This window comes from Hyperolius riggenbachi, chromosome 12 (assembly GCF_040937935.1).
Source record: "Hyperolius riggenbachi isolate aHypRig1 chromosome 12, aHypRig1.pri, whole genome shotgun sequence".
NCBI lineage: Eukaryota > Metazoa > Chordata > Amphibia > Anura > Hyperoliidae > Hyperolius > Hyperolius riggenbachi.
The window spans coordinates 201,938,578-202,082,756 of NC_090657.1; the positions used below are offsets into that span (position 1 = coordinate 201,938,578).

At 45.1% G+C, this 144,179-nt stretch overlaps 1 protein-coding gene across 1 annotated transcript; it reads left to right on the plus strand.

Moving 5' to 3' along the window:
- Positions 1-21,213: 21,213 nt before the first annotated feature.
- On the plus strand, positions 21,214-111,779 carry PEDS1 (plasmanylethanolamine desaturase 1). The gene is made up of 6 exons (XM_068262878.1): positions 21,214-21,396; positions 64,202-64,321; positions 100,017-100,108; positions 102,390-102,534; positions 106,991-107,203; positions 110,871-111,779. The coding sequence occupies exons 1-6, from the start codon at positions 21,246-21,248 to the stop codon at positions 110,990-110,992; spliced, it is 843 nt and encodes a 280-aa protein (XP_068118979.1). The 5' UTR covers positions 21,214-21,245; the 3' UTR covers positions 110,993-111,779.
- The last annotated feature ends 32,400 nt before the right edge of the window (positions 111,780-144,179 follow it).

Consider the following 144,179-nt stretch of genomic DNA (forward strand, 5'->3'; position numbering starts at 1 on the left):
CCTGTGAATAGGACGTTAGGCCCCATAGCGCACCTAGGCTGCAAAAAAGTGTCACACGTGGTATCGCCGTACTCAGGAGAAGTAGTATAATGTGTTTTGGTGTGTATTTTTACAGTCTGGAAACCGAATGCTAGTGTTGGGCTAACACCTAGATGTTCGGGTTCGCGAACGTTCGCCGAACATCGCCGCGATGTTCGGGTGTTTGACCCGAACTCCGAACATAATGGAAGTCAATGGGGACCCGAACTTTCGTGCTTTGTAAAGCTTCCTTACATGCTACATACCCCAAATTTGCAGGGTATGTGCACCTTGGGAGTGGGTACAAGAGGGAAAAATTTTTTAGCAAAAAGAGCTTATAGTTTTTGAGAAAATCGATTTTAAAGTTTTAAAGGGAAAACTGTCTTTTAAATGCGGGAAATGTTTTTGTCGGCATGCAGTCATAAATGTAATACATATAAGAGGTTCCAGGAAAAGGGACCGGTAACGCTAACCCAGCAGCAGCACACGTGATGGAACAGGAGGAGGGTGGCGCAGGAGGAGAAGGCCACGCTTTGAGACACAACAACCCAGGCCTTGCATGAGGACAAGAAGCGTGCGGATAGCAACTTGCATTTTGTCGCCATGCAGTCATAAATGTAATACAGATGAGAGGTTCGATAAACAGGGACCGGAAACGCTAACCCATCACAGATGTTCATTGTTCATGTTACTTGGTTGGGGTCCGGGAGTGTTGCGTAGTCGTTTCCAATCCAGGATTGATTCATTTTAATTTGAGTCCGACGGTCTGCATTTTCTGTGGAGAGGCGGATACGCCGATCTGTGACGATGCCTCCGGCAGCACTGAAACAGCGTTCCGACATAACGCTGGCTGCCGGGCAAGCCAGCACCTCTATTGCATACATTGCCAGTTTGTGCCAGGTGTCTAGCTTCGATACCCAATAGTTGAAGGGTGCAGATGGATTGTTCAACACAGCTATGCCATCTGACATGTAGTCCTTGACCATCTTCTCCTCTCCAGGCGATCGGTGTTGGAGGTGGATCTGCACGCTTGCTGTTCTGTGTGCTGCTGCATGGGTGTCAGAAAATTTTCCCACTCCAAGGACACTGCCGATACCATTCCCTTTTGGGCACTAGCTGCGGCTTGTGTTGTTTGCTGCCCTCCTGGTCGTCCTGGGTTTGCGGAAGTCAGTCTGTCGGCGTACAACTGGCTAGAGGAGGGGGAGGATGTCAATCTCCTCTCTAAAGTCTCCACAAGGGCCTGCTGGTATTCTTCCATTTTGACCTGTCTGACTCTTTCTTCAAGCAGTTTTGGAACATTGTGTTTGTACCGTGGATCCAGAAGGGTATAAACCCAGTAATTGGTGTTGTCCAGAATGCGCACAATGCGTGGGTCGCGTTCAATGCAGTCCTAGGCCGAAGAGGTCATAGCCTAGGGTCACAAAAACCTGTTTATTTGGGCAATTTCAATGGTAGTGATGCTGACGTACATAAATCTCAGCCATGGCCGTTAGCAACGTCTGAATTTCACGAAATGTCTCATGCAGGTAGAAGACATATTGTTAGACTTGGATTCCAAAGATGGGGTCCCTACATCTCTGCAAACCAGAGTTACAGGGCTCCAAAATTGGTAAAATCCCCCATAGGCTTTCATTGGGCCTACTATTTACCGTTCCAAAATCTCACACCATTTCAAAGGGCAATGGCTCAGCAGTGGCAAAACTCACCAGTCATGATCCCCCTAAGAGTCCCTACAATGCTAGAAAATTTGGTATTGCTGAGCCATTGCCCTTTGAAAAGATGTGAGATTTTGGAAAGTGAAATAGGGAGGCAATGAAAGCCTATGGGGGATTTTACCAATTTTGGAGCCCTGTAACTCTGGTTTGCAGAGATGTAGGGACCCCATCTTTGGAATCCAAGTCTAACAATATGTCTTCTACCTGCATGAGACATTTCGTGAAATTCAGACGTTGCTAACGGCCATGGCTGAGATTTATGTACGTCAGCATCACTACCATTGAAATTGCCCAAATAAACAGGTTTTTGTGACCCTAGGCTATGACCTCTTCGGCCTAGGACTGCATTGAACGCGACCCACGCATTGTGCGCATTCTGGACAACACCAATTACTGGGTTTATACCCTTCTGGATCCACGGTACAAACACAATGTTCCAAAACTGCTTGAAGAAAGAGTCAGACAGGTCAAAATGGAAGAATACCAGCAGGCCCTTGTGGAGACTTTAGAGAGGAGATTGACATCCTCCCCCTCCTCTAGCCAGTTGTACGCCGACAGACTGACTTCTGCAAACCCAGGACGACCAGGAGGGCAGCAAACCACACAAGCCGCAGCTAGTGCCCAAAAGGGAATGGTATCGGCAGTGTCCTTGGAGTGGGAAAATTTTCTGACACCCATGCAGCAGCACACAGAACAGCAAGCGTGCAGATCCACCTCCAACACCGATCGCCTGGAAAAGATGGTCAAGGACTACATGTCAGATGGCATAGCTGTGTTGAACAATCCATCTGCACCCTTCAACTATTGGGTATCGAAGCTAGACACCTGGCACAAACTGGCAATGTACGCAATAGAGGTGCTGGCTTGCCCGGCAGCCAGCGTTATGTCGGAACGCTGTTTCAGTGCTGCCGGAGGCATCGTCACAGATCGGCGTATCCGCCTCTCCACAGAAAATGCAGACCGTCTGACTCAAATTAAAATGAATCAATCCTGGATTGGAAACGACTACGCAACACTCCCGGACCCCAACCAAGTAACATGAACAATGAACATCTGTGATGAGTTAGCGTTTCCGGTCCCTGTTTATTGAACCTCTCATCTGTATTACATTTATGACTGCATGGCGACAAAATGGAAGTTGATATCCGCACGCTTCTTGTCCTCATGCAAGGACTGGATTGTTGTGTCTCAAAGCGTGGCCTTCTCCTCCTGCGCCACCCTCCTCCTGTTCCATCACGTGTGCTGCTGCTGGGTTAGCGTTACCGGTCCCTTTTACTGGAACCTCTTAGATGTATTACATTTATGAATACATGCCGACAAAAAGCATGTTACCTGTGCAAAGAAAACAGACATTTCCCGCATTTAAAAGACAGTTTTCCCTTTGAAACTTTAAAATCGATTTTCTCAAACTATAAGCTCTTTTTGCTAAAAAAAATTTCCCTCTTGTACCCACTCCCAAGGTGCACATACCTTGTAAATTTGGGGTATGTAGCATGTAAGGAGGCTTTACAAAGCACGAAAGTTCGGGTCCCCATTGACTTCCATTATGTTCGGAGTTTGGCTCGAACACCCGAACATCGCGGCCATGTTCGGCCCGAACATCTAGATGTTCGCCCAACACTACACGTGACCCGTTCGGCCAATCACAGCGCTAGCCGAACGTTCGGGTAACGTTTGGCTATGCGCTCTTAGTTCGGCCATATGGCCGAACAGTTTGGCCGAACACCATCAGGTGTTCGGCCGAACTCGAACATCACCCGAACAGGGTGATGTTCTGCAGAACCCGAACAGTGGCGAACACTGTTCGCCCAACACTACCGAATGCCTCAAAATGACTTCAGGGGTTTATGCATCTGTAAATTTTGATGACAGGTGGTCTGAGGGGCCAAATTTTGTGGAACCGGTCATAAGCAGGGTGTCCTCTTAGATGACAGGTTGTATTGGCACTGAAGTGCAGGAAGCGCAGGATGTTCTCAAATCGTGACCTGGACATTGCAGCAGAGAACATGGGCATGTGATGTATTGGGTGTGTAGACCAATAAGACTGCAATACATTCTTTTTGACTAGATCCATGTTAAGGAGAAGGCCCCAAAAAATGTTACATTCGGAAACTTGGAGTGGTTTCCACCGAAAAGGCTGGGCATGGTAGCTTCTTGGATTGGCGGTTGCGTATTGTGTGGCATAACGGTTGGTCTCAGCCACAATTAAGTCGTAGAGACTAGCAGTGATCAGGAAAAAAAAAATTCTGTCACTGCGGTGGGGCGGTTGAGGGTTTGGCCGGGGTGATCAGAAGCCTGCAGGGGGCATGTTAGGGCCTAATCTGATGGATAAGAGTGCTAGGGGGGTGACAGGAGGTAATTGATGGGTGTCTAGAGGGGAGAATAGATGCAATCAATGCACTGGGGAGGTGATCAGAAGGGGGTCTGAGGGGGATCTGAGGGTTTGGCCGAGTGATCAGGAGCCCACATGGGGAAAATTAGGGCCTGATCTGATGGGTAGGTGTGCTAGGGGGTGACAGGTGGTGACAGGAGGTGATTGATGGGTGTCTCAAGGTGTGATTAAAAGGGGGAATAGATGCAAGCAATGCACTGGCAAGGTGATCAGGGCTGGGGTCTGAGGATGTGGGCGGGTGATTGGATGTCCAAAGGGACAGATTAGGGTCTGATCTGATGGGTAGCAGTGACAGGGGTGATTGATGGGTGATCAGTGGGTTATTAGAGGGGAGAACAGATGTAAATAATGCACTGGAGGCATGTTCAGGCAGGGTCTGAGGGCATTCTGAGGCTGTGGGCGGGTGTGTGCCCACAGGGGGCAGTTTAGGGTCTGATCTGATGGGTAGCAGTAACAGGTGATGACAGGGGGTGACGGGGTGATTGATAGGTGTTCAGGGTGTGATTAGAGGGGAGAATAGATGCAAGCAATGCACTGGTGAGGTGATCAGGGCTTGGGTCTGAGGATGTTCTGAGGGTGTGGGCGGGTGATTGGGTGCCCAAGGGGCAGATAGGCATCTGATGGGTAGCAGTGATGGTTGGTGACGGGGTGATTGATGGGTGATCAGTGGGTGATTAGAAGGGAGAACAGATGTAAACAATGCACTTTGTAGGTGATCTGAGGGTGGGTCTGCGGGCAATCTGATGGTTTGGGTGATCAGATGCCCGTAAGAGGCAGGTTGGGGTCTGATCTGATGGGTGGTAGTGACGGGGGATTCGGTGAATGACAGGTGATCAGTGGGTGATTACAGGGGAGAATGGGTGTATACAGTACACGGGTGGGGGGGGTCTGGGGGGGGGGGGGGTCTCAGGGTGTGGGCGGGTAATTGGGTGCCCATGGGGCACATTAGGGTCTGATCTGATGGGTAGCAGTGACGAGGTGATTGATGGGTGATCAGTGGGTGATTTAGCGGAGAGAACAGATGTAAACAATGCACTTTGGAGGTGATCTGAGGGCGGGACTGCGGGCGATCTGATGGTGTGGGTGGGTGATCAGATGCCCGTAAGAAGCAGGTTAGGGTCCGATCTGATGGGTGGCAGTGACAGGTAGTGACAGGGGATGATTGACAGGTGATCAGTGGGTTATTACAGGGAAGGATAGATGTATACAGTACACAAGGGGGGGGGGGGTCTGGGGAGGATCTAAGGGTGTGGGGGTGATCAGGAGCCCCCAGGGGGCAGTTTAGGACCTGATCTGAAAAATAGCATTGACAGGGAGTGATTGATGGGTGATTGGGTGCAAACTGTAGTCTGAGGGGTGGGCAGGAGGGTCTGAGGGGTGCTATGGGCGATCAGGGGGCAGGGGGGGGGCAGGATCGGTGTGCTTGGGTGCTTACCTGGGGGGCTGCAGCCTGCCCTGGTGGTTCCTCGATCACTGAGACCACCAGGGCAGGAGGCAGCCTGTATAATACGCTTTGTATACATTACAAAGCGTATTATACGCTTTGTATGCGGCGATCAAGGAGTTCATAACCTGCCGGCGCTCCCGTACGGCTGGCGGGTTATCGCGGCAGGTGGGTGGAGCCTATTGGCGGCGGCAGATCGCGTCACTAGTGACGTAATCGCCGCATAGCCACGCCACTGGTCAGTCGATCAGCTGACAGCGGTCGTTTGGGCCCAGGCATTACGTCCGCCCATCGGCTGTGGGTGGGCGTAATGTGGAAGCATGGTATTGCCTATAATACTTATGTATAACACTCACAATTATTCTATATTATTCTAATATGGTCAGGGTGAGGGTTTGCAAGAGAAAAATGGGTTGTGTAGTGGTGGGGGGAGGGGGGGGATTGTATGTTGGTTGCTTATCAATGTATGTCTGCTTATGCAAAACTCAATAAAACTTATTTGAAAAAAAAAAAAGTCTATTAATTGAGTTAAAGTGAGTCCCGTCCTCTATTCTCTTTCATGGCTGTGCTATAGATGTCTATATATGCCAGACTAAACATGTGGCCTGCAAATATGGGTTAAACCACTTTCAGGGATAAACTGTCCCAAGTGCGATAAGGAGATCCAGCGAAAAGAAGCAGCATGACGAGAGCTTTAGTTCCAAGTGTTTTTAGGCAAATTATGGAAATTACCAGATTATTAGATTTTATTGATCTGAGATTGTGGTGCAGCTGTAACGCTTTTTTTTTTCAAAAAGTCTAAGGCCTGTTTTAAGACCTGTCATAGTATCCACTCACAAATCCGCTCCAATGCCCCAATCTATCCCCGCAGTCTTCACCCTATGTGGCGCGTCCCCGCTTGAACAGGAGGTGAGGTGACTGAAAGGTTGTAATAATGTGCTGCTTAAATCACCCCGATATTAAAATATATACAGCACATCACAATTTCTTAAAAATGACATCATTGCTTCAACTAGTCAGCAGCACATTCCTCCAGACAGTGCTTTACAGATACATTAATAATTAACACTCTAGAAGTTCCAGGCACCTGAATACAAAACCTGTATTTCAATACCCAGTTGGTATATTACCATACAAGCCACTGTGACAGAGATCTGAAGACTCAGACCTATTCATGCATTGTTGTTAAAAAACCTGGTCTATTGAGAAATTAACACATGTAACAAAGTCTACCTCTGCCAGTTGTTTACAGAATAACAAATCCTATTGTCTCTGCTGTCTGTACCATGTCTATGCTATTGTTTCAAATATTTTCTATGTGCACTCCGGTCTAATCTGGTTTTTCCCTAACATCAGGGTGTATATAAGATTGACCTGTAAATAAAGATTTCAGATGCTGTTCCACCAATTTAAGTGTTTGTGGTTCTGTATCTCCCAGCTGGAAGAGAGGGTATTCACTTGGATTGGGGGAGAACTTTAACCTGGGTTGCAGATTATTCTGCTAAGTCATCTTGTAGCTGCCTCCGCTGAAATTGAGCTAACAGTTTGGTGTCGAGAAGTTGGATCCGCCATATACAGTATCGGGTGAGTAATTCTATTTTTTGATTACCACCCTATACTGTCAGAGCGGATTAATAGAACCCGGAGGGAAAGTGCTTCTGTAGCGCCTCTCCCAGGAATCTGATATTCCTAAAGTAAATAGCGGGTCTGATGCCCCAATTAAGAAAGCAGTACTGTGTGTCTAAGTGAATATTCTCTCTAAACCTTGTATATTGTTGTATAGTCGCTTAAGTGAATTTTAGTTATATAAGATTGCATGTTACTGTATAGATTTGTGCATAATGGGAAAGTCTCAAAGGTAAGGGGACTCCCAAGGGTTATTTTTGATTTATGATGTATCATATTCTGTGATGCTGTTTAATGCGGATATATAGATTTGTAAGTTTTAGAAAGAATCATGTTCCACAATTTGCTTTGAATCTTATTTCTGACTAACTCTATTTAGGAGTTTCATTTTTTTTTCTCGGAGACACTCAGCAGTTGCAGGTGTCTCTCTGGACCAGGACATTTTGAATGGGCATTGCGGCCGCAGGATAACTTTTTTTTATCAGTCCCTCCAAAATGTTCTGGCCTGGCTACTAGATGTTTCTGAGCCTTTTCTTCTAATTACTATAAATGTGTTTGTCTATCTCCTCTCACTGTAGTTTCTGTGGAACTGTGATTTAAATTGCTTGTGTATGACTGGTTGCACTTTTTCAGCTAGGTTGTACTTTAAATATGCATCTCTGGACATCTGCTCAGGGTTGTTGCAGGTTTCTACCCCCTCCCTCCATGTATTGGGAGAGACTTGTGTTAATGCTTTTGTTTTTTTCTCTTTCCTCTTCCCTGAAAAGACTGGGGGCAATGAGGAGAGTGTCAGGAAACAGAAACAAAAGAAGATCCCAGCTATATGTTGTTTGTCTGTTTGTGTATGTGTCTGTGCACAGAGAGTATCCAAATATTTTTTTTAGAGTTAGGAATAAACCTCTTAATTTAATTGATCGTTTTTTTCTACAGTCAGAAAAGTCAAAAGCTAAATTATTGTTGGAGTCTAAGGTATGCGGACTGTGGTTATGTAAATGTGCATGTGTTGTCTTTCTTTGTCTACTATAGGAGAGGGTTTGTAAATTGTCTTGAGGCAAGGCAGGTGAGATTGAATGTGTAATTGGTTTTCACCTCATATAATGAATGACCCATGCACAAAGTTGCTGGCCATTGTGATGTTTTGAATTTAGTGTTTTGCAAAGGAAACAATTTATTTCGGGTGAACCAGATGTAACATGTCTTAAAATTTGTAATTTAAAGTTGGTTATAAAAAATTAACATACGGAAAGGCATGTTCCATCTGAAGTTTTTTGTTTTTCATGTGGGTTTTTTTTTGTCAGGTATTTTTGCATATACCTGAGAATTCAAAGCACACAACAGTTTTGCTGTCAATGGGTGAATTAGGTTTGTAAATCTTCCAGTAGGAATTAAGTTGCTGTGAATGAAATGTAATCATTTTAACTTGAGCTTGCACTCATGCCGATATGAATGTAATGTAGAGATTGTGTCCAAAATCATCTTGCTCAAATTACTAGAAGTTATGCTCATGCCAGGTTTTCTGTTCATATTGCCAAGAATAATGCAAACAATTGTGTGAATGTTTGGGTACGTGTATAATATTAATGGTGATGAGTCCCTTAAGCAAAGTGACATACTTATATTTTTTCACTTGTAATTGTGTAAAATTCTAACAAATGCTTTTACAGCAATTTCTTTGTTGGTTTCTGGTCTGTCTCTGGTTACAATCTGAGGGGTGTGGGAAACAAACCCTGGTGTTGTGCATTTGGGGAGGGTTTTGAACAGCAGACGTTGACCCCCTGTACCACCTACTGTGCACAGGGTGAGATGGGGGGCCAACTAAACCTGCAAGTGGCTGAATCACACAGCCTCATAACCCGGCCCACATCAGTGTTCTAACATGCCTGGAGAGGGTGGAGACAAATATGTCATGTAAAATACTTATTGGTTGATTTGATTGTAATTGTCTCCATATGTCTGTTTGTATTGATACTGTGCTGTATAAAGCAAGGTCAGAGAAATGTGTTTAAGTGTCAGAACTCTATAGTACTAGGATTTACAGACAGTATGATGTTAGTAAAAGAAATTTGAATAGAGAGAGTAACCTTTGTCAAAAATATTGTTACATAGCTACGCATGTGGTAAATAGGTTGCACACACCCACTAAGCTGTTTAACTTCTTATTACCATTGAGGACCTCTACATAACTGCTTTGATTGAGACTGAGCTATCAATTACTTGGCTCATGCAGTTTGACAAACCTTGAACTCTTGTCTGATTCATCTTTACTAATTTGCCTGCACAAGTGTTCTTTATTACCTGTTCACTTGGAGACCTGCCTGTGATATCACCTGATTATGGAATACTTTGGAGATCATCTGATATGATTCTCCTGCACTGATGCAGCCCTAGAAGGATGACCCTCTGCTGTAAGGATGAGCCCTTCCTGCACCTGCCCTCCTCCTGTGTTGGTGATGGCTGCTTCAAGCCTTTCTTTTGTGTCATCCTTTGGGAAGAACTCCGCCTCTGCTGTTGCAACTGTGAGGTTTCTCAACTGGGATGAGAAGTTGAGTCTGCCCTTCCCTGCCTTCTACAACCTGGCTGCAATTGCTACATCCTTGTTATAAATCTGTTTCCATTTCTTTTGTGGGTGCCCAATGCCATACAATGAAACTGCTAACAAAAAGGCACTGGGTGTAGCCACGGTGATTACACGGCCAGCTCTCAGCCGCCACTGTCTGTTTGCCCCGAGACAGTGAGAGCTTGGCAGAAAAACATCTGCATTCATCATGAGGGCTTGTGGTGATGAATTCACCGCCCTCCTTCACCCTTCAAATGAACAATATTCTACTCTGCAATAATGAACTGACATTTCCTGGACCCACTCGAGGATCATTTTTTTTTCCAAAATGCATTAAGGAGTTCTAACCTTATGGGTGAGGTGTGGCTTTAGGCAACCTGTTACAGTTTACCACATTCAGTATTCCATTAAGTTATGCAGGGCTAGATTAGGATGATATACTAGCAAAGCTAACTACTGTTAATTCATCGTGTAGTTGTGTAACCCTTTAAACTGTATATTGTATTTGTGTACCAATGACAACACTAACTCATTGATCTCTAACATACATAGAGCTGTGCATAGTATCTAAGTGATCCCGCCCTTTCCTTTAGAAAAGGTTGGGATCAAAGGTTGGGTTGAAAGGTTGTAATAATGTGCTGCTTAAATCACCCCGATATTAAAATATATACAGCACATCACAATTTCTTAAAAATGACATCATTGCTTCAACTAGTCAGCAGCACATTCCTCCAGACAGTGCTTTACAGATACATTAATAATTAACACTCTAGAAGTTCCAGGCACCTGAATACAAAACCTGTATTTCAATACCCAGTTGGTATATTACCATACAAGCCACTGTGACAGAGATCTGAAGACTCAGACCTATTCATGCATTGTTGTTAAAAAACCTGGTCTATTGAGAAATTAACACATGTAACAAAGTCTACCTCTGCCAGTTGTTTACAGAATAACAAATCCTATTGTCTCTGCTGTCTGTACCATGTCTATGCTATTGTTTCAAATATTTTCTATGTGCACTCCGGTCTAATCTGGTTTTTCCCTAACATCAGGGTGTATATAAGATTGACCTGTAAATAAAGATTTCAGATGCTGTTCCACCAATTTAAGTGTTTGTGGTTCTGTATCTCCCAGCTGGAAGAGAGGGTATTCACTTGGATTGGGGGAGAACTTTAACCTGGGTTGCAGATTATTCTGCTAAGTCATCTTGTAGCTGCCTCCGCTGAAATTGAGCTAACAGTGACAACACCTGCCTGACTACGGTTACACCCAGTTCTTTGATGTGCAAGGTATTAAAGCTGAATGCAGGGTGTGGTGATATATTGGGGTGCTGATGATAAGGATAATACAGGAACATATTCTTTCATGTTTCTGCCTATGATACTTCTGTATAACATATGACGTGTAGGTCTGATCGAAGCCTGCTGGCTTCAGGGTAATTGGTCACCTGGCCAGAGGAAACTGAATGCTAATGTGATGGTCTGTATGACAATAGGAAGTACTTTGAGTTTCTGTATGCAGTTCCTCTGAGAGTGGGTCACTGCTAATTGGATTGTCTGCATAGCTTTTGAACTCTGGAGACAGCCCATTGTCCCAATATAGAAAGCAACTGGGGACAGTGGAAGCTAACACAGGAATGTTTGAAATTTACATAGGACAGCCTACTGGAAGTGGGTGAAGGGTTGAAGTGCTTTTGATACAATTTTTACCTGTGGAAATTTTGTTTATGGAAGTGTTTTGAAATCTCTGAAAAGGTCAAACCCTAACACAGGAAAAACCTTTGAAGCTGCATAGCACAGAAAGGATATGACCACATCTACAATCAGACTCAGTCTGGAAAGATGAAGTGTTTGAATTGCTTTGAAGTCTGCAAAGTGTGACAGTAAAAGCCTTGAAATTCGCATGTCACAGCTAACCCAGATGTGATAAGGGGCTCTGCAGACCGTGATGTCACAATCTGGGAAATGACGTTAGTTTGGGGACGGAACATTACATGCCCCAGGCCACCCAGAGAACTATATAAACTCAGCCTGGGACAGCCACAGATCATCTTCTCCTGAGAGTAGCTCATCGCTAGAGATGATCCCGAGGGAATCGGAAAATTCGTACCTCTCCACGGTTGAACATTTGCGCTGGTAAAAGTTCAATTAACATTTATCCCATTTTATTTTTATGCAAACTTGTCTTGCTGTGTATCCTTGTAAATTTTTTTTTGTAACTTTTTGCTTTGTTTTTGTAAATATTTTGTATATATTATTTTCTGCATTGTTCCACTTTTTTCCTGGAATATTAAGTCGTTATTTAATAAGTTTTCTGCTGTACTAAACTAACACTCATAGCCTAGTAGAGGAGACTGAAAGGTAATGGTATATAAGTCCATGCCTGATTGTATGATTGAGCAACACTACCGTATAAGATTGTAATTGCATTGTGTGTATGGGGCACTTCCGCGCTCGACAGAGTGGGAAGTCTCGGAGTGGCTAACCGTATCGTTCGGAACGACTGTTAGTGGTTTTGCTTCACTACAGTGTAAGATTGCAACTGTGTGTGTGCGCCTGGTGTGCCCCGTATTCGGCCTAAAGTGCAAAGCTGACCCGAATACGAAAACGCGGATTGCGTGCTGAGCACTCGACAGCAGAGTGGACGTGTATAGCAACGGCTGGTGGTGGCAGTGTGAAGTGTTTGAGGGGTCACAGCCTTGTGGTAGCTTGACTAAGGATGCTTCCCCTCTCGATCTGGTCAAACCCGCAGTCGGGAACCATATACGCAGGCGTGCCGCGGGCCGGTTCCTGACACAGGGTGAGCAAATAAACATCCAGGCCAAACAAGACACATGAGCAAGAGACAAAGTCCAGTAACAATCCAGGCTAATACACGTTAGATCACAGATGCGAGGTACAAAAGGTTAAGTCAAGCAAGGTCGAGGCAATCCGAGGTCAATCCAGGCGGCAATCAAACAAGGTCGTTATCTAGGCAAAGGGTCGGTCCAGGCAACAAACAAGAATGGTCAAGATACAAGCAAAGGTCAATTCCAGAAGTTCCTACAGATAAAGCAATATAACAGCACCCAGCAACTAGCCAAAGCTATCACGGGCAAGGTGTGACTAACATAGCAGACTTTAAATACAGGTACTCAACCAATCAGTGGCCGCCGGCCACTCACACATCAACCAATTGGGCATCAGTATCCCTGCCTAAGTATCAGCTGATAGGAGTTCAGCTGACCTGATACACAGCCCTGCCTAAGTGTCAGCTGACACTATACTGTTTGTTTCCTAGCAACATAGGAAGGCTGCCTAAGAAGATGAGTCCGTCCCCTTCCTCTAAGGCCCGATTCACATTAGCGTTCTGAGCCAAAAGGATGCGGTGAGCGGATCTGGTCTCTGTTTCACCGGATCCGGATGGCTTAGTCCGTGGCCCGTTCACATAGTGAAAACGGATCTGATCAATGATTAATCGGATCAGTTTTCACTTGGCAAATACATACCTAATCTTCTATAGCAGCCGGCAGTAGAGGCTTCCTCTTCTTCTTCCACTGTGACTACACAGTGTGTCATGTAGTCATATGACGCGGAAGAAGACGAAAGCCTCTACCACCAGCTGCTACGGAAGATTAGGTATGTATAAACCCTCACCCACCCGCCCGGCTGCTGCACCCACTTCGTTAGATTAGAATCGGCACATGCCCCCATCCCCATGGAACGGACCATTTCTACACTAGTGTGAAGAAACTTTCTGTTTCCCATTGCCCCAATGTTGCTGCATTTTTTTTTTTTTGTCCGGATTCATTCCGCTAAGCAGAACAGTCCGGAAAATTAGGGCCTGCAACAATTTTTAGGTGTGGGGATCGGAACGTACGGAACGTATCTGTACCAACACACGTTAATGAATGTATAGGTTAACATTGGATCCATTCACATCTGTTCCATTTGTACAGTATTTGTTCCGGTTCCGATCCGCAAAAAAACGCTAATGTGAACCGGGCCTAACTGAATGCCTACACCCCCTTCCCTCCTCGTTGCTATGGCCGCAGGGGGTTGCTATGTGTGCACGCGAGAGCTGCATAGCGCCGGAAGTGCCAGGACGCGACTGAGTCTCGGCGGAGACAGCTGCCTCGCTGGATCCCAGAAGTAAACCCCTGGCCACCTGTATTTTGTTATGAATATTAATAGTCCAATCTTCAACCGGAGCCGCTAAAAATGTTGAGTTACAATGGCAGGGATGGTTTGGTAACAGCCTGGCATTTGTGTTCTGTACTAATTTGAATTAGTGTAGGTCCTTATTTGGAATGCATGTGTAAAGAGCATTGTAAAAGTAAATATTTGTTGTGATGAAAGTGTGAACAAGTGTTGGTGGATGTTCAGGGCTTCACTTTTGCAGTATTTCTGCAGATAAATTATGGACATTTCACAAAATATCTCAAGATTATTTCCCCATCAAATAATACACCCAAACATCCTACTCTCATTGTTGATGATTGGGGGTGAAACTGTTCTCAATCTCAAAACCTTTGTTTAACCACTTGCCGACCGCCCACAGCCGATGGGCGGCGGGAAAGTAGACGCCGAAAGGACCGCAATACGCCCATCGGCGTTGCGTCCTTTCGGCATGCCCGGGGAGCGATCGCGTCACTGGTGACGCACGCTTCCCACGGCAACTGGCTCCGCCCACCCACGACGACAACCTGCCGGCCGTTCGGAAGTGCCGGCGGGTTGTTAACCCCACGATCGCCGCATGCAAAGCGTATATGCTTTGTAATGTATACAAAGCGTATTATACAGGCTGCCTCCTGCCCTGGTGGTCCCAGTGTCCGAGGGACCACTAGGGCAGGCTGCAGCCACCCTAGTCTGCACCAAACACACTGATCCTGCCCCCCCTTCCCTCTGATCGCTCACAGCACCCCTCAGACCCCTGTTTACACCCAATCACTCCCCTAATCACCCATCAATCACTCCCTGTCACTATCTGTCAACGCTATTTTTTTTAGTCTAGGTCCTAACTGCCCCCTGGGGGCTCCTGATCACCCCCCACCCCTCAGATTCTCCCCAGACCTCCCCCCGTGTACTGTATGCATCTATCCCCCCTGTAATAACCCACTGATCACCTGTCAATCACCCCCTGTCACTGCCACCCATCAGTCAGCCCCTAACCTGCCCCTTGCAGGCAATCTGATCACCCACACCATCAGATCACCTGCCGACCCGCCGTCAGATCACCTCCCAAGTACATTGTTTACATCTGTTCTCTCCTCTAAACACCCACTAATTACCCATCAATCACCCCCTGTCACCACCTGTCACTGCTACCCATCAGATCAGACCCCTATCTGCCCCTACCCCTATCGGCACCCAATCACCTGCCCACACCCTCAGAACGCTCTCAGACCCCAGCCCTGATCACCTCACCAGTGCATTGCTTGCATCTATTCCCCCCTCTAATCACACCTTGAGACACCCATCAATCACCTCCTGTCACCACCTGTCACCCCCTAGCACACCTACCCATCAGATCAGGCCCTAATTTGCCCCAAGTGGGCTCCTGATCACTCGGCCAAACCCTCAGATCCCCCTCAGACCCCATTTTAGAAAGAAGACACCCCAAGGTATTCCGTTAGGGGTATGGTGAGTTCATGGAAGATATTATTTTTTTGTCACAAGTTAGCGGAAATTGATTTTTATTGGGTTTTTTTTCACAAAGTTTAAATTTCTGCTAACTTGTGACAAAAAAAATCTTCTATGAACTCACCATACTCCTAACAGAATACCTTGTGGTGTTGTCTTTCTAAAATGGGGGCACTTGTGGGGTTCCTAAACTGCCCTGGCATTTTAGGGGCCCTAAACCGTGAGGAGTAGTCTTGAAACCAAATGTCTCAAAATGACCTGTGAAATCCTAAAGGTACTCATAGGACTTTGGGCCCCTTAGCGCAGTTAGGGTGCAAAAAAGTGCCACACATGTGGTATCGCTGTACTCAGGAGAAGTAGTATAATGTGTTTTGGGGTGTATTTTTACACATACCCATGCTGGGTGGGAGAAATCTCTCTGTAAATGAACAATTAAGTGTAAAAAAAATCAAAACATTGTCATTTACAGAGATATTTCTCCCACCCAGCATGGGTATGTGTAAAAATACACTCCAAAACACATTATACTACTTCTCCTGAGTACGGCAATACCACATGTGTGGCACTTTTTTGCAGCCTAACTGCGCTAAGTGGTCCAAAGTCCAATTAGCACCTTTAGGCCTTACAGGGGTGCTTACAATTTAGTGCCCCCCAAAATGTCAGGACAGTAAACACACCCCACAAATGACCCCATTTTGGAAAGTAGACACTTCAAGGTATTCAGAGAGTTGCAAGGTGAGTCTGTGGTGGTTTCATTTTTTTTGTCACAAGTCAGCAGAAATGGATTGGAAACTTTTTTTTTTTTGTCTCCGTGTTATTTTCCGCAAACTTGTGACAAAAAATAAAATCTTCTATGAACTCACCATGCCTCTCAGTGAATACTTTGGGATGTCTTCTTTCCAAAATGGGGTCACCCAGGTTTACCTTCTCATTGTATGATTTGCTGTGCCTTTGCTACTCTCGTGCTCTGCCTTGCTGTAGCCTTGTGTCACGTCTGGCAATCGCACCTCTCGCGATCGCGTTCCTGCTTCATATCTGCTGTGGTGTGTGCACCGTCGCGGGTTGGCGACTAAGTTGGCGCACACACATACAACCTGTCCCTTTGCTCGTTCTCATTCGCAATCGCTTCTCTTGCGATTGCGTTCTGCGCTTCGTACAATTCCTGTCTGGCGTGTGTGGTAGGGCAGAGGAGCTGTTCCTCTGCACTCCACAGCTCCACCTGCCGACAGGAATTTCCCTCTACGGGTGCGTAGCATCTTTTGCTGGGTTCCTGCAATTATACGCTTGTGGAGGATTTCCGCCGTATCAGCGCACGCGTTGTGCGCTGATCACGGAGGAAGTTCCACAATCGTTACAAGCAGGCAGGGAAATAAAGGGAAGAGGAGGAATATAGTATAGATAAAAAGAACTCCCAGCATGCAATTGTTTGGCACCGACTACTAAAGAGCCAGTGCTCCTAAGGTATATAACTCCAAATCATAACGGCAGAAAAATGCAGGATTAGCATCTTTATCATCTTTCTCACTTAATACACTCAGACCAGTTGCTGTTGAAATTTGATTTTTATGGTGACAATACCGCTTTAAGAGTGCCTACATCTAAAGGCCCTATGAAAGTTTTGCTATGGGGCCCCATAATCTCTAGCTACGCCACTGCTAGCATCCATTTCACCTCAAGATCAAGAAAAATCTGCTTTTATTCGCCAGCTTGTTACTGGCCCACTTATATCTCTGACCTTACACATAGACACCATTAACCGTCATGTGTGCTTCTACAATAGCCTACTAAAGACTTGCTGATATTTTCCACAGTGCTTTTAAGTACATAGTCATGTCATTGATCATCCCCAGAAGAGCTCACAATCTAATCCTACCTACCATCCAATATCCTACCATATTACAGCAAAATCCCCAGTATTCACCACCGGCGGCGATTGTCCAATGCCATATACATGTGCTGGCCGGTTACTTGAGCAACTGTCTGAAAAAGCAACCCCCCCACCATGCAGCATAACATACTCACGGATGGCAGCTACACTTGTGCAGAATGCTATTGCGCACAGGAACGTGAAGGAGTATACGCGTGGCCAGGGCTGCACAAGTGCAGTTGCTGTCGACTTACAAGTTGGCGGCAGCGAGACTGCACCGCGACAGGAAAACAGAGGATTGTTGAGGACCGGCGCGGGACAGGACAGCTGCAAGTGGCAGGCAGAAGCCCCAGGTAAGTGAAACTCTTTTGTTTTTTGTGAATCTACAGTTCCGATTTAGGCTACATTTCCACTGTAGCGTGACATTTTCGCCTGGAAAAAATCTGCATGTAAATTTATACGCATTTTTTCATACTCTAAAATTTGCATTAATTAAATATAAATAATCTGCCTAGTAACAGCTTAATCATGACTGCTGACAACTTCCTGTAACCATGAATCTAATGCGAATTTTCACGCAAATAACGCAAAAATTTGCATTGCCTATACAAAGCATTGTACGCGAATTGTACACGATGTCTGAAAATATGATGTAGGACCTCAGATTTTTTTCACGCGTACGAACGCGTACGAAGATTCGCATGTAGTGGAAACGGCTGCATTGACTTACATTAGTTTTAAAATCTATGCAAATTTTTTGACCAAAAAAACTGACAGATGCACAAGTGGAAAACAGGCCTCAAAGTCAAGATGCTTTTTTTTTTTTGCTGGGGATTACTATTCAACTTGAAAATGAGTTTCAGTACTGCACCGAAATAGCCTACATTGTCAAACTAACCTACATCCCAGTGACTTTACTATCCCCCCTCATCCCCTGCAACCCTCCTGCCTACAGGGATGAGCAGAAACTACGCCAGTGCAAATTTACGCATCGTAGTTCGCATCTACGCATCGTTCATAGGCGAAGTTTCAAACCTACCCTTACGAATTTACGCGTAGCGAAGTACCGCTACGCGTAGCTTACGCCCACTATGCGTAGTTAACATCGGTATTGTGTAGTGAACTACGAATGCGTTACTCGCGTCTAATTTTCCGCATAGGATTGTATGCATACAAATTTACGCATTGGAAAGGGGAATGTACGCATAGAAGGGTTACCAGTATATGCATTCCAAAGAATTTAATGCGTACAATTTTCTGCATACGGGCATAAGTATCCGCATACACTACGCTTTGCACTACGCGTAATTGCGTATTTTAACGCGTATTCTACGAAATGCATACGAAGGGAATATTTGTTTTCGAAGCCGTAGTTTGGCGAAGCGTAATTGCGTAAAACTACGCGTATTTCCAGCGTAGCGAAGTTGGCTGACTACGACCATCCCTGCCTGCCTATGCATTTTTCAAAGCATGTAGGCATATTCGACAGGTAGGCTATTTCGCCGGCAGACCAGCTATAGCGTTGGGTGCTGCGCTGGCCGCTGGGATCTTCAGTCAAGATCTTCTAGGATGTTAGCGTGGGATCATTAATTAAACGTAAGGGTTTTTTGTTAATTGAGACTTTTTCTGTTTATTAAACTTTTAGACGAAATTGACATTTTTGTGATATGGGGGTTGATTATTCAAACATTCGTAAAATTACCGCGCATGCACAGCAATATTACAGCTACTTCCACATGTAAATACCGCAAGATACACTTGTAGCCTGACCTCCTGTGCTCTAGTAGCACGTGCGCTACCATGGTAACGTGCAAGCTAGGGTATCAAAAACTGATTGGTTTTTTTGGGAAATGTTTTAGTTGTTCCCACTCTTCCCCTTAACATATGTAGCAATTTTAGTAACAGCAACTTGTACGGGGGCTTTGATATTAACCACTAAAGTTAGCACAAAATTATGCAAAATTATGGTTCCTCATCACTAAAAAGTGGGCAAGCGCATGTGTCGTACATTAGTTAGAGACTCATGAGCTGTGGTCAGTGGGCAGGCTGGCAGCCACTAGTAGCCTGTTTGCTATCTGTGCGCTACTCTGGATTACTTCACAAGCACTAGCTGGTGAGAGTTATGCATCCTGTGTAAACTGCTGCCTGATTACTGAAGGAAATGCCTGTCAACTGACTTGCTTGTGCATGGCTGTAATGCTACAGTATCATCCAGGCTTCACAGACATGTGGACAGAGGAGCACGCTATAAATACTGTACCTGCATTAAAGCGGACCTGAAGATATGATTTTAAAAAAAAAGTTACACTTACCTGGGGCTTTGGCCAGCTTCCCTGCCCCCCCCCCCCCCCCCCCCCGGAGCCTTCCTGTGCCCACGCAGTTTCTAAACAATCTTCTGTTCCCCCACGTTGGCTCACTTTTGTTCACATCAACTTCTAAGTTGACGTCTACTAACTGCGCTTGCGTGGTCCTGGCAGCGCGCATCCTCATACGTGCTCCAGTAGGCAGGAGCGTCCTGCGCAGACGCAGTATGATAATATCTCTACGGGAGTGTGAACAAGGAGGTGCCGCCAGGGGGACTGGAGGATCGTTTAGTAACTTCACAGGCACAGGGGGCTGGCAGAAGTCCCAGGTAAGTGAAACTCTTTATTTTTTGTATTATTATTTTTTTTAATCTATTATACCTACAGGTTTGCTTTAACTGGTGAGACCTACACTTCCTGTGCAGCGTTTGCATGATTAGCGCATGCAAATCTCTGCATATGAGCACTGTGCATTTTGATCTAGCTTAGGGCTTAGCCCCACAATAAGCGCTTTTCTGAGTGCTTCTGATTGATTAGCGCTTTCTAAACGCTCCCATTCATTTTCATTAAAATCACAGTAAAAAAGCATACGCGTAAAATCGCTGCAATTTTTACTGCGATTTTAATGAAAGTGAATGGGAGAGATTTTTAAAAAGCACTCAAAGTGCTAATCAATCGCAAGCGCTCAGAAAAGCGCTTATAGTGTGGCTGAGCCCCATTATACACTGGCCATGTTCACATCATAAATCGCCAGCTCTCACACTTGCGTTTTGGGTTTTCCCAGCAATTACCTGCACGTTAGCAATTTTATGGTGTGTACACACTTGAATGATTAATGAAAGATCTTAGACCAATTTTATCCCCTACCATGAATGTCTGTTAAACAAGATTTGTATGAGATCTGCAGATATCATAGACTATGAATGCATTTTGCAGGAACAGATCTTTTGCAGATACTCATCTTTTGCAGATGCTGATCTTTTGAATGTGTGCAGCATCTTTGTGCACAGCATCTTGCAAAGAGTTTTTACCTGATGGGGAGTTCAGCTCAATAGAATAGACTGTGTAAACTCTACACTGTAGAGTATGGCTCATATACTACATGGAATTGGGTAAAATTGGTCTAAGATCTGTCAAGTGTGTACACACCATTAGTGTGAACACGCCCTATCTGTGCTTTCTTGCTGAAGCATTGAACAGAAAAAAAGTATTTTAATTATTGACTGAATTAAGATAAAGTACTATTATGTGCGTGAATATGGCAATTTCTGATACAGTAGTAATCCAATATATCTGGTACCGTGGGAGTTGTTTGTACTGTACTGTACTGTACTGTACAAGCGAAGCAGCACCAGCAGTACAGAACGCACCCTGTAGACGTAACTAGTCCAGGGGGGCGGTGTCTGCGTGGTACCCAGTAGCAGGTGGGCGGGGTCTGCGTGGGTGTGACCGCCCGGGGTGTAAATTTTAGTGGCGGTGTTTCATCTCCGTTCTCAGGGCAGCTGCCTATGCAGCGCCTCCCCTCCTGGCTCCCTATTGGTCTAGCGTCACATGCCTTCCTTGCGTGAGGGACTGCTGGTTGGCCGCTGTGTAGAGTTCGCTGCTTCCTATTAGTGCAAGCCTTCCGCCCCCTCTCGTCCCTCCCCCAATCGCCTGGCGAGCGGGTGACGGCGGCCTCTGTGATTGGCTGGCCGGGAAGATGGCGAGGACGGCGCACGCAGGAGCTGACAGTGAGCCCCGGCTCTGCCCGATGGCCGAGAGTGACCTGGCTGAGCCCTGCAGGGAGGGCAGCCCGAGGTGGGGCCCCCAGCATGCCGGTGCCCGGGAGCTGGCTGAACTCTACTCACCGGGTGAGAGCTTTGGAGGGAGTCTGACTGACAGGAATGTGGGGGGAAGATTCTGACTGACAGGGATGAGGGGGTGAGACCGCCTCTGACAGTAATGTGGTGAAGGGAGACCCTCTGTGACAGGAATATGCAGGGTGACCCTACTGAGCCGAAGATGGGACGGAAACCTCGGTTACGGGAATATGGGGTGGAGACTTCAGGGCTAGGAATGTGGGGGTGACCCACACTGAGAAGGTTATGATGGGTAGGTACAGCTCAGTCAGAGAGATGTGGGGTGGAGATCCTCAGTGACAAGAATGTGAAGGGTTAAACTGAGGGTATTATGGAAGAGGCAGTGACCCTCACTGGGTGGAATATGTGGTTTAGACCCTCAGTTACAGGGATGTGGTGGGCCACCACCAACTTTAATTTTGGGTAAGATCCTGACTGACAGGAGTGTGGAGAAGAGAGAACCCCAATGACAATGTTTGTATGTAACTTTCAATTATTCAAAATATAGCAAGTTTAAGATCCTCACTGGCAGACATGGAGTAAGGACTTGGAGCATGTAAATGTGCAGGGTCCCCACTGACATGTCAGGAATGTGTGGCTGGGTAGACCCTCACTGACAGGGAATGTGTGGCTGGATAGACCCTCACTGACAGGGAATGTGTGGCTGGGTAGACCCTCAGTGATGGGAATGTGTGGCTGGGTAGACCCTCAGTGACGGGAATGTGTGGCTGGGTAGACCCTCAGTGACGGGAATGTGTGGCTGGGTAGACCCTCAGTGACGGGAATGTGTGGCTGGGTAGACCCTCAGTGACGGGAATGTGTGGCTGGGTAGACCCTCAGTGACGGGAATGTGTGGCTGGGTAGACCCTCAGTGACGGGAATGTGTGGCTGGGTAGACCCTCAGTGACGGGAATGTGTGGCTGGGTAGACCCTCAGTGACGGGAATGTGTGGCTGGGTAGACCCTCAGTGACGGGAATGTGTGGCTGGGTAGACCCTCAGTGACGGGAATGTGTGGCTGGGTAGACCCTCAGTGACAGGGAATGTATGGCTGGGTAGACCCTCATTGACAGTAATGTGTGGCTGGGTAGACCCTCACTGACAGGAATGTGTGGCTGGGTAGACCCTCACTGACAGGAATGTGTGGCTGGGTAGACCCTCACTGACAGGGAATGTGTGGCTGGGTAGACCCTCACTGACAGGAATGTGTGGCTGGGTAGACCCTCACTGACAGGAATGTGTGGCTGGGTAGACCCTCACTGACAGGAATGTGTGGCTGGGTAGACCCTCACTGACAGGAATGTGTGACTGGGTAGACCCTCAGTGACGGGAATGTGTGGCTGGGTAGACCCTCAGTGACGGGAATGTGTGGCTAGATAGACCCTCAGTGACGGGAATGTGTGGCTGGATAGACCCTCAGTGACGGGAATGTGTGGCTGGGTAGACCCTCAGTGACGGGAATGTGTGGCTGGGTAGACCCTCAGTGACAGGAATGTGTGGCTGGGTAGACCCTCACTGACAAGGAATGTGTGGCTGGGTAGACCCTCACTGACAAGGAATGTGTGGCTGGGTAGACCCTCAGTGACGGGAATGTGTGGCTGGATAGACCCTCAGTGACAGGGAATGTGTGGCTGGGTAGACCCTCACTGACAGGGAATGTGTGGCTGGGTAGACCCTCACTGACAGGGAATGTGTGGCTGGGTAGACCCTCACTGACAGGAATGTGTGGCTGGGTAGACCCTCACTGACAGGAATGTGTGGCTGGGTAGACCCTCACTGACAGGAATGTGTGGCTGGGTAGACCCTCACTGACAGGAATGTGTGACTGGGTAGACCCTCAGTGACGGGAATGTGTGGCTGGATAGACCCTCAGTGACGGGAATGTGTGGCTGGATAGACCCTCAGTGACGGGAATGTGTGGCTGGGTAGACCCTCAGTGACGGGAATGTGTGGCTGGATAGACCCTCAGTGACGGGAATGTGTGGCTGGGTAGACCCACACAGTGACGGGAATGTGTGGCTGGGTAGACCCACACAGTGACGGGAATGTGTGGCTGGGTAGACCCACACAGTGACGGGAATGTGTGGCTGGGTAGACCCACACAGTGACGGGAATGTGTGGCTGGGTAGACCCACACAGTGACGGGAATGTGTGGCTGGGTAGACCCACACAGTGACGGGAATGTGTGGCTGGGTAGACCCACACAGTGACGGGAATGTGTGGCTGGGTAGACCCACACAGTGACGGGAATGTGTGGCTGGGTAGACCCTCAGTGACAGGGAATGTGTGGCTGGGTAGACCCTCAGTGACGGTAATGTATGGCTGGGTAGACCTTCAGTGACGGTAATGTATGGCTGGGTAGACCTTCAGTGACAGGGAATGTGTGGCTGGGTAGACCCTCACTGACCGGAATGTGTGGCTGGGTAGACCCTCACTGACGGGAATGTGTGGCTGGGTAGACCCTCACTGACGGGAATGTGTGGCTGGGTAGACCCTCACTGACGGGAATGTGTGGCTGGGTAGACCCTCACTGACGGGAATGTGTGGCTGGGTAGACCCTCACTGACGGGAATGTGTGGCTGGGTAGACCCTCACTGACGGGAATGTGTGGCTGGGTAGACCCTCACTGACGGGAATGTGTGGCTGGGTAGACCCTCACTGACGGGAATGTGTGGCTGGGTAGACCCTCACTGACGGGAATGTGTGGCTGGGTAGACCCTCACTGACGGGAATGTGTGGCTGGGTAGACCCTCACTGACGGGAATGTGTGGCTGGGTAGACCCTCACTGACGGGAATGTGTGGCTGGGTAGACCCTCACTGACGGGGAATGTGTGGCTGGGTAGACCCTCACTGACGGGGAATGTGTGGCTGGGTAGACCCTCACTGACGGGGAATGTGTGGCTGGGTAGACCCTCACTGACGGGGAATGTGTGGCTGGGTAGACCCTCACTGACGGGGAATGTGTGGCTGGGTAGACCCTCACTGACGGGGAATGTGTGGCTGGGTAGACCCTCACTGACGGGGAATGTGTGGCTGGGTAGACCCTCACTGACGGGGAATGTGTGGCTGGGTAGACCCTCACTGACGGGGAATGTGTGGCTGGGTAGACCCTCACTGACGGGGAATGTGTGGCTGGGTAGACCCACACAGTGACGGGAATGTGTGGCTGGGTAGACCCACACAGTGACGGGAATGTGTGGCTGGGTAGACCCTCAGTGACGGGAATGTGTGGCTGGGTAGACCCTCAGTGACGGGAATGTGTGGCTGGGTAGATCCTCAGTGACGGGAATGTGTTGGTGTCAGTCAGTGAAAGGATTATGTGTGGGTGGTATTGGCCTGTACTACTCTGAAAGTATGTTCAGTCTAGTGACCTTTATGGGTATGCTTTTCACACCTGGTGAAGAAATAAAGTCCTGTTCTTATCTGCTGATAACACTGTAGTGTGCTACTTCTACGTCTGTATCAGTTAAGTTGTATTTCATTATCTGTGTTCTGTGCAGCTAAAGTGATTAATGATCCCTATGATGCTTTTATAGGATGTTGTATTAGTCATCACTGTTCACATGTCAGAAATGGAGGCAGAACATTTTTGTACCGATGCACACTGCCATACCCATGACAACCGGCCTGTAATCCATCGTTTGGGAGTGCCAAATCACTATACACAGTTACACACAATCGTATAAAGGCTTTACTTACAATTTTTTTTTTCATTTTTTTTTTTTTTTTAAAGTAAGCGTTGTAAGGTTTTCCACTTCACTTACATTACATTCAATAGAGTTGATCAAGTTGATGTATATCGTGTTGGAATTTGCATGTATTTTGGAATTAGGGCAACCCAAATTGATAGAAATTGCAGTTGATTGGCACGATTCTAAGCTGCATACAAATTGCAACAAAATTTGTATCAAGTCAGAAAAACTACTATAGATCATTTATATATAGACAAGACAAATAAGATTTATATCACACTTTTCACTTGGCAGACTCAAGGCGCCAGAGCAGCAGCCTCTAGGGCCTGCTGTATAGGCAGTAGCAGTGTTTGGGAGTCTTGCCCAATGACTGCTTACTGAATAGGTGCTGGCCTAGTGAACAGGGAGAGACGAGAGTCGAACCCTGATCTCCTATGTCCCTTAAAGAGAACCCGAGGTGGGTTTGAAGAATGTTATCTGCATACAGAGGCTGGATCTGCCTATACAGCCCAGCCTCTGTTGCTATCCCAAACCCCCCTAAGGTCCCCCTGCACTCTGCAGTCCCTCATAAATCACAGCCACGCTGCTGACAAACAGCTTGTCAGAGCTGGCTGTGTTTATCTCTATAGTGTCAGTCTGTTGCTCTCCCCGCCTCCTGCAGAACTCCGGTCCCCGCCTGCATCCCTTCCCTCCCTGCTGATTGGAGGGAAGGGATGGGGGCAGGGACCGGAGCTATGCAGGAGGCGGGGGAGCAGCCGAGACTGACACTACAGATGTAAACACAGCCTCACAGCACGGCTGTGATTTATGGGGGATTGCAGAGTGCAGGGGGACCGTAGGGGGATTTGGGATAGCAACAGAGGCTGGGCTGTATAGGCAGATCCAGCCTCTGTATGCAGATAACATTCTTTAAACACACCTCGGGTTCTCTTTAAAGAGAATCTGTATTGTTAAAATCGCACAAAAGTAAACATACCAGTGCGTTAGGGGACATCTCCTATTACCCTCTGTCACAATTTCGCCGCTCCTCGCCGGATTAAAAGTGGTTAAAAACAGTTTTTAAAAGTTTGTTTATAAACAAACAAAATGGCCACCAAAACAGGAAGTAGGTTGATGTACAGTATGTCCACACATAGAAAATACATTCATACACAAGCAGGCTGTATACACCCTTCCTTTTGAATCTCAAGAGATCATTTGTGTGTTCCTACCCCCCTGCAGCTATCTTCCACTGAAGTGTCAGGCTGTTTCTTCCTGCAGAGTGCAGACAGCTCTGCCTGTATGTAATTCCTCAGTATGTGAAAGCCCAGCCAGCTCAGAGGAGTATTTATCCAGCTTGTAAAAGATAAGAGAGAAGAGAGAAGCTGCCCTACTCTAAATAATACACAGGCAGTGTGCAGAGAGGGCCTGGAGGGGGGAGATGCATCACAGAACCACAACACTGAAGAACTTGGCAGCCTTCCAGACACAGGCTGACAAGTCTGACAAGAGAGAGACAAGTTGATTTATTACAGAGATGGTGATAGTAGAACGTGCTGCAGTAAGCCAGAATACATTAGAATAGTTTTTGGAAGTTGTAGGATGATAAAAAACAGGATGCAATTTTTGTTACGGAGTCTCTTTAAAGGAATACTGTAAGGGAGTCGGGGGAAAATGAGTTGAACTTACCCGGGGCTGTTAATGGTCCCCCGCATACACCCTGTGCCCCCGCAGCCACTCACCGATGCTCCAGCCCCACCTCCAGTTCACTTCTGGAATTTCAGACTTTAAAGTCTGAAAACCACGGTGCCTATGTTGCCGTGTCCTTGCTCCCGCTGAAGTCATCAGGAGCGTACTTGCGCAGGCACAGACCATACTGGGCCTGCGCAGTATGCTTCTGGTGACATCAGCAGGAGTGAGGACACGGCAATGCAGGCGCAGTGGTTTTCAGACTTTAAAGTCTGAAATTCCAGAAGTGAACAGGAGGCGGGGCCAGAGCATCGGTGAGTGGCTGCGCGGGTACAGGAAGTCTGCAGGGGACCATTAGAAGCCCTGGTTAAGTTCAACTCATTTTCCCCTGACTCCCCTACAGTATTTCTTTAAAGGAAAGGTTCAGGGAGGGTGGGTAAAAAATAAAAATCAATTTCCACTTACCTGGGGCTTCCTCCAGCCCGTGGCAGGCACGAGGTGCCCTCGCCGCCGCTCCGCAGGCTCCCGGTGGTCTCCGGTGGCCGACCCGACCTGGCCAGGCCGGCTGCCAGGTCGGGCTCTTCTGCGCTCCAAGGCCCGGAACTTCTGCGTCCCACGCCGGCGCGCTGACGTCATCGGACGTCCTCCGGGCTCTACTGCGCATGCCAGGTCGGGCTCTTCTGCGCTCCAAGGCCCGGAACTTCTGCGTCCCACGCCGGCGCGCTGACGTCATCGGACGTCCTCCGGGCTCTACTGCGCATGACGTCAGAGCGCCGGCGTGGGACGCAGAAGTTCCGGGCCTTGGAGCGCAGAAGAGCCCGACCTGGCAACCGGCCTGGCCAGGTCGGGTCGGCCACCGGAGACCACCGGGAGCCTGCGGAGGGCACCTCCTGCCTGCCACGGGCTGGAGGAAGCCCCAGGTAAGTGGAAATTGATTTTGATTTTTTTACCCACCCTTTAAGCAGTAACACACACACACACACACACACACACACACACACACACACACACACACACACACACACACACACACACACACACACACACACACACACACACACACACACACACACACACACACACACACACACACACACACACACACACACACACACACACACACACACACACATTGCATTAACGGGCGCTAGAACAGACTTCCACCTGCAACCTTTGTGCCGATGTGTGGCCACACGCAGGTACGTAAACAGCTGAGTGTGTGCATAGTTTATGTATCCGCGACTGGCTCTCTGCGCATGCACAGTACGGCTGCACTGACACGTATGCAGACACATCTGACTTTTTATGAGGTCAGATATCGTGTATAATAGATCAGATAACTTACCATTTTTCTTTTGGTCTGTAAAACAACTTTTTTCTGAATTCAGACATTATCAGTTAATGAGATCATTCATGGTATTGGAAGTCTATTTTGGCTCTTGTGTACCAGGCCTCAGGGCGTGCTGTGATATTTCCTCCCATTCCTGCGCTCACCCTAGTTAGGAATGCAGACTGACGGGTCCTAACGTCACCTGCAGTTGCAGCATTGTCATCTATAATTATAGAATGTACTTATGCAGGAGATCTATATCTCCAGGCTCACTATTAGGACTGTAATCCTTAACATTGTCACCATAGTGTGAATAATGGTCTGTATACTAAAGCATCATACACCGGTTTGATGAAACTTGCTCAGGGCAGAAGATGATCTCTACCGAGAATCCAGCATGTGTACAGCAGCCCCCGACCCCTTTCGGCCGAGAGCATTGTTTTTCTCAATTACCCCATCCTCCATGTGAGATAATTGTCTGTAGAACAAATCTTAATGGCCCACTGTAACATCTTAAAGGGAAGGTTCAGGGACAATAAAAAAAATAAAAATCCAAATCCACTTACCTGGGGCTTCCTCCAGCCCGTGGCAGGCAGGAGGTGCCCTCTGCGCCGCTCCGCAGGCTCCCGGTGGCCGACCCAACCTGGCCAGGCCGGCGGCCAGGTCAGGCTTCTTCTGCGCTCCATTATGCGTTTCGCGCCAGCGTGCTGACGTCATCGAACGTCCTCCGGGCTGTACTGCGCAGGCTCAGAACTACTGAGCCTGCGCAGTACAGCCCGGAGGACGTCCGATGACGTCAGCGCGCCGGCGTGAAACGCATAATGGAGCGCTGAAGAAGCCAGGTCGGGTCCGCCACCGGGAGCCTGCAGGGGTGGTGCCGAGGGCACCTCCTGCCTGCCATGGGCTGGAGGAGGCCCCAGGTAAGTGGATTTGATTTTTATTTTTTTTGTATTGTCCCTGAACCTTCCCTTTAAAATTGCTCACCTTAGAGGAGGGATGGCTCTGAATTCCTTAGAGCCTTCTTGGTCCTCTCATTCCATCACTGGGCCCCCCTGTTCCAGCCAGTGACTTTACTGTTGAAGGGGACTCCGACACCGCGGTGTCGGAGTCCCGTACTCCCGCTATACCAGCGCTTAAGCTTAAGCGCTGGTATAGCGGGAGTACGGGACTCCGACACCGCGGTGAGAGAGCGATATTGCTTGGCTGAGAAGCCCGATATGCGCATAAACCTTTGCTATTCAAGTGAGTGCACTGAAGGGCGCAGGCCAGGGAATTTATGTGCAAACAGTATTATGCTATGTGCTTTCATTTGTTTTTACATGTTCTTGGTGGATTAAACTGGAGATTTTATACAAGTTGAGACATTGGAGCTGTGAAGTTTGTTGCCGTGTGGCAAAGCGCTAGACCCACCTGGAATTTGAGGTGGCATCTATCCGGTGAGCGGCTGTACAGGAGGGAGTGGATTTGGATGTCACGTGAAGTGGAACACAAATCACTATTTTTCACTGGGTGGATGTGCATGTATTGAATCTGTACTATTGGTAATGCACTATGTGGAGTTTGTTTTTTCAGATGTGTAGATAATTAAGAAGAGGAGCGCTGTCACAACTTTTTTCAACAATAAGCCTTGTAGTAGCAGCAAAGTAGTCCACTGGGGGTAATGGTCCATTGATCTTTTTGTACTGCTCTGGTGGGAACCAGTGACTAGGGATGGTTAAATCATAGCTAGCATCATGTAAATCCATGCAGCTTAAAAATGGACTAAATGAATTCCACCTTGGTATTATTTGATTGGTCTGTTTTCATTGACCATCCTTATTGGTGACAATATAGTTTTAGCATCCTGGCAGAACCCACAGCAGCCATTGGTGACAGCAGTGCCCGCACACCCCTCATAAAACAGATCCTTTCTTCTGAGTTGCTGAGACTGAGGAAGTGTTTGTGTATTGTGACTGGTAGCGACAACAGCAGCAATTGTTCACATCTCTGCTAGTAGGTATAATTGCATGGAGATGGTGCAGAAATGACTTTGCACATTCCATAAGGTCTGGTTCCTGATAACTTTGTGATTACAATGCGATATTTGCCCTTTGTGTTTCAGCAGCCAAATGTAAGAGGAGCAAACTTTTTTTTTTTTTTTTCTTTCTTGGAAAGAAGCTAGAATCTTTGCTCTGTAGCAGTTTTGTCCTCACTAAAGAGACAACTTTCTACATCCTGTCCTACTGCCATCAACAGGTAGTGAGATAATAATCTCTCACGGTGGGTCACAGATGGCAATTTTTTAAAATGTTTTATTTCACATAGGAATGCTTAGGCCTCGTTCACATCATACAGGCTGCTATGCACATTTCGTTAGCGCGTATGATGTTCGCGTCGCAAAAACGGCAGAAGTGCATAGACAGCATTTCTGCTGTTCCCATCATGTACTATCGCACTGATGCATGAACTTTTGGGGAAGCTGTAGTGTATGAGATCAGCAGCGCATAGCGTTGCGTTCTGATCACACGGCCATGTGCGCAAAATGATGTGACTGAGCCCTTAGAAGCCCAAGCCCTTTTTCAAGTTTCAATTGCTTTTCTTTGTCATTCTTCAAAATACATTTTTTTACAGGGGTACTGGAAATGAGGGGTATCCTTTTCAGTGCGTTAATAGATGTTCTGTGGCTGAGCCTAGGTTGATAGAGATTGACTAGATTGGTTGAAATAACCACACAATGCAGAGATTTAAAGGGTCAAACAAATAAATCATAAGTTTTAAGCCTATGCGGAGTCAAATACAGTAATAAAAAGTTATTAGATAAAACTAGGTAGGTGCATCAAACTTGTAAACAAAATGCCTAGCTGTACACTATGCAGTGTACTTAATCGATTTGACAATTGATTTGATAAAACCACTGAACAGAACAAATATCGATTGAAACAGAGCCTTCATCAGTTGATTTTGATTGGGTAGGGCAGTCTTTGTTTTGTTTTTTAATTATTACAGCGCATTGATCCATACCAGTGTTTCTCAATATTTCATTGGTATGTACCCCATTTGAAAAGCCTGTGCTCATTAAGTACCCCGTTGTGTGGTAACGATTATTGACATGGATATATTTAAATAACAACAACAAATAACATTTGTAGAGCGCTTTTCTCCCATAGGACTCAAAGCGCATAAGCATGGCTCAGACCATTGTGGTACAGAGGAAGAATTTTATAAGTCCGGAAATGCCAGGCTAAACAGGTGGCTTTTCAGTCTGGATTTGAATAGCTCCAGGGATGGTGCTGTCTTTACTGGGTGTGGCAGGGAGTTCCAAAGAGTAGGGGCAGCATGACAGAAGGCTCTATCTCCAGATTTTTTTGAGGTGCACTCTGGGAGTGACCAAGCTTATAGAACTAGCTGATCTGAGGTTGTGAGAGGTGTGGTGCAGCTTCAGCAAGTTCTTCATGTATCCATGAAGGGGATATAGATGCTGCCAAATTTTTCCTTTTGAACAATACCAGTTACCCGGCAGCCCTGCTGATCTATTTGGCTGCCGCAGTGTCTGAATAACACCAGAAACAAGCACGCAGTTAATCTTGTCAGATCTGACAATATCAGAAACACCTGATCTGCTGCATGCTTGTTCAGGGTCTATGGCTAAAAGTATTAGAGACATTGGATCAGGAGGACTACCATGCAACTGGTATGGTTTAACAAACAATATAGCAACCTCCATATACCCCTCCCTTCAGTTGTCCTTTAATAGTAGTACATGGAAATAGTTTGTAAACAACTACCAAGCGTTTTCTATTGCTTTTCATTCGCTAAAATACTAATTTCGGGTGGCTGGTTATATAAGATTTAATGGATTCTTCATTTTTCTAAAACTCCAATTTTGTTATATTTAACTAAATGAAGCCTGAGTGTCCCCTGGAGCATCAGAAGTACTCCCTGGGGTACTCGCACCATACGTTGAGAACCTAGGATCTATACAGACTAGTCTGGATGGGTTCATCAATTGTCAAACAGATTTCTGCAAGAAATTTGGTTAAAATAGAGTGGGGGTTAACGTAATAAACAATTGATATTCGAACAAGTAGACAACAGCGGATTTGTCGGGTCAGGTGACCATTGCGCAGTGTATGGATAGCAAAACTGGGCATTGTTTGTGCTGCAAGTCCATTAGTGTGCCCTGTCTAGTCTCCTCTGGTACAAAGTAGTCTCATTAGAGGAGCTTTGCTAATTGATCCCAATTAAGATAATAATATCCATGTACTATGTCCTGTATTTAAACTATTTGTCATAAGTAGATTCAACTTGTTGTTGGTGTGGCTGTGTTGAATTCTTTATTTCTGACGCGATCAGCTAATTGTTGGCTATCAAAAATAATTCTCATTAGCCCCACCCAGGATGGATAACACCTCCACAAGTCTAGTTTTGTAACAGCTGAGTAATTAGTGGTTGTGTAAGTTAAGTTAGGTAAACACATTCAATCACTTCCTGGTTAGCGGCCATGTTTTTTGTTAACACTACCTAAAACTGGCGATTAAAAGCCAGGATTGCGGCGAGGAGCGGTGGAAACGGCAAAGAGGGATCCAGGAGATCAGAGTGACTCGCTTGGTATGTTTTTTTATTGTAGAAATTGGACAGTACAGATTCTCTTTAAAGCAGACCTGAACTCTTACACAGGAGAGAAGGAGAACACAGATAAATCTACCCTGTGTCCACCCTGTGTGTGTTTATAGAGAACAGCCTATCTAATTCTCCTCATCAAGTAATGAGCTAGTGTAATTTGAGCTGTAAGCCAAATTATGAGCTACATTTTAAACACAGGATGTTAACCCTTTCTGTGCTTCCAGGATACCAGGAAGTAACCACTCTACACAATCTCAGTAGGAGGTCTAAGCTGTAGCAAGGAAATATTTTTCTTTAAAGGTTATTATGCTGTTGCTCCTCTTAGAGCAGAGAAGAAGTTCTGAGTTCAGGTCCTTTTTAATAACCATACAACTGGGGAAAAAATGCCTCGTTTCTTACCTGGAACTTCTTCCAGTCCCTTGAAGTCCTGCTCTCTTGCTGTGATTCCATGCTGGGCTTTTCCTCTGTTGTCGTCCCCCAGCCCCCCCCCCCCCCCCCCCCCGTAAGCTGGGTGACTTGGCGTGTTGCTGGCCATGCGCCTCCTCGAAGAGCATTCTGCTCATTTTTGCTTACTGTGCAAGCACAGAATGCTTCCATCCATGTGAGTGTGTTGGAGAAGGCACAGGGCCACGCTTGCCATGTACAGTGAGTGACAACAGGGGAACCGAGCAGTGCAAGAGGACAGCGAAGGACTATGAAGACTTCAGGGGGCTGGAAGAAAATCAAGGTATGTAATTGTCTATATATATATATTTTTTTTTTTTCAATTAAATTCTTTTAAAGGACAAATGTAACAAGAGGGATATGGAGGCTGCCATATGGGACCGCCTAACGCTAATGGGTATGGCCACGGCGGCAGCCCCAGGATCGCTTAACGCCGATGGGCGTCAAGTCCTGAGGCTGGGATTTGCAGGAGATCACGCACAGGCTGCGCACACATCTCCTGGTCGGGGGGCAGAGCTCCGCCCCGCCTTCAGTCTCAGGTGTCTGCTAGACGGCGAAACCGCTGTCTTTTCACTAAGTACAGCGCTGCGATCAGCATCAGCGCTGTACTGGGGACAGCTGTGTGACTGGGCTGTCCACCTGGAGGACAAGAGAGCGATCGGCTGTCATAGGCAGAAGCCTATGACAGCCGATCGCCAGGATTGGCCGGCTGGGGGGAGGGAGGGAAAAATAGTGGAAAATTACACAAAAACACTCAAATATTTAAAAATAAACTGGGGGGTGATCTGACCCCACCAACTGAGAGCTCTGTTGGTGGGGGGAAAGGGGGGGGGGGGAATCGCTCATGTGCTGTGTTGTGCGGCCCTGCAGCTTGGCCTTAAAGCTGCAGTGGCTATTTCAGTAAAAATGTGCCTGGTCTTTAGGGGGTTTACCACTGTCGTCCTCAAGTAGATGCCAGTTGGCTGGCTACCCTGCTGATTATCTGCTTCTAATAGTTTAAGCTATAAACCCTGAACAAGCGTGCAGCATATCGGGTGTTTCAAACATTCTCAGATCTCAAAAGATTAGCTGCATGCTTGTTTCTGGTGTGAGTCAGACACTACTGCAGCCAAGTAGATCAGCAGGGCTGCCAGGTAACTGGTATTGGTTAAAACTGAATAAATGTGGCAGACTCCATATCCCTCTTGTTACAGTTGTCCTTTAAGCTCTCCACCAATTTTTCACATTGCTGTTTGGAAACTTCATACCATTTTCTCTGCAAAACCAAATCAAACAGCTCAGCTTTGTGTGATGGTTTGTGACCATTTATCCAGGGCTGTGGAGTCGGAGTCGTGGAGTCGGAGTCGTGGAGTCGGGCAATTTTGGGTGCCTGGAGTCTGAGTCGGGAAAAAATGCTCCGACTCCTAATGAATTTGTAACTGTAATTAAAATAGAAAATATGATAAAATGTTCTATTTCTCAGATAATAGTCATTAAAAATAATGTATATATACAGTATATATACAGTAATAGCTGTGCTTAGTCCACAAAAATGAAATAAACCAATCAAAATTAGTTACTTGTGCTGCTTCAATAAAGCAGTCCCCGTATTTTTAAGGTCAGATATACATATCTGATTGTGACTGTATATATGTGTACACAGGAATCTCTTATATATACTAAATAACATCTATGCTGTAAGAATAAAGCCTGATGTGTAGCTGTGTCACTAATAGATGGTCAACGAGATGGAAATAATTCTGCATTGATGCTGATTTATGCAAATGTATGCACTCCCTTTGCTGATGAAATCAAATAATTTGATAGGTTGTTAAAATTTGGTTTGGTGACTACAAATTAAAGGGTACCTGAGACGGATGAAAAGTAAAGTTTTATACATACCTGGGGCTTCCTCCAGCCCCCTTCAGGCTAATCAGTCCCTCGCTGTCCTTCACCACCCGGATCTTCTGCTATGAGTCCTGGTAATTCAGCCAGTCAGCGCTGTCCGGCCGCATGCCGCTCCCACAGCCAGGAACATTCTGCACCTGCGCAATAGTGCTGCACAGGTGTAGTATGCTCCTGGCGGCGGAGTGTGTGCATGCGCACTACGCCTGACTGGCTCAAGTACCTGGACTCATAGCAGAAGATCCAGGTGGCGGAGGAGGACAACGAGGGACTGATTATCCTGAAGGCGGCTGGAGGAAGCCCCAGGTATGTATAAAACTTTAATTTCATCTGTCTCAGGTTTACTTTGTTACACAGTAGTACTATACTCTACATATGCACTCCCCACAGAGCTGCAGGGAATCCACTGAGAATGCTGTGCACATTGAACACAGAGGTGTTGTCTGTTTACAATCTCCTCATTCCCCTGCAGAGTACCTGCACATCATTCTTACATGTACCCACACTTACATTGCCTAGGGCCTGATAGATGTTCTTTGTTCCGGTTTGTACCTTTTACAAGTACTCTTACCAAGGACTAGTTTTAGTCTAAATGGAATAAATATAGTAGTCTACATATCCTTCTCACTTCAGTTGTCTTGTAAAATTCCTAAGCGTTGGCAGTTAAGAGACGAATTTCATATTACATACTTTTAATCAACAAAATTGTAATATGCAAATTAGAGGAGTCGGAGTCGTGGAGTCGGAGTCGGTGGAATCCTAAACTGAGGAGTCGGAGTCGGTGGATTTTTGGACCGACTCCACAGCCCTGCATTTATCTTCCTCTTGATTTAATTCCAGAGGTTTTCAATACGGTTCAAATGTGGAGATTGGACTGGCTGAGACAAGCTCTCAATTTGGTTATCCTCCATTTATCCCTCGATTCCCCCTGGCTGTGTGGGGTGGAACATTATTCAACAGAAAATATGAATCCTCTGAGTTGGGAAAGATAGTCTCAGCAGAAGGAATCACATTTTTCTAGTATAACCTTTTTATGTGGTTTGATTTGTGTGTCCTTTACAAAGACACATCCTCCTGATTCCAGCCTTGGTGAAGCACCTCCAGATGACCTTCCTCCATATTTACAGTTGGTGTGAGACATTAAAAGAACCTGAGGTGTAAGACCAATGGAAGCTGCCATATTTATTTCCTTTTAATCAATACCAGTTGCTTGGCAGTGCTGCTGATCTTTCTGGTCGGTAGGGTTTAAATCTCACAACTGAAACAAGCATGCAGCTAATCTTGTCAGATTTGTCATATACATCTGATCTGCACGCTTGTTCAGGGTCTATGGCTTAAAGTATTAGAGGCAGAGGATCAACAGGACAGCCAGGCAATGTGCATGTTTTAAAAGGAAACAAACATGTCAGCCTCCATACCACTCATACCTCTGGTTCCCTCTAATGGGTTGTAGGCTTTTCCAGGTCTCTGTCTAGCCCACAGGTGTTGAACTCCAGACCTTGAGGGCCATAGCCATGCTAGTGTTTAGAGTAAGTCCACACTAGTCCTTTCCAGATCGCATCCGTTTTTGTAAATCCATTTTTTTCCTCCCTTGTTGGAGGGGGTTGCAGTGGACGGTGGGGAGGGGGCCGCCATGCTGGAGGGGGTTGCAGCGGACGGTGGGGAGGGAGGTGGTTTCCCCCCTCCTCCCTCACTTGGGTCCCCCCTTTCCCTCCAGCTAGTGTCTGCTTAAAATACTTAAAAAAAAACGTTATAAAGCAAGCGGCAAGCGTGAACTTCTTTTCTTGCGTTCCCTCGCTCGCCGCGTCACTTCCTGTAATGCCGCCCTCTGTACTTGATTGGACGGCATACAGGAAGTGACGCGGCGAGAGGTGGAGCGCAAGGAAGCAAGTTCCCCTCTCGCCGCTTGCTTTATAACATTGATTTTTTATTTTAAGCAGGAACTAGCTGAAGGGGGGACTGAAAGCACTTTATTTATACTTCACTGAAAGCACTTTATTTGCTTTATTTGCACATTGAGTGCCGCATATAGGTAGAGAAACAAATAAGGACATCATCCATCAAGAAGAGTATACCTGCGCTGTGCTACGCAAAACACTTTTGACCATTTGGATGTAAAGGATTCATCCTTTCACGGCAGCAATCTACTCTTAGTATATTGGGGTGCCATGTTGCCTATTTTGAAAAGTGTCTACAATTTTCCACTTGCCTCCACAACAGGTACACCAGGAGATTACCCCGCCCATCCCTGGGAGAAGAACTGATCAAATGTAAACACCACCTCCTACTTCTGACCTTCAGTGTTCTTCCTGTCCCTTGGATAGGACAGACACATGTCCTGGTCCTGCTGGGAGGGCCAGAGGACCTCTTATGATACATTCATAAAGCATTATTGATTGCATCTACCATAGTGCTGCTGGCACAGTGGTGGCTGATAACCTACAGGCGTACAAATGGAGAGGCAGTGCGACAACACAAGGTGGGCCCTGCATCTGGCACGGCAGCTATGGCCTGCATGGAATTAACAACTGTAGAGCGCACTGGGAGGGACACTAGAAAAGACTTGGTGGGCCACATTTGGCCCCTGAACCAGACTTTGGACGTACCTGACCTAATCATTATCTCCATAAAGCAGAATGAGGTGTGCTTGTGTACCGTAAGGTGTAGGCTTTTTTTTTTTTTTTTTTTTTTCCCTCAGTATACACCAGTCCACAGCAATGACCATAAACATTTGGTACACAGGTATGTTGGCATACAAAAGGTATAATTAATATAATTATCCCTTTCACATTTCCTCATTTTGAGTCAGCTGTGAACCCACCTCTTCCTGTGCCTCCAGCTCAGCCCCCAGCCCCAATAGTGCTATACCATGAAGGAGTCCAAGATCCAGCCGCGTTGCAGGTCACTGCATGCACAGTCCCAGCTGTGTACACTGCCTGATCTCGCCCCTGTGGTTGGGAGTGTTCTGTGCAAGTTCCCGCACAGGCACAGAAGAGCTGACCCTGCCGGCAGGTCGCTATGATTACAGGCAGCCATCGGGTACACCGAGGAAGAACCGGTGCTGTGGTGATGAACTGAGACGGCTGCTAGTGGCTTCAAGAAGCCCCAGGTGAGTAAAAATAGGTTATTAATGTTAGCCTCGGAACTCCTTTAATGACCTGTGCATGCGCAGAATGCTCCCGGGAATGGGAGCGCAATTGGGAGGTGCAAGGACCATGCATGTGCTGTAGTCTCTGTCTGGCTTCCCGATTGGGACTTTACTGTTTTTTAAAGTTAAGTGACCTAAAGAAGTTCATTTTAATTTACCTGGAACTTCTTCCATCCCCCTGTAATCTTTCTGGTCCCTCGCTGTCCTCTCGATCTTATCTGTTCAGCTGCTGAGCTCCTCCCAAAGCTGGGCGACTGAGCCAGTTGTGGACTACTGGCCAAGCTTCTCCTAGATCTCGCTTCCATTGCTAGGAACGTTCTGTGCAAGTTCAGTGGCAAGCTTTACAAACTATACAAGTAAAGAATGCTTCAGGCTATGAGAGCTCGATCATGGAGACATGGGGCTGCACATGCGCAGTAGTCCTTGACAGGGCCCAGTCTGTCAGCTTTCAGAGGGGCTTAGCAGCAGAACGGATCGGCCCGTTGGGGACCAGAAGGACAATAGGGGCTTGATGAAGCCCCAAATAGGTTAAAGCGGATCTGAACGTATAACTTCCTTTTTGCTGTAAAAGGTAAGCAACAGCATAATAACCTTTATATTAAAACATTTCCCAGTTACAGCTGATACAAATCCTGCAATAAAGCTGCAGTGTCTACTTCCTGCTTTCATGGAAGCAGACATACATCCTGTGTTTACAAATGAGATTTCTGCTGTGGCAGTTAGCTGACCCTGGGGAGAGATCAAGTTACACAAATGGCGGCAGTTTATATGTAGCTTTACACGTCACTTCAACGTACCTTCAAATGTGTGTACCCAGTTGCCGTCCTGTGAAGTTTAATAACTCGGGCAAATATCTACTCAGCCCACTGATCCCATCACTCTTAATCGCTATACATATTTCATAAGGTAGAAATCTATCCTGCGTATCAGAACATAAGAGGTTAAGTCATGCATGGTTGTACATTAATATACAATTTGCACATGAATGAATCCTTGTGATCTTATGCGAGAAGCTGAGCAGAGGCCTCTGAACCACTCCTCTTTGTCTGAAGGCTTGTACACACGTCCAACAAAGTATATGAACTCCATGACATGACCGACCCCTTACCAAACTTTTTTCCACGCACCAACCAACTAAATGACCAACTCACTGAGGGCTGGTGCACACCAAAACCCGCTAGCAGATCCGCAAAACGCTAGCAGATTTTTAAACGCTTTTTTTTATTTTTCTATGGCGTTTTGCTAGCGTTTTGCGGATTGCTGCTGCGGTTTTCAGTATAGTAGATTTCATATATTGTTACAGTAAAGCTGTTACTGAACAGCTTCTGTAACAAAAACGCCTGCAAAACCGCTCTGAACAGGCGTTTTTCAGAGCGGTTTGCGTTTTTCCTATACTTAACATTGAGGCAGAAACGCATCCGAAATCCAAAAAATGCCTCACCCAGGCATTTTTCGTTTCTGCAAAAAGCCTGCCGCTCTGGTGTGCACCACCCCATTGAGATACATTGACCAAGCAGATCCGCAGCCGCAAGCGGATCTGAAAACGCCCAAAAAGCCGCTCGGTGTGCACCAGCCCTTACTGCGCGCAAGCGGAATGACGAAATCTTCCCAACAGTAGTGTGTTGATCCGCCAGCTGGATCAGTCAAACTGTCTGTCCGTTGCTCGTCTAGTTGTTTGCCAGCCGTACACACCCCTGATTGTCTCCTAATTCAGACGCCAATCAGGTGTATTTGTTAAATGTGTCTATGAGCCTTTACTGTTGGTCTCTCTGTTCCCCTTTATACTATCTGTTTTTATACGTATCCCTGACCTGTGGGCAATAGATGACTGCAGCCATGTTTGTGGATGCTCACACCCATTTACATGGTTGGAATAGGAAGCTGCAGTGGTCAATGCTACATTCTTAATTGTACAATCTCACCAAATCTATGTAGTAGTAAAAGGGTAAACTGAGTGAACATACTTTGAGCACCAGAACTGAGATGCTCATGGAGGCTGTCATGTGTATTTCCCTTTAGGGTAGGAACACACTAGGCAGAATCACATATGCATTTTCCACTATGTGCTACTATGGAGAAAACTTATACGATTCTGCCTAGTGTGTTCCTTCCCAAAAACTATCCCAGATGCCTGGCTGTCCTTTTAGCTACAGACCCTGAACAAGTATGCAGATCTGGTGCTCTGACTGAAGTCAGACTGGATTAGCTGCATGCGTGTTTCAGGTGTGTGATTCAGGCACTACCGCAGCCAAAGAGATCAGCAGGACTGCCAGGCAACTGGTATTGTTTACAAGGAAATAAATATAGCGGCCACCATATGCTTTTCACTTCAGGTGTCCTGACCACCTAAACAGTAAAAATATTTTAAACAAATCTTACCCTAAGGGAGGTTCGTAAATTGTCTACTCCATAGCCCCTGTCTCCACGAGGGCGCCCATGTTGCAGTTGTCACTGCTGCAGAACAAAGCGGCTGTGAGGCCAGCGTGCTCCTGGACACTGGAGCATGCCGGGTGATGCAGTGTGCCTGAATGCTGGTGCATGCGGGGAGATGCCCTGTGCCTGGACGCTGGAGCATGCCGGGAGATGCCCTGTGCCTGGACGCTGGAGCATGCCGGGAGATGCCCTGTGCCTGGACGCTGGAGCATGCCGGGAGATGCCCTGTGCCTGGACGCTGGAGCATGCCGGGAGATGCCCTGTGCCTGGACGCTGAAGAATGCCGGGAGATGCCCTGTGCCTGGACGCTGGTGCATGCCGAGAGATGCCCTGAGCCTGGACGCTGGAGCATGTCGGGAGATGCCCTGAGCCTGGACGCTGGAGCATGTCGGGAGATGCCCTGAGCCTGGACGCTGGAGCATGTCGGGAGATGCCCTGAGCCTGGACGCTGGAGCATGTCGGGAGATGCCCTGTGCCTGGACGCTGGTGCATGCCGGGAGATGCCCTGTGCCTGGACGCTGGTGCATGCCGGGAGATGCCCTGTGCCTGGACGCTGGTGCATGCCGGAAGATGCCCTGTGCCTGGACGCTGGTGCATGCCGGGAGATGCCCTGAGCCTGGACGCTGGAGCTTGCCGGGAGATGCCCTGAGCCTGGACGCTGGAGCATGCCGGGAGATGCCCTGTGCCTGGACGCTGGAGCATGCCGGGAGATGCCCTGTGCCTGGACGCTGGAGCATGCTGGGAGATGCCCTGTGCCTGGATGCTGGTGCATGGCGGAAGATGCCCTGTGCCTGGACGCTGGTGCATGCCGGAAGATGCCCTGTGCCTGGACACTGGTGCATGCCGGGCTGGTGCATGCCGGGAGATGCCCCGTGCCTGGACGCTGGTGCATGCCGGATGATGCCCTCTGCCTGGACGCTGGTGCATGCCGGGAGATGCCCTGTGCCTGGACCCTGGTGCATGCCGGGAGATGCCCTGTGCCTGGACCCTGGTGCATGCCGGGAGATGCCATGTGCCTGGACCCTGGTGCATGCCGGAAGATGCCCTGTGCCTGGACGCTGGTGCATGCCGGAAGATGCCCTGAGCCTGGACCCTGGTGCATGCCGGGAGATGCCCTGTGCCTGGACGCTGGTGCATGCCGGAAGATGCCCTGTGCCTGGACGCTGGTGCATGCCGGAAGATGCCCTGTGCCTGGACGCTGGTGCATGCCGGAAGATGCCCTGTGCCTGGACGCTGGTGCATGCCGGGAGATGCCCTGTGCCTGGACCCTGGTGCATGCCGGGAGATGCCATGTGCCTGGACCCTGGTGCATGCCGGAAGATGCCCTGTGCCTGGACCCTGGTGCATGCCGGGAGATGCCCTGTGCCTGGACCCTGGTGCATGCCGGAAGATGCCCTGTGCCTGGACGCTGGTGCATGCCGGAAGATGCCCTGAGCCTGGACCCTGGTGCATGCCGGGAGATGCCCTGTGCCTGGACGCTGGTGCATGCCGGAAGATGCCCTGTGCCTGGACGCTGGTGCATGCCGGAAGATGCCCTGTGCCTGGACGCTGGTGCATGCCGGGAGATGCCCTGTGCCTGGACCCTGGTGCATGCCGGTAGTTGCCCTGTGCCTGGACCCTGGTGCACTGCCCCCTTCACAAAATAGACGTCATTTATGAACCTCCCCTAGGGCCTGAGCCCACTAACGCCATTGTGCACAGTTGTGTCCGCTTTTCAGGAACACATCAATGTTACAGATGCTGAAAAGCGGACAGAAGCGGACACAACTGCGTTAGTTACCTCAGGCCCTTAGTGGAAGGTTTGGTTTAAATACTTTCAGGCCCTGTTCAGTGCTCAATACAATTTCATCCATATAGATTTGATGTGTGGGTATATGTGGTGTGAGTGTGCGGCTAGCCGGCCAGCCTAGACGTCGGGCTAATATATACTTTTTTTAGCTTATATGAAAATAATAAAGTTATGACATTCACAGTGCACACGTGTAGCGTTATTAGAAAATGGTGCATGCAGTGCGTTATACACGTTGTTAGCTGCGTTGGACTGTTTGCACATGCTCAGTAATGACTTGGAAGCATACTTTTCATTGCCTGTATGCTCTACTGTATCCGACAATAACGGGGCACTGTGTTGTAATTTGCGTTGCGTCTTCAACGTCGCATCAAAGCGCAACGTCCTACTGTGAAAGAAGCCTTAAAGTCTATGCCTAGTCTCCACACTCATTATAACGCATGCATTATGCAACTGACCACTGTGAACCCAGCCTTATAGTTGACGTGCTTCCTGTTTTGGTAGTCACACATATTGCATAAATGTGCATTATGCAACTGACCACTGTGAACCCAGCCTTATAGTTTACGTGATTTCCTTTAAGTAGTCGCACATATTGCGTAAAAGTGGTATGATTATACAATCAAGATTGTATAATAAAGGGGCACCTTAACCTCCCTGGCGGTTTATTTATTTTGCCAGGGAGGCTGCAATGTGGTTTTTTTTAAATTAAAAAAAAAATATTTCATGCAGCCAACTGAAAGTTGGCTGCATGAAAGCCCACTAGAGGGCGCTCCGGAAGCGTACTTTCGATCGCCTCCGGCAATCGAAAGTAACAAGATAGGCCGCTCATTGCGGCCTATCTTGTTTCGCTTTCCTCGTCGCCATGGCGTCCTGACGTCAGAGCCGCCCGATCCAGCCCCTAGCGCCGGCCGGAACTGTTTGTTCCGGCTGCGCTGGGCTCGGGCGGCTGGGGGGACCCTCTTTCGCCGCTGCACGCGGCGGAGCGGCGGCGATCGGGCAGCACACGCGGCTGGCAAAGTGCCAGCTGCGTGTGCTGCTTTTTTCAAAAACAAAATCGGCCCAGCAGGGCCTGAGCGGCGACCTCCGGCGGCATACCCCGAGCTCAGCTCGGGATTACCGCCAAGGAGGTTAAAGGACACATTAGAGGAAATAAAAAATAACAGTTGTGCACCTGCACAGATCGCTCCAGGCCACGTGTACGCGAGCTGCGCAGCTGTGCTCGCGCAGACCTAGAAGGTGCTGACCTGGCGTGGTCGGCATCTGCAACGTAGGGGACCCAGGAGCTGCGGCAAGCGACAGATAGGCTGCAGGGGCTGGAGGAAGCCCCAGGTAAGTAGGTAAGATCCGATTGATTTATTTTTTATTTTTTTTTAAGTTCTTAGACCTGTCCTTTAACTCCCTTGGCGTTATGATTCTTTTCGGATTTGAGGGTCTAAAGCCGCATCTACACGCGTAGATGCGGCCGCGATGCTCCTTATCAATCGAGCCGCTGATGCGGCTCGATTGATAAGATCCGACAGGACGGATCTCCGCACCGCCGATTCCCTGCTCGATCCCCGCGAGGGGACAATGGCAGGGAATCGTGGGGGAGATAAGCGGCGCCGGCGGGGACGAGCGGGCACGAGCGGGGAATCGAATGCGGCTCACGTGCGGCGAGCGGGGGCGCTGCGGGCACGTGCGGGGATGCGCAACAGGCCGCCGATCGCCACAACATCTCCCCGTGTAGACGGGGCTTTAAAGCAATGCAATATTTTATTTTATTTTTTTGCCTCTTTCAGATGGATGGCTGAACTGCACGTTTGTCAAGACAGTTCAGCCTCCCATCAGCTGAGTGCCTTTAGGCTGCAATTCCACCAGAATAGCAAAGAAAGTGGTTTGTTTGTTTTTTATTTATTTTTTTTATTCTATATTTGACGGTCTATATGCATTTGCTGTGCAATGAAAGTGCTTTGCATTTTTTAGCATCCATTTGTTTCTGTGACGTTGAATAGTTTGCCTCCTTGTGAAATGATGGCAATGCGGTGGTGGAGGGGGAAGAGTATGATTGGGGGGTTGATAGCTGTGTGCTTTATTTCTTGGAAAGGTTTGGTGCTGAGGTGTGCTTGGCAGAGTCGGGGAGAGGCGTGGAGCTTGTTTGGTGTCGGTTGTAGTATAGTCAGACATCTCTGGTCTCAGTCATTCTGTATGGCTAGGGCAAAGCTGAAGAACTGGATAGATCTTTCTTGTTGTATGATGATCATTGCAGATCATTATCTCTTAATGTTATTGAGTGCAATATAATTATACTGGAGATGGCACTGGATACACAGGCAGGCAGTGAACATTTTAGTGAGAGACGGATCTACAAGCAGAATGAATGCAGCTTCTGCTCCATTAGATTGGATCATTAGTCCCTTTTAATGTAATCTTCCATGAGATTGCCATTAGTAGATGTCCGTCTCCTCTGGAAGGCCTCACAGACGTGTGCTGGTCATGTTTGTTGTGAGTTACATATTGGACTTTAATAGTGAGATATGTAACAAAGAAACGAACACAGAACATTTATATCGCGCTTTTCTCCTGGCGGACTCAAAGGGCCAGAGCTGCAGCCACTAGGGCGCCCTCTATAGGCAGTAGCAGTGTTAGGGAGACTTGCCTAAGGTCTCCTACTGAATAGGTGCTGGCTTACTGAACAGGCAGAGCCGAGATTCGAACCCTGGTCTCCTGTGTCAGAGGCAGAGCCCTTAACCATTACACTATCCAGCCAGATATGTATCTTCCGTAGCACTGCACAGAGTGTGACAGAGACAGCAGTGGGTAACAGAACCAAATAAGTATATACAATAAGTTGTATGCTTTGTATCAATTGGAATAACTGTCAGATCAGTAATTTTTTTTTATTATTATTTATATGACTTGTTTAAAAATACTGTGTGACCTGTGTTTTTTTTTTTTTTTTTTTTTTTTTTTTTTTTGAGGATGCTGGGAGGTTTGAAGAAGCAGGATCAGGCCTGGGACCCACTAGCAGCCTTCTCTAGGCGCTTGTGATTTGTAAAGCTCTTCCTAATGCAATGCAATGGGGGATTTTTATAAAATCACATCCCTCTAGTGGGATTGCACCCATAGCATTACATTAGCAAGAGGTTTTCAAATCACAAGCACTAAGAAAAGGCTTAGAAAAGCGCTGCTAGTGGGTTCCAGGCCTAAGGCCTGAGACACACACTGTGAGCGTTTTTCAGACAGCCAGTGCTGTCTGCGTTAAAAAAAAAAAAAATGCTCTCATTATCTGGATATTAAGTGCTTGTAGTGGGACCCCAGCCCTTACCCTGCTTAGAAAGATTCAGTGAGATCTGGCATTCTACATGCATTCACTAAGATTTGATTGTTTACCGAGATCTGACCTGAGACCCTGTACCGATCTGAAATCTGATGAAGTTGGACAAAAGAAAAACTCTGCACTCAAAGTGGCTGTATCGCTCACCCCTCCTATTCAGCAGGCAGTGTCCCAAACAACGTGTTCTTCGTTGAAGACCACCCAGATGTGCGCATGGACAAGCATCATAAAGACATGAAACGGCCCTAGTGCCATTCTGCTTTTCACCCAACTCCCACTCCTTGGTTCATCACCTGTTTAAAGGACAACTGAAGCGAGAGGGATATGGAGGCTGCCCTATTTATTTCCTTTTAAAGAGACACTGAAGCGAAAAAAAAATTATGATATTATGATTTGTATGTGTAGTACAGCTAAGAAATAAAACATTAAGATCAGATACATCAGTCTAATTGTTTCCAGTACAGGAAGAGTTGAGAAACTCTAGTTGTTATCTCTATGCAAACAAGCCATTAAGCTCTCCGACTAAGTTAGTCGTGGAGAGGGCTGTTATCTGACTTTTATTATCTCAACTGTTCCTGGACTATTTACTTTTCCTCTGGCAGAGGAGAGGTCATTACTTCAGACTGCTCTGAAAGAATCATTTTGAATGCTGAGTGTTGTGTAATCTGCACATATTATAGAATAATGCAATGTTAGAAAAAACACTATATAGGTCCGTACACACGCCGGACTTTAGGCAACGACGGGTCCGTCGTTGCCTCCCGCTGGGTGGGCGTGCCAGCGACAGTCCGGCGTGTGTACGCTCTGTCGTCAGACTGATACGGCTGTTTCTGAGCGATCCGCCGGGCGGATAAAAGTATGAGAATATGAAAATAAAAGTATGAGAATATATTCTTTGCTGCTAATCTTCTAGTAATTATTCATAGTACACAACCAATTCATTATATCATATATATTTTTTTCGCTTCAGTGTCTCTTTAAGCAATACCAGGTGCCTGGCTGTCCTGCTGAACCTCTGCCTCTAATACTTTTAGCCATAGACCCTGAACAAGCATGCAGATCAGGTGTTTCTGATCTGACAATATTAGCTGCATGCTTAGTTCTGGTGTTATTCAGACACTACTGCAGCCAAATAGATCATCAGGACCAGGGCTGTGGAGTTGGTACAAAAAACATTCATCTCCGACTTCTCAGTTTATGAAACCTCCAACTTCGACTACAGGTACCTAAAAATTGCTTGGACTCCCTAGCCCTGATCACGACTGTCAGGCAGCTGATATTGTTTAAAACAGGGTTGTGGAGTTGGAGTCAAGGAGTCGGAGTCTGAGCCATTTTGGGCACCCGGAGTCGGAGTCAGTGATTTCATAAACTGAGGAGTCTGAGTCGGATGATTTTGCACAAAATCCACAGCCCTGGTAAGTATTAGACTAAGGAGTCGAGGAGTCGGAGTCTGAGCCATTTTGGGTACTCTGAGTCGGTGGTTTCATAAACTGAGGAGTCGGAAGATTTTTGTACCGACTCCACAGCCCTGGTTTAAAAGGAAATAAATATGGCATCTTCCATATCCCTCTCACCAGGTATTCTTTAATGCTGGCGCATGCTCCTTGAATGTAGCCACAGTAAATAAAGGTTATGTCTTGGATGGTGGCTAGTCTCTCTAGGTGTATTTCTACAGACCTGCACTATTTGTCACTGATGGCGATGATTCTTGAATGCTTTAGGAGTCCTTTTCCTCTACAAACTTGCTGCTTGGTTATTTGCTGAGCCGCGTTCTCGTGAAGGAGGGGGAAGCGGTAGGGAATTGTGGCAGGGAAAAACAAATGCAATTGGGCATGATTTTCCAGCAATTGGGCATGATTGTCCAGCTTGCTCTATTGGTAACAACCATTCAGCAGGTGTTAGTGGACATTTGAGATGTCCGGTGATGTATTAATAATCTTACCTCGAGTTGTGTGCAGATTAAATGACTGCTTTTTGCAGCTTTGAATTGGACCAATGGAAATTACACACATATGGTACTATCCCTACTAAGAAATTACCTGAAGGCCCTTTTTAGTTTTCAAGTACAGCAACAGTTAAAGGACAACTGCAGCGAGAGGTATGTGGTGGCTTCCGTATTTACTTCCTGTTAAGCAATACTAGTTGCCTGGCTGTCCTGCTGACCCTCTGCCTCTAATACTTTCATCCATAGACCCTGAACAAGCATGCAGCAGATCAGATGTTTATGACATTATTGTCAGATCTGACAAGATTATCCTCATGCTTGGTTCTGGTGGGAGTCAGACACTACTGCAGCCTAATAGACCAGCAGGGCTGCCAGGCAACTGGTATTGTTTAAAAGGAAATAAATATGGCAGCCTCCGTATTCTTCTCACTTTAGTTGTCCCTTAAAAAATACTCCACATAGGTAGTATCATGGCTGGGTATCCTTCCTGGGATGGTACCAGCTGAGAGGCTCTTGGTGTGAGTGCCACACACCAGAGTCATGTAGAGGTCAGAGGACAGGCACACCAATCAATGTGGCCCTTATCACATCATTCCATCCCAGCTATCCAATGTCTTGGTGGAGTTCCGTCTGCGTGTTTTACCCTCCATTGTGCATAGTGCTGTGTGGAGTGCCCTGAATTTTGACCAGCCTGAGGTGTCTTTCTGCAGTGTTTTATTTCTGTCATCTTCTAGATGCGCTGGGAAAGCTGATGCTTGAAGGGCTTCTCTGGGCTGTGCAGTGACAGGTGCGGCGTGACTAATTGCTGCCTCTCAGGTGTCACATCTGATGGTGGATACATGCTCTTCTCTTGTGTAGTCGCTATCTGTACAGAGTTTTATACATGTAGCTGTATGTTGTTGTATCCTCTCCCAGCTGGGGGCTCAGACACACACAGTAACTTTTTACTGACACACAATCTCTCCCACCACCCATTATTGATATCACAGGTGATCGCAGCCACTGAACATGTGACATGGCAGGACGTGGTTCTCAGTGTCTTATCAACATGTGACCTTCAGCAGAGGATATTTTTGCAAAAGGTTAGATCACATGTGTCGAACTCCAGGCGTGGAGGGCCGGATCCATGCCAGTGTTTAGGATGGACTGAGAAAGAAAGGAATGTGTTCTACCTTATGGACCACACCTTTCCTGATTCAGTCCCATCAATTCATTTGAGCTGTATCAAAAATGTGTGAGGATCTCGGCCCTCGTAGGACCGGTTTGAGATACCTGGTAGAGACTTAGATGAAGTAACATAATAGATTTATACATACCTGGGGCTTCCTCTAGCACTGATCGCTACCTCGCCGCCGTCCTCAGTCTTCTGCAGCGCCGTTACTGGGTCCGTAACTTCGGCCAGTCAATGTAAATCCAGTGCGCTCCCTCCGTACTACGTAGGCGCTTGTGTAAGGCAGGCGCCGGAGAGACGGAGTCACTGCTTAAGACTAGCCGCGACTGACCGAAATTACGGGACCCAGTACAGAAGACTGAGAACGGCGGCGTGGGATCGACCCATGCGGATGGGGCTGGAGGAAGCCCCAGGTATGTATAAATCTATTATGTTACTTCATCTCTGAGTTTCTTTAGGCGGAACTTGGGAGTTAAATGTCAGGGTTGTAACTTGCTGCCTGTGTCTCCAGTGCAGAGATTTTTCTCTATCTTCATCTAGGTGACCTACAGTATATGACCTTTGCCTGGAAAATTCTCACGTGTGGACATTTGAAAATGAATTGAGAGCAGAGCAGGCTTTGAAACATTGGCAGAGTTTGCGTTTTATTGTCGGTGTGTCAGCAGGTGATTCCTTCTCCCTTGCCCACATATCTCCATAGCATGTATGAGAGTTTTGTACCTCTGTTCACTCCCACCTCTCAGTGGGAGTCCCCCAAGGCTCGGTCCTTGGCCCCCTACTGTTCTCCCTATACACATCCTCCATTGGCAAGGTTATCTCCTCCATGGGTTTTAACTATCATCTGTATGCAGATGACACCCAAATCTACCTCCACACCCCTGACATATCCGCCACTACCATGGACAAGGTCTCCTCCTGCCTATCTGCCATCTCCTCCTGGATGTCCGCTAGGTTCCTGAAACTAAATCTAGACAAAACGGAATTTATGATCTTCCCACCCCGGTCAACCCTGAACCTCCCAGATGTGCAGGTCACTGTTAACCACACTACCATTCGCCCTACCTCTCGAGCGCTGTCTGGGTGTCACCCTGGACTCCGCATTCTCCTTCACTCCCCACATCCAAAACCTCACAAAGTCCTGCAACTTCCACCTTCGTAACATCTGTAAGATTCGCCCTTTCCTGACCTCTGACACCACCAAACTCCTCATCTGTGCCTTCATAATTTCCCGCCTCGACTACTGCAATGCCTTTCTGTCTGGTCTCCCTATGACCCGAATAGCCCCACTGCAGTCCATCATGAATGCGGCAGCCAGAATTATCCACTGCTCCCATCGCTCCACCACGGCGGATCCCCTCCTTGAATCCCTTCACTGGCTTCCTATCCTTTCCAGAATCAGATTCAAGATACTGTGTCTGACCTACAAATCTGTCCACAAAACCTGTCCAACCTACATTTCTGATCTTACTCAGAGATACACACCAAGCCGCTTACTCCGCTCCTCCAATGAACTTCGCCTAACCGTCCCTCGCATCACCCAGTCCCATGCACGCCTCCAGGACTTCTCAAGAGCCGCTCCAACACTATGGAACTCCCTACCTCCACCCATTAGGGCAGCTTCCTCCTTCAACCTCTTCAAGAAGGCCCTCAAAACTCACCTTTTCACTCTGGCCTACTACCCCTCACAATTGCTCTAAACCTACATCTGAACTCTGGTCCCCTACCTCTCGTGTCCCTACCTCTCCCTCTAGATTGTAAGCCTTTGGGCAGGGTCCTCCTCCTTTTGTGTCCTAACTGATCATGCACCTCCATTTCTGTAAACCCATGCTATGCATCTGAGGGAACCTAACTTGCCTAATCTCCATGCTCCCCTCCAGTGACTAAGCATTACCTTGTACTCCTACTGTGCTGCGTGATCTGGTCTTTGTTGTATTCCTGTATTGTCATATTGCTGTATGTGACCCCTAAATATTGTCTGTAACCTTAAATAATGTTCAGCGCTGCGTAATATGTTGGCGCTTTATAAATACAATAAATAAAATAGAGTGGCTTATTACAGGATGGTAATATTGCAACCACTTGGTGTATATGTCATCCATAAGGGCTGGTGAACTCCTGGCTGTCATCGGCTCACCTCCTTCTCTGCTGTAAGGAGAGCTACACAGAGAAGCGCCGGCCCTGCATTCTCTCATTTTGCCCCACCCGGCTACTTTTTTATGCCACCCGGCTGGGAAAAAAATTCTGGCTAGAACACTGCACACTGTTCAAAACCCCTGTTCGGACAGATAATTTTTTTTTCTATTAGTTTAATGTGGGATTACAATCCGATTTAATGTATGGTCTAAAGCAGGAGTGTCAAACTCAATCATGTAAGGGGCCTAGTCTAAATTGCAGGGCAAATTATTCAGATTAAACATTTTACATTGGGGTGGGCAGCACGGGGGGCGGTGGATGTGGCGTTACAATGCCGATTCCTGAGAGACTTAAAGAGAATCTGTATTGTTAAAATCGCACAAAAGTAAACATACCAGTGCGTTAGGGGACATCTCCTATTACCCTCTGTCACAATTTCGCCGCTCCTCACCACATTAAAAGTGGTTAAAACAGTTTTAAAAAGTTTGTTTGTAAACAAACAAAATGGCCACCAAAACAGGAAGTAGGTTGATGTACAGTATGTCCACACATAGAAAAATACATCCATACACAAGCAGGCTGTATACAGCATTCCTTTTGAATCTCAAGAGATCATTTGTGTGTTTCTTCCCCCTGTTCTCATGCACTGAAGTTTCAGGCTGCTCTTTTCTTCCTGCAAACAGCTTTGCCCTTGTCTGTAATTCTTCAGTATGTGAAAGCCCAGCCAGCTCAGAGGACGATTTATCCAGCTTGTAAAAGATAAGAGAGAAGAGAGAAGCTGCTCTAATCCTAAATAACACACAGGCAGTGTGCAGAGAGGGGGGAGTTCATAGCAGAACCACAACACTGAAGAACTTGGCAGCCTTCCAGACACAGGCCGACAAGTCTGACAGGGGAAAGATACATTGATTTATTACAGAGACAGTGATAGTATAAAGTGCTGCAGTAAGCCAGAACACATTAGAATAGCTTTTGGAATTTATAGGATGATAAAAAACAGGATGCAATTTTTGTTACGGAGTCTCTTTAAGGCTGAAATTGATCGGGATTCCGCCTGCAGTTTATGGGTAGCGAACAGATCTCTCTCTAATCAGATTCGATCAGAGAGAGATCTGTCTCTTGGTCAATCTCTCCATACATAATTTGATGTATAGGCACCTTTTTATAGATTTCCAGCCAATGTTCCAAAACTTTCGATTCCTTTCTGAAAAGAATTGATTCCTACATACACTGCACATCAATTTCCAATATTTCCAGCAGGGTATCTATTGAAAATCCATCAAACTGCAGAGTTGCATTGTCTGGTGCAGTGCAAAGCTATAGGCCATCGACCTGCCAATGCACTTGCCCTGCCCCCGATTGTTTTATATTTTTCATCCTGTCCAATGGATACTTTCACTTAATTTGTAGTCAAAAACAATTAAAAATGAACGATCTGATCATTTTGCGGAATCAGTTCCCAGCAGATGAATCAAATCTGCAGGGAATCCAATGGGAAAATCGATAAGTGTATGTCCACCTTTAGACAGTGTTTTATTGTTCTATCACCTATCTGTTTAAATATAGCAGCCAGTCCTTTGCCCCCTCTGTGCCTTTGTGTAACCTGCCTTTTCCTGTTGCAGAGTTGTGTCTGATTCATTCTTGTGAGTCAGTGCTCACACCCAGTGTGGCTATGCAAAGTTACATTGATAAACGGTTGTATTGTTTAAAAACTGCTGAAAGACTAGTTTTGTCTAGTTGCTATGTACAGTAAACATTTTGTCCTCCTCCTGCAGCCTGCCATGTAAAGCGACAGTTTGTCTAAATTGATTGCTTTGTTCAGTGCATGAACCTCATGTTGTGTTTATCTCAGTGTTTCCCTGGTGGAGTCCTGCAGCCCCTTCCCATAGTGTAGAATCTGTGTTAGGCAAGTGCAATATTCATTACAGTGCTCACTATCTCTCTCCACCATGTGAGAGTGACAGCGCTGGTGCAGTCGCAGTCATAGCCGGCTGAGCTTGTGTCCTGCTCCTCACGTACACATGGGACGCCGAGGAGAGGTGTGGCAAGCCCTGGCTGCTGTCCATCTTCTACTGTCAGCATCTAGTGGCTGGAACGAGCTCCTGCTTTTACTCGGCAACAGCCCCAACTTATTATCTGTCAGAAATTTCCTTGATGCCTGCCAAGTTTATCTCCGGCGTGTCTCATGTCTTCTGTACTCTTTCATAAACAGTTATTGCAAAATTTCTTAAAGGCAACTTAAAAGTGCAAATAAATAGATGAGCTAAACTGTTGTATGTCTAGTTTTAACCCTAAATAGGAGTTTCCTGGAAATCTATAATCTTATTTTGTTTATAAAGTTTGGACTAGGGCCTCTTTCAGACAGACAGCTGAATTTGCCGCCTGTCAGCTGCTCTCCTGCAAGGGCCAGGTGTTTGCTAGCGCTCTGTGCTGTCGCTGGACAGGTGGCCCCCCATGAAGTCGCATCTGAGCCGTACTCTGACCAGGGCTGTGGAGTCAGTACAAAAATCATCCGACTCCAACTTTGACTCCTCATTTTATGAAACCTCCAAGGTACCCAAAATTGCTTTGACTCCACAGCCCTGACTGACATGTTGCAGTTCTTTGCCGTTGGGTTATGCCACCGCGTGTCAAGCGCTGACCTGCGTTGTGTTATAAATGCTGTCATTTGGCTGCATTTTAATTGCACCCGAATGGCAGTCGTGGGCACCACTTGTGTCCCTGAACTGCCCAACAAGCGTGCAGTTCAGCCTCCTGTCTAAAAGAGGCTTTACTCAAGTGAATGGTGTTAACCACTTGAGGACCTAGGGCTTTCTACCCCTTAAGGACCGGCCACTTTTTTTCCATTCAGACCACTGCAGCTTTCACGGTTTATTGCTCGCTCATACAACCTACCACCTAAATGAATTTTGGCTCCTTTTTTTGTCACTAATAAAGCTTTCTTTTGGTGCTATTTGATTGCTCCTGCGATTTTTACTTTTTATCATATTCATCAAAAAAGACATGAATTTTGGCAAAAAAAATGATTTTTTTTAACTTTCTGTGCTGACATTTTTCAAATAAAGTAAGTTTTTGATTAAAAAAAACCCATTCAGTTTATATTTATTGGTTTGGGTAAAAGTTTTATAGCGTTTACAAACTATGGTGCAAAAAGTGAATTTTCTCATTTTCAAGCATCTATGACTTTTCTGACCCCCTGTCATGTTTCATGAGGGGCTAGAATTCCAGGATAGTATAAATACCCCCCAAATTACCCCATTTTGGAAAGAAGACATCCCAAAGTATTCACTGAGAGGCATAGTGAGTTCATAGAAGATATTATTTTTTTGTCACAAGTAAGCGGAAAATGACACTTTGTGAGAAAAAAAAAAAAAAAAGTTTCCATTTCTTCTAACTTGCGACAAAAAAAAAAATGAAATCTGCCACGGACTCACCATGCCCCTCTCTGAATACCTTGAAGTGTCTACTTTCCAAAATGGGGTCATTTGTAGGGTGTGTTTACTGTCCTGACATTTTGGGGGGTGCTAAATTGTAAGCACCCCTGTAAAGCCTAAAGGTGCTCATTGGACTTTGGACCCCTTAGCGCAGTTAGGCTGCAAAAAAGTGCCACACATGTGGTATTGCCGTACTCAGGAAAAGTAGTATAATGTGTTTTGGGGTGTATTTTACACATACCCATGCTGGGTGGGAGAAATATCTCTGTAAATGACAATTTGTTAATTTTTTTTACACACAATTGTCCATTTACAGAGATCTTTCTCCCACTCAGCATGGGTATGTGTAAAAATACACCACAAAACACATTATACTACTTCTCCTGAGTACGGCGATACCACATGTGTGGCACTTTTTTGCACCCTAACTGCGCTAAAGGGCCCAAAGTCCAATGAGTACCTTTAGGATTTCACAGGTCATTTTGCGACATTTGTTTTCAAGACTACTCCTCACGGTTTAGGGCCCCTAAAATGCCAGGGCAGTATAGGAACCCCACAAATGACCCCATTTTAGAAAGAAGACACCCCAAGGTATTCCGTTAGGAGTATGGTGAGTTCATAGAAGATTTTTTTTTGTCAAAAGTTAGCGGAAAATGACACTTTGTGAAAAAACACAATTAAAATCAATTTCCGCTAATTAGTGACAAAAAATAAAATCTTCTATGAACTCGCCATACTACTAACGGAATACCTTGGGGTGTCTTCCTTCTAAAATGGGGTCATTTGTGGGGTTCCTATACTGCCCTGGCATTTTAGGGGCCCTAAACCGTGAGGAGTAGTCTTGAAACGAAATTTCTCAAAATGACCTGTGAAATCCTAAAGGTACTCATTGGACTTTGGGCCCTTTAGCGCAGTTAGGGTGCAAAAAAGTGCCACACATGTGGTATCGCCATACTCAGGAGAAGTAGTACAATGTGTTTTGGGGTGTATTTTTACACATACCCATGCTGGGTGGGAGAAATACCTCTGTAAATGGACAATTGTGTGTAAAAAAAATCAAAAGATTGTCATTTACAGAGGTATTTCTCCCACCCAGCATGGGTATGTGTAAAAATACACCCCAAAACACATTATACTACTTCTCCCGAGTACGGCGATACCACATGTGTGGCACTTTTTTGCACCCTAACTGCACTAAGGGGCCCAAAGTCCAATGAGTACCTTTAGGATTTCACAGGTCATTTTGAGAAATTTCGTTTGAAGACTACTCCTCACGGTTTAGGGCCCCTAAAATGCCAGGGCAGTATAGGAACCCCACTAATGACCCCATTTTAGAAGGAAGACACCCCAAGGTATTCCGTTAGGAGTATGGTGAGTTCATAGAAGTTTTTATTTTTTTGTCACAAGTTAGCGGAAATTGATTTTAATTGTTTTTTTTTCACAAAGTGTCATTTTCCGCTAACTTGTGACAAAAAATAAAATCTTCTATGAACTCACCATACTCCGTACGGAATACCTTTGGGTGTCTTCTTTCTAGAATGGGGTCATTTGTGGGGTTCCTATACTGCCCTGGCATTTTAGGGGCCCTAAACCGTGAGGAGTAGTCTTCAAACCAAATGCCTCAAAATGACCTGTGAAATCCTAAAGGTACTCATTGGACTTCGGGCCCCTTAGCGTACTTAGGGTGTAAAAAAGTGCCACACATGTGGTACCGCCGTACTCAGGAGAAGTAGTATAATGCGTTTTGGGGTGTATTTTTACACATACCCATGCTAAGTGGGAGAAATATCTCTGTAAATGACAATTGTTTGATTTTTTTACACACAATTGTCCATTTACATAGAAATTTCTCCCACCCAGCATGGGTATGTGTAAAAATACACCCCAATACACATTATACTACTTTTCCTGAGTACGGCGGTACAACATGTGTGACACTTTTTTGCAGCCTAGGTGCGCTAAGGGGCCCAACGTCCTATTCACAGGTCATTTTGAGGCATTTGTTTTCTAGACTACTCCTCGCGGTTTAGGGCCCCTAAAATGCCAGGGCAGTATAGGAACCCCACAAGTGACCCCATTTTAGAAAGAAGACACCCCAAGGTATTCCTTTAGGTGTATGGCGAGTTCATAGAAGATTTTATTTTTTGTCACAAGTTAGTGAAAAATGACACTTTGTGAAAAAAAAATCAATTTCCGCTAACTTTTGACAAAAAATAAAATCTTCTATGAACTCGTCATACACCTAACAGAATACCTTGGGGTGTCTTTTTTTCTAAAATGGGGTCACTTGTGGGATTCCTATACCGCCCTGGCATTTTACAGGCCCAAAACCGTGAGTAGTCTGGAAACCAAATGTCTCAAAATGACTGTTCAGGGGTATAAGCATCTGCAAATTTTGATGACAGGTGGTCTATGAGGGGGCGAATTTTGTGGAACCGGTCATAAGCAGGGTGGCCTTTTAGATGACAGGTTGTATTGGGCCTGATCTGATGGATAGGAGTGCTAGGGGGGTGACAGGAGGTGATTGATGGGTGTCTCAGGGGGTGGTTAGAGGGGAAAATAGATGCAATCAATGCACTGGGGAGGTGATCGGAAGGGGGTCTGAGGGGGATCTGAGGGTTTGGCCGAGTGATCAGGAGCCCACACGGGGCAAATTGGGGCCTGATCTGATGGGTAGGTGTGCTAGGGGGTGACAGGAGGTGATTGATGGGTGTCTCAAGGTGTGATTAGAGGGGGGAATAGATGCAAGCAATGCACTGGCGAGGTGATCAGGGCTGGGGTCTGAGGGCATTCTGAGGGTGTGGGCGGGTGATTGAGTGCCCTAGGGGCAGATAGGGGTCTAATCTGATAGGTAGCAGTGACAGGGGGTGATTGATGGGTAATTAGTGGGTGTTTAGGGTAGAGAATAGATGGAAACACTGCACTTGGGAGGTGATCGGACGTCGGATCTGCGGGCGATCTATTGGTGTGGGTGGGGGATCAGATTGGCCGCAAGGGGCAGGTTAGGGGCTGATTGATGGGTGGCAGTGACAGCGGGTGATTGATGGGTGGCAGTGACAGGGGGTGATTGATGGGTGGCAGTGACAGGGGGTGATTGATGGGTGATTGATAGGTGATTGACAGGTAATCAGTGGGTTATTACAGGGGAGAACAGATGTAAATATTGCACTGGCGAATTGATAAGGGGGGGTCTGAGGGCAATCTGAGCGTGTAGGCGGGCGATTGGGTGCCCGCAAGGGGCAGATTAGGGTCTGCTCTGATGGGTAACAGTGACAGGTGGTGATAGGGGGTGATTGATGGGTAATTAGTGGGTGTTTAGAGGAAAGAATAGATGGAAACACTGCGCTTGGGTGGTGATCTGATGTCGGATCTGCGGGCGATCTATTGGTGTGGGTGGGTGATCAGTTTGCCCGCAAGGGGCAGGTTAGGGGCTGATTGTTGGGTGGCAGTGACAGGGGGTGATTGATGGGTGATAGGTGATTGGCAGGTGATTGACAGGTGATCAGTGGGTTATTACAGTTAAGAACAGATGTAATTAATACACTGGTGAATTGATAAGGGGGGGTCAGAGGGCAATCTGAGCATGTGGGCGGGTGATTGGCTGGCCGCAAGGGGCAGATTAGGGTCTGTGACAGGTGGTGATGGGTGATTGATGGGTAATTAGTGGGTGTTTAGAGGAGAAAATAGATGTAAACAATGGATTTGGGAGGTGATCTGATGTCGGATCTGCGGGCGATCTATTGGTGTGGGGGGGTGATCAGATTGCCCGCAAGGGGCAAGTTAGGGGCTGATTGATGGGTGGCAGTGACAGGGGGTGATTGACGGGTGATTGACAGGTGATCAGGGGGGATAGATGCATACAGTACATGGGGGGGGGGGGGGGTCTGGGGAGAATCTGAGGGGTGGGGGGGGTGATCAGGAGGGAACAGGGGGCAGGGGGGGGGATAAAAAAAAAATAGCGTTGACAGATAGTGACAGGGAGTGATTGATGGGTGATTAGGGGGGTGATTGGGTGCAAACAGGGGTCTGGGGGGTGGGCAGGGGGGGGTCTGATGGGTGCTGTGGGCAATCTGGGGCAGGGGGGGGGGAAATCAGTGTGCTTGGTGCAGACTAGGGTGGCTGCAGCCTGCCCTGGTGGTCCCTCGGACATTGGGACCACCAGGGCAGGAGGCAGCCTGTATAATACACTTTGTAAACATTACAAAGTGTATTATACACTTTGTATGCGGCGATCGTCGGGTTAACATCCCGCCGGCGCTTCCGTATGGCCGGCGGGATGTTGCGGCGGGTGAGCGGCGCCAGGCGTAGGCGGAGGATCGCGTCACGGATGACGCGATCGCTCCGCCCATGCCCATACAAGGACGGCCGCACTTTGTCAATACGGCGGTCCTTGCGGCGTCCACTTTCCGGCCGCCATTTGTCTATACGGCGGTCGGGAAGTAGTTAATTCTGTACAGATTTTGAACTCTTCAAATTTATCTGGTCGACTGGGCTTAAAGAGAATCTGTACTCTAATATTCTTACACTAAAAAGCATACCATTCTATTCCTTATTTTCTCCTGGGCCCCTCTGTGCTGTTTATGCCACTCTCTGCTGCAATCCTGGCTTGTAATTAACAGTTTTAGGCAGTGTTTACAAACAAACTAACCAGCTTGTGATAGGCTCACATAAACAGTGTGTGTGAGTCATACAGGATGTGCAGGGGGCCTGCAGAGGGTGTGTATCGCTTCTACCAATCACAAGCAGCCCTGCACATTCCACACATTCAAGCCTTAGCCCGACAGACACTACAGAGGAAAGGAGATAAGATTTATTACAGAGACAGTGCAATTAGGAAAAGCTGCAGTAAGCAAGAGCACATTAGGACAGGCAAAGGAACTTGTAGGATAGAATAACTAAGGCTGAAAAATTTGTTACAGAGTCTCTTTTAATATAGATCAACCTGAGGATTCCTGAGTTTTACTTTAGTTACATTCAGGAGGAAATTTCCACTAGAAATAGGTCTAGCTTATTGATGATTGGGATTGTTTAATATTTTATATTTTTGAGATAGTTTTCTTTTTTTCTTCTTTCTTTCTGTGCCATACTTTTTATGTGGTATTTTACATAAGGTTTTTTTTTTTTTTTTTTTTTTTTTTTTATGTTGCATTTTACTTGATAAGTGTTATTTATGTCGCATATACATTTGACATTAGTTTAATGTGTACACAGATATTCAAGTTAGTATTTAGTTGAGTACTTTTTACTTTATGAAGTAATTCATATACATTGTTTAATCTTCTACTATTGCTTCAACTATATGAATTGTATCATTATTTCTTGTGTGCTAGAAACTCAATAAAAACAAGAAATAGAAAAAAAAATTATCTGGTCAATTCAGTCACAGTTTAATGAATTTGCTTCCTAGCAGTTCCAGCACTGCAGATAAACTGTCATTTAGCCCATTAGCAGCTTCAAAGGAATTGTCTGGTTTGAGAGTGCACTGCTTTTGACCTCATCCGGCAGAATTCGCTGTGCTGTGACTTCTTGGAATGCTTTAATGTCTCTCTGCTAGCAAAGGATATAGAAACTGAAAGCAGAATTCCTCTGCTGTTGACAATGCCCCCCCAGTGACAAGTGTCCAGAAATTCACATTGTAGCATTGAAACTGCTCTCACCAAAGTGGTCAATGACCTTGCCTTAGCTAAAGCTGAAGGTAAATACTCCATTCTCCTCCTCCTTGACCTGTCAGCAGCTTTTGACACAGTAGATCATCCCCTACTCCTCCAGTCCCTCCAGTCCTTGGGCATTCACGATCTCGCCCTGTCCTGGCTTTCATCCTACCTCTCCAACCGCTCCTTCACGACCGCCTTCAATGAGTCCTCGTCCACCCCCAACCACCTCTCGGTGGGAGTCCCCCAAGGTTCGGTCCTTGGCCCCCTACTGTTCACGCTATACACATCCTCCATTGGCAAGGTTATCTCCTCCATGGGTTTTAACTATCATCTGTATGCAGATGACACCCAGATCTACCTCCACACCCCTGACATATCCACCACTACCATGGACAAGGTCTCCTCCTGCCTATCAGCCATCCCCTCCTGGATGTCCGCTAGGTTCCTGAAATTAAATCTAGACAAAACGGAATTTATGATCTTCCCACCCCGGCCATCCACGAACCTCCCTGATGTGCATGTCACTGTTAACCACACTACCATTCGCCCTACCTCTCAAGCCCGTTGTCTGGGTGTCACCCTGGACTCCGCACTCTCCTTCACTTCCCACATCCAAAACCTCACAAAGTCCTGCAACTTCTACCTTCGTAACATCTGTAAGATTCGCCCTTTCCTGACCTCTGCCACCACCAAACTCCTCATCCATGCCCTCATAATTTCCCGCCTTGACTACTGCAATGCCCTGCTTTCTGGTCTCCCTATGACCCGAACAGCCCCACTGCAGTCCATCATGAATGCGGCAGCCAGAATTATCCACTGTTCCCATCGCTCCACCACGGTAGATCCCCTTCTAGAATCCCTCCACTGGCTTCCTATCCAGTCCAGAATCAAATTCAAGATACTGTGTCTGACCTACAAATCTGTCCACAAAACTTGTCCAACCTACACTTCCGATCTTACTCAGAGGTACACACCTAGCCGCTCACTCCGCTCTTCCAATGAACTTCGCCTAACCGCCCCCCGCATCACCCAGTCCCATGCACGCCTCCAGGACTTCTCAAGAGCTGCTCCAACACTATGGAACTCCCTACCTCCACCCATTAGGGCAGCCCCCTCCTTCAACATTTTCAAGAAAGCCCTCAAAACTCACCTTTTCACTCTGGCCTACTACCCCTCACAAGTGCTCTAAACCTACAGCTGAACTCTGGTCCCCTACCGTTCGTGTCCTTACCTCTCCCTCTAGATTGTAAGCCTTTGGGCAGGGTCCTCCTCCTTTTGTGTCCTACCTGATCATGCACCTCCATTACTGTGAACCCATGCTATGCATCTGAGTGAACCTAACTTGCCTAATCTACATGCTCAATCCAATGACTAAGCATTACCTGGCACTCATACTGTGCCGTGTGATCTGGTTTTCTATTATTCCTGTATTGTCATATTGCTGTATGTCACCCCTAAATATTGTCTGTAACCTAAATTAATGTTCAGCGCTGCGTAATATGTTGGCGCTTTATAAATACAATAAATAAATAAAAATAAATAAATTGTAGCAGTGCTAATTAGTAACAAGGAAATGTAACAAATAAGAAATAAAAAAAAAAAGTGTACCAAAATAAATTGGCCCAAAGCACTTGCAAGCCTCTAACTAAATTGGCTGTTAAAGGGTTTAAAGAGAACCTGTACTGAGTAAAAATATTTAAAATAAACACATGAGGTAACTTCAAATGAACATTACAGAGTTAACTTGCCATCAGTTCCTCTCAGAAGCTCACCATTTTCTTCTGACAATAATCCCATCCAGTTCTGACAATATTTTGTCAGATCTGAAATATATCAGTTGCTGTCAGTAAAATATCAGTTGCTGTCAGTTATAGCTGAGAGGACAACTCATGTTCCAGGTAATGTCCATGTATCCCTATGGTTCAAGTGGGCGATGTTACAGTTTAACTGTGTGCTGACCAGAAAGCTGTTATGGATAATGGCTATTTTCAAAATGGAGGACGGAAAATTCCCTTGATCATAGTGAACAAATAGGACGCGGGAGAGGAGAAAGACACTGAGGAGTAGACTACATGGAAGGTAAGTATGACTTGTGTATGCTTATTTTGACTATTTTCAGTACAGGTTTTCTTTAAAGCCCTAGATTTTATTTCTTATTATAAGGCCCATACACACGGGCTACAACTGTTGCTGGAAACACATGGCGCGCGCATGTTGCAGCAACAGGTCCTCCACGTGTATGATGGCCCATACTCACGAGGGACTTTTGTCGCCCGTGAGTATGGGCCGTTGCACGCGCACGCACCCCGAACTGTCGCCCGTCGCTCATGTCGCCATGCGATTGAAAGTTTCAATCGCATGGCAACAGTCGCCGCCGCACCTCCGCCACAACTGTCGCTAGTCCGCGTGAGTACGCGGACTAGCGACAGCAACATGATAGTAAATAAACGGCGCTTCCGGCGGGGGGAGGGACAACGGCGACAGCTTCCGTCGCATCAGTTGCCAGGTCCCTCCGCCGTGTGTATGTGGAGGGACCTGGCTACTATCTGTTGCCAGCATGTCGCAAGCACGCTCCCAAAAAAGTTGCCCGTGAGTATGGGCCATGAGGCGCGCGCAAGCAACTGTTGCTAATCAGAGCTGTCTCCAGGTGATTGACTTGTTCAATCCCCGGCAACAGCTGTTGCAGCAACCGTCCCTAGTCTCAAGTCGGTGCGGTCGTGTGCATGCTAGTCTCTAGCAACTCTTGTGAGTCCGACAGTTCATTGAACCTGCGACAGAAGTTGCTGAGCAACAGTTTCCGCTATGTTGCAGACAGGTTGTTGCCGCGTGTATACAATCGTTGCTTGTATACAACTGTCGTTGCTGGAGACTTTCAACTGTTGCTTGTCTCCATGCAACTGCAGACATCCGTGCCTCGTGTATGTACAGTGCAAAATAAACCACTTACTACTTAAAAGGTTCTGATCCAACTATGGCGATTCTTCGCCAATTATGATTGCAGCCAGTTCGGCTGAGGCAAGAATACTGCATATTATACAGTTTTCCTTCCACATAAAAAAGCAGTGACCCACTACCCAATCACATGAATGCCTGTTGAGTATAATAAAATAAGATTATAATGAGTTTGTGTAAATTGCAAAGCGTAGTGAGAGCAGAGTATCTGCAGAGTCGTGGCTGGTTTCTTATGAGCCAGAGCTAAGCAACTCCAAAGAGACCTGAGTTGTGACTATCCTTTTGCAGCAGCTTCAGATCCCCGCCCCATTTATAACATTGTGAACATATCCGTGATAGGTCAACATAGGCATATGGTTGCTTTTATTACAACCGAAATGTGTTCCAACCAGGACCAGCTGGATAGCATACTGGTTAAGCGTGCTGCTTTTGATGCAGGGATTAACCCATTGACCAGGGTTCCAGTACATAAAACAGTAAAAAAAAAATCACAACGCTAAGTCCTGACCTGCAGTATTTATGGGCAGCTGTTTTGCCCATAGCCACATTAAAATGGTGCGGACACTGAACTGGTCTGCTCCAATCTGTGCCAAACGGACCTGTTGGCCTCTACTCTAGAACGCTGTGTCCGCCAGGAGAAGAACAGGATATGAATGTTATGTCTTGTCTTCTCTAAAGACCTGTTTCTTATTTGCCTGAATTTAAGCAACAAACGTACGCAAGATGGAACTCGCCCAAGGACACAGCGCTAGTTTCCTGCAGTGACACCAGCAGGATACAACTTGTTCCTGACAGTCGACACTAATGGTGCTTATGTAACTCTCCTAAGGCTTTAAACTTGTAGAGTTAAACCCTAGCCAATTTCATCTTCGTATTTAGTGGTCTACAAATGGCTTAGAACCTCTCGTTTACATTTGCAGATATTTAGACTTTTGATGGCCAAATTAATTGTTGATTGCTTCAGCCAACAATGCAGTGTCTGTACAGGCAGCCCATCTTTCTCTTTACACCTATCAGAATCTAGGAAAGTAGGAATTGGCCAGAGCAAAATGTTTTGTTTTTGTTTTGTCCAACGCAGAGCAAGGAGAGTCTTGCTACAGTTCCCTCCCCGACCACCAATTTCAAAAATATGTACAAGGCTTCATATCTGTTTCTGTATTAAATGTTTGAAGATAGACTCCTGAGACCTTGTATAATGAACTGAATTATTTTTTTTCTTGCAGGAAAGAGGTTACAAGAATGGGTCTCGGTCATTCTTTGCTTCTTACTGATGTCATTTAATTTCTGCAATCTTGTCCGTTACTTCAGCATTGAACACACAGTTTCCGTCATTCTCAGCATCGGTAAGTGGCTTCCACTCCTTGTGTCTCTGTGGTGAGGGGATGCAGAAATGTGGTGTGACTCTCAGGACTGGTGAAGGCCAGCTCCCAAACGGATCAGGTCAATTGGGCGCAGCAATCTGTTTAGACGCCTGTGCTAATTTTCAATAATCGGGCGCCCAATCAGTCATTTGGGAGATTGAGGCAGCTAGGAGCCAACTGGCTACTACATAGTATTTAATGGTTGTAGATAGTCAGCTATCGATTGTTTGGGTATTAGATTTTTAGGTTAGTGTTAGTCGCTTACTGGGGGGTTAAGGTTAGGCACTGGGTCAGAGGCGGTTAGGCATTAGGTAGGGGGACATATATTTAAGCACTTATAAAGGGGTAGGTGATGAGGGAGGGGGGGGTGTTAGGGGTGGGTTATTACTTTCCTAGGATCCTTATTCTTAGTTTGTGTTTAAAAAATAAAAATGTCAGTGTAATGGCTTTCTTGTCTTAGCTGAATAACAGTTTTTAACTACTTCCTGCACCAGCGACCACACACACACACACACACACACACACACACACACACACACACACACACACACACACACACACACACACACACACACGAAACTTCACCTTAGCTCCAGTGGCGTAGATATAAGTACCTCGCCATTATCGCACGCTTTGCGTGCTCCTGTGCGCATTCTCATTGCTGCGTGTTAGTACACTGATCAGTGTATGAGAACATATGGTTCCATTCACTGATCAAAGTGCATGTGATCAATGACCACTGGCCTCAGTGAGATGCTGGTGGTCCTTGTCAAACTGAAAATAAAAACACACACAGCAGTTCCTGTGTACAGGTGATGGTACACCAGAACAAAGTGTGTGTGTGTGGGGGGGGGGGGGGGGGAATACATCTAGTGGCCAGAAAAAAGAAACCTACATACATTAAATGAAAATAAATAAATCCTCCATTTAATTTACCAATAACTGTCCCCCTTCTCCAATAGTTACCAAAATAAAACACTTGTGTGACAAAACTATAAAAAAATACACCTTTATTTCCAAATAAAATATTGTGGCCATACATTGTACTAGGGACATCATTTAAATGTTATAATAGCTGGGACAAATGGGCAAATGTGTTTTATCCACAGAAGCATGTTTTTTATTTTACCCACTTCAGCCCGAGAGCAATTTTCACATATAGGTGCTGCTCCCATTCATTCGCCAATCACTTTATTACTACTTATTACACCTAAATGATCTATAGTTTTTTACTTCATTTACATCCATTATAGCTGTACATTAAACAGTGCTGACTATAAGTTAAACTATAAGTTAAACACACTAATTTTGTTTGCTCATCCATCCTGATTATTGCAACATTTAGATTATGTTCCTAGCACAATGTATGGTGGCAATATTGTATTTGGAAATAAAGGTGTCTTCTATTTTCAAAATAATAGTAATATACCGTGATGGCATATATATTTAAAAAGCCAGGTTCCTAAGGTAACAACATATGTTTTTTCTTTTTATATTCTGTCACTTTGTTTTCATTTTACAAATCTTTTATTTTGGTACAGAATATGCAAAATTTAATTTATTTTGACTGTTTGTGACTAAAAAAAATACAGGAGACATGCGCCTCATCCCTAAAACTCTTTAAACTCTCTACTACTTATCACGGTTAAAATGATACCACATATGTCTCTTGTAGTGTTGCTAAAACTTTCCCAAGTTTGATCATAATTCTGAAAATGACTTTTTATGTTGGATTAAGTTTGTCCCTACCTGTTTTTCATGTGACTTGGGTCACAGCTTTTAGACACACCAAAATGTATTCTACAACTTGTCACGGTTAAAATGATACCACATGTGCCTCATTTAGTAACAAACTAGTGGTGCACTCTCTACAACAACACTGGACAAATACTGTATATTCGTCCAGTTATCTTTAAGTGGTTAAAACTATTATGGCTGAAAACTAAAAAATAATGAATTTTTTCTGTTTTGTTTTCTTATTCTTCCCGTTAAAATGCATATAGAATAAATTCTTAGCAAAAAGTGCTGCCCAAAGAAAGTCTAATTGGTGGCAAAAAAAACAAGATCTATTATATATAATTTCAGTGTGATAAAGTTATTGGCGAATGAATGGGAGGAGCACTGAAATATGGAAATTGTTTTGGGACATTAGGGAACACTACCTGTAATGGACAAGTTGTTAAAGGAGTACTATCGATTGAAACGACTTTTTTTTTTAATACTGTATATTAGTGTACACATTACCACTAGTGCTAGGGGCACTTTATTTTATTCACCCAGGTCTCTCTCCCTCTATTTCTGCTTAAAAATTCATTTCTCACACAGCTCATAGTAGTTTGGGTCACCCTGAGCTGCTTGGTTACTCTGTCACACAGCTCACAAATATATTTGTCACTGTGTCACTCACAGCATGCAGGAGACATGAGGAGAAATAGGCTGATCTGAGGTGGTAACAGGTAACTAAATGAGCTGGAATATTGCTGGAATATAACTAGCTATAAACAATAGTCTGTGTTTACACTCTGTCTGCTTGTGGTGATTCACTCCAGGCTGCATCCACTTTACAGGCTGCTGAGAGGGGCAGACCACTGTCAACAATTAGCATTATTAGTATCTTTATCAGTCAAGAGAAGCAAAGATAATAAACACACATTGCTAGAATCTTTAACCCCTTACCACCATATCAATAAGATTCTTTCAGCAAGGTGATAATTAAACTATAAACTGAGGAGTTGATAGCAACTCCCCTGTGCAGACATGGGCTTAGCCCTCTGGGAGCCCTCAGCATATAGATACATTTGTATCCAACACTGACGGCCAAAACTGACGGAGGATTTTACAGCTGAGAGGAACAGCTGTGTGAGGAATCAAATTGCTACTAGTACTTGTCCTAATGTGTGCTACAACATACAGCATTTAAAAATAAATGCAAACATCGATAGTATTCCTTTAATGGTTTACAGCTCTCATCTTTAACCATCGACTTTCTAATCTATGTCCTGAGTTTTGATCGATTGTAATTTGTTATCAGCGTGAGAATTATGCAACAGTCAAACTCAAGCCTGACTGAAAAAGTGTCTGTCTTTTACATACCTGGGTTTTTAACCCTTATGTTGGGCATACACGGCTCGTTTTTTATTATCAATCGAGCCGTTGATCGCTCGATTGATAATATCCGACGTGTCTGATCACCGGATCGATACCGCGCTCGATCCCTGCGGGCGGACAATGGAAGAAACGAATCGCAGATTAGGACGTGCCCGCGGGACGAGCGGGAATCGATCCGCACGAGCGGGGATGCACCGGCATCGAGCCAGCGGCTCGATTCCAGCGCAGAATTGCACCGTGTATGCCCAGCATTACAGTGAAGAAAAAAGGAACACAGCCTAGTACTGTGTAGGCCGGGAATTGTACATACACAAGTTTATCTCATCGTGTCAAATGGCATTTCGGGTACCCTATAAGGTATCTCCAGTGGTGATGTAAGTGACTCGACAAACTTAGACTGTTATACAAATACGCTACCACTCCTCTGTGGTCTGGCTTGGAGTGAACTGAGAGTCAGCCCTCATTACCAGCAGACATGCTTCAATTAGATCTGCAAGTGCACCTGTTTTGCTGATTGCAGTACTAGAGCCCTTCTCCACCTTACAGCAATGTGATCCGAAAATCTGATCCGACATGATCCCTGTAATCACAGTGCCGTTTCCACTGGGGCCATTGTGAGCGATGAAATTAGTACCTAAGCGCAATTGTATTGTCTACCACAGTTTTCCTGTGATTGTGCTACGGTAGTAAGCTATAGGAGGGCACGAAAAGCAAGCTTTGTACTATGCGATTATTAGTGCAATTATTTTATGCAACTTGAATCCCTGCATCACACAAAAAAATCGCACTGCAACACATTGGAAATCACTTTTAGCAAAGGCTGCAAATTGCAATCAAAATCACAGTACAATTGTTTACTGATTTACAGTATAAAAAGGTCTCTTAGGGCCCTTTTCCACTAGCAATCGCAATCACAAACGCCAGCGCGCATGGGGGACAGGGGGTTAATTATCCAGATGCCGTACGCTTCTATGCGTATCACACACTCTCACGCCTCCAGTGGGTCGCGTTCCACAACTCAATAACGCGCCCTTCTTTCGGCCAAAGGAGCAAGTTTGTGTCATCCCAGAGGATTTTATACAGCACGTCATGTAGTATCTAGATAGATGAAGAATAAGGCGATGCCTCATGTATTTCCAGGTTCTCTCTTCCAGACTGGCTGCACTGCAAGTATGTCATCTTGTCATGTGCCTCGGGTGTGTCTGTGTCTGTTTCTGTCGCCATGGCCACTAATCAAAGCCAAGCCTTTCTTCTGAACTCATAGATGTTGGATGTTGTGGGGGAATCTGGTCTGTTCTCAGTTCAAAAGCTTTTATAATTCAGCTTTGATCTCTTTAGACTATGTCAGTATTCTCTATAGCAGCCTTTCTCAACCTTTTAACCCTGGAGGAACCCTGGAAATAACTTTTGGATGTCAAGAAACCCCTGCAAACCATTTTTTTTCAGAGTAAAATGAGCCATACATTACTTTTCTCCTATGTTGCTGTCACTTACAGTAGGCAGTAGAAATCTGACAGAAGTGACAGGTTCTCTTCATGGGGGATTCTCAGCAAGGCTTTTATTTTTTATAAAGATATTCCCTAAAAAGGATTTAAACAATGATGCTGGCCAGCTTCCCTGCTCGCTACACAGTTTATTGGCAGTTGGACAGAGCAACTGCCGTTCACTAAGTGCTTTTGAAAATAAATATATCCCTGAGAATCCCCCCCATGAAGAGATGGACTAGTCCAAAACCTGTCACTTCTGTCAGATTTCTACTTCCTACTGTAAGTGACAGCAACATAGGAGAAAAGTATGTCTCATTTTGTGTTATGGCTCATTTTACTCTGGAAAAAATGTACTTCTTATTTGTATATGTTTGCACATATTTTAAATTTTACAGTTTTCACTGTAGTGCCCCTTTAACGTGATCATTTTTATTCTAAACCCAATTTAGAGCTAGTTTTTATAGTACCCCCTATTATAATGCGCTTCCCCCACGATGGGGGGAAATGCCAAGGAACCCCTGTAAAGTACTCAAGGAACCCTGGTTGAGAAAGTCTGATCTATAGCTTTGCATCTGTAGGGCTACGAGGAGCTTCACTTCAATGCACACACGCATGACAGCTGAGGGGGCTGATAACACCACCTCAGGCGACATAAGTTACAGGTGTGTATGCGCTTTAAAACGCAGCAGAAAATGTCAGCACTACCTAAATACATAATAATATGTGGGCTCATCTCTACTCCCCCCTTTTATATGACCGCTTTCAATCTTCTTGATCTTTTGCCTTTAGTAGTGTCTGAGACTGAGCCACACCTGGAACAAGTATGCAGACAGTGCCTGCATACTGGTTTTGGCTCAGTGATACAGAAAGTGTTCGCAGGAATGAAGGCGTATATTTACAATGGGTACTGGGAATAGCCACAATTAGAATACCAGTACATTACTGATATTCTACTCTGTTTCCATTAATTATTTTAATAATAAAATAGTAATTTTTACTAAAATATTGGTAATTTTTACTATCGCCTAACCTTACCAAATCCAATAGCTAACACTAGCCCTCCTCCTCCAAAGCCTAACTCTAACACCCCCTATGCGCGCTTGCTATTTTTAGCCACAGTTTGCATAACTGCCGATCCTGGTGTCCGCTATTTTATTGCAAAACTCTAGGAGGTGCGCACACTCAGTCGAGAATAAATATGCTTGTATTCACTTAGTACACCAGACGTCCATTCCAGTCATCAACAACTGTTTCGGGGGCACAGCGGGTCCCTTTTGTCAAGGTATAAACAGAATGGCATCACAGAAATAAAGTGCATGACAGGCTGACGTGGACGTCTGGTGTACTATGCAAATAAAGCCTGTTTATGCTCGACTGTACTGCACCTTGTATCTTCTGATGGTGTGCTTTTGAGCTATTTTATTGGGCTCCTCTGGGACCTAACTTAACTGCAATGGGTGCTGATTGCAGCTATTAATATATATCGCACTATGGCGGCTCCCATTTTACCCACGTGCCCATGGCTGCTTAAAAATGAACATTTCAGCATCCATTTCCTTCTCACACCACATTTTATTTATAGGATAAGCTCACCTGTGAGATATTTGCTGCCCCCAGACATGCAGGGAAGCTGTAGATGACACTTCTGAGCTGGATTATGACAATAGCTCACAATGATGACTGCAGCCCTGAGATCCCAAGTACGATTCCCTGACATGCAAACAGGGCATGCTCTGCTGTGCAGATGTCCCCTGTTCTGCATGGAGGGGTAGCAATAGAGTCGGGGAACTCAGGACCACACCCATCATTTCTGCACCATTTATAGTTTACTTGCATGCTATGGAGCTAATGGATAACTCGTCTTTATGTTCAGAGCTGCAGTTAGGTTGGTTTCAATCAAAGTTCCAGCGGTATATTTTGCTCACTAACTTCTTCCACCCATTATAACTAACTTATTGCTGTACTGCCCTTACATCTGCTCATTGCTCATACATGTCCAGGATTGGATTCTCTTTTCTCACTAACTGCTCCTTTGATCTCACATTCTGTCAGATGACAAACAGCACAATGACTTTCTGTCCCCCGCTTGCAGCTTCCAATGATGTCAAAACTCATCTCCACACAGAGATCTAAATACTCCATCTAATCAGCTTAAAGAGGAACTTCAACCAAGGATTGAACTTCATCCCAATCAGTAGCTGAATTCTTTTCCTTTTCTCAAAATAGAGCATCAGGGGGCGCTGTATGGCTGAAATTGTGGTGAAACCCCTCCCACAGTGTGATGTCATGACCATGGCCCTGCAAGGAGAAATGGCAGCATTGTAAAACCAGGCCGCATCTGACTATCAGCTCAGGTGTGCAGAGCTTTTTATAGGCAAATTGCACATCTTGCATTCGAAGTAGAGGAGACTAATGGAGGATGTTAGCTTCCTGAACATTTTGCATGCAAAGTATTCCATACTAAATCCTTCCACCACAGTGAGGTCATCCTATTGAAAGGGATCCTAACCTCTGATAAAATACCACACAAGCATATGTATAACCTGAGAGCAGCTTGCCATAAAGTAAACTTACATGTTTGTGGACAACAGAGAGAAATGGCAACGCTTCTTAGATCAGGCTGAAAGTTCTACTTTATGGATAGCTGCTCCCAGGTTATACTCAGCATGTAATTTGCCTTTAATTAGAGGTTAGGGTTATTAGTGCATATTTGTAGCGTCTGGTTTTTTTTTTTTTTTTTTTTTTTTTTATGGAATGGTTCAGTTTGCCTCTAAGAGGCTCCGCAACCCTGGGCTGGTTGTAATTCAGATGCGGCCTGATCTTAAAGGTACATACACACGTCGTATTTTTCCTGGACCTATACCAGAAGATCCAGGTGGCGGAGGAGGACAGCGCAGGACTGATTAGCCTGAAGGGGGCTGGAGGAAGCCCCAGGTGTGTATAAAACTTTCATCTCTCAGGTTTACGTTGTTACACAGTAGTACTATACTCTACATATGCACTCCCCACAGAGCTGTAGGGAATCCACTGAGAATGTTGTGCACATTGAACACAGAGGTGTCAATCACCCATAAACCTGGTTCAAATTGTACATGAAGAATGTGTAATGGAGGAAGAATCGCCTCATTCCCCTGCAGAGTACCTGCACATCACTCTTACATGTACCCACAGTTACATTGCCTAGGGCCTGATATGTTCTTTGTTCCTATCTGTACCTTCTACAAGTACTCTTACCAAGGACTAGTTTTAGGCCTCGTTCACATCTTTGCAGCACAAATGGCCGTGTGATCAGAACGCAACACGTACGATCGCATGCCATCTGCACTCCTACCCGCTGCACTGCTGATCCCATCCATTGACATTGAATGGGTCAGCTCTTCACTTGCGGGCAGAATGCATGCAGCAGTACGCAAGTGCATCATACTGCTGCGCAGCGCATTTGATGTGAACGGCCGAAGGGCTGTCTGTACCCTTCTGCCGTTCTTGCATGTTACCACGTCATATGCACTTCCAACTGCGCACGGAAGCGCGTATGATGTGAGCGAGACAAACGTCTATGACTAAAAGTATTATAGGCAGAAGATCAGCTAGATAGCCAGGTAACTGGTATTGTTTAACCCCCTTGGCGGTATGAAAAATACCGCCAGGGGGCAGCGCAGCAGTTTTTTTTTTGATATTTTTTTTTTTAATCATGTAGCGAGCCCAGGGCTCGCTACATGATAGCCGCTGCTCAGCGGCATCCCCCCAGCCCCGCCGATCGCCTCCGGCGATAGGCGATCAGGAAATCCCGTTCAAAGAACGGGATTTCCTGGAGGGCTTCCCCCGTCGCCATGGCGACGGGGCGGGATGACGTCACCGACGTCAGCGACGTCATTGGGAGACCCGATCCACCCCTTGTCGCTGCCTGGCACTGATTGGCCAGGCAGCGCAGGGGTCTGGGGGGGGGGGCCACGCGCCGCACCGGATAGCGGCGATCGGGCGCGCGGCGGCGATCGGGGTGCTGGCGCAGCTAGCAAAGTGCTAGCTGCGTCCAGCAAAAAAAAAATTATGAAAATCGGCCCAGCAGGGCCTGAGCGGCACCCTCCGGCGGCTTACCCCGTGTCACACACGGGGTTACCGCTAAGGAGGTTAAAAGGGAACAAATATGGCAGCATCCATATCTCTCACAGTTCAGTTGCCAATTAAAATTCCTAAGCTTTGGCAGCTAACAGATGCATTTTATGTTACATACTTTCATTCAACAAGATTGTAATATGCAAATTAGAGGAGTCAGTGGAATCCTAACCTGAGGAGTCGGTGGATTTTTGCACCGACTCCACAGCGCTGAAATAATGGCACATGTTGTAGCAGTTACATTCAGCAGCAAAGGGGAAGGAGGTTGCTGTGTGTATCACAAGAACGTAACTCAGCTTCTGTCATGTGCACACACTAGTAAAATCACTTCAGGAAACCTCGTTACTAAGCAACCTGTTAACCGGTATTGTGACAACAGTGACAGTTGCTACGTGACCGTGTGCTTGTGGCGAGTTAGATGGGGTGTTGGCAGCCATTCATTAGCCACATGTTTTGCTGTCAGTTATTCTAGCTTCAGTTCAGAATGAACCCTTTATCTCAGTTTCCTTACAGAGGGAACCCTTTGTTAGCTGCAGAACTTAGAAGGAAAGGACGGAGGTGGTGTGAATAGTATGAATACTAATATATGTATTGTATATATTAATGTAGTTATGCCCATGCTGGCTTGGGTAGCTTGTTCTCTGTAGGGCATTGCTGTCCGTTAGCCAATGTAATATCTGTATTCTCCCCGGGCATGTTTGGCACGCCTCACCTGACAATTTTTGACAGCTGCCCGACTTGCAGAGGCTTGTTCATGGCTGGTATGTGACAGTAGAACCCAGGCTGCTGCTACATGGGTGAGGTTCCTCTCCAGCTCTTGGTGTCCTTATACCTTCCATATCATGCAGGGTACCTTATTTAAGGAGGAACTAGCCAAGGATTGAACTTCATTCCAATCAGTATCTGACACCCCCTTTGCCACGGAAAATCTTTACCTTCTCTTGAATAGATCAGCAGTATGGCTAATATTGTGGTGTAACCCCTTCCACAGTGTAATGTCGTGACCATGGTCCTGACTGTTTACTGTCTGTGAAAACTCGTTGCATTGTGGGAAATAACGGCTTTTTCCAATTCCCAAGTAAGCAATATCTCCCTATGTGCATAGAACTCTCATTAACAAATATTCCACACAGATCACCTGGAAGAACTAAAGCTGTCACCACCAGTGATCAATTTCAGAATGTAAATCAGGGAGCAGAAAGATGGGCAAACACTGACTAAATATTCTTTAAATTAATATTGCCAAATAATAAGCAATTTTAGACATGTACATTTCACTATAGTTCCTCTTTAAATACAATCTACAAGCAAGATTTTTCTTAGACTTTAGCCTCCTTCCCCCTCCAACTATATACATATACATATAAGATGTGAATAAAGTATCCAGGAGTATCCAGGAGCTCTGCCCTCAGGTGTGGGGTGGGGGTGGCTGAGCTTCCTTTCAAACGCCTTTTTGTTTGGGTCAGTGGAGGAGGATGGTTTGGCTAGTGGTTTGGTGTGTGTGTTTGGGGGTGGGATCTCGTGGGTCAGGCAGGCATAGTTGAAGCTAAAGACACCTCAAAAGTCCTGCCAGTTCATTGTGCTCAGTTCAGAATGCGATTGCAGATGGTAACACCAACATAAGGTACTGCACACGCTTTGGAGAGCTTTGAAAAGATGAGGCACTGGAAAGCCGTGACAGACTATAGTGGACACTGAAACTTGCCACACTATTGGTGGGATGGAACTTTGAATGGCAAAATTTGCTGCATGTGCACTCTTGCCAAACTTTTGACAACACCCACTTTCTGATAACCCACCAATAAGGATGGTTTGCCACTGCATAGTTTCGTCCACCAGTGAACTTCCTTTCCATAATGCACATCATGACCTCTGACCTGAATCAGCTGGCCAGTAGGGATAGAGTTGGCTGTGATGACCTTGTTTGTAAACACGTGTTCCTCTCGAGACGCGCAGGTTCCTTAATGTCCCTGGCTAGTTTTTTTTTTGTTTTTGTTTTTTTTCAGGCCAGAGGTCATGGTGGGCATTGTGGGATGAAAGATCACCTCTGGCGAAGCTACGGTATGCTTTGGCAAATTCCATCCCTACTCACCAATCGTTTCACCCCAACTAACGAAGAGCAGTTCTAGTGAGAACACTGAATACAGACTTGTAATAGATATATTTTTAAATGCGTAGCTCTGCCAGGGTTTTATATATGGTAATAGTGTTTCTTATACATATTAAAATTGTATACCTGAAGTTGCATTGGAGCACAACTCCCCAGATCTGCAAATGGCAGGCAGTTTCTTTTCTCTTCCTCTGACATTGTCCACATCATGGGATTTGGGGGCTAAAGCCTTGTACTCCTGCTATTATTATTATTATTATTATTATTATTATTATTATTTAGTATTTATATAGCGCCGACATATTACGCAGCGCTTTACAGTATATATATATCTTGTCACTAACTGTCCCTCAAAGGAGCTCACAATCTAATCCCTACCATTGCCATATGTCTATATTATGTAGTAAGTACTGTAGTCCAGGGCCAATTTTAGGGGGATCCAATTAACTTATCCGTATGTTTTTGGAATGTGAGAGGAAACCGGAGTGCCCGGAGGAAACCCACGCAGACACGGAGAGAACATACAAACTCTTTGCAGATGGTGCCCTGGCTGGGATTCGAACCAGGGATCCAGCGCTGCAAGGCGAGAGAGCTAACCACTACGCCACCGTGCTGCCCAATGCTAGATGGTTCTTGGCCAAGGTGTCAGGTGAGTGCAGTGCATTGGCCAGCGATCTGCTTGGTGGACTGTCTCAGCTGATTGCTGTCTTAAGGAAATGTTCACTTACCCCACCCACTCCGTGACGATCCATCATGTACTGCGCCATCAACTCTCTTCTCTCCAAATATCAGCAGAAGGTGTAGGTAGCCTAGAGGCTTGCGACATGTATGTAAGCTTCATACTGTTTCCCAAGGGCAGTGTTCTTCCCAGGCTCTTTTAGCCGGGTGCTCCACCCGGCTAATTTTGGTGAGCACCCGGCTGTCATCAGCTCACCTCCTCCTCTGTTGTAAGCAGGGTTGTGCAGAAAAGCTCCGGCCTTCCATTCTCTCATCTTGCCCCACCCGGCTACTTTTTCATGCCACCCGGCTGGAAAACAATTCTGAGGAGAACACTAAAGGGGTCGAGTCCTGATCCCTGCAGTGCGTCAGTCCTAGCATGTTTGCACAAGGCTATGGGCCTGTTTTCACTAACATTTTCAGTGTATGGGAAAACGGATGCATAATGCAGAAATCTGCATCAAAAAAATCGTGTTTAGTGGAAACAGGCCCATAGGCATTCATTGGAGTCAGTTTTTCTGCATCCAGAATTTGCATGTAGAGGAAACAAGCCCTTAGAGGAACTCCAGTGAAAATAACGTAATGAAAAAAAGTGCTTAATTATTACACATATTTATAAATGATTTAGTCAGTGTTTGCCCATTGTAAAATCTTTTCTCTCCCTGATTTACAGTCTGACATTTATCACATGGTGACATCTTTACTGCTGGCTGGTGAGGTCTTTGGAAGAAGAAGCTGTGCATTTTTGGCGGTTGGAAACAGCTGTTATTTCCCACAATGTAACAAGGCTCCCACAGTGTGATGTCAGGACTATGGTCCTGACATCACACTGTGGGAGGGGTTTCACTACAATATCCGTCATACAGAGGCCCCTGATGATCAGTTTGAGAAAAGGAATAGATTTCTTGTGGGAAAGGGGTATCGGCTACTGATTGGGATAAAGTTCAATCCTTGGTTACGGTTTCTCTTTAACTGCGTTCCTGTCATACCCACACCTCCCTAAAGACTGATTGCTTATCAATTGGCAGGGAAGCCCCATACACACGCTCAACCAAGGACGCTCAGTACAAAAGAGAAGACAAATTTAAGCGATAAAAAGATACGCCTTGACGTGCACACTATAATAATGCATACCGCATGGCTAAACGAGCGACTTCCTTAAAGACATGTGTTTACCATATTATCAAAGCCTCACAGTGATGTCTCTTCCCCATAGTACATATAGCATAATCGTACTAGATATGTGTACACATTCACAGTTTGCAGACGTCTTCTCACCGTCTTTTCCAAAATCAATCCGACAGCCGGAACGATTCAACCTCTTCTTATCTGTCGTTCTCGCTCAGTCGTCCGTACGTGAAGACTGTCGTTCAATTTTCCCAAAACGTTAGATTTTCGATCACTGTAAAAGACGGCGTTGGGCGTGTGTATGGGGCTTAAGTCACAAGGCCCGGCAGCATCAGGGACTGGCGTGGCCATCTAACCCCAGTGACCTGGATCTTGTCTTTGTGGCACCATGTTACCTGGCCTACCTCCATGGAGGGGCAAGGCAAAGAGGCTGCAGTTTTGGCTGTAAGCATCTGGCCACCTGTGACCCGCTGCTTTGGTAAGTATCAGTAGGATCTTATTGGTTAAGGCATTTTTCTAGAGGGCTGGCCTTTTCCCTCACTCCTTTTTCACATTCTTAGCCAGTAGTTTTGTACATTGAAAAGTTGCTTAATACAGAAATCTCAGTGTTTGTGCTGTATAGTCAGTTGGTCAGAGAGTCCTAAAGGGAACTTGGTACTTTGCTCCAGAAGTGGTCAGGAGTGAAGGTCATGTGACACTGAAATTCAGGTATTACGCAACATTGATGATTGTAGGTTTTTGTGTATGTATGAAGATTGCTGGCAATGCAAATTTTCTGAAATAGGACATTAAATCAACACTTCTAAGTCTATGTGTAACCAGCACTTGACAGCTGTAGCCATCATCTACTGGGGGAAATAACAACGGGTAGAAATGGAAGAACTGATATTAATGTGGTGAATCTCCCCAGACTGTAGAAGCCACTAAAGATAGTTGCTAAGACTTCCGAGTTATTGTACATTTTTTACTAGTTGTGTACAATAGCTTGGATCAGAACTTGCCAGGTGCAACAGGTGCTGGTTGTATAACGCTGGCATTGCCTTCAAGCACCTTCATAGATTACTGAAGTTTTCCTCTTGCCTGGCTTCATAGTACTGGCATCCCTCCATAAACTCCAGAAGCTTGCCTTTAAAGGGAACCAAAAGCGAGAGGGATAGAGAGGTTGCCATATTTATTTCCTATTAAACAATGCAGATTTCCTAGCTGTCCTACTGATCCTCTGCATTGAATACTTTTAGCTATAACCCCTGAACAAGCATGCAGATCAGGTGCTCTGACTGGATTAGCCACATGCTTGTTTGTGGTGTGATTCAGACACTACTGCAGCCAAAGAGATCAGCAGGACAGCCAGGCAACTGGTATTGTTTAAAAGGACATGAATATGGAACTCTCGCCTTAGGTTCCCTTTAAACATGACATTGGCACTGACTGGACTGTTGCAGCCTGCTGCTGCTTCCACTGGCTGCCTAGTATTGGCACAGACTTATCTGTGACTTGTACGACATGCACAGGATGGGTATGTTTGCTGTGGATTGCTGCCTTTGGTTAATAATTTATATTCTCCCGTTATGCCGCGTGCCTGGGGCAACCCTCGTGGCGTGTGCCATGTCTGCCGGATTGGATTTCACGTCTCGCACGTGCACTCTGGTTAGCAGTGGGAAGTTACTTGGACAGAAAATGTGTCAGGGTTGGAAGAGCGGTCACCAGAATATGAAAATGAAACCAGCTTTTCCTGCTTCTCGCTCAGCCTGTCAGAGAAGAACCACTCCTCGAAGTAACATTTCCAGCTAACACGGCCGCATTGCTGACCCGGTTATGTAGGAGACGATCAAGCCTTGCCTGTGATTTCTAATGGTGGAGCCAATAAATGCATCTAAGGTTGCCTGTGTGTGTTGCTGGTCTTTGCTCTTGGTGTGTCATTGCTAACTGACCTGAATGAGATGGAAGCAGCCTGCCTTTCCTCATGCATTAGCGGATTCTGTGGGTCAGCTCTTGCTTGAGCTGTGCAGTCATTCTACATGACTGAGCTTTAGTGCATTCTGTCTTCACAGAGCTAGAATAGCCACCATTCTGACCTATTTTTAAAAAATAAAAATCAGTTTCCGGTCTTTAAAGCATAACAATTGCTAAAAATTGTGAAATTTAAAATGCATACATATGAAAAAGTAGATATCTTGCAGAGTAAATGCACTTTAGATTACTTTTTTCCCATGTCACTGTCACTTACAGTAGGTTGTGAAAATATGACAGGTCTGGCATTTTTTGGACTAGTCCATTTCCTCATGAGGGGGTTCTCGGGTATTTTTTAGTTTACAAAAGCTCTTCCTGAATGAGATTTGCTCAGACTGGCCGCCGCATCTTTGAATAGATCATTTCTAGGGAGTGCTTCCGTAAAGCTGAGACAATACTGAGAATCCTCTGTGAGGAGATGGACTAGATCAAAATCTCTCACATCAGAATTTTTCGGTCTAGAGTAAGCAACAGGAACATAGGAGGAAAGTAATTTATAGTGAATTATACTCCGGCAGAAATGTACATTTTATATGCATGTATCTTAAATTTTACAATTTGTACATGAGGTTAGGCTGGCCGCCGGGTCCATCAATCGTTGCCCTATGGAAGGCGTCACTGCCGCACACCCAGTCAAGTTTTTCGTACTGGATGTTCCCATCGTACCGGATTCATTGAATTTATCACTTGCGTGGCAATATTGCAACATTTATCTCTTCCAGATTCGATTATTATTGTGAACAAATTATTCAGTTATCAATGCTGTAAATCAAGAAATCAATGTATGGTCACCCTTAAACATCAGGCAAGTTAACAAAAATGAGAGCTACTTACCTGTAGCTTCCTCCAGCCCCTGGAAGGCTGTGTGTCCCTCGCCGCAGCTCCACTCCAAGCCGGTCTCCCGGGGTCCCCTCTGCAGTAGCTGCTGGTGGAGTCTGTAGCCCTGCGCATGTGCGAGTGCACGCTCCCGTGGCTGGCAGCTTTGTATGCAGGCACAGTACTTTTCTGCCTGGGCAGACTGCTGCCGAATACATGAGTACGAGCAGCGCGCTTGCGCATGCGTAGAGGCTGCCGACTCCGCCAGGTTGGCAGCTGCTACAGAGGGGACCCCCAGGAGACCGGCTTGGAGCTGAGCTGTGGCTAGGGACATACAGCCTTCCAGGGGCTGGTGGAAGCTACAGTTAATGAGATCTCATTTTGAGTTAATTGCCTCATATTTCCTTTAAAGGGAACCTAAACTGAGAAGGCTATGATTTTTCTTTTTAAAAATACCAGTTGCCCGACTCTCCTGCTGATCCTGTGTCTCTAATACTTTTAGCCACAGCCCCTCAACAATCATGCAGATTGGAGAAATAGTGTGTTTTTTCAATTTTTTCCCTCTTTTACCCTTTAAAATGCATTGACAATTAGGTAACTACTAAACAAAATTAACACATACTAAAATCCTAATTTGTCCTGAAAAAAACAATATATAGATCATTTAGGTGTGATTAGTAGTAATAAAGTTATTGGTGAATGAATGGGAGCAGTGCTGATATGTGAAAAATGCCTTGGTCCTGAAATGGTTAAGGGGCCCATACACTCAGCCGATTAACGGCCGATCAATCGAAATCGAAATTGCAAATTATTTGAAATCGATCGAAATCGGCCGCAAATCGATCGAATTGCTTATCAATTTGCATTGGCCCCAATGCAAATCTGATGGCAAAAAAAATGCCTTCAGATCGCTTTTCAATAGATTTCAAACTGAAATCTATTGGAAATCTGTTCCTAGTAAAAAATGTTCCTGATGATCTATCTGCTGCTAATCTAACAAGTGTATGGCCACCTTTACAGTAAAAGCTGTTACAGCTTCTGTAACAAAAACGCCTGGAAAACCGCTCTGATCTAGCGTTTTCCAAAGTGGTTTGCATTTTTCCTATACTTTACATTGAGGCAGAAACGCTTCTGCAAACAGCAAAAGTGCTGCAGGACCCACGTTTGCGGTTTGCTAAAAACCACAAACCTCTGGTGTGCACCATCCCGTTGAAATACATTAGCCAAGCATTTTCACAGGCGGAATCGGTTTGGAAAACGCTACAAAAACCGCTCAGTGTGTACCAGGCCTCAGACTGGATTAGCTGCATGCTTGTTTCAGGTGTGATTCAGCCACTATCGGTGCCAAAGAGATCAGCAGGACAACTGCTATTGTTTAAAAGGATCAGCAACTGGTGTTGTTTAAAAGGAAACATCCATATCCCTCTCAGTTAAGGTTCCCTTTAACCAGTTCACCCCAAGGGTTTTTATCCTAACGGACCAGAGCAATTTTCAGTTGTCAGTGCTCCTCCCTTTTATTCCCTAATAACTTTATTACTACTTATCACAATAAAATGATCTATACCTCGTTTTTTCCGCCACCAATTAGGCTTTCTGTGGAAAGTACATTTTGCTAAGAATTTTTTTATTCTAAATGCATTTTAATGAGAAAAACAGAAAAAAAAAATCATTATTTCTCAGTTTTCAGCCATTATAGTTTTAAAATTAAACATTCTCCTGTGGATAAAACAAACACGTTTTATTTGCCCAGTTGTCCCGATTATTAAACCGTTAAAATGATGTCCCTATCACAATGTATGGTGACAGTATATTATTTTGAAATATAAGTGTTATTTTTCTGTTCTGTTTTTTTTTTTTTCTGGCCAAAATTACAAGCCCATATGTAATAAATTAAAATTAATTTCCCCCCATAAAATATAGAAGAAAAAAGCTGAGTCTCTAAGGCAACTATTTATTTTTTTAAAGCTGATTTTTTTTTTTTTTTACAAGTGTTTTTTTTTTTTGTGGGGGGGGGGGGGGGGGGGAGGTTGGAAGTGTAATTTTATTAATGATGTGTATATACTTGAAAATTTATGTATTTTGTAGGTGTAATATACTTTTTGGCCACAAGATGGCGGTAGTGAACACGTTATAGGAAGTTTTTTACTACACTTTATTTAATTGTTACATTTTCTGTTTTTGTGAATGGACGTAGCCGCTGTTCGCAGTCACGTCCATTCACTCCAGGCACTGCGATTGGGTAGAGGACCATTCGGTCTTCTTCCTCAATCACCCAGCACGGGATCCCGACGGAAACAGCGGCGGTAGCGGCGCGCACACGGCGGTAGCAGCGGCGGGAATGCGCGACGTATTAAAACGTCATGTTGCCGTTAATAGCGGTAAGCATGACGTTTTAATACGATAGGATGCCGTTAAATGGTTAAAGGATGAGCAGTACAGCCAGGCAATATGCCTTGTTCAAAAAAGAAATACATTTGTCAGCTATATTCCGCTCACCTCGGGCAGAGTTTTTGCTGAATTCTGAGTGGTGCATTGTGGTCTATTGATTGCTACTCCCTGATCGGTCAGGGTAATTGAATGTTCGCAGAATCTGCCCCCATGAGTGGCTTGCTTTTACTCAGAAATGAATTTACACCCAGGAACATAAATTCAGCAGCTGGCAGCGATATCCTCTCTCATAACTGCTCTGCAAACAAACACACAGGAATTAATTGGCAAGGCAAATCCCTGGCGATGAGTAACGTGAATGAACCATTAACACATTTCCCCAATGATTTGGCTCTATCTCCCTGATACTGTGTAACATGAGCTGCCTGTGTGGGGGAGCACAGGAAATACTGTGCAGCCGATTTATCAAGGCCCAGTGCAAAGAAAACTGGAGCCAACTTGGCATGGTTTCCCATAACATCCAGATAGCTCTCAGCTGTTAAAGTGGACCTGAACTCAGAACTTCCTCTCTGCTCTGAAAGATAAGCAACAGCATAATAAGCTTTAAAGAGAAACATGTCTTTGTTTCAGCTGATACAAATCCTGCAGTAAATCTGCAGTATATACTTCCTGCCTTCATGTAAGGAGACATAGGGTTAACATCTTGTGTTTATAAATTAGCTACTCTGCCGAGGCAGCCAGCTGACACAGCTGAGATCAAATTACTACTTGTGAAAGTCACAGATGAGGGGGAATTAGACAGGTTAAACTCTCTAAGTAGATACAGGGTGAATTTCTCACTTTTCCTTCTGTCCTGTGCAAGAGTTCAGGCCCACTTTATAACTTCCAGATGGCTTTCAACTGTTTAGAGGAACTCCAGTGAAAATAATGTAATAAAAAAGTGCTTCATTTTTACAATAATTATGTATAAGTGATTTAGTTAGTGTTTGCCCATTGTAAAATCTTTTAAATCCCTGATTCACATTCTGACATTTATTACATGGTGACATTTTTACTGTTGGCAGGTGATGTAGCTGCTGCATGCTTTTATGGCAGTTGGAAACAGCTGTAAACAGCTATTTCCCACAATGCAACAAGGTTCACAGACAGGAAACTGCCAGAAGTACCTCGGTACTCAGAGCTTCTTGTGGGAAGTGTTTCACCACAATATCAGTCATACAGCGCCACCTAATGGTCTGTTTGTAAAAAGGAATAGATTTCTCATGTAAAAGGGGGTATCGGCTACTGATTGGGATAAATTTAAATTCTTGGTCGGAGTTTCTCTTTAAGTCTGGGCGCCCATAAACTGTTATTTGACTCCTGGCCGGTGTATCCCTTGGGCCCATGGAGAGTGTTGCAGCCAGTGCGGCTCCTCGCCACCTCCTGTGTCCACCATCTTTTTGAATTGCTGAACACACTGTGTGAAGATGACTTGGGAAGCTCACCAAGCCACCTGAACACCTCTGCTGGCGGCCTGCTTCCTTCTCTGCCCTGCTGGCTTACATTTCAGGACGGTAATATGTCAATGAGCCCTACTGGGACACAGCAGATAACCACCATCTGCAGCCACATCATGCACTTGGCGATTGCCTTTCTATGCCTTACTGAACCGGACATATAAATCTCTGCCTTGCTGAATTAATTGGATAATTTCCTAATGCACTCCATTCACAGCTCGGAACAGAACAATGCTGAGGCAGGAGTTCACATTTCTCGCCATCGCGGCACAATATCGCCCTGAAAGCTCTGTGGTTTCTGTGCACATAATTCTCAGCAAGCTGTTGTGCGTCCGCTGTTTCCTGCTAAGATTGGCTGCCGGCTGTGTGGTTACTGATATATCTGATACCTAGAGGCAAAGCTAAACACTCTCCTTTGTCTGAGGATATTAAATACACCAAATGTCAAGATCCATTAATGTCATCATAAGCTAATCGGGCCTGCAGATGTTAGCATGTTAAAGGGACAATACGCTCCTGTGAAGTTATCTGACATAGGAGGTATACAAGTTATGTGATGTTGTAAGACACACGCACGCACGTTTTAATTGTATGTTTTTAATAATCCATGTGTATATCTGCTTCAGCTATGGTGAGCAGCTTTCAGCTAATTGATAAGCAAATAGTGGCTTTCATTTGCAAACTTGCCTTCCACTTCCTGGGAGAACACAGATTTGTAGTTTAGGAGTTCTTTTTTTTCTTCTAATCATCCCTACTTTTCACATCCTCTATTCCAGTATTCCGGTGTTTTTTACATTTTTTTGGGGTGGGGCACACTTGATGACTTTGAAACTTTTTTTTTTTTTCTCCAAGGCACCCCTTGTCAAAAACGACAGAAATGCTATTATAATCCTTATTCGGCAGCATAATACTACCCCCCCCCCCCCCCCATCCCCTGAAGTTTGTAACACTCCCTTCAATTATGCAGCATTACCTCAGCACCCCCTTCAGATTGTAAGTGCCCCCCAAACATTTCCTTACCTACCCAGGCCAAGCAGCACTGATCCCTCACTCCACCCCAATTCCTCTGATGTCCAACTCCAACCGCGGCTGCCGGGACTAGCTGGTAATGCAGCCTATTATCTGATGGCAATGCACAAAGGATGGGGATGAACACTGAGGCACCCCTGGGAACTTCTCGAAGGATAACCAGGGTGTCGCAGCACCTAGTTTGAGAACCCTGCTTTATTCAGTTAAGGCAACGTCCTAAGTAGTGATTGCCACTGAGAAGCAAATCTATTTGTTTGGGGGTGCATACACACATCCAAATTTGATTGGCCAATCACAGCTCCATTTTACCACTTCCGTGTAGTAGGAGTGCTAGCACATTTTGAATACTATGAGTTGATTATGCAGGTAAACTAAGGTACTCACTAACCATTCAATCCCTTTAGTCCAATCTTACCAGATCTATTTTATATGACAAACTAAAATATCCATTCAAAATAAATTCACTCACTACATAGACTTGGTAAGATTGGACAAAATGATTGTATCATTAGTGGTCACCAGATGAATGTTTCAGGTAGTTCCTCATATTACATATGCTCCATATGCTTATGCTACATATAAATATGATTAGACAAAAAAAGATTGTGTCATTAGACATAGATGGATTAAATTGGATGTGTACACTCCCTGAAGCCTGGTACACACTTTCAATCATGATTGTCCAATCGCTGACCCATTTTACCGCCTCCATGAAGTATGAGGGTCAACAGATACTGAATACTATGAGCAGAGTGTGTAGGTAAACGTTCATATTACATGGTGGTGGTAAAATTGGTCCATTGGACTGTGCGATTGTCGTTTATTAAGTGCTTTTCTAAAGAATACCGAAAACCTGGTGAAACCCCATGAGAACATGAGGTAGTCCAAAACTTTTCAGATTTATACTACATACTGTAAATGACAGCAGCACAGGAGAAAAGTAATTTATAACTCATTTTACTCTGGGAGAAATGTACTACTTATTTGTGTTTTCATGTATTTTAACCTCACTGGCTCGTCCAGCAAAATGTTGCTAAAAAGCGGTATGGACAAGTCAAGCTTGTCCATGCTGCCAGGGAGATTTTTAGCTTCTCTGCTTTGCCGGCTCCGCTTTTTTCACTTCTGTGGGCTTCCCTAGGATGGCTGATTGCCTGTCGGCACGCTGTGGGTAGCGATCTGTGCCAGCCATCCTAGGGAATCCCACAAGCAGAAAACAGCGGAGCAAAGAAGTTGCGGGGCTGCCTTGCAGCAATATCTCCCCCCCAGCGATTCCCCACCCGCAGTGACCTCCCCTCCCTTCCCACCCTCCCTGGTGCAATCCCCCTTTGAAGAGACCCCACCCCCAGATCTTTCGCCGTAGCTATCTTGCAACCCTCCCTGCAGAGATAGGACCCCCTTCCGATCCCTGGCATTTACAGGGGCAGGAGAGGGGGGGGGGGGTCACAGTGTGAATGGGGAAGGACCTTGGACCCTATACTGCGGCACCTATATCTAGCTATGCTGTAGCACCTAAATCTAGCTAAACTACAGCACCTATACCTGACTACCTTTACTGCGGAACCAATGCATAACTATACTGCAGCACCCATACTTTGGCACCTAAAACTAACATGCAATTTAGCCTAGAAACTACCGATTGGAAGATTTGCTTTCAATGCGCACTCTACATCACGCACATGGGGGAGACTTGGTGGAGGGCTTATACTCACCATTGGCGTGGTGATCCCTTGTCATCAGGGATGGATCTCCGACCTTAATCACGAGTAATCACTCATGATTCCTCGTGATTCAAATGGGGATTAATTACAGCAGCTGAGCGGCGGAGATTGGAAGGGTTATGTACCCATAAATCCACATCCTCTTCCGGCTTGAAGGAGGAAGTGACAGCAGTGAGGCTTGGAACGCTACTATTAGGACAAATGGACTTATATGGAGCGCGGGGAGGACACAGATTTATGGGTAAATAACCCTTCCAATCCCCACCCCACCGCTCAGCTGCTGTAATTAATCCTCATTTGAATCACGAGTTATTACTCGTGATTAAGGTTGGAGATCATCCCTGCTCGTCATGTACCTCTGATAGCTTCTCCAGTGTCTTCTTCCAGGTCCCTCTGCGGATTTGCTTCTCCCTTGGCAACGACATGTTCCCGGTGATCAGTGTTGATGACGCCAGGGTCACAGTGTCATTAACATCTGGTGGTAAACTATTTTTTTTTTTTTTTATTGAATTAAATACAATAACCTGTATTGAATTCAATATATATATTTATTTAAAAAATCCGAAAAAAAGCTTAAAAATTTTAAATTAATTGAACCACTTTTTGCACGGAAATCCTAGGGAAATTGAATGGCAGGGAGGTTAAATTTACGGTTTTTGACTATAGTGTTCCTATAAGCTGTTTTACTTTTGAGCTTGAGATTTTGTTTTTTGCTTTAAAAATTACAAGAGGTAATTCTGGGCATCATGGTTATATGGCAGCACAGGCATGGAGGTAGCGATTCCCTGATTGTACTGTATGGGGAGCGCAGACACAGTGGTGGCTTATCCCTGGATGTACTGTGTCCTCTCTGCCAGTTACTCAATAAACAAACAGGTGAAGGTCTCTCTCTCTCTCTCTCTCTGCTCTGTTGATAATGGACAGCTCAGTGATAACACTGTTTAACAGCGGCTGATAAGAGGATAAGGTGGTGTGAAGAGGGGCAATAAACTCATAAATGATAGTGTTCATTTCCAGCTCATATCCTGGTGCTCCCGTGTTTCCTATCTGCCCGCTATAATAAGCTACACTGAATAACAAGGACCATGTAAAATTATTTTTTTCAGGCAATGTATAACTGGCTTGATAGATATTATTGAGCTCTTAACCAGTGCCTAAAGCAGGCCATACACACATACAGTGCTGCCCATAATTATTCATACCCCTGGCAAATTTTGTCTTAAAAGTTACTTTTATTCAACCAGAAAGTCTTTTTTTGACAGGAGATGACATAGGTGTCTCCCAAAAAAATAATAAGACGATGTTCAAGAGGCATTATTGTGGAAGAAAAACATTTCTCAGCTTTTATTTACATTTGAGCAAAAAGTGTCCAGTCCAAAATTATTCATACCCTTCTCAATAATCCATAGAAAAGCCTTTATTGGCTATTACAGCAATCAAATGCTTCCTATAATTGCAGACCAGCTTTTTGCATGACTCCACAGGTATTTTTGCCCATTCATCTTTAGCAATGAGCTCCAAAACTTTCAGGTTGGAGGGTCTTTTTGCCATCACCCTAATCTTAAGCTCCCTTCACAGATTCTCAATTGGATTCAAGTCAGGACTCTGGCTGGGCCACTCCAAAATGTTAATGTTGTTATCTGCTAAATATTTCTTCACTTTTACTGTGTGTTTTGGGTTATTGTCATGCTGAAATGTCCACTGGTGCCCAAGGCCAAGGTTCTCTGCAGACTGCCTGACGTTGTCGTTGAGAATCCTTATGTATTGCTCTTTTTTCACGGTGCTGTTTACTGTGATAAGGTTCCCTGGTCCATTGAATGAAAAACACCCCCAAAGCATTAGGTTCCCACCACCATGTTTGACAGTGAGTATGGTGTTCTTTGGGTTGAAGGATTCTCCTTTTTACGGAAAGTGAAGGAAACATCATTGTGACCAAACAATTCAAATTTTGTTTCATCTGACCATAACACAGAAGACCAGAAGTCTTCTTCTTTGTCCAGATGAGCGTTTGCAAAGACCAAGCAAGCTTTTGTGTGCCTTATCTGGAGAAGTGGCGTCCTCCTTGGTCTGCATCTGTGGAACCCAGCAGTGTGCAGTGTCCATTGAATTGTTTGCCTTGAGACATTGCCACCAGCAGAGCCCAGATTCACCAGGATGGCCTTGGTGGTGATCCTTGGATTCTTTTTCACCTTTCTCACTATCTTCTTAGCCATCACAGGTGTCACTTTTGGCTTCCGACCACCTCCTCTAAGATTATCCACAGTGCGGAACATCTTGTATTTTTTAATAATAATTTTCGCTGGAACTTGAGAACATTTAGAATTGGCCTTGTAGCCCTCTCCTGATTTGTGAGCAGCCACAGGTCCTTACTAAGCTCCTTTGTCTTAGCCATGACTGTCCATAAACCAACTGCAGAGAACTGCTGTTTTTTACCTGTTGAGTTGATGAAAACTGCTGTTCCCAGTTAATCAGGATAATTGGGATGATTTAGAACAACTTGGACTATTTGGAATGGTATAGGACTTTGTATTTTCCCACAGGCTGTGACAGTTTGTGAAGGGTATGAATAATTCTGGACTGGACACTTTTTGCTCAAATGTAAATAAAAGCTGAGAAATGTTTTTTTCTACAATAATGCCTCTTGTATATCGACTTATTATCTTTTGGGAGACGCCAATGTCATTTTCCATCAAAAAATTACTTGCTGGTTGAATAAAAGTAACTTTAAGTCAAAATTTGCCATGAACAATTATGGGCAGTACTGTAAGTACTTTAGAGTCTTGGTTATCCGGCACAGTCAAGGATCGGCTGATGTCTGAGAAGTGTGCCTTCTGGTTGCTTGAAACTCGATGTTAAAAATGGGCCTAGCTTATACAATGCTATTCCCCACTCTATATACAGTGGAGGAAATAATTATTTGACCCCTCACTGATTTTGTAAGTTTGTCCAATGACAAAGAAATGAAAAGTCTCAGAACAGTATCATTTCAATGGTAGGTTTATTTTAACAGTGGCAGATAGCACATCAAAAGAAAAATCGAAAAAATAACCTTAAATAAAAGATAGCAACTGATTTGCATTTCATTGAGTGAAAAAAGTTTTTGAACCCTCTAACAATAAAAGACTTAATACTTAGTGGAAAAACCCTTGTTTGCAAGCACAGAGGTCAAACGTTTCTTGTAATTGATGACCAAGTTTGCACACATTTTAGGAGGAATGTTGGTCCACTCCTCTTTGCAGATCATCTCTAAATCCCTAAGGTTTCGAGGCTGTCTCTGTGCAACTCTGAGCTTGAGCTCACTCCATAGGTTTTCTATTGGATTAAGGTCCGGAGACTGACTAGGCCACTCCATGACCTTAATGTGCTTCTTCTTGAGCCACTCCTTTGTTGCCTTTGCTGTATGTTTTGGGTCATTGTCGTGCTGGAACACCCATTCACGACCCATTTTCAGTTTCCTGGCAGAGGGAAGGAGGTTGTCGTTCAGGATTTCACGATACATGGCTCCGTCCATTTTCCCGTTAATGCGATTAAGTTGTCCTGTGCCCTTAGCACAAAACACCCCCAAAGCAAAATGTTTCCACCCCCATGCTTGACGGTGGGGACGGTGTTTTGGGGGTCATAGGCAGCATTTTTCTTCCTCCAAACACAGCGAGTTGAGTTAATGCCAAAGAGCTCTATTTTGGTCTCATCAGACCACAGCACCTTCTCCCAGTCACTCACAGAATCATTCAGGTGTTCAATGGCAAACTTCAGATGGGCCTGCACATGTGCTTTCTTGAGCAGGGGGACCTTGCGAGCCCTGCAGGATTTTAATCCATTGCGGTGTAATGTGTTTCCAATGGTTTTCTTGGTGACTGTGGTCCCTGCTAATTTGAGGTCATTCACTAACTCCTCCCGTGTAGTTCTAGGATGCTTTTTCACCTTTCTCAGAACCATTGACACCCAACGAGGTGAGATCTTGCGTGGAGCCCCAGAGCGAGGTCGATTGATGGTCATTTTGTGCTCCTTCCGTTTTCGAACAATCGCACCAACAGTTGTCACCTTCTCTCCCAGCTTCTTGCTAATGATTTTGTAGCCCATTCCAGCCTTGTGCAGGTCTACAATTTTGTCTCTGACATCCTTGGACAGCTCTTTGGTCTTTCTCATGTTGGAGAGTTTGGAGTCTGCTTGATTGATTGATTCTGTGGACGGTGTCTTTTATACAGGTGACTAGTTAAGACAGGTGTCCTTAATGAGGGTGACTAATTGAGTAGAAGTGTCTAACCACTCTGTGGGAGCCAGAACTCTTAATGGTTGGTAGGGGTTCAAAAACTTATTTCACTCAATGAAATGCAAATCAGTTGCTATCTTTTATTTAAGGTTATTTTTTCGATTTTCCTTTTGATGTGCTATCTGCCACTGTTAAAATAAACCTACCATTGAAATGATACTGTTCTGAGACTTTTCATTTCTTTGTCATTGGACAAACTTACAAAATCAGTGAGGGGTCAAATAATTATTTCCTCCACTGTACATACCACAAACAGTATGTTAAATGTTAACATTCAGTAATAGAAAGTACATTAACCTTGGTATAGCTATGCCGAAACCCCAAGATTTACTTACCTGGAGCTTCCTCCTGCTCCGCTCCCTGCTGGTCCCTTTCACTGCAGATGTCTTCTGCGCAGGCGCAGTACTATTGTGCCTGCGCAGAACACTCCAGGCTATGTGAGCGCGATTGGGCAGGGGCAGAAGATGCCTGGCGAGGTCGGAATCTGCAACGGAGGGGACTCTGGAACACTATCCGGAATCAGAGTTGCGTCAAGGGACAGATAGACCACCAGGGGCTGGAAAAAAACCCAGGTAAGTAGATAATGGCCTCAATTCACTAAGATCATGCTGGAGGAGATAAGGCAAGAGAAAACTTACCTCCACACAGTAAGAGAATTATCTTATCTCTTCATTCCTTACGTTACCTCCTCTGTAGTTAATTTACCTCCTCTGTAGTTAATTTACCTCCTCTGTAGTTAATTTACCTCCTCTGTAGTTATTCTCACACACAGTTAATGAACAGCCTGTCCTTAACTCTGGAGTTATTTTATGGATTAAAGAGTTAAGTTAAAGACAGAAGAGTTAACCTTAGGTTTGCCTGAGGTAAAATGTTTCCTGAATACTACATGCCTTATCACCATGGTAACCACTCTAGAAGAGTTATTAAAGACAGGAGATAAGCTTAGTGCATTGAGGCCAATGTCGTTTTTTTTTTTTTTTTTTTTACCTTGGACCTGTCCTTTAAGAACAGTAGAACCCACAAACTTAGGAAGTTGACCTTCACCACTGTGAGCACTGCTGGCGATTTGTGCTGTTTGCTTGAGACTGCTGGTTAGTTGAATTGCAGATAACTGGGTTTCTACTGTATTTCTGTTTTGATTCAATGCAAATTCACTATGAGCATATCTGCTGGGAATCTGTGCCAATAGACACTAAGATGGAAAACGTTTTTAGATTGGGAGAGGGGCAGTAGTGGTGCTTGTTCAGCAGCCGATAGGCTTTGTTCACATCAATTAGTGCAGATGGCGGTGCGATCGCAATGCTTAAAGAGTAACTGTCAGGCTGCAGAAGCTAATTTAAACCTCTATTCTCCTGTGTTAAACAGTTTAGAAGGAAGCCATAAAGCCATTAGTGAAGATAAAAATCTGTTACCTTTTGATGTGTGCTTATCAGCAAGGCTATTATAGACCCATAAGGATGCAAGCCGCATACTAAACTGCAAAGCATTCTGGGGCCCTCCCCTCGGCTGCTAATGAGACGTTACAGCAGCTTGTAATCAGTTCAGCGCGTAGCACTGATAAATCTCCGGGCAGAGTACACTGCAGGAGTCAGCTATTGTTTCTAGCCACATGGCTCATTAATATTCACTGCACACTGTGTTGTTCAAGTACGAGCTTATCTGTGATCAGGAAGCAGGCAGGACATGACAACACATTTGACAGAAAAACATGGAGCCTGCCATGAGCTGTCAGGAGCATCTATCTCTGCATATACTATATACAAATTCTGTGAAATCCAAACGTGGACAGTGAAATGCATATGTAATGTAAGTACAGCCAATCTTTAGCTACTGATATATGTGTTTATTTTCTCTGAGACCTTATACCTAACAGCTCCTCTTTAAGATGGCACGCCATCTGCGCTGCTGATCCCATTCACTACAGTGAATGGGTCAGTGATGCGATTCCCGAAAAATGCATGCAGCAGTACGATAACGCATTGCACTGCTGTGCTGCGCATATGATGGGAATAGTAAGAGTGCTGTCTATGCACTTATACCGTTCTTGTTGTCTCACACTACATGCGCTGCGAAATGCACACAGCAGCGTATATAGTGGGAACGAGGCCTTGGTGTTGCTCTGCATCAAACAATGCAATGCCACAGTTCAGTCGATTTTGTTTTCCACCTTTCCAGTAGATTCCCTGCTGGAATCTATATAAAAAATTCTTCTGTAGTGTGTGTGGTACGAATTCGAGGGCGGGGGGGGGGGGGGGGAAGGAGGAAGAAACTCCACCCACCTGATAGTCAATGCCACGATTGGCAAATTGACTGGCCTGTGACCATACAGACTCAGCCCACTTCTTGGACATCAATCCATTTGAGAATAGTGGGCAGGCACCATCTAGAATTGTATAGGGGAAAAGTGGATGAATGGAACTAGACCAAGACCTAGAACATTTATATTGCGCTTTTATCCTGGTGGACTCAAAGCGCCAGAGCTGCAGCCACTAGGGCGTGCTCAGTAGGCAGTAGCAGCATTAGGGAGTCTTGCCCAAGGTCTCCTAACTGAACAGGAGCCTGCCTTACTGAACAGGAAGAGCGGAGGACCGAATCCTGGTCTCCCATGTCAGAGGCAGAGCCATTAACCAGTGCACTTTCCAGCCAGTACGCCTCCTTGCAGCTGCTGGTACCCGATCGGCATCTTGGGTTGCTGCTGATTGGGTTGCTGCTGCTATAAGGAGGCATGTTCCTCTGACAAAGCCCTATTTTCTGGGTAAAGCATGTTGGGTGTGGGTAGTGTAATGCAGTGTATTAATCACATGCCAGCTTTGGTTAACAGTAAGGTGCTTTAGTAGGGTGAGAGTCTCAGACGTGTCACCCCTAGGACTTTGGCACAGGCATCTAGTTCTGATCATTCTAGCTTCCCATGTATTGAAACTAGGTGGCACATGTACATGGCATTATTGAATGGGATCTAGGACTGCTGGAGCTGGATATTGGCACTGCTGTCCTAGCCCTGAAGATAGAAATTGGTGCCTGCGCAACCCACCACCTACAGAGAAATGCAGTTGCAGGGTAATGCTGAACTCGCCGGCACTAGCGCTGCTGTGGGATTTCCATATTTGTTTTTTGTAAGCATCAAAACAGAGAGTCAGCAGTAGTGCCTTCCTGTTCCTTTGTTTGGTAGGAAGAAAAAAGAGATCCACTCAACCGGCCCATTAAAAGTCCAATTTTTATTGAAAAATGAACACACTGGACATGGCAACTCTGCTAATTTTGGGTTTGATACAGCTGAAGAATCTCTTCCTTTTACGGCCGTGTTCACTTGTTATGCTGGTTTGTGACTTGCTGCTAAAGCTGTGCCTGTTTGTTGGTGCTGCTGAGCAGGTTTGGTAAGGATTGTACAGGAAGAAAGCTGACCTTTGCCTTCCGTTATTGTACTCTAGCGCCACGTGCCAAGTTGTGGCCATTTTGTTTTATAATGAGTTCTTTCATTGTGGCCTTGGGAAGGTCAAATGCATTTTTTCCCGTTTTCTTCTTTGTGAAGAACTTGAGTAAATATAATAGTCTGCACAGATTCATTATTATTCTGGCTGTCCCAGATTCTGCGTTGTTGATGATGTTATTGTTGTGTGTGATTTACTGTAGAATCTTCCCCACCCATCTGAATGTTTCTAATGGTCTACATTGCTTTGCATGACCCCCAATGGGATTTTTTTTTACTCTGACCTGCCCCCCGCCTCATCTCCACTTTACGGTCCTTTACACTAACCGTGTCGCATCTCTGTACTCTCCCCCGCCGCTGTGGCCATTTAATCTTCATGAGACATTCCACAGTACCTGGAAGTGGTCTGGCCGATACAGAAGCTGCAGTGGTTTGGCGAGTGGTGCGCACCTCTATGGGAGTCAATGGCACTGCGGACACTTTATAGATTGTAGCAATGAGGCACTCGTATCGTCAAAAGCACGCGACTCATTTCCTGTCTGGAAGTGCGCTTGTGACCATGGGGTCAGATGTTTTGGACGTCACTCGTTTGCACGTTCGGGGGACGGGGTCACGCTGAATTTCTTGTCGGCGCAGTCTGCCGCATGGAACAAAACGATGGTGATGGTACTATTTGCCGCGGTAAGCTCTTCTGCCGCACGCCAATCTGCACTGCACTATGTGAAAAAACACCCTTAAAGGACAACTGAAGTGAGATAAATATGGAGGCTGCCATGTGTATTTCCTTTCAAACAATACCAGTTGCCTGGCTATCCTGCTGAAATAGTGTTTGAGTCACACACCTGTAACAAACATGCTGCTAATCTTGTCAGAGTTTTGCTTTAAAGGGACTCAGAGCTGAATGAACTAAAAAGATTTATACTCACCTGGGGCTTCCTCCAGCCCCATCCGCTCGGATCGCTCCCATGCTGCTGTCCTCCACTGCCCGCAGCTTCGGGAATCTGGTCACCGCACTCCCGTCAGTCGGCTCCAGTCTGAGGTAAGAGAAGTGAGCTCTTTGCGTATCTCTAGAGATACGTAGAGGGCGCACTTCTCCTGTGTAGAGTGGAGCTGATTGACGGGAGTGCAGGGACCCCGTTCCCGAAGTTGTGGGCAGCGGAGGACGGCGGCGTGGGAGCGATTTGAGCGGATGGGGCTGGAGGAAGCCCCAGGTGAGTATAAATCTTTTTAGTTCGTTAAGCTCTGGTACACTTTAAACATCTGACCTGCATACTTGTCCAGGGTTTATAGCTTAAAGTGAACCTCCGGACTAAAAATCGACTCGGCAGCACTGAAAAGGCTTGGTGTTTCTTTAAAGAGACTCCGTAACAAAAATTGCATCCTGTTTTTTATCATCCTACAAGTTCCAAAAGCTATTCTAATGTGTTGTGGCTTACTGCAGCACTTTGTACTATCACAGTCTCTGTAATAAATCAATGTATCTTTCCCTTGTCAGACTTGTCAGCCTGTGTCTGGAAGGCTGCCAAGTTCTTCAGTGTTGTGGTTCTGCTATGCACTCCCCCCTCAGGGGGGAAAGAAACACACAAATGATCTCTTGAGATTCAAAAGGAATGCTGTATACAGCCTGCTTGTGTATGGATGTATTTTCTATGTGTGGACATACTGTACATCAACCTACTTCCTGTTTTGGTGGCCATTTTGTTTGTTTATAAACAAACTTTTTAAAACTGTTTTTAACCACTTTTAATGCGGCGGGGAGCGGCGAAATTGTGACAGAGGGTAATAGGAGATGTCCCTTAACGCACGTATGTTTACTTTTGTGCGATTTTAACAATACAGATTCTCTTTAACAGTTTCACAGCATCAGAACTTTGTTTCTCTTATACAAGCCTCATTTTTAGCTGCACAGAAGAAAACTGCCTGGGCTTTTTTCCCCTGATGCTGTGCAAAGCATGATGGGATTTCTGATTTTGTTGTTCTCATTCTGCTGTTTTGGTGCAATTTTTTTTTTACATTTTGAATTTGACATTTGAAGCCTTGTGTGTGCAGCTGGGAGGAGTAATCAGGACACAGGACAGTTGGAACTGTCTCCTGCTCCTTGTCACCTCCTTTCAACCAAAAAGATGGCTGCCCCATGACAAAGATGGCAGCCCCCATGAATCACAAACATTTGCCTGTTCTTTTAAAACAGGGTGGGTAAGAGAGTATATTACCTATCTATTATAATTAACATAACTAATGTAACTTGATGACAGTATGTTTGTTTAGGCTGAAGTTCCCCTTTAAAGTATTAGAAGCAGTGGATCAGCAGGGCAGCCAGGCAATGTGCATTGTTTAAAAGGAAATAAGTATGGCAGCCTCCATATCCTTCTCACTTAAGTTGTCCTTTAAGATTACAGATTTGATCTCGTTATTACTGAGCGATCAGAGAAAAGGGTTCTCATTACATAATGCTTTTTTTTTTTTTACCATTAAAGGAGTCATTATGCTGTTTATGCTACCTTTAGATCTACTTACCCCAGGCTTCCTCCAGCCCCTTGCAGCCGACATGTCCCTTGCTGCATCACTGTTCGCAGCCACCGGCCCGGGTTCCCCGCTGGTGCAGAGGCAAACCTCGAGGTCATCCTCTACTGCGCCTGCGTGAGCGCCGCTGTCAATCACTCGCACGAGGGCATTGCGCAGAACATTTGAGCCCATGTGCGAGTGATTGACAGCGGTGCAGGCGCAGTAGAGGAAGACCTCTAGGTTAGCCTCTGCACCGGCGGGGACCCCGGGCGGTGGATGCGAGCGGAGATGCGGCGAGGAACATGTCTGCTGCAAGGGGCTGGAGAAAGCCTAGGGTAAGTAGATCTGAAGGTAGCATAAAACAAGAATGTTATCCCAAAGTAGTAATCTAGGCCCTAGGTTCTCAACATGTGGTACGCGTACCCCAGGGGGTACTTCTGATGGTTGCAGGGGGTAATTGGGCTTGATATGCTTAACCAAGAATAACATATTTAGAGTTTTTTAGAAAATGATAAATAAATACCTCCTAACTTTTTGAGATGAGAAAAAGGGACACTTAAGCCATGCCCCTGCCACACCCCTGGTCACGCCCCCGGCACACCCCTAGTCACGCATACCATAAAGATTTCATAAGAAACATATGATGTTTTATAATTCAAACCACACTGGTCCTTTCTATCCTGGTTCATTTTCCTTCATATTAACATTTTAAAATTAATAATATATCAATTTAAAGGTTGGGAATAAAGTTTAGTCAAACACATGTTTAGTAGAGAAATATATATTTATATAGAAAGAGGGACCAAGTCCTGAAAGAGGGACAAATGAGGGTGAAAGAGGGACAGGGCTCCCAAAAAGGGACTGTCCCTCCGAAAAAGGGACAGTTGGGAGCTATGTAAATATTATCTAAACAACACAAATTTAGTATTTTAGCTAATTATAAGCAATAGTAAATACTTGGAAATTGTTTAGAATCAATTGTCATGTACTACGATTAAATATACTGTATATTTGTCAAGGGGTACTTGTGATAATGTTTCCTATGCTAGTGGGTACTTGGTGAGTACAGGGTTTTAAAAGGGGTACATACCAATAAAATGTTGAGAAACATTGATCTAGGCCAATCAAATGAAAATGCAGGGCATTATTTGTTGCTGGGGTAATTTTCTGCCTTCTATACACACTTGTAGACTGACTCACAGAGGATTGAGGGCTGTTTAGACTTTTATTAGCACTTGCAGCCAGTAAAATAGCTATAAACGCTTGTCAAAGGATTTGCAAACCTTATATTAGATGTAAATTACTGATTTGCCTAAATGCCCTCAACACCTGCAGATGTGAATTTCACGAGTAGACCAATCCTTTAAAAATTGTCCTATTTAGCCCCATACACACTCCTAGATGTTCTGGTTCACCATGAGCTTGCTGGGTAATCTGTAACTCCTGGGTGTTTCAAGTCCTATGCCATAGAGCCATATTAATCCATGCCTTGCACTGATGAGGACCAACCAGTCTGAAACATTCTGTATACATGTTGAATTAGTGTTGCTCTGATTAGAGTAATCATCAGCCCCTATCGCTAAGAAAGCAATTTTTCATTGTTTTTTTTATCATGTGTAGCTTTTCTTAATAAGGTATATTTATATTTACTACCAGAGTGGTGCTTTTTGATAGGATTCTCTTCCTGTACATATTAGTGTTGTATTTTCCTCAGCATGCTGTGCTATAGATTTAGTCTATAATTAATTCATTATTTTTGTATTGTGCTTGCTAGGCTCTCTCTCCCTCTCCCTCTCTCTCCACTTCACCTCCTGCAGGCTCTAATGCACGGCATACTTCCTGTATGTCATGTGATATACAGCAACCAGGAAGTATGCCGTGCACAAGAGCTGGCAGAGGGCGGTAGAGGACAGACAGCGTTGGACTCATTTGGAAGGTATGTCCAGCACTGCCGATACTGCAGGCTGCACACACCGCTTGCCGCTTTGACAATTCCAAAATCATGATCTTGGTGATTGTGATTTAGGTTTACAATTTAGGTTTACATTCGATTTTATCATTCACGCCTAGCGCTTGCCCACATTTTTTTCTGAAGTCAGTCAAACATAACAACTTGTGTATGCCCACCTTAACTTTGGCTTCACTTTGACTTCTGCAGACTACATTTCTGGGACCATTGATCATTTAAACATGACCTTTTAACTAAATGTACCATATGTGATTCATCATATTGTAGCAGTAGGGTATTGTACTGTGTTAGCCATCAGGTGTGGACAAAGGCTTGAATAAGGACAAAAACTTTTTATATTGGTATGAGGCTTATATCTAAAAACTCTTTCTCAGCCTATATAGCTGAACTTTTGAACTCAGAATTTACGCTACTTCTGTGTCAGTCCAACTCCCAGGTCTGTGAGCAGGGAGTAAACAAGGATCCTTATCTCAGCTTACAACCTCTCATCCCATTAAGATGTTCTGTTTTACTTAAGGCATCTTGATGACATGTATTTATGCTTGAAAAAAAATCTGTTTTCCCTTTTGATGTTGCATGTATATAGCTGTCTGTACCACCAGCCTGCAAACTAACAGGATGTAAGCCCGACGAAGGCTGCAAGGCCGAAACCTTGCTTATTCTTATTCATTTTTTAGTTAGCCAATAAATGGTATCATCCCGATATAAAACTTCTTGCTTTCATCATATTGTTCTGTTTATTGAACAGGTGTGTTCCTGGAAATTAGGAATCCTCCTACCAATGTATTGTTTGTAGAACTATATGTATTGTGAATGTATGGGAAGGTATTGTATGCAGATGTCAAAGTCATTGGGAATATCAAAAAATAAAATAAAAATAAAGCAGATACTTACCAAGGGAGAGTGAAGGGGAAGGCTCTGAGTCCCATGGTGCCTTCCCTCTCCTCTACCGGAACCTCCCCCCATTAAGCGTTGTCTCCTCCATGTTAATTCCCCACCGTGGGGGTCTTTGGAAGTCTTGGGGAGCAGAGTCCTCGTCCTCCCAAAGACAGGCAGCACCATACTGCGCAGACAGGGTGCTCACACGTGTGCAGTATGGAGCGGACCATCTTCGGGAGCACTCGGGCTCCCCAAAACTTCCGAAGCGGCAGGAAGAGAGCAGTGTTTGACCAAATTAGTTGAGTACTGCTAACTGGGATCTAGAGAGGAGCAAGAAGGCTCTATAGGACACAAAGCCTTTCCTCTCCTTAGGTGAGTATCTGGATGATTTTTATTTTTTTTTTGTTATTCCCAATCACTTTAAGTGACTATACGGATCTTCAGCTTTTGTTGTCTGAATGCTCATCTGCTCTCTTGCTCTCAGCCTGATCTTCTTGTGTCCTTCAGTTGCAGGTATCATCACAGCAGACTTCACCTCAGGGTTAGTGCACTGGGGAGCAGACACCTGGGGCTCTGTAGAGCTGCCCATTGTGGGTAAGGTACGTTTGAAAGCAATGTAAGAAAGTAAGTTGTGCAACCAATAAAGCTCTGTGGTGCATGAAATCTTGACTTTGCTTTTAGGACCACCAATGGAGTCCACAAAAAGATGTCTATTTCAATCCAACTTTACATTTTAACATTTTACGGCCAAGTAGGGGCATCATTGTATTTATAGCAGCACAGGTGACTGCAATGGCGCCCATTGCTGATCAAACTTATCACATGCTTCTCCATAAAGGTCTTCTAAGCATTGACATTCCTATACATATGTAATGTTGATTAAAAAGGCGAAGTGGCTTGGTGCTGTAATAAGGATGAACTGATGAAGAGGGATTAAAAATGTAGGAATATTGTGTTCATACACAGCTATTAACACTTTTCTTGTAAGGCCAAAAGTCAATCAATAGGCTTGCCATCCGCATCACATGCCGGTGCAGTTCTGAACGACATGCAGCATTTTTCTGCAGCACACATTGAAATCCGTATAGCTATGCATGGCACTGCCGTAGCCATTCTGCTGCAGACTCGAAAAGCAGGTGTGCCGCGTCCATTTCCAAATGTGTGACACCCCAGTGGAAACGGGCTCTTATGTGACGAAGTTTGACATCCCTGATAGTGTGTGTACAAGGCTTCACTAGACTATCTAAGATCTGCAGAGGAGACCAAGCATTTCTGGGTGTCTGCTGAAACATGGTTCTTTCTGAAACCAGAATTTACAGCTGGGTGTGGCAGGAATTAATTGGCAGAAAATACTCAACTAAAACCAAAGTATTCTGGTCTTTGGGATGCCTTTAGTTCATATTGTAACTTTATTTTTTAAGGAAACTGGTCATTAGAGTTCTATATGGAGGCTACATTTTTTATTTGCTTGTAAGAAATGCTATATGTCTGGTTGTGATGCTGATCGTGTAATCACGCTTGTAATAATGGCTTTCATAGGACTTGCATGAGTTTTAAACTTTGTTTTATGCCTTGGTTCATGATCCAAGTAATCTCCTTCTATCAGTAATTGCAGGAGATATGGCTAAAAGCAAGCATAGCAGACAGCTTCTGTGTGCAAGCTTCCATGCTCACAAGTAGAGAAGAAAGCATGTTGCTCCCACATAAGATCTCCAATAACAAACTGATGCAATGGCTGCTCCAACACTGCAGCTCTGTGACCTGCGGGTTCTTTTGTGTTTTACACAGATGACATTACTTTGTGACAAAGGAAGGTAGAAAATTATATGGGCAATAAAAAGAGAACAAGGTTTTCATTATATGTTGTACCAGACTGTAATTCTGCTTTAACTATATGTTTTGGGTTTTTTTTATCAAGAAACAATTGCTTGGTTAGTTTTTCAAATGGGGAGAAGGGGAGGTGCTTCTTTAACTATGGTTTCTTTAAAGTTAACCAGGGACCAAGCACCCTCATGTATTTTACCATATACATCAGTGGGGACATTAGAGAAAACACCTTTCCTGCTCTCTGTTTCATCCTTCACTGCTTAGCCTGCTTGTTATCAGCCCTGATAAAATCCCAGACTGAACATTCAGTCTGGCTTTGCTCAGGAACCATTATAGCTGAGTCAGTATTATAGCAGAGCCAGAAGGGGGCAGGCTTGGGCTTGAAAAGACATCAGAGAAGACAGACTCGGCTATAATGATTCCTGCGCAAAGCCAGACTGAATGTTCAGTCAGGGATTTTATCAGGGCTATAAAAGAAGCAGCCTGAGCAGTGAAAGATGAAACAGAGAGCAGGGTAGGTGTTTTCTCGAATGTCCCCACTGATATATATGATAAAATACATGAGGGTGCTTCGTCTCTGGTTCACTTTAACTATAGAGTAACTAAGTAGCTCGGGGTGACCCAAACCTATGTTTATTCAGTCATTTGTCTTTATTTTATTTGCCTCCCTGAACAGTCTTCCATTGGTCCTCAGCCTCCTTCTATGTTAGGCCGCCTTCTTCCTCCTCCTTGACATTAGTTAAATGGGCAGACAGCCTGTCTCTTCCAAGATGGCTGCCTTGTCTTACCCCTTCCAGTAACTTGCGTAATGATCTGGCAAATAAAGATTTGAATAATAGTCTGGCTACCCAAGTACCAGTGTCCGGCAGCTGCCGCATGGGTAGTCCATACTTTGTCAGTCGCCCAGGAACATCAGTGGTGCTGAAAAAAAAGAAGGGTACAGGGGACCAGTGGGAGACTCCCTAGGGAGGTAAATATTAAGGGGATATATTGGACTTTAATGGTTGTCCTCTGCCTTTGAACATCAGTTAATGATTGTGTTCTGTATTCCAGGCCTTTATCAGACCTTTCAGGGAGCACCATATCGACCCCACCGCCATCACGCGGCATGATCTTATAGAAACCAATGGTGATAACTGCATGGTGACCATAATTCCCTTGTCTTTTATGGCCTATAAATATCTCCATCATTCTCCAGGTAAGGTTTCTCCACGTGTTCTAAGTATATGTTTTCCCAATGTACTCTAAACCTTTATTAAAATGTAATTGTTGGGCATTTGTAAGGTCTCTTTCACACCAACAGCAGTCTGATATCATTTTTAGGATGCTGGTGTTATGATGATAGCGAGGTCAACACCTTTTATATCAAGAACCGTAGGAAAGCGTTCTGATTTTTCCAAAAGGCGATCCCTGACCTTGCTGCGTTTTTTTTTCTGAGTTTGTGATTGAGGCCGATGTATAGAGAATTGTAAAACGGGGCTAAGCAAAAAACAAATTGCTAAATGGTGCTAATTCATAACTCTGTGGATTTCCACAAAACATGCGCAGTTGATGGTGCTTGAGGGCTAGGTTGAAAACTCCTGCACTAATGTCCCCAGCCTTTATCCTGTGTAACGTAAATGTGTGTTTTTACTTTCAATTAATGAATGACTACAGGCATCTCACTGATGCTGGTGACCATTCATAGCAGGCACAATGATCAGCTTTGGGAACACATGTTCCCATTCACTGACAACCAACTGGCGAGATGGCGACGGGGGCGTGCGCATGCCCGGCAGGTAAACAGACAGATATGTATAATTATGCCCCTGATCCGCAAGTGAAGTTTTTTTTCAGGGACGTAAATATGCGTAGCAAGGATCGGGAAGTGGTTAAAGAGACACTTAAAGTGAACCAGAGATGAAAATAAACTAATGTGATAAACCATTGGATCTGTCCTTCTACTCCTAAAAATGACTCTTTTATCTCAAGGTTTTATTTTATGTAAAAACATTTACAACGCAGATTTAATGTTTCATAGTCTCTGCTCAATTGCATGTCTCAAGAGTCCCAGAGTGAAAATACATGATCTGTTGACCTTTTATCTTTTCCTCACAGTAAAAAGCACAGGTATCTGCTAAGGAAAGTGTTTTATTGCTGTAATTTGTTATCAGTGATCCAACTGGAGAAAAACTGTCAGTTCCATACCTAATTATAAACTCTTTCAGGCTGGGAAAAGAGAAAAGGAGCACATGCTTACCACTGTATATGTACATGTCTGTCTCACCATGCCACATATCATCTCTGGTACACTTTAAGCCTAAGGTAAAAAAAATCAGTTTTACTCACCTGGGGCTTCTACCAGCCCCCCTGCAGCTGTCCAGTGCCCTGGCAGTCACGATTGGATCCTCCTGTCCCCCTGAAAGTAGCTGGCGGTGGGGGACAGGAGGATCCGATCGTGACTGCCAGGGCACCGGACAGCTGGTAGAAGCCCCAGGTGAGTAAAACTGATTATTTTATTTTAGGCTTAAGGATCACCTATTGAACTACAAATTCACACCATAAAGAGGCACCAATCGAGTGTAAGAGTAACGATCAGTCCAGCATGTAGCTTCAGCACACAGATGTGTATGAAAGCTAGCAGGGAATTGGCACCACATCCTCGGATTACCTCAAATTTACATGAAGACATCTGCTATTGGAAATCTGATATGGCACGGCAGATTATCAACTCTCATAGACACTTTGCTGTTAAGATATATTAGTTGCACAAATAAGCAAAAGGCCTTAACGCCTGGGATTAATTTTCACTGAGGACATTCCTTACTATTTTAGTGATCCTAGTTTCATTCATTAATTTGTACGTTGGACCTAATCCAGGTCTTCATAGATTACATCATCAGTAGGATCGCTTGGAAAGGCGGCTGCATGCTTTGCTGTTATGGCATTATTAGCCGAGAATTATATATAGCTGCAGTGTAGGAGAGACAGATTGTTCTTCTCCTATGCCACCATCTGGAGTCCGTCCTGGTGATGCCATGATGACGTCCTCTGGTTTCCATAACAACCATCTCCTTAATGCTGTATGTGACTGACCAGAGGACTGCAAATCAATCTGGTTAAGGCCACTAGCACAACATCATTATAGCAGCGGTATAGTGGACTTTTATCTTCATCCTGTGACACTCGGGGAACAAGCGATGCTGCAGCCAGATGTTAAATGGTTTAGCTGCCAAAATTTGACAACATGAATGTCTCAGAGTATTGTTTTTTTCCTCCGACTTTTTTGAGCACGTTAGAAGAGAAAAAAGTCACAATCCAAAGTGTAGCAAAAAGGAATAGTTATTTATAATGTTAAAAAATCCACAGAAAATAGTTTATAATGAACCGTGTGAAATGGCTTTAAAGGAAACCTGAGAGGGATATGTATATCTATTTTCTTTTAAACAATGCACATTGCCTGGCAGTCCTGCTGATCATCTGTCTCTTGTACTTTTAGTCATAGCCCCTGAACAAGCATACAGAGCAGATGTTTCTGACTGAAGTCTGACTAGATTAGCCGCATGCTTGTTTCAGGTGTGTGATTCTGATGCGTGAAAGATCAGCAGGACTGCCAGGCAACTGGTATTGTATGAAAGGAAATAAATATGGCTGCCAACATACAGTGGTTTGCAAAAGTATTCAGCTCCTTTGATGTTTTCCACATTTTGTCATATTACTGCCACAAACATGAATCCATTTTATTGGAATTCCACGTGAAAGACCAACACAAAGTGGTGTACATGTGAGAAGTGGAACGAAAATCATACATGATTCCAAACATTTTTTACAAATAACTGCACTCAGACCAAAGGGGGCTGAATTTGCAGTGAGTTGCCCATAGACATTGCCTGATGAGTGCTAATGACTAAATAGAGTGCACCTGTGTGTAATTTAATGTCAGTACAAATACAGCTGCTCTGTGACGGCCTCAGAGGTTGTCTAAGAGAATATTGGGAGCAACAACACCATGAAGTCCAAAGAACACACCAGACAGGTCAGGGATAAAGTTATTGAGAAATTTAAAGCAGGCTTAGGCCACAAAAGATTTCCAAAGCCTTAAACATACCACAGACCACTGTTCAAGCGATCATTCAGAAATGGAAGGAGTAAGGCACATCTGTAAACCTACCAAGACAAGGCCTTCCACCTAAACTCACAGGCCGAACAAGGAGAGCGCTGATCAGAAATGCAATCAAGAGGCCCATGGTGACTCTGGACGAGTTGCAGAGATCTACAGCTCAGGTGGGGGAATCTGTCCATAGGACAACTATTAGTTGTGCACTGCACAAAGTTGGCCTTTATGGAAGAGTGGCAAGAAGAAAGCCATTGTTAACAGAAAAGCATAAGAAGTCCCGTTTGCAGTTTGCCACAAGCCATGTGGGGGACACAGCAAACATGTGGAAGAAGGTGCTCTGGTCAGATGAGACCAAAATGGAACTTTTTGGCCAAAATGCAAAACGCTATGTGTGGCAGAAAACTAACACTGCACATCACTCTGAACACACCATCCCCACTGTCAAATATGGTGGTGGCAACATCATGCTCTGGGGGTGCTTCTCTTCAGCAGGGACAGGGAAGCTGGTCAGAGTTGATGGGAAGATGGATGGAGCCAAATACAGGGCAGTCTTGGAAGAAAACCTCCTGGAGTCTGCAAAAGACTTGAGACTGGGGCGGAGGTTCACCTTCCAGCAGGACAACAACCCTAAACATAAAGCCAGGGCAACAATGGAATGGTTTAAAACAAAACATATCCATGTGTTAGAATGGCCCAGTCAAAGTTCAGATCTAAATCCAATCGAGAATCTGATGCAAGATCTGAAAACTGCTGTTCACAAACGCTGTCCATCTAATCTGACTGAGCTGGAGCTGTTTTGCAAAGAAGAATGGGCAAGGATTTCAGTCTCTAGATGTGCAAAGCTGGTAGAGACATACCCTAAAAGACTGGCAGCTGTAATTGCAGAAAAAGGTGGTTCTACAAAGTATTGACTCAGGGGGACGAATAATTACGCACACCCCACTTTGCAGGTTTTTTTTTGTTTCAAAAGTGTTTTTTTATTGAAAAACAATAATAAAATATGACACAGCAGTTGTAAGCCCGGTGAGGGGCAATGCAGTGGTTAAATATGTGTTGTTTTGGTTTTTTTAAAAATGTTTGGAATCCTGTATGATTTTCGTTCCACTTCTCACGTGTACACCACTTTGCATTGGTCTTTCACATGGAATTCCAATGAAATTGATTCATGTTTGTGGCAGTAATGTGACAAAATGTGGAAAACTTCAAGGGGGCCGAATACTTTTGCAAACCACTGTATGTCTATCACCAGGCATCAATAGTCAGTTGCATAGCTCCTGCGCTATGCAACTAATCATTGTTACAAGGAAAAGGACATTTTTGGGCAGTCTGTTCTTCAAGCCGGTGGAATACACATTCTAAGTTTTGTAAAGACATGCAATTTGTACTTCAATGTTGGAAATTCATAGCTTCTTACAACTGGAGTTAAAAATGTAATGTTAAAGCGCTGGTACAGCCCCAGTTTTCAGAATCTATTATTCAAGTTACCATCTCTCCACCAGTACCCTAGTCATTTCTCAGTGATGTGTTGTCACCATGTGACCCCTCTCTTCTATCGCAGATCTCCTTTACAAGGCGTACGCCGCAGACTGCTTCATCTTCGCTCTGGCCATGTTTGTAACGCTAACGAACCAGATTCACAAGTGGTCACACACGTACTTCGGTCTTCCTTCCTGGGTGGTCTTCCTCCAAGACTGGCACGTCATCTTGCCACGCAAGCATCACCGCATTCACCATGTCTCGCCGCACGAGACCTATTTCTGCATAACGACAGGTGAGTGCACCACGCCTCGGTGATGGTGCTGGGACTGTGCTGTGAGTTGGCACTGAGCTGAGGTTTTCCTTTGTGTAGCACATGACTCCACAGATATGTGCACAAAGTACAGAGCTGCCATCAGGGTGGGAGTTCCTTCCTCTACACCAGCTAGGGCATAGCGGTCAGATGGAGAATAGTGCATTCTATTTATATTCTGTTGTAAGAACTGTAGTGCAGAATATAAGAATCCGTGGCACTGGCAAATGTGAAGTGTTGTTTATTTTAGAATTGTGATTTTAATGCCAGTTTTGGAAATCACTTAAGCCTATCGGCTATTTCTCAGTCACCTGGCGCTTCTTCCAGGGAAACTCACTAGCCCAAAAGTGACCGCGGAGTAGGCGCTGGTTAAGCCTTAAATGGTTATTAGAACTTGGTGAGTACACCTACCGTATTGTAATCCAAGTCCAAAGCTGAAGATAGGACCATCCCTGTGAGGAAAAAAAAAAAGGATGCTAGATAGCGCGTACACTGAATACTTCTTATTGTTAATCTTATGGTATCTCATTCCCTCAGCACCCCCCTCGTGATATGAACAATTATTTTTGCGATTCTGGTCTGAGCCAGGAAAACCACATGGCTGACATGTGGCAGTGGACACTGTTCCTGCCTTGTACAAGCACAAGTAACTGGCATTTGGTTTATATTTTAGTTTTTGTGGACTATCTGTTGCCATTAATGCATATGAACATTATTTATTAGGACTCTTAGCTGAGAAGTGGGTCACTTTATAATTTATCCTAATTACAGTTTAAATTTATTAGGAGTCAGTCAGTATACATTTAGCAACTCTGATGCCAGGTACCCATTAATTACTGCCAACACTCAGACTCCTCAGCCCAGCTATGTAGATTTGCTTACTTTGCATTTTCAAGGTCTTGAAGGTGTGGTATTCGGTACATTGTTTATAATCATTTATAGTTTAAAAGTTTAACTAAACCCAAATACACAAGGCAAATTTTTGTACGTGGTGGTGGGGTGTGTTTATTATGTGGAATTCTACCCTCCACAACATTATGGGAGACCAGAGATCTTTTCTACTGGGTTTAGTAACTCTAGTTACCTGTTAGCAAACAAACAATCTGCAGAGTTCTCCTGCCAGTACTAAAGATGTTGAAGCCTGTGATACTTTTAAGAAACTAAATCGAGGAGAGGTGCACCTAGGGTGTCCCGTTCCCAACCCCCCTCCCCCCCCCCCCCCCCATTTGGTGAGTCTTTGCACATTGTAAAATCTTTCCTTTACCTGATTTACTTTCTGAGGCGGCAACATCTTTTGTACTGGCAGGCGAAATGTTTATTTACTGAGCGTTCTAAAGCCAGTAGAAAAAAAATCTCTGGTCTCCCAGAATGCTCTGGAGGGGAGAATTCCACATAAACAGCATAGGATAAGCCTCACTGGGAGGGTGGGGCTACATATCTATATACAGCAATATATAGCTGTAGGAAGTGTTTCTGATGCTGGAACCAGGATATTTAACCTCTTGACGACCGCGTCACGCCGCTGGGCGTGGCCGCGGCGGCAGCCCCAGGACCGCCTAACGCCGATTAACGTAAAGTCCTGGGGCTCTGTTTTGCAGGAGATTGCGCGTGCATCTCCTGCTTGGGGGGCAGAACTCCGCCCCGCCTTCAGTCTCCGAGCGCCTATTGCCGCTCGGAGACTGTTAGATGGCGTGATCGCCGTCTATTTATATGGTGCAGCGCTGCACTGGGGACAAGAGAGTGATCGGCTCTCATAGGGTGAAGCCTATGACAGCCGATCGCCGTAATTGGCTGGGTGTGGGGAGGTAGGGTAAGGGGTTTAAAGGAAGTTTTTTTTTTTTGTTTTTTTTTAAACACGAACAAAAATATTTTATTTATTAAAAAAAAAAAACATGGGGGAGCGATCATACCCCACCAACAGAGAGCTCTGATGGTGGGGAGAAAAGGGGGGGGGGAATCACTTGTGTGCTATGTTGTGTGGCACTGCAGTGGCCTTTGTTACTAAAAATGTCCTTGTCACTAGGGGGGTTTAGCCCTGCAGTCCTCAAGAAGTTAACATAAAAGTAGGTACCCTGAATAATTTACTGCATTGAACTAGAAGTTGTTACAATTCCTCTTTAAAGTGAACCGAGCACCTTTTTTTATCACTCAGGACATTTCTATAGCACATGAAAAATGCATGCCGACAATCTGTTTCATTATTAAAATAAACTTTCATTTTACCTTGTATTTTAAATTAAAAGTAGTTTTAGTAGCCTGTTTCAGCAGGCCTGCCCGACCGTCCCCAACCACAGAGACTTCAGGAACCTAATTGTTTTATTGAGCTAATTACCAAGAGGTAAACAATGCCTTTTCATCAGCATAGGGGGTGAGTAATTAGGACTGTTTCTTCAAAGCCATTGTGTGTGTCAATGTGTCAAGATAGCATCTCTGACATCTGTAAATAAGGAATGTGAGAAGGGGAGGGGAGAACATGGCAGCTTCTATGCCAGGAGAGATTCCAGTGAAAGAGAATGTGCTCAGTTCCCTTTAACCTCCCCGGCGTTCTATTGAGATCGCCAGGGAGGCTGCGGGAGGGTTTTTTTTTAATTAAAAAAAAACTATTTCATGCAGCCAACTGAAAGTTGGCTGCATGAAAGCCCACTACAGGGCGCTCCGGAGGCGTTCTTCCGATCGATTCCGGCGCCCATAATAAACAAGGAAGGCCGCAATGAGCGGCCTTCCTTGTTTTGCTTAGATCGTCGCCATGGCGACGAGCGGAGTGACGTCATGGACGTCAGCCGACGTCCTGACGTCAGCCGCCTCCGATCCAGCCCTTAGCGCTGGCCGGAACTTTTTGTTCCGGCTGCGCAGGGCTCAGGCGGCTAGGGGGGCCCTCTTTCGCCGCTGCTCGCGGCGAATCGCCGCAGAGCGGCGGCGATCAGGCAGCACACGCGGCTGGCAAAGTGCCGGCTGCGTGTGCTGCACTTTATTTGATAAAAATCGGCCCAGCAGGGCCTGAGCGGCAGCCTCCGGCGGTGATGGACGAGCTGAGCTCGTCCATACCGCTCAGGAGGTTAAAGGACACCCGAGGTAAAAATAAACTAATGAAATGAACTATTGTATCTATCTTCCTTCTCCTAAAAATGACTTTTTAAGATATTACAGTTTTGTTTTATGTTTAAAGCTACTTTTAAAGTTTTAACTGTTATTTTTGCTCAATGACACATTCATTGAAGCATGCCAGAGCTAAAATCTACTAAGTATTGACCCTTTTTATCTCTTTCGTGCTCTCAGAAGCCATTTTCTGCTAGGAAAGTGTTTTATAGTTGGAATTTATCAGTGAGGGTCACACTGTAGTCACTTCCTGTCTGAGTCAGGACCGAGTCAGCCACTTACATACCTGATATTTAGTTCTTTCAGACAGAGAAATAAAGAGGAACACAGCATAGTTATTTGTGTGCTAGGCAGTGTACATACCCATGTCTATCTCATCATGCCACATGTCACCTCGGGTATCCTGTAAGTTATGCATTATACTTGCGGTATTGATTAGGGAGCATTTAAGTGCAGATTTCATTCTTTTATGTAGTGAGTATGCATTTCCTTTTATTCTGTCTGTCTGTACCCAATGCTAGTGTTTTAACTTATGTCTATATTTTAAATTTAGGTTGGCTTAACTACCCACTGGAGAAGTTGGGCTTCTGGCGACGGCTCGAGGACCTCATTCAGAGCTTTACAGGAGAGAAACCCCGATCAGACGATTTAAAATGGGCCCAGAAGGTCAAATAACACCCAGCCAGCTCATTCCACTTTGGAATCAATTGCCAACCTTAAAGTGAAAACTAAAGCCATTAGCCAAATATGTCAAAGACTTACCTGGAAATTACTGACTAATAAGCACACAGTGGTATTGTGCTTTAACTCCGTAAAGACTCTAATCCACAGACTCACACTCTGATACTAAGAGCGGGGTGGGGCCAGGAGCCAAGAGCCCCGCCTACTTCCTGAAGCAGCTGACACCATCTTTGTAATTTTTTTTTAAAGCAATTTTTGCTGGCGACCCTGATGACCTTTAACCTTGGTGAGCTCCATGTGACCAGCACATGACCCTGAATCTAGAAAGATTGTACTCCGTCTTGCACTATGGATGAACATTTGTTGTATCAACATGAGTCCGTGGCCTGTGGAGAGGCTGAATGAAGATATGAAGGAGAAGAATTGTATTCTTTCTTACTGTCCTTGTATTATTTTTCAGAGATTTCCTTTTTTTAGCTTGTCATCGGAGGAGTGAGAGAAGCTGAAGTACTTTTATTTGGTTCTGTGGGCATCCAGGTTGTGGGACATAGACAGCATCTTTGGTCAGCACTGAGCTTTTTTTCACCATCGCCTCTTAATTCTGTTCTGTTTCCACCTTCATAGCACTGACTGACGCTCTACCCCAGAGACGCTGAAAGATAACTATATTTTTAAATACCTCTGTGTGGAACGTCGGGAGGGGAAGACGTGTCTTCCTTCGCTAATTTCATTTTTTTTCTAGAACAGGCAACAAATTAATAAAACTCGCAGTTGATAAGTAGCACCGTTACTTTTAAGTCAATCCCTAACTAGATTCTAAATGCAGCTCCATGGTTGGCAGTGCTTCTCTGTAGGGTGGTTGAGTAGGTAAGTGCAATGTTAGTTGTTGTAAGTGGAGTCATTGTTTGGGCTGCTTGTTTGCGCGTAGCAAGCTAAGGTACTTGTGTATTATACTGTCTATCAATTTTGACTTCCCCCTTTTGAATCCTATTTATAGGGCGGTTAGTAAGATGAGAATCTTGGCTTTCATTTGCCCTATGCTCTGTGTCTGTGCGATGCATCGTTCCTGAGTTATGGGGTGTTGATCGAGGGATGTTCACTGCATCTGGCTGCCAGCAGCACTAACCTGGCAACCCAAGTTTCCAGCCCAGTGAGCAGGTGAAGGACCTGGTGTGCAACATCCTCTATCCAAGTGGACATAGTTACAGTGATTACAGTAAGGCGGAGTTTATGATGTATATGAATAAGTGCTCATCGTCATTTGAAATTCCCCACCAGTCAACCTATGAGGGAGAGAACTCACCCTATTGGCTCTCTAGAGTCTCCTTTGGCCCTTGTATGTCTCCTTCTCGCCTGCTTATTCAAAAAGCCTCCTCCATTTACACATCAATAACTCATAAATGAACGCTCATATAGAGTAATTCCATTAAAACAATAAAAACTTTATTCCAAAGTAGCACTCACATGCTGCTCCTGAAATGACCGGCTTAGAGTTTATGGGCTCTCCCCCATTGCCTCCTGGGCAAGCTCGTAGAGGAGCCACCCTCTCATCCCCCCCCCGCCCCCCTCAGTCACCGCTGCTGTTACTTCCTGTATGGTCCATCAGGCTCCACCCGACGTGTTTCGTTACAACTCGCCACTCATCAGAGGTGTGGAATCATGATGCTTTCCTGACCTTATATGTTCCACCCCTTCATTTTTGGGGACTATCACTTTAAAAGGAGTGGGCACCACTCGTTCAATACCCCATAACTCAGGAATGGTACGTCACACCGACGCACGGCATAGTGCAAATGAAAGCGAAAACGTATGGCTTTCCAACGATATTTAGATTTCACAAGGGGAGTACATCTAATTTAAATAGCAGACAGTCAAATTTGTTAGATGGTATAATACGTAAGTACCAAAGCCAAATTTGACATTGTGCAGTGCTTCCATGGTGGTAAATAGTAACGCCTTACTTACAAGTTCTGGATTGGAAAAATATACATTTTCAGGTCAAGAAAAAAACCACATAGCTCATATATGTGTAATTTAGAAGACTAGCACACTTGTCTCCAACACTTGCCTGAGCTTGTCTCCAGAGGGGACTAAATTGATCACAAAAGGGGTTAGCACGGGTTTTGTTCAATTCTACGCTTAGGCTCTTTCCCCACTTGCTCAGTGCTGATGGCAACGCGCAATGTATGCGGTCCGGAAGGACATCAGACGTGCATGGACTACTCTGTCTGATGTTTTCATTTATGCGTTGTGATTCAGTGTGGAATTGCAACACATGGTTTTACCTGCATTTTTGTGCAAGCGCAGCGCAATTCCATTCATTATAAATGAATGGGATGGCAACTGCATCGGTGGAGAAGTGCAGGGCGGTTTGACGGTCCACCTGCATTGCACACAGTGGGGAAGGGGCCTAGGAGTCCCCATGGACATAGGGTGACGGGCTACTGTTTGCGGCAAGAGAAGTTTACGACGACATGACTGATCTCAGGAGGAATTTGCCATTTTTTAAGAAATAATCCAATTGCCCAATCATGGTTCTTCCTCAAACAGCATCATCAGGTTTTCCACTCCTCTTCCATTTCTTATCTCTAGACATTAAAGGTCCTGCCCAACCTACATCAGACCTTGGAGAGAAGGTTAAAATAGACGTAGTGCTGTAAAAATAGTTTAATCATTTTTACAAAAAGTAGTGCAGGCAAGTGGCTGCTGCTGTGCCTCTGCTCAGGCTGAGCAGCATTGATTTCTGGGAGACATGGCTATGCTCCTCCCATGTTGTGGATGGGTGTGACCAATCTGCCACTCAACCTTCCTCCTGGGAGGTAAAAGGAAAGGAGTGTTTTGAACTCCAGGATGAAGAGAATGGAGGTGTTTTCTGGAGATGGTGCCCTGGGGGATGTGGTGGGGTGGTTGCAAATCTTTTAATAAGAAGGCACAGCGGTAGTCTCTTGGCAATACTGCTTTTCATGAGGGTACTGAGATTTTGGCTGTTTTTATTGCATTATATTTATGTTAATAGTCCATGTGCAGTCTGGTGTGGGTGGGGCAAAAAAAAACTTAAGTGGACAGGCGAATTAACTCCTAAGGCAAATGCATCTAGATGTGTAGGTCTGAGGTTGGAAGGTCCGGGGGATGGTTGAGTTATGCCTGCGTATCCAACAGTTTTCTACTCATAGCTAGGCAACATTATAATAAATACACAATCCAGCGTTCTGGCAAAATAGTCCATCCTGCCGGTGGACTGTTGCGGTTTTTGGCCAAGAATGACCAGCCATTCAGCAAACTTAATGGCCTCAATTCTGGTATGCTTACCACCTGTTTTACTGCATAAGTGATATTTTACTGCATGCAGTAAAAGCAGTTTGCTATTCTGGTAGATTTTTGTGATAATTTACCGCATGTGCCGTAATTTACCAAAAATTGTAATTCTTATTAAAAATAGGGTGCATGTTGGCACATAATTTACCGATCAGTTTAAGACCTGCCTGTACCTGGTGGTAAAGTCAATTTGTGTGCATCTTGCAGTATTTAGTGGAGTTCCTATTCAGTTCCTATTCCTGTTTTAGTGGCATTCCTATTCAGGCTGTGTAATAGAGAAGAATAGTAGAAATAAAACTAATATTTAATAAATATACTTTTCGTAGGTTGCTACATAATCCAATAGAAGGAAATCGCAGCGCTTCCAAACAGACGCTGCACCTGAATTGACTACCTGCACAAGTATGCAGAGCTCGACTAACGGGCAGGTTACACACCTTGCATTCAAAACAGGTACAGTAAAGGGGGCGTTAGCTTCAGCATAAATTGTGCACAAATTATCCCTAATAGACTCTCCTACGGCGGTGACGTGCCCCAACAGGAGAGAAACTAACCACTAATCTAGCAGTGAAACATATCAAGAAGTAAAGCATGTTCAAACAATGAAAATTGTCCAAAAAAAGTCGAGCTCTGCATACTTGTGCAGGTATTCAATTCAGGTGCAGCGTCTGTTTGGAAGCGCTGCCATTTCCTGCTGCTGTACAAAACTTAAGTATACTTCAGGCTAGCTGCCTCCAGGGGTGTCAGCTTGCATTCAAATTTTAGAATTTAGATTAGTGTTAGCACTAATATATAACATAATTTGCATCTGATTTGTATTCAAGGTATGTATTTAGCCCAAAGGGGCTGGGCATATCTCTGGAGCTTTCACTTCACTTGCAGCCTGTGAGCGCTGCCCATTGCTTGCTGTCTTTTTACATAATCCAATACCCCCCCCCCAAAAAAAAATCTTCTTACCGCATGTTCCATATTTACCGCACGTTTTACCGCATTTCCAGAAATGCGGAAATATCTTTCAGCATTAGAAAAAAAAAAGTCTGGAAAATACCTCACGAGGTATTTTACCGACAAACAAAAATATTTACCACTGATAGCTACCAGAATTGAGGCCAGTATCTTTCTTGCTGCAGATGGCTAACTAACGTTTTAGGTAAGCAAAAAATCACACCCATTAAGGCGCTTTAGAGGTTGCCATCTTTACCGCACTTGGCAATAATGCTTTCTGAATCCCTCACCTTGCAGTAGTATGCACACTGGGTGTTTTTACACTCATGATCTGCATTCTTATTCAGGATGAGGGCCTGAGGAAGCATTATTATTGAAGGATTAGCATTACAGGCCTTTCCAGAATGGAGGTCTGCCCAGTGGCGTTACTTAGTTGCTTGGGGCCCCAGTGTGAGTTTTACATGGGGCCCCACATACTCTACTGCTAAGGAGCTCCAAAACCTACCAAGGACAGCTGCATTGTCAGGGAGGTGTAATCCTAGTAAGGAAACGGCCTCTTGCACACTGCATACATTTCCGATTCCGCTTTTTAATCTGTTTTTACATCCGATTCCGATTCAGATTTTTAATCTTTACTGCATGCTGCGTTTTTTGATCCGTTTTTCTGTTGAATGTATTTAGGGCAGTTGATCCTGTGATTTTATTGCACTGTCTGTGGATTTCTTCAGATAAATATCAGCCTTTTATACGTCAACCCGGCCTGGTTTGCGGATCCTTCTTTGCTCATCTATTTAGGGAAAATCGGAATTGAAAATCGGAAATGGAATCGGAATCAGAATCGGAAAACGGATTTGCAGTGTGCAGGAAGCCTAAGGCTCCCTGCAATTCCAATTCCGCTTTTTTTAATCGGTTTTTACAGCTTTACTGCATGCTGCGTTTTTTGATCTGTTTTTCTGTTGAATGTATTCAGGAAAAATCGGAATTGAAAATCGGAATAGGAAACTGAATCGGAAAACGGATTTGCAGTATGCAGGGAGTCTAAGGGTTACCACTATGCAATGCACATAGAGAGGGTGTTCATTATAAGCTTTAACACCAATAAATTCTAATAAGATGGATGAAGGAGGGTCCTTTTGGCCCAAGAGCCGCGGTGCGTTCGCAACCTCTGCATCCCCTATTGCTACGCCACTGGGTCTGCCATGCCTGATTACAGAGATCTATCATTGCATTGATCTGGGACTGGCCCTCCCTCCTGTCCTGAGCCACTGTTATGTCATTATAGAACACTGCATTGCCTTCTGGGAAGGGGCATAGCCAAGCTGCCATCTACCCTCTAGTACTGTAAGGCATTCAAATAAAGGCTGACCTCACACGGCTGACTATGACTTATAAATTGAGGGCAGCAAGTCACAGAACGGTTCCATCAGCACAAAGCACTTCTCCTTTACATTAGCACTTTCTAATGGCATACATGAATGAATATATATGTACTGTATATAAAAGTTGGCAGACCTAGAAGAACCAGCATCCACCTAGGTCATGTTTGTAGCCTAGAATGTTACCTGTTTGTGGAATCTTTCACCAATGGGATCTTTACAGACGGGAACTTCATACTCCATATTAGGGAACCTAAACTGAGAAGGCTATGGATTTTTCCTTTTAAAATGATACCAGTTGCCTGACTCTCCTGCTGATCCTGTGTCTCTAATACTTTCAGTCACAGCCCCTCAACAAGCATGCAGATCAGGTGCTCTGACTGAAGTCAGACTGGATTAGCTGCATACTTGTTTCAGGTGTGTGATTCAGCCACTGCTGCAGCCAAAGAGATCATCAGGAGTGCCAGGCAAACTGGTATTGTTTAAAAGGAAACTTCCATATCCCTCTCAGTTTAGGTTCCCTTTAAAGTCCTCTCATAACAAAATGTCAGAAAAGAGGACCTGTCTTGATTGGCCTGATCAACCAATAACAACATTCATACTTTCACCACCAGCTGTGATGTTCTTTGTTAGCAGTGCACATTGGATGCTGTGGAGGAACTGAATTTATGTATTCACATTGAAATACAGAATTTCCATTTCCTCCTTATTGGTGGGGTGAAAATGCATAACCTACCGTATATGTTTGCAAGTGGTCTTTTAAAGCATAACTACAGTCATCATGTATACTATGTCCAAAATGAATACCCTGCACTCTCTATAGCCAAGTATAGTAGATCACAACAAGCGGCACACCTACCCCACACAGTGCGCATTTCATTATGGTCTTGAGATTAAACAGAGGGATTGAGATTGAGGCCCCTTTTACACTTGCCTTGCAAGTGTGCGTTGTGTTACCTTGTTTTGCAGCAGGGGAATGCAACAACCGTGCACGGCAATGGGGCCTAGCACACTTACCTGCCATTCCTGATTAGCCGCCAACTCGCCGCAAAGTCAACAGCGCGTTACCATCGGACTGCCGCAGATGCAGAAAATGTAAATATGGTGATGATGCACATGTGTGGAACGATGTGAATATGATGGGGAAACCTGGGAATCCCAGTGATAAACTTCCTGCCCAGGAAATGAATAACCGTGACCTGGTCTGCCACTCCCATAATCCAAAAATATCAAACCCTGATCTGTATATAACCTTGATAATGCCAACATCTTCCGTAGCGCTGTACACAGTACAAAACAAATGTTGGGTAACTTATATACATGAGTTCAAGGCACTGTACAATCATGACCTACACTAAATCGCTGCAAAATTGCTCTTAAAAGCGATTTTGTAGTGCTTCTGTACTTTGCATTAAGCGCAAAATGCTGCATGTCCTGTGATTTTCCTAGCTGCAATCGCACTTATGGGTTCAACCCCATTACAGTACATTGAAAAGTATTTTTGGAGTGGTCTACAATCCAAAAACTCTGCCAAAATCGCTCTAGTGGGCCCTGGGCCTCACAGTAAAAAGCAGTGTTACATGGATACACCGGATGCTTAGAAATATCTTTTTTTAGGCCATATATATTTTGATATTGACATTTGGAGTTCTCTCCCAGCATGCATCTGAGTTGCCAGGTTTACGCATAGTCACATGACCACAGATCTGGGAAAATTAAAGTCAGGCCTTTCAACCTTGTAAAAAAAATAATTGCAAAACTCTGATTTGGGCACTATGTAAATAGTGACTGTAGTTATACTTTAATAACTTTTTTTCAGGAACTGTAATCTCTTCTGAGGCGTGGCTTAATGCTCTGTCATACCCTCTGCACTTTATGAATAAGGAATACTAATTCAGGGATTTAGTGATTAATATGCTGTACTGTGGCTGGTATTCTGATCAGCTTTCAGTAGTAGTCTTATTGGAGTCGACTTAGCCCACCACCAAGCATGGTTTCATATTACTGGATGCAGTATGAATTCTCTCCACAGATAGATATAGTATTTGGTCAGTTTTGAGAATAAGAAGCAGACTTTCTAAAGGGATCTTATTCTTTAAAGCATTTGCGCGCTTACTTTTTAACTTTTGCTAAAGGGAACCCAAAGTGAGAGTGATAAGGAGGCTGCCATATTTATTTCCTTATAAACAATGCCAGTTGCCTGGAAGCTCTGTTGATCTTCTGGTCTGAGTCAAAACCCTGGAACAAGTATGTGACCAATCCAGTTAAACCTGAGTCAAAATACCTGATCTGCTGCATGCTTGTCCAGGGTCTATGGCTAAAAGTATTAGAGACACAGGACGACTGCCAAGCAACTGATATTGTTTAAAAGGAACTAAATATGACAGCCTCCTCCCTCTCAACTCTGGTTCCCTTTAATCTTGCCTATGTCTCTTTAACAGAAAAGAGAGTAGCCATACTTTCCCTCCCTGAAGGGACTTTGACATCTCCATGCTGGGAATCTTCCACCCAGCACAGGGAGTAGAGCACACCATGAGTGCTGATTCAATGAACGGAGTCACTATTTTCAATGAACGTCACTATTTTCACTGCGCCCTCTGCTGGTTGGATGATGTAGCTTTTCAGTATTTTACTCTGTCCAAGAAACGGGCAGCAAGTCCAATCAGAGATCGCGGTTGAGGGTTTGTACTGGGACATAGGCAAGTTGCACAAAAGGTTAAGTCCACCATAATGGCGGTTATGCCTTTTATGTTGGATAGGCACATTAAAGCCCTGACCACGTTGCTGATATCATCGGTTTTCTTTCCACTTTCTTGATTACCACAGGTTTAATTTAATTGGAAATTTATAGGCTATTTATTTGGTAAAACCTGTGAGAAGTCCTAGCAGCATATATGTGGTGAGATGGGCCAAGTATCTTATTTCTACCCACCATCACAAGAATAGCCAATCAAAACTGACCTTTTTTTTTACCTACACCACCACTTATCAAGAGCTGCTGCTCACTCTGACTGTTATTCTACCAAGACACCCATAGTCCCCATCTACTCACTGCTTCTCCTGGTTATGCTGTAATGCTGAGGTTTCCACTCCGATGCTTCTCTCTGTGGAAGGTGCATGGAGAGTGCTTGTTGCCTATGCAGAGAGCATTAAGGGGCTGTTTTTTTTGTTTGTTTTTTTCCACACACTTTACAGAACTAAACATGATACGGACTATGCCCAGCTGCAGAGAATAGTAATTAATGGTGTTGCATGTCATGCCATTGTCAACAAGATGTGATGCTGAATTGCGTTTGTTAAAACAAATTTCTTGACTGAGAAGGTGGTCATGAATGATTACTATGGCTAATCATGCCAGTGGGCTCCAGCAGACGTACTACTTGGTATTACAGCTTGAAAATCCATCAAACAGTTGGATGGCATGTGAAGCTATTGCCCATCCACCCTCCTGCCTTTGCCGCCAATCGCCTGGAATTTTTTTTTTAGGTCAAAACTGAAATTCAGTTGATCAGAAGAGGGGTTGCAGCAGTAGATTTCTGGCAGATTCGATCAGTTACTAGATCTGCCAGAAATTAACCTCTCCGGCAGTAAGATTACTTCCGGATTTTAATGTCATGTTTTTAGACTCTAAAATCAGGGAAAAAATCACGCCACAGAGAGATCTGCAGTAGCCCAGCACATTACTCCCCTCCCCTGGATCCAGCGCTGCCGTTCTTCCTCCGTCCACCGTTTGGCACTGTATCCCTATAGTGAGATTGCCGGCTGTCGTCATGCGACCGGCGGCAATCTAACCAGAGGGACCCAGAGCCTCCAAGGGCCGGAAGAAGAATGGCTGCCGGCTTCTGCATCCCAGGGAAGGTGAGTTACAAACGCCTGCTGCACACATGCTTTGCATTCACTTTCCGCCAGCTACCACGATTCAGGCTCGGGGTCACCTCCATAAGCTGCGGATTTCTGACCCAAGCCTGACTCGGGGTTACCGCTAAGGTGGTTACACATGGAAAATCAATAAGTGTATAACCAGCTAACTCGGGACCTGCTAGAGCCAACATATCCACATGAGAACCAAGTAACTGGCCTTTTTTCAACAGGAATTGTTATGATCGCTGCCGTAGGCATAAATGTAAAAATGGTATGGGCAAATTTGGGCGCAGGGTTAAGCCAAAAGACTGCACATCCTGCTGCTGAATCTCCTGCCTGCGCCAAATAGGGGGGAGGGTACGTAGTTCGGGCGCCAGCTATTGCCGGAGGCTGACTTATCTAATTTCTGTTTTCTATTTTGAGCTCTGGCTATCACCGGCGCCCAAATTAGTCACTTGAGTGCCGCTATAGCCGCAATTCTCAATATGGCCTATGGGGGAGCCCACATGATCGACACAGAGCTGTGCTAAAATTAGCTGATTTGGTTCCGTATGCCTTTCGCTTCACATTTCCTTTATTTGCAGGCAAGTCCGCCAACAAGTGATTGCAGAATGTATTTACCCAGTAATCATGCCCTTGGATGTTTGCTTTTAAGGTTATGTTTTGCAGGCCGGGCAGAGATATGATCTTTTGTTCTGTCATTTTTATCATGCAGTCTATCCTACATTAAGAGAAATTAGGAGTTCTCACCTTCTACCATGACACACGACCTTGATGCAAATATTGTGGCTGTAATAACCGTGTAACAGGTAATAATAGTTTAATAACTAGTCCTCTTTTGTGGTAGACACATGTCCTTGTAATTTGGTGAAAATATTTGCTGGTTATTGGCAGTTAGAAAAGTTAGTTGTACATTCAGCCAATGTACCCTTCATTTATGGATCAGATTTTGTGGTATAAAACATGTGTTTTTTTTATTTTTTTTTAATCGGTGAAAAAAAGTTGTAGTTATTTCCAATGACTATTCTACCACTTGCAAAGATCTGTGGAAATGTCCCCAGAGTGGAATAGACTGTGTAATTATGTGTGTGTTTTTTGTCATCGGCTGTATTCGGCTAATGGTGGTTTTCCCAGAGGCTGACTGCAGTGTCCTCTAATGAAGGGAGCACATCCACTTGATACAGCAACTCTGACACTCATATTGTTGCTCATTTAGAAACTAGTGTAAAACTCTAAACTAGAGGGCTTTCTAAAGGAAGGAAGAGGTGGGGTTAAAAAGTTGTCTTTCACTTATGAGTCTTCTTCCAGCCCTCTGTGGTCTTGAAGGTCCCTCAGTGTCCTCCAGGTCTCTCCGTTGGTATGCTGTCAGCCCCGTTAAAGTCCGCAAGGCAGCTGAGTTGTGGGCTTCCTAGATAGCGATATTGTAACGGGGAGCATTCTGCGAATGTGCAGTTAAGATTCTTAGCGAACTGCGCATGCTTGGAGCAATTGAGACGCACCACTGGGTCAGCACATGCTCTGTAGTCCGCGATCCAGCTGAGTCGTGGATTTTACTGGGGTTGACAGCAGAACAGTGGAGGGGACCAGGGGGAGACTGCGGAACATTGAAGACTACAGGGGGATGGAAGAACCCCTAGGTAAGTAAAAGCCAACTTTTTCACCTCCCCTCAGGCCCGGTCTAAGTTTTGGATGACTTAGAGCCTCAAAGGTTTTTGTTGCTATGTCCCCATTTGGAATAATCCTCTCAATTCATGCCCATGAGATAGGTTCTGAAATCCAGGCCAACACTGGTGACCAAACAGGATCTGGAGACAAGTACCCAGTCTGTAATGTAGCACGCAGCGCCCCCCGCCCAAAAAAGACAGAAAAAAAATCTGTCTTCCCCTCTCCCAAATTAAGGCCTAACTAAGCCTCTGTAGCAAGACTGGCATTATTGCAAAATTGAAGTAAAATCTTGTGATTTTGATCATGTCGCAGTGGACATCTGTTCAGAGCCAGCCCCGAGCACTTAGTCAAACATAGAGTATGGGAGTGTAGTTTTACTATAAGCAATAGGTGGGTGAGACTTGTGTATCTTAACCAATTAAACTAGTTTTTTTTTCCTTCCATGTAGGGTTGGGGTCTAGAAATGTGCTGGGTTATCAGATAACCACACCTTGACTTTGTAACCAACCTATTTTTTTTTTTAGGAGAGCAGATGACTTTCTTTTGATATAATATATAAATCCTATTTGCACTAATATAATGCACAAAACTAAAGCTATAAAAGATAGTAAAAAAAAAAAATTGGGAAGAGGCGTTGAAAAGGGAAAAAAATGTGTATAATGTGCAGTGAGACACTATCTGATTGTTTCTGTCTCTTCACGTAAAACCCACAATGAGAATATGGAGTGAGCCGGACAAGTAGTTCCCAATATTTGGAGACACTGTAAAATGGTCACTGTGGTTGTAACCATGTGATTAGGAGCCACACAATTTGCTTTCAGTGCTGTTCCTGAGATCCCTGCAGTGTGGCAGCGGTATCACCAGGGGCACCAAAAATATGTAGCAGCAAACTAGCAATTTGTCATTTTAAATTGGCCTTGGCTCGCAGCCCTGAGCATGTACCATTGTGCTGTCTTAAAATGACCTGTGGCAAGCATATTGGATTGTTAGTCAAAGCCTCATTTACACCACACTCAAGTACAGTAATGTTTTAAAGTAAACCTGAAACCTGAGATGAGAAAAAGTAAGACGTTATCTGTAAGGTACCCAGACATTGTGTGCTCTCTTATCTTGCCTGGCCTCCCCTCTGTGCTGTCACTACGGCCCCCGACACATGCTCTGTCCACTCTATGTGCCCTCTTTGTGCCACTTCCAGGAGCGGCCTGGGCATGGGCGGATTCTAATATTTCCGAACCGTGCATGCCCAAGATTGTCGGCCTGGCTATTCTGATATAGAAAAATAGTGGAACGTCAGTTCAATAATATATCCTTAGTGGTGTTCCTCCACACCAATTAGTCACAAGAATTTTACAAGGATATTACATCCAAAAACAAGTAGAACTTCGAAAACAAAAAAGTCTTATCTTTAATATTGCAAAAATTGGCAAGAAAGGTCTTTAAATAGTGAAAATGCATCCATGGGGCCCACCAAATTTTTTTTTCAAAAATATATGCTTGTATTTTTTTCTTTTTAGGCAACAACGCCAGATTGTTTCGGGTTAATTGACCCTTCTTTAGGCTTTATAAATACAGTATAGATCTAAGGCCTTGCTATTCTGCACAGCTGTCCAGCAGCATGATCCACTGGGGCATGTGGAGTGGACAAAGCATGTGACCTGTACCAGTCTCAGCTGTGAATGGGGCCTACAATGGCAGTATGGAGGGAGGCCGGGCACTATAACGGGCCAAGCAGTGTCTGGGTAACTTACAGATTATGCAGGAATGCATGAAATTTGTCTCACTTTAAGGACATAAAAGAAGCTTGTCTTATTGTGCAGAAATGGCTGTAGACTTGATAACATGCCCTCCATTCAGATGAGATCCTGCTTATCAGCCTCTGGTCTAATCCACCATCTTGCATCTGCCTCATTCTACTCGGTCTGTCCTGTAAATGGCAGTATTGTTTATAAGCCTGCACAGCTGCCATAGTTCCCTTAGTGTCGGCCCCAGAATGGCTGCAATTGCCTTAATACCTTCTACACATGGCTGTATTCAAGAGCTTCTGTAGCAAAACCTCCGTGTGGAAAGCTGTGGCAGTGATATGGGTGGGATTTTTATGGTGCTTGGTTTAGTTTTTTAGTTTTTTTTGTTTCTTAATTTTCTTCTTTATATAAAGCCTTAAAATACTGACCTTTTTGTTTCCTTGCATAATGAGAAAAGTTTTAATTTCATGTTCTAAATGTAAATATATTTATAATGATAAAGAAAATGTTTAGACATTACTAACAGATTGTGAAAAACTTTGTGTGACTTTCTGTTCTTTCTGAGGAGTGACAGTTCTGCGTTATGAATGGCTGATGAGGGCTGTTGCTACAAATCTCCCACTTGTCTAAAGCCTCATCTACACAGTACAATTTCCAATCAGATCGACCTGTGATCTGATAAGAAATTGCATCGTGTGTAGCCATCCAAATTGTTTCAGATCAATTTTGCGATAGATTTTGCATTAAAGCGGAATATAATCCTGCATTTCAACTTTGCTCTAAAACATTATTTACAGCATATTATATGCAAAAAGCATTTTTTTTTACTAGACCGGCATTGGAAGGGTTAAACACAGAGGTTTAAAGTTCCGTGGAGAGATATGCAGAAGTTCAGATTGTTACATTCTATTTAGTTAAATGTATCTATTGAGAAATGTTACACACTCTTTGGCTGTCCTCCAGCTCCTTCTCAGTCAGAGAGAGTAAGTCACATTCAACACTTACATTTATGTAAACAAAATGTATCTATGTCAGCTTCGGATGCGTCTGCAGAAATCTCCAGGATCTTTAAAGCTCTGTGTAACCCTTCCAATGCTGGTCTAGTAAAAAAAAAATGCTGGTTGCATATAATATACTGTAAATAATGGTTTAGAGCAAAGTTGAAATGCAGAGTTATATTCCGCTTTAAGTACGCAAAATCTATCGCAATCCGATTGGACCAGTTGGAAAGAATCTAATAGATATGTCTAATTGATCCGATCTGCCGGAAAATTGTACCGTGTAGATGAGGCTTTATATTTAGGGACGCATGTGCAGCACGGACGTGTGTGAACAGATCCCCTTACTACTTCATCTCTGCTACTCTCCCCTGCTGCGTAAGGCTTCTTTTACACTGCAAACCGCAAGTCCAATTTGCAATCTTTACTGGATGCTACCAACACAAGAAGAAAAACACCGAAAATACTGTTTTTTAATCCTATTAAAAATCTGAATTGCATCAAAATCGGAATCACATGTAGTGTAAAAGAGCCCTATGCCTTGCTCTACACTACACAATTCAGTACTGTGGGTGGTGACCGCGGATACAACACCTGCTCAGTTATGTCCACTGCATCAGGCATGTCCTAATAGCATGGCATGCAGTGAGTTACGTTCCGACACCAGACAGAATGGACATGTTGGCACACGTCTGAATGGATACTATTTTTAAAATGTACCCAAGCTGAAACTTGGGTCAAGCCTCTGGATCCTGTGCAGGCATCGAGACTGCATCCCTTTTTTCCCCATTGCCATTTGTAGATAAATCCTCCCCAAGATTTCTGTCAAAGGCTGATCGGGCTGCACCCTTCTTGCAGCCGTACTGTGCCTCCATGAGTATGGCTACACAGTAAGCTTAAAGAAAACCTGTACTGAAAATTAAAAGTCAAAATAACCATACACAAGTCATACTTGCTGTGTAGTCTACTCCTCAATTTCTTTCTCCTCACCTGTGTCCTGTTTGTCCACTGTGATCAATGGAATTCTCCGTCCTCCATTTTGAAAATGACCATTACCCCATAACGGCTTCCTGGTCAGCACACAGTTAGACTGTAATATCGCCCACTTGAGCCATAGGGAAACATGGACACATCAGTTCTCCTCTCAGCTGTAACTGACAGCAACTGATATATTTCAGTTCTGACAAAATGTCAGAACTGGAAGGGATTATTGTCAGAAGAACATGTGAGCTTCTGAGAGGAACTGATGGCAAGGTAACTATGCAATGTTCATTTGAAGTTACCTCATGTGTTTATTTTAAATCATTTTACTCAGTACAGGTTCTCTTTAAGCCGTTTGCGCACAAGCAGCTCTGTGCTACTGCGCGGATATGGCCACACTCGTGCCACAAGAGGAGCATGGCCCTGATGTTCAGGAGGATTATGGGCAGCGGCGGAGGATTGCGTAGGAAGAGTGGAGGATCCAGAGGCTTCCCTCTCCGTAGGGAAGTATGTGATTTTTTTCATCTGAGCTCTGGCTTGGGTGTGCTTTAACATAGGCTATGTTCTGTTGGTCCAGTCTATTTTGGCTTGTAGTGTGAACAGAGCCTAAAGATTCCCGATAATGATAGTCTTGATTGTACAATTTTACCAAATGTATGTACAGCAGTAGAAGGACAAACTAAGTCAATATACTTAAAATGGATATTTTAGGTAGTCCCTCCTATTACATAGAAGTTGTAAAATTGTTCAATCAAGATTGTATAATTAGTGAGCACCTTAAAGTGTACGTGAGATGGGGCTAAAGAAAAAATGTATACATACCCGGGGGGCTTCCTCCAGCCTTATTCTTCCCTCGTCGCCCTTAGTCGCTGCCTGGTTTGCCCGCAGCTGGCCCCGGTAAGTCGTCTGGCTGTGTGTTCCCCGCTCCCATGGCCGGGAGTATTCTGCACCTGCGCAGAAGTATTGTACAGGCCCAAAACCCTCCCAGCCACAGGGCATGTGCAGTGTGCCCCGGACTGGAGGAATTTCTCAGGTAATTAGCGGAGGAACCAGGCGCTGACTGAGGAGGACAAGGGAGCGATCAGGCCGAAGGGGGCTGGAGGAAGGTTTGTCTAAATGTTTTCTTTGGCCCCATCTCAGGTTTACTTTAAGATAGCTAGAGCACATTTGAAAGAAAAATAATGAAACCGAGACCAATATTCAATTACTGTATCTTTTCTCCTGAGTTTTCACCCAGGAGACATGTTCACAGTTTAATCAATCAAATAAAAAAAAAAACCTCCAGTAAGCAAGAAAATACAGTTACAAGGTTTTCGTTTTTTTTAACAGAAGATGATAATGATCTGCTGGGAGAAAAGTGAATTGAATAAGGGTGCTAAATTCCATTTTGATGCCCTAAAATTACACTTGCATGATCTTGGCAAAGTTTGGAAACTTGGGCCCGTATGTAATTGCTGTATTTTTCAGACCATAATATGCACCTAAGTTTAAAGTACAAAAACCAGGAAAAAAATATATACTTAATCCCGTGTGTCCATGGTGCAGGGGAGTCTTATGGATCTTCTCCCTCCAAAAAGTTTGTCCCCCTTGTACATTGTCCCCCTAGTGTCCCCCTTGTGTGTATGTGTGCTTCCCTTGTGCGCCTGTGTGTCACCCTGTGTCCTCCTGTCCCAGTGTCTGTGTTCAGGTGATCCCCAGACAAACGCATACGGCAGTGAGAGGGGAGTACCATTGGAGCTGTGGGCATGGAGGCTCACTCACACTAATGGCTGCTGTTTAAACTAGCTTGCTTATAATGTTAAGTGGTTTCAATGTGAACGGTAAATGCAGTGTGCTGTACCGCACCGGACAAATGGAATACAACTGTTGCCCATTCAGTCAGAAGCCGCAGATTACAAGTGTTGTCCGTTTAGATGCCCAAAGTGCAAATGTTATCCATCCAGAAGCCGCGGACGTGTTGCCCATTCAGAAGTGATGAGCCGAGGATGCTGGGGCCATGTGTCCGCTGTCCGATCAAATGAGCAGCAGTGCTGGAGGCTGCTGGTGAAAGGCACCGATGGCCTCATAGGCGGGACCATTGGAACTAATCAGTGCACTGACTGCTACTGAGCAAGTGCACTGACGTCACGTAACAGGCAGGGGAGCGGAGAAACTATGGGATCAGTGTCGATGGGAGTGAGTAGATCCACCTAGCGGATTGCTCGCAGGTTGGGGGTCTCTGTCTACTGTACACATGCCTGATTATCGGCTGAGGCAGTTGTTCCTTAAGAAAGGAAATTGAAAGGAAAAAAAGCCAGAATAGCCAGATCTAAGCTTTCCCTGCCAAAACATTTAGGAGGCTTGAATCTTCCTTCCATAAGAGACTATAACTTAGCTTCCATGCTTCGTCACTCCCACGATTGGGTAACTTCAAAGGAACACTACTCCAATACCAAATTAGAACATGAGCAGGCGCTCCCTTGGTCTCTCACAGGTAACCTTCATGCCACATTGAAACAGCTGCCCCCCAGGTTAAAAGACAACATAATTTTTAGAGATACTGCTGCAACCTGGAAGGCAGTTAGGAAAAATGTAAACTACCCTGCAAATTATCAAAGTACCTCCCAATCTGGGGTAATCTTAATTTTCCTTCCAACATTCAACAAACACAGTTTGCCAAATGAGACAACAAGGGCCTTAAAAGTTTAGGCAATATGTTTAATATACAAGAGGGAAAGTGGCTGTCTTTTAGTGAGCAAAAAGTAAAACGCAACTTAAATCTGGGAGACTTCCTGCCCTATACCCAAATTCGTTCACCAGGAGACAGCAACTTGCGCTCACAATTTTCAATTATTTCACCCACAAAGTTTGATTCTATTCTAAAACCCGGAGCTGCTGAAAGATCATTGGCTGATCTTTATTTGGCAATCAGAGAGATAGATAACCAAAAGATAGCCACTAATGCAATGAGAACAAGGGATGACCTCATTCAGGAACAAAATACAGGTGACAAGATCCTAGAAGGGAACATGATGGTTAGAAAGGTGATTACAGATGAAAAATGGAGAGCTTCTCATTTACTGTTTATTCACAGAGGCAAATATGCTTTTAATATAAAATACACAGTAAAACCTAGTGGATACAACCCTCACTGCCCAAAGTGTGCTCTTTACAATGCTGACCTGTATCATTGCATGTGGTCTTGCCCAATAATTCAAACTTTCTGGGATTAGGTACTCAAATATGCTAACAAAATGTGTAAGAAAAAGCTGAATAAATTGCATATGTTGTCGCTCTTTAATTATCACAATTCCCCAACAAATTCAACCGTCAGCCCCCCTTCGAATCTGTACCACATCATTATGATTGCTGCAAGAAGAGCCATCCTGTGTAAATGGCTAGAGCCTACTCCCCCAAATATTTCTTCAGTACATAAAGAACTGCTATACATCTTAAACCTCCCTGCCGGTTATCCCGAGCTCAGCTCGGGGTAACCTGCCGCGGAGGATTCCTCAGGCCCTGCTGGGCCGATTTGCATAATTTTTTTTTTGTTACACGCAGCTAGCACTTTGCTAGCTGCGTGTAACTTACGATCGCCGCCGCTCCGCGCCGATTTGCCGCAACCTGCCGCATCAGAGGGTGCCCCCCCCCCGAGACCCGTGCGCTGCCTGGCCAATCAGTGCCAGGCAGCGTCGAGGGGTGGTTCGGGACTCCCTCTGACGTCTATGACGTCGGTGATGTCATCGCGCCCGTCGCCATGGCGACGGGGGAAGCCCTCCTGGAAATCCCGTTCAGAACGGGATTTCCGGATGGGTAAATGCGGCGATCGGCGCATTCGGGGGGACGCTGCAGGGAGGGGGGAAGCATGTAGCTAGCGCTAGGCTAGCTACATGCTATAAAAAAAAAAATGCCAAAAAACACCCTCCCTGCCGTGCGCAGCAATTTTTTATAACGGCAGGGAGGTTAACATGGAACGTTTAGCCACTCTTCAGACTAAGGAGCGGAAAACTACAAAAATGTTCAAGACCTGGATTAACTTTATACTTAACCAATTTTCGCCTCAACAAATAACAGCTTTAATGAGAGACTTTGTATTAACCTCGTGGTACTGTCTTGAAGACATAAGTGGAACTCTGGGCAATCTCAGGGTGACGGGACGCACCTAGTAATAACCACAGAGACTGAGACAATATTCATATTAGAACCTGAATAGACTAGAGACACAGTGCGACCGAGGGGGGAGGGAGGGTTTCCTGAGTGGGCATACGCATGGTACCTTGTAATGTAACAAATCTCGCAATGATTGTTAATCTTGAGTGAGGTCAAATGCTATGTCAAAAAATTCAATAAAAATTGTTAAAAAAAAAGAAAGAGAAGGAAATTGGCCCTCAAGTGTAGAATATAACAAAGTAATGTACTCTGAGAGTGTTCAAGTCTGTATGAAACAGCAGCAGCCAGGTAACTACAAGGACTGGATATACATACAAGTTCAGTAGATCTACATTCGACCACCTTCTAGAGCTGGATGATTTCTAGCATTGTACTGAATCAATGAGACATTAACCTGCTGATCCGCACAGCACATTTACAGTGAATACAACTGGATGATGTTATTCAAAAAAGTGCAGCTGAATGGCAGTAATAAGAAGAAAGGTAGTGACTTACATGGTGGAGCTGCTGTCAAAACACATAGACATACAGACTTGCTACAAGAATTATAACAACACCCAATGGCATGGCAAGCACAGTGAGGTGGTAAGCAAGTACAACCAAAGAGACAAGTCCTGAACAGCCAGGTTAATGGTAACACCATCAACACAGTTACCCTGTTAGGCATTGGATGCTTTGTGTAATAATCTGGCTAGAAGAGGTTGTTGATGTTCGTTGCAAAGTATGGTGGGTTACATAGTTACATGGTTATTTGGGTTGAAAAAAAGATATACGTCCATCGAGTTCAACCAGACAACAAAGTACAACACCAGCCTGCTCCCTCACATATCCCTGTTGATCCAGAGGAAGGAGAAAAACCCTTACAAGGCATGGTCCAATTAGCCCCAAAAGGGACAAAATCCCTTCCTGACTCCAGATTGCAATCAGATAAAATCTCTGAATCAACACAACTGGGCCTTACCTAGTAATTCTAGCCATGGATTTCTTTCAATGCAAGGAAAGCATCTAAGCCCCCTTTAAATGCAGATATAGAATTTGCCAGAACTACTCCTGTAGCAATGCGTTCCACATCTTAATCACTCTTACTGTAAATAACCCTTTCCTAAATAAATGGCTAAAAGGTTTTTCCTCCATGCGCAGATCATGTCCTCTAGTCCTTTGTGAAGGCTTTAGGAGAAAAAGCTCAACCGCCAAGCTTTTATAATGCCCTCTGATGTATTTATACATGCTAATTAGATCCCCTCTAAGGCGTCTTTTCTCTAGACTAAATAAACCCAGTTTATCTAACCTTTCTTGGTAAATTTGAATCAAATCATGAATCGGACATGTGAGATTGAATCAAATCAAATTGAATCGAATCTGACAAAGAATCATATGATGTAGATGGGACTGATTCATTCTCCCAGCAGCTTATGACTCTCTTTTTTTTCACAAACGAGTCTCTGCACTCTCTGGTTGCCTAGCAACAATGTAAACATATATTCAGCACCTCAGGTTAGGGCTGTAGGCGATTCCTGCTAGAAGTGGGTTATACCACTGAAAACTACTTAGGCAGGAGTTAGGCTGGTTTCACAGTGGTACGTTACAGGCGCACGTTAGAGAAGCCTGTAACGCACCCCACCGCACAGCAATGAAAAATCAATGGGCTGTTCACAGTGCCCACGTTGCGTTACATAGTAACGCTGCGCCACCAGACAACGTACTGCATGCAGTACTTTCTAAGCGGCAGAGCCGCGTTAGACTGCTTGCACATGCTCAGTAACGTTGGGGAGGAGCGGAGAGCGGCCAGGCACATGGCTAATTAATATTCACTGCACTCAGTGACGTGCAGTGTTTACTTCCTGGAGCGGCCGCTCTGTGCAGCGATTGGCCGGCGGGACCACGTGATGCCGTATGCGCACAAGAGTGCGCATCACGGCATCACTGACGCCAGAGTGAGCTGCACAACGCGGCTCACTCCGACATCCAAAGCAGGGAGCACCAGGCGTTGTGTTAGGGGCATGTTATGCGACCATAACGTCCCCTAAAACGCAACGTCCTGGTGTGTAAGTAGCCTTATGGTTGTGAAAAGAAAGTTAAAAAAAAAAAACACCCCTAACAAATGGATTAGCCTCCCAGTCCGTCATCCGTCACTGATCACATTACATGTTGTATTGATGAAACCATTCATTTTAAAAAAAAAACTGTTTGCACTATTTTAGAAGGATGTTTAATAGTTTATGCATAAATCACTTTTTATTTTTTTCCTCATTCGCGGAAGAAGCCCTTTAAGTTAACTCTTCAAACCTTAAAATAACTCCAGAATTCTAAAGTTAAATTTTGGCCTCAATTCACTAAGCTTATCTCCTGTCTTTAATAACGTTTCTAGAGTTGTTACCATAGTGATAAAGCATGTAGTATTCAGGCAACATTTTACCTCAGGCAAACCTAAAGTTAACTCTTCTGTCTTTAAGTTAACTCCAATCCTTAAAATAACTCCAGAGTTAAAGACAGGCTGTTAATTAACTGCGTGTGAAAATAACTACAAAGGAGGTAAATTAACTACAGAGGAGGTAAATTAACTACAGAGGAGGTAACGTAAGGAATGAAGAGATAAGATAACTCTCACTGTGTGGAGGTAAGTTTTCTCTTGCCTTATCTCTAGCATGATCTTAGTGAATTGAGGCCAAAGACAGGCTGTTGATTAACTGTGTGTGAAAATAACTACAGAGGAGGTAACTACTACAGAGGTGGTAACTACTACAGAGGAGATAACAACAGAGGAGATAACTCAGTAAACACAGTTATGTCTATGTAAACACACCTATCACATGTAATACTACTTATAAAAATTCTGCTAAGAGATGACTTGAATGGTTTCCATGGCAGTTACTTGGCTGAAACTGTACAATTACTGTAAGGGTCCTTTCACACTCCGTCCATTGCATTGTCTCAACGGACAATATAATCGCACCTTCCCAATGCCATGCAATTACCGTATATTTCTACGGTATGAGCATATTGGGTACGAAGGGAAAAACGCACAGCATGTTGTGCATTTACCAGAACAGGTGCGCATTTACACGGCCATTAAAGCATACTTATATTGTACTGTATGCTCAGAGCCGGCACAAGGTCCTCCAGTACACAAGTCTGAGACACCAAAGTGCGCCCCTCCATCCCTCCCACCCCAGCCGTCACACACTGATTGCTATTAGGCTAAGAGACACCCCAGGGCCCTATCAGAGACAATAAAAAATAAAAGTTTTATACATACCTGGGGCTTCCTCCAGCCCCATGCGTGCAAGGAATCACTCCCTGGGTGGCTCTGGTCCCCCATAATTCATCCCGAAAGCCTGGCCTAGTCATGCATGCAGGGCCTGGCCAGGCGTGCCACCCCCCCCCCCCCCCCTTCATGCTCCCGTCCCTGGGAGCATTCTGCACCAGTGCAGTACTACTGCACAAGCGCAGAACGGGCACCAGGGAGCACAGCTGGCCGAACCGTGCATCCACTACGAAGCGCGATTAGGCCAGGCTTCCGGGATGCATTACAGGGGACCGGAGTCACCCAGGGAGATGGCGAGGGACGAGCGGCCTTAAAGGGGCTTAAAGAAGTCCCAGGAATATATGGAACATGAGACGCTTCTCATCTCAGGTACACTTTAATGATAGTCCCCGAAAGTAGCGGCTAACCTGTCCCAGTGGCCGCGCTCCTCTGTGGGTCTGTGGTTCCATGTTCCCCATATTCATCCTCCTAGGGGAGCTTCTCCTCTGTGACCCACTGCATTATTACACAACATGCTCTGACTCACAATGAAGATGCTGCTAGTTGGCATAAAGACTGCAAGCACGGAGTTACAAACTGACAGGGGAGCGTGCCCACCAGGAAAGGTAAGACTACGGAGCCCCTGGGGAACACAGTTACGTTGGGGGGAGGGGGCGGAGAGTGTTCTGGTGAAAGGGGGGGGGAGCAGCCGGATTAGAGAGAACCCGAGGTGGGTTCTAAGATACCTATTAGCACACAGAGGCTGGGTAAGCATATAATGCCCACCCTCTGTTGTTATGCTGTTTCCCCCCAGGCCCCCCCTGCGCTCTGCTGTCCCCCATAAATCAAATGTCGTGCTAGCGACACACAGCGTGTCGCAGCCGGCTGTTTACCTCTGCACTGTCACTCTCGCCGCTCCCCCGCCTCCTCTATGTCACCGATCCCCGCCTGCTTCCCTTTCCTCCAATCAATGGGGAGGGAAGGGATGCAGGTGGGGAGCGGCGACATAGAGGAGGCGTGGGAGCAGCAAGAGTGACAGTGCAGATGTAAACAGCCTGCTAGCGATGTCGCTAGCACGTCGTTTGATTTATGAGGGACAGCAGAGCGCAGGAGGGGCCTGGGGGGAAACAGTATAGCAACAGAAGCTGGGCATTATATGCAGACCCCGCCTCTGTGTGCTAATAGGATTCTTAGAACCCACATCGAGTTCTCTTTAAGGCCTGGGGCAATTGCAAGTGACCTTACACTTCATAAAAATGTTTTTTTCCTACAAATCATTACAAATCATGCCCCTATCCTCCGCCAGAAATCTTTAATAAAGGTGCTACATTCACACTCTCCCCTACCTCTGTGGTGCTTCACGTCGTCGGGGGGAGGGGGTCATTTAACAGGGTGTAATCTGCAAATTTGGTTAGTACCGTAAAACTGTAGAAGTTAATAGTGCTGGTGATGAAAAGTCTTGTATTTGTTTCTGTACCTAGATTTGCATTAACTGGGTTCAGCAAGGCCCCTTGACACTCACTGGGCCCTAGGTACCTGCCAACAATGACCTAATGCCTTGTGAATGATCCAGCTCTGGTTAGGCCTGCTATGCACTTCTGTCCCCCAGCGTTATTTATGTAGTATGTGGAATAATTTTTATTTAGAATTCTTGAAAATACATACATTTTGCACAAAAGATTTTCTGAAAAATAGGCCACAATTCATATTGGTATGTCAAACACAAGTTTATAGGACAACTGAAGCAAGAGGGGCATGGAGGCTGCCATATTTATTTCCTTTTAAGCAATACCAGCTGCCTGGCTGTCCTGATCCTCTGCCACTAATACTTTTAGCAACAGATGCTGTACAAGCATATACTGATCAGGTGTTTCTGACATTATTGTCGGATCTGACAAGATTAGCTGCATGCTTGTTTCTTGTGTTATTCAGACACTGCCACAGCCAGGTAGATCAGAAGGACTGCCAGGCAACCGGTATTGTTTAAAAGGAAATAAATATGGCAGTCTCCATATTGGCCTAGTGCACACCAGAGCGGTTCTGCCGCGGTTTGCGATCCGCTTTAGGGTGCGGATACGCTTGGGTAATGTATTTCTATGGGCTGGTGCACACCAGAGCGGGAGGCGTTTTGCAGAAACGCATACTCCCGGGCTGCTGCAGATTTTGCATTGCGGATGCGTTTCTGCCTCAATGTTAAGTATAGGAAAAACGCAAACCGCTCTGAACAACGGCACTTCAGAGCGGTTTGCCAGGCGGTTTTGGTTACAGTAGCTGTTCAGTAACAGCTTTACTGTAACAATACATGAAATCTACTACACCAAAAATGCTTCACAAAACCGCAAAATGCTAGCTGAAATGCTGCAGACAAAGCGTTTCAAAATCTGCTAGCATTTTGCGGATCTGCTAGCGGTTTTTGGTGTGCACCAGGCCATTCTCATTTCAGTTGTCCGTTAAAGTTTCGAAAACCCACTTCAAATGCTGGTCTGCACTGCCCTCTGCTGGTCTCTTAGAACTTGCACAGCTCATGTGGTAGCTTACAGTGCTGCCCATAACTATTCAACTATTCATACCCCTGGCAAATTTTGACTTAATAAAAATTACTTTTATTCAACCAGCAAGCATTTTTTTTTTTTTTACAATAAATTACATAGGTGTCTCTCAAAAGATGATAAGACAATTCACAAGAGGCATTATTGTGAGGAAAAAAATGCTCAGCTTTTATTTACATTTGAGCAAAAAGTGTCCAGTCCAAAATTATTCATACCCTTCTCAAACTGTTACAGTTTGTGGGAAAATCCAAAGTTCTATACCATTCTAAAAAGTGCAAGCTGTTCTAAAGCATCCTATTTAACCCTGATTAATTGGAAACAGCTGTTTTAATCAACTCAACGGGTGAAAAACAGCAGCTCTCTGCTGCAGTTGGTTTGTGGACAGTCATGGCTAAAGGCCCATACACATGGGCTACAACTGTCGCCACAAACACGTGGCACGCGCATGTTGTCGGCGACAGGTCCTCCGTGTGTACGAGGCGCGCGCCATGAAGTGTCGCTACTTAGAGCTGTCGCCAGGCGATTGACTTGGCCAATCGCCGGCAACAGCTGTCACAGCAACCGTTGTTAGTCTGCGTGTGTATGTGCAGAGTAGCGACAGCTACCCACAGCCAGAAGGGATCTTCCGGCAGGTGGACGAAACTTTCGGCGACAGCTTCCGCCACGTCTCTGCCTGCTGCAAGACAACTTGGAGAAGAAGTGTAGAGGAAGAAATAAAAAAGGCAGGGGCATCATGGACTGAGATAGAAAACATCTCCCGGGACAGAAACCGGTGGCACACATTTGTTGAGGCCCTTTGCTCCAGTGGGAGACACAAGATTAAGTAAGTAAGTAAGTAATGGCGGGCATGCTGGGAACTGTGTTGCATCAATGGGGGTATGCTGGGTGCTGTGGTGCCTCTATGAGGGCATGTTGGGTGCTGTGGTGCCTTCATGGGAGCATGCAGGGAGCTGTGGTTATTCTATAGGGGGCATGCTGGGAGTTGTGGTACCTTAGTGGGAGGCCTGTGGGAGCATGGGAGGGGGTCCACTAGAAGTTCAGGGAATGCTATGAGGGGACTGCCAGACAACCTGGCAGCAGGCCAGCCCATCCAGCAGAAAGCCAGACCAGCCAGCACAGAAGCCAGGTAACTCTACCTAGTTATGTTTAAGTGGCACTGCTTTTTTATGTGATATGCTGCAATTATTTATTTTTGTGATTAATAGAGAGGAGGGCTTCATCCAATTTTGCTGGGCAGGCCTACTAAGACCGCTGGTAAATTCATGTAAATTTGGCTCCACCCATGACCACACCCACATTCTAGTGCATGGCCCCACCCATGTTCCAGGCTGGATTGCCCAAAAGTGCCTCTCTTGGGAGCCTAGAACTTCCCTGACTATAGTATACTTTTTTTGCTTGAGAATAACTATTTCTGATTAGTAAACTTCTGATATAGTAAATGACTTTTCCTGGTCCCTTGGAGTTTACTATGAAGGGATTCTGCTGTATACAAGTGATAAAATGCAAACATATGGTATAACAACAGAAAACGTGGTGGAAGCGGTCAGCAGAATGTATCCTAGCACTCATTCACTTTTTCCAAGCCTATGATTCAGAGCCAGGCAGTTATTCATCCCTTAACCACAATTAGCATCATATTTCAGTGGGTGAATCTGATATTGACACGCAAATGGAATGATTAAATGCTACCGGCTCTGCTCTTGAGTCCCTGAGAAACCGTTTCTTTGAAATCCTTTGCTATACAAGGCTGGCCAGTTTTTTGCTCTGTTAGTCACCTAGACTAAACTGTATAATTATTCTGAAGATAGGCAAGATATTAATTTTTGAGTACATGTTCTAGGTGAAAAGGTCATGTTAGGTCACCTTAGACTACGAATCCTAGGTCTGCAGGGTGCGTATTCATTTGTATAAAATCAGACACACGGACGTTAGTGTGTTCAGGTCTTCAAAGCAGGGGCGTAACAATAGACCCTGCAGAGAATGCCTTCGCAGGGGTGCCCAGAAGCCACAGTGGGCCCCGTGGGGGGAAAAGTCTGAGAGACTAACAACTAAGGGCATGGAGAGAAAATGTATTCTGCTCTCCTACCATTGTTATATTGACTGCATGTGTCCACTACACAGATAAGGAATCCTACACACTTTGGAATTTGTACACTGTCCCTGCTTCCTAGGGTTTGTAAAAAAAAACATCTGTCTCACCCTGCAGCAAAGTTCTGATGACTTCATGTACAACGTTACAAACAAAGGAGTCACAGGTTGAAAAAAAGTTGTAGACTGGCCCTTATTCAGCAGTCCCTCGGAGGAGATTCCTAGATTCTTATCACACACAGGCTAGTGACCTTATGGTGTCTGATTACGGACACAGTGGAGTGGGTAAGAATGATGTCTGACTGTCGCTGCTTCATTGAGAGCTTGTTGTCTCATACTGAGTCCAAGATCCTGTAATAACAGTATCAATCAGTGACATTCTGAATGTTTTGCCAAAGTGTAATGATTTGTGTCAGCAAAGAACAGAATTCTGATTATTAGGTGATCTGCAGTATCACCTATAATGCAGATATATACCTGATTATATGGTGATCTGCAGAATCACCTATAATACTGGTATATAAGAAGCTGATGTGACAACAAATAGCAATGAGTGACAGTAGTACTGATAGCTTTGGCAATACCTCACCAGAGGAGCTGGTGGGTACTAACAGTACAGTGCCCCTCACCAGAGTCAAGGGCCCTCTGGTGAGAGTAGAGTGGTCAGACAGACGGGTTCAGCAACAGACAGACAGATGCAGTACAAAATCGGGAGGCAGAGAAAGGAAGGTATAAGCAAGCAGAGTCGGCAGCAAGATCAGATGGGCAGAGGTACAGAATCACTGAGCAGAAGAGTAGTCAGAACGAGCCAGAGTCATGCACAAATAATAACACAGCAATGTAAAGGTGGTCATACACTGGCCCGATTCACGGCCGTTTCGACAGCAGATTCGATCCTGGGATCGAATCTGCTGCCAATCGTTCGCGCTAAACGCACCCGCCGATCCGATTTCCTCCCGAAATCGGATCGGTCCGTCGATCGCGCCGTGCGGGAAATTACCCTCGATCGCCCGCGGGTAGGGTGCGCGTCGCTAGCGGCGGCCGATCCGATCAGGTATACATTACCTGACGCTGGCTCCCGGGCGTCTTCTCTGCGCTGCACCGCATATCACCAGTTCCGCTCTGTTCCGGCTCCATCCCGGCGCTTCCTGTGTCACTGCAGTGACCAGGAAGTTCAAATAGAGGGCGCTCTATTTGAACTTCCTGGTCACGGAGTGACACAGGAAGCGCCGGGATGGAGCAAGAACAGAGCGGTGCGGTGCAGCGCGGAGAAGACGCCCGGGAGCCAGCTTCAGGTAATGTATACGGGGGGGGGGGGGGACAGGTGGCAGGAGCAGCTCAACAGATTGTGATCGGTTTCAGGCTGAAATCGATTCACAATCTGTTTGCAGTAAAGGCAGCCATACGATCCCTCTCTGATCAGATTCGATCAGATAGGGATCTGTCAGCTGGTCGATCTAATGGCAAATCGACCAGTGTATGGCTACCTTAAATCTTTAAAGCTATCAAACAATTCCTATCTTGTGTGAAATCCCTGGTTTCCTCCCGGATCAAAGCACACCAGAACTATCTAAGGGTCTGAGCGCTAACACAGAGTATTCGCAACAGCAGACAAGTTGCGAGTGATTCAGCTAGGCTTATGAAGCAGAGGAGGCCCTTCAGGCACGCCCCCTCCTATCAACCAATGAGGAGCGGCGAGCGTCTCCTCTGACGTCAGCCGACCGGCCGGTCAGCTGACGCGCCTCCTCCCTTATAAAGGTCCTGTCTGTGCACGCGCGCATGCGACAAGGCAACCCTATGTGCAACTGACAGACCCGTCCTCGGCGTGCTAGACGCCTGAGGCACGGATACACTGCTAGACAGGGAGCTGGAGGCAGCTGCGGTGGTAGCGCTGTTCACCGCAGCTGCCTCTCCAACGTTTGTTACACAAAGTTACAGTGAATACTATATCTTATGTTCAGCATGCCATTGTTGTTCCTCCAGCACATACATGTCGAACTCCGGTCCGCGGGCCAAATTTGGCCCTCAGAGCCATTAAATTTGGCCCTCAAGTGGTTTCCCTACTTTGCATTATGTTTAGCCAACTCTAGACCACCAGGGAAGCTGTATTGGAGGTGAAGCCCTAGATCACCAGGGAAGCCATATGGGGAGAAAGGGGGAAAGCACTAAACACTAGGGAATTGTATAGGGGAGTCTGGGCATCTCTATACACCAGGGAACTGTATAGGGAGGGAGGACCTCTAGACCGCAGAGAACTTTATAAGGGAGGTAGGTGGCCAGTAGACATTGAGGTTGGCCCGTGACTAGGCCCCAGTGTACAATTTTGGCCAGCGACTAGGCCCCAGTGTACAATTTTGGTCAGCGACTAGGCCCCAGTGTACAATTTTGGTCAGCGACTAGGCCCCAGTGTACAATTTTGGCCAGCGACTAGGCCCCAGTGTACAATTTTGGCCCGCGACTAGGTCCTAGTCAGGGCCGGCTTTCTGGCAAGGCCACATAGGCCATGGCCTAGGGCACCAGAAATTTAGGGGCGGCTTAGTGAGGGACAGTAAAGCTGTTCTATGCAGCCATCCCTATCTGCAAGGACTGCTTTAACCTTTGAACTCTCTGTCCTGTGTACTTGTGTCGTCCCTCCAAGACCTGTAAGCTCTATACTGCAGGTACACTTCAGCCTAACTCTCATGGTGACACAATGGGTCCATCATTAATGAGATGGCAAACATAACGTAAAAGTTCTTAAGGAAAATATAACTTATAATTTATACGTGTATTACTGAAATAGTTATTGTCTGTGACATCCAATGATGTAAGTACAATTCTCATTGGGGCACGCAGAGATAATAACCATACAGACGGTATAGTTGGCCATGGGCGGTAAAAAATACAAATCCGGCCCTGGTCCTAGACTAGTGTACAATTTTGGCCCACTTTGTATTTGAGTTTGACTCCCCTGCTCCAGCATGTGCTCTCATGTAGTAAATTAATACAGCTGTGTATGTATGTATGTACTGGGAGCAGAGCTGTGATGAGGGCCTGACATAAGAGTTTTTATCTGCATGGTGAAAACACATTGGGCCTCAGTTTTTCTGTGTAGAAAGCGAGGGAGGTGGGGGTGAGGGGGCATCCAAAGTTTCCCAGGGGGGTCCAGTGATGTCTAGTTACGCCCCTGCTTCAAAGATTGTGATTTGCCATGTGGCGGCAGAGGGGAGTGAAAGGGGCCCAGTAGGTTTGCCCAGTATAGGGCCCAAACATTTCTGATGGTGGCCCTGGGGGTATTATGGGCAGCACTGTAGGTTGACTAATTATTAGTACTGCAGTTATTATGACTTTATATAGCCCTGGCATGTTCAGCAATGCTTCATAGAGAACAGTGAATGGTGTATGTCACTAACTGACTCTCAGAGGTACTCACAGTCTAATTCCCACCTAAGTACACCTGAGCAATGATGTCTTCTGTCACAGGCAGTGAGCTGATGACTATTCTTTGCAGCAACATACTGAGGACAAGACTCCGAACAATGGCTGATAATGCTTATTGAAAAATAAGTGCACTTCAGTATAATCTTGTTATTACAAACTCAAGTATAGTAAACATTTGGTTATAGTAAACTACCTCATCAGGTCTCGGCCAGTCTCCATTATAAGTCTATGTGAGTAACGCCTGGTATAGTAAACTCTGATACAGTAAAACTTTGGGTATAGTAAACTTTTTAGCCCCTAAGTGACGCAGTATCTGGCTATAGTAGAAAGTGGGTGGTGCATGGCATGCTTCATACATTAGTGTAAGAGCAACTAAATCAGGTTGGCTGCTCTGCTTCTCTTTCCACACTGCCCTTTGATCTGCAGCTGCAAACCCCTGGACTGACGGTAGATGTGGTGAATCATGAATCATTGTTTCTTGCCTATCCTCACACCAATAGGAAGTGGGACTACTTTGTCTTGCATAAGGATAATGGTACTCAGCTATGTATTTGGGGCAAATGCTCTGACTACTTTGCCTTAGTGACACCACTGGTCAAAACCACCACTACAGTGCTAATCAGGTGTGCTGGTTCTGTTTCAGCTGAAAACACTTGGTGGTAGATATATGTATGAGTATGGGGAAGGGTTTACAGATTGGTTATCATTGTCTTATCTATGACATCGGAAGATCTATGTGCAGGATGAGGCTGAATGGTTGTCACACTTACTTTATGCCTGTCTGTTACTAATTGAAAACTGTGCTTCTAAAATGTTCTTACTACTTCTAAAATGTTTCCTCCCTTCACCCTTGTTATAAATTGTATTTTGCCGCTCTTTATCACCCCTGCACAGTTTTTATCAGCTGGACAGCACACATGCGCAGCTTAATGACAGCATAGAGTGTTATAATTCCCTGCGCTTGCTATGCAGCCATACCGTGCCCAGTTAAATTACGCTCGGCTCAAATAGTTTAAAGAGCGCTTCGTTATACTTAACAAACGCTCCACTAAACCCGCCTGGAAACCGGCGGGTCCAGTAGCTTCAAAGTATGATATTCCTGCACTTTAATTGGCCTAATAGCTTGACTGTCAAGTGACAGGCAGCCTACAGGGCCAATCAAAGTGCAGGAATATCGTACTTTGAAGCTACTGGACCCGCCGGGCTCTGGGCGGGTTCAGTGGAGTGTTCGTTAAGTATAACGAATCGCTCTTTTAATTATTTGAGCCGAGCGTAATTTCACTGCGCACGCTATGGCTGCATAGGAAGCGCAGGGAATTATAACACTCTCCGCTGTCATTCTTTCATTAAGCTGTGCTGCTGTAGCAGTGTAGCTTAGTGAATCAACCTCTAGGAATACAAGCTAATCAGGAGACAGTTTAAAAGCAAATGATAGGAATGATGGCTATTATTCATAAAAAGGGCTAAAAATAATGGAAATACGGCATTATTCATCACAGCATTTTATCACAAGTACTGGTAATTAGAAAGAACTCTAACACTTTAATTAGAGTGGTATGCTTAAAAACAAGAAGAGAATCGAGAGCCCAATATCGTGCAGTATTGTCAGGTAAAATGAAGAGTTCAATACAATTTTATGTGTATATACTCACAAACACGGCTTACCCATAGGCAACCACTTTAAATGCAGGTGGGGAGCATTAGGACCTGACCCCACTCAGGTTAAGAAGTCGCTCTCTGTAGATAGTAGATGGGGATGCACCCCTCCACCCAGGGTGGACTAGAAGATCAGTAACTGCTCGGTATACAGAGGCGCCAGAGTAGAGTAAAACGTTTTAAAAACCGTTTAAAAGCAGAGGAGGATGTTAGGGTGGACTTACCTCCCTCTTACAAAAAAGAAAACTCACTTGAGTCTCGATAAAACAGAATTGACAAATAATTTATTCAACTCCACAAATGTAACGCGTTTCGCGGGCGTGACCCCGCTTCTTCAGGCCTCTCACAGCGCCTCTCACAGAGGCACTCAAACCTACTGCTTGACCCACTGAGTTGTGCTCCCATTTTTGCCTGAGGAAGCGAGGTCACGCCCGCGAAACGCGTTGCATTTGTGGAGTTGAATAAATTATTTGTCAATTCTGTTTTATCGAGACTCGAGTGAGTTTTCTTTTTTGTAAGAGGGAGGTAAGTCCACCCTAACATCCCCCTCTGCTTTTCAACGGTTTTTAAAACGTTTTACTCTACTCTGGCGCCTCTGTATACCGAGCTTTTGTTAATTAGAGTGGGTTCACTTTATTATGAAGTGTTACTGCGTTCTCGTACATTTTAACAATTCCATTGCAATCCGTTGGTTTCAGTTTTGTCACCTTTGGTTCATTGATGTCTGCATCGAAATGACCTTTCTTACCATGATAAAGGGAATCTGAAGTGAGATAAAGTTCAGAGGCTGCCATCCTCATGATCTAATAAACAATGCCAGTATGCCACTGACTAGCCTGACTTATGTGCTGATGCTCTCCCTCTTATTATTTAAGTCACCAACCCAGAATGAGCAAGCAGATTAGATGCCTTGACTCTGGTGTTACTAGGGCCAGGCTGAGGCAGAGGCTTTGGTGGCACCAGCCTCTGGGTGCAGAACACAGATGGTTTACCTGTGCCTCCCCGAGTGCCCCACTCGCCCGGGGTCATTGCAGAGTATTAGTGAGCAGAGTGTGCTGGTTACCTCTTCACACTGCCGGGATCCCACTTCAGTCCCAGTGTCTCCTCTCTATTGGGGGAGGGGGGCTACCTAAAACTGGGGACACATCTTGCTATCTATACTGGGAAGGGAGGCTACCTACTACCGGGGGCA

Bases quoted from the DNA above. Each gene is read 5' to 3' on its own strand.
- PEDS1 (XM_068262878.1), top strand. From the start codon at position 21,246: ATGGCGAGGACGGCGCACGCAGGAGCTGACAGTGAGCCCCGGCTCTGC. The intron at 21,397-64,201 runs GTGAGAGCTTTG...TTTTTCTTGCAG, and splicing joins GGCTGAACTCTACTCACCGG to GAAAGAGGTTACAAGAATGG. The intron at 102,535-106,990 runs GTAAGGTTTCTC...CTTCTATCGCAG, and splicing joins ATATCTCCATCATTCTCCAG to ATCTCCTTTACAAGGCGTAC.